Source organism: Amaranthus tricolor, chromosome 4 (genome assembly GCF_026212465.1).
Source record: "Amaranthus tricolor cultivar Red isolate AtriRed21 chromosome 4, ASM2621246v1, whole genome shotgun sequence".
Taxonomy (NCBI): Eukaryota; Viridiplantae; Streptophyta; class Magnoliopsida; order Caryophyllales; family Amaranthaceae; genus Amaranthus; species Amaranthus tricolor.
The window spans coordinates 3751738-3858643 of NC_080050.1; the positions used below are offsets into that span (position 1 = coordinate 3751738).

At 33.0% G+C, this 106906-nt stretch overlaps 10 protein-coding genes across 13 annotated transcripts; 5 read left to right on the forward strand and 5 right to left on the reverse strand.

Moving 5' to 3' along the window:
• Positions 1-17135: 17135 nt before the first annotated feature.
• Positions 17136-22612, reverse strand: LOC130811159 (protein NRT1/ PTR FAMILY 5.10-like). Of its 2 annotated transcripts, none has more exons than XM_057677342.1 (4): positions 22242-22612; positions 21628-21845; positions 18681-19210; positions 17136-18171 (listed from the first exon to the last, which is right to left on the reverse strand). In XM_057677342.1, the coding sequence occupies exons 1-4, from the start codon at positions 22396-22398 to the stop codon at positions 17388-17390; spliced, it is 1689 nt and encodes a 562-aa protein (XP_057533325.1). In that variant the 5' UTR covers positions 22399-22612; the 3' UTR covers positions 17136-17387. The 2 variants fall into 2 exon arrangements, with proteins under 2 accessions (XP_057533325.1, XP_057533324.1); XM_057677341.1 differs by having other exon boundaries at positions 17136-18204.
• A 6518-nt stretch (positions 22613-29130) lies between these two features.
• Positions 29131-32965, reverse strand: LOC130811160 (protein NRT1/ PTR FAMILY 5.10-like). Of its 2 annotated transcripts, none has more exons than XM_057677344.1 (3): positions 32697-32811; positions 32392-32601; positions 29131-31003 (listed from the first exon to the last, which is right to left on the reverse strand). In XM_057677344.1, exons 2-3 carry the CDS (start codon positions 32599-32601, stop codon positions 29741-29743), a joined length of 1473 nt encoding a protein of 490 aa, XP_057533327.1. In that variant the 5' UTR covers positions 32697-32811; the 3' UTR covers positions 29131-29740. The 2 variants fall into 2 exon arrangements, with proteins under 2 accessions (XP_057533327.1, XP_057533326.1); XM_057677343.1 differs by having other exon boundaries at positions 29133-31003; positions 32392-32609; positions 32697-32965.
• A 7527-nt stretch (positions 32966-40492) lies between these two features.
• On the reverse strand, positions 40493-44730 carry LOC130811158 (protein NRT1/ PTR FAMILY 5.10-like). The gene is made up of 3 exons (XM_057677340.1): positions 44478-44730; positions 44192-44409; positions 40493-42239 (listed from the first exon to the last, which is right to left on the reverse strand). The coding sequence occupies exons 1-3, from the start codon at positions 44650-44652 to the stop codon at positions 40890-40892; spliced, it is 1743 nt and encodes a 580-aa protein (XP_057533323.1). The 5' UTR covers positions 44653-44730; the 3' UTR covers positions 40493-40889.
• Positions 44731-46709: 1979 nt separating this feature from the next.
• LOC130810396 (uncharacterized) lies at positions 46710-47534 on the reverse strand. Its single transcript, XM_057676439.1, has one exon. The coding sequence runs from the start codon at positions 47309-47311 to the stop codon at positions 46829-46831; it is 483 nt and encodes a 160-aa protein (XP_057532422.1). The 5' UTR covers positions 47312-47534; the 3' UTR covers positions 46710-46828.
• Positions 47535-49737: 2203 nt separating this feature from the next.
• Positions 49738-57793, forward strand: LOC130810501 (transmembrane 9 superfamily member 1). Its single transcript, XM_057676589.1, has 12 exons — positions 49738-50143; positions 53390-53582; positions 53687-53791; positions 53941-53958; positions 54047-54144; positions 54232-54384; positions 54782-54916; positions 54997-55163; positions 55379-55473; positions 55565-55938; positions 56026-56299; positions 57211-57793. Exons 1-12 carry the CDS (start codon positions 50048-50050, stop codon positions 57276-57278), a joined length of 1776 nt encoding a protein of 591 aa, XP_057532572.1. The 5' UTR covers positions 49738-50047; the 3' UTR covers positions 57279-57793.
• Positions 57794-58705: 912 nt separating this feature from the next.
• LOC130810291 (transmembrane 9 superfamily member 1-like) lies at positions 58706-68969 on the forward strand. The gene is made up of 13 exons (XM_057676295.1): positions 58706-58819; positions 58951-59045; positions 62534-62726; positions 62856-62960; positions 63184-63201; positions 63308-63405; positions 63508-63660; positions 63804-63938; positions 64029-64195; positions 64434-64528; positions 64672-65045; positions 68010-68283; positions 68589-68969. The coding sequence occupies exons 2-13, from the start codon at positions 58953-58955 to the stop codon at positions 68654-68656; spliced, it is 1773 nt and encodes a 590-aa protein (XP_057532278.1). The 5' UTR covers positions 58706-58819; positions 58951-58952; the 3' UTR covers positions 68657-68969.
• A 2844-nt stretch (positions 68970-71813) lies between these two features.
• Positions 71814-82268, forward strand: LOC130810341 (transcription factor bHLH80-like). Its single transcript, XM_057676359.1, has 5 exons — positions 71814-72408; positions 72676-72816; positions 72933-72998; positions 81169-81237; positions 81732-82268. The coding sequence occupies exons 1-5, from the start codon at positions 71905-71907 to the stop codon at positions 81777-81779; spliced, it is 828 nt and encodes a 275-aa protein (XP_057532342.1). The 5' UTR covers positions 71814-71904; the 3' UTR covers positions 81780-82268.
• A 7780-nt stretch (positions 82269-90048) lies between these two features.
• On the forward strand, positions 90049-93591 carry LOC130810533 (lysM domain receptor-like kinase 3). Its single transcript, XM_057676635.1, has 2 exons — positions 90049-92172; positions 93074-93591. Exon 1 carries the CDS (start codon positions 90234-90236, stop codon positions 91494-91496), a length of 1263 nt encoding a protein of 420 aa, XP_057532618.1. The 5' UTR covers positions 90049-90233; the 3' UTR covers positions 91497-92172; positions 93074-93591.
• A 144-nt stretch (positions 93592-93735) lies between these two features.
• Positions 93736-95478, reverse strand: LOC130810532 (uncharacterized). The gene is made up of 2 exons (XM_057676634.1): positions 94382-95478; positions 93736-94102 (listed from the first exon to the last, which is right to left on the reverse strand). Exons 1-2 carry the CDS (start codon positions 95396-95398, stop codon positions 93761-93763), a joined length of 1359 nt encoding a protein of 452 aa, XP_057532617.1. The 5' UTR covers positions 95399-95478; the 3' UTR covers positions 93736-93760.
• Positions 95479-102036: 6558 nt separating this feature from the next.
• LOC130810652 (uncharacterized) lies at positions 102037-105465 on the forward strand. 2 transcript variants are annotated; one of them, XM_057676795.1, is made up of 2 exons: positions 102037-102192; positions 103529-105465. In XM_057676795.1, exon 2 carries the CDS (start codon positions 103606-103608, stop codon positions 105064-105066), a length of 1461 nt encoding a protein of 486 aa, XP_057532778.1. In that variant the 5' UTR covers positions 102037-102192; positions 103529-103605; the 3' UTR covers positions 105067-105465. The 2 variants fall into 2 exon arrangements, with proteins under 2 accessions (XP_057532778.1, XP_057532777.1); XM_057676794.1 differs by lacking the exon at positions 102037-102192 and adding an exon at positions 102208-102467.
• The last annotated feature ends 1441 nt before the right edge of the window (positions 105466-106906 follow it).

The following is a 106906-nucleotide window of genomic DNA, read 5'->3' on the forward strand; positions in this document are numbered from 1 at the left end:
AATCAAGTGTGATTTTGTTTGATTCGTCTTAATGCGTATTTTCAAAATCTTAACTTTTTAGAATTTTTTATCATATGAAATTAAAGATTTTGATTAAAATCATGCATTAAATAGCGTAAAAAATAAAAGTGTAGCAACTATGGAAATATGATTTTTTTCTTTCAAAAATAAAATTTTTAAAGTTGCATTGGTTAATTATATGATTGTTAATTTGGGAATTTTTTATGAAACCTTACTTTTATAATTTATGTGAGATAATTTTTTATAATTACTTTACTTATTTAACTAATTGATAGAAGAATAATTCTATATCAAAAAATTCATTTCCAAAAAATTTATATATGAGAAAATATTTTTTTAAATTATAATCATCATTAACTTAATATTCCGCTCAAAAATAAAGTATGGGTGAGAAAGATTACGAATAAATCATATTTGTACATCCTTCAAAGAAAGGGTTAGAGAAATATTGTAAAATTATATAGGAGATAAATAAAGAAAATGACAAAAATCAAATCTATTGTCTTACCTAAATTTTATACATTTAGACCTATTTAAACTTTCAGATTATTGCCTTTTCTATATTATCAATCAATTCATTTGATAGAAAATTTAGTAATTGCGGAAAAAGCTTATATATTTGGAGTAAAGAAAAATGTACCTAGCTCTTTGTATTATTTACCTAATGTTGATTCATTTTAATTTAATTGCAAGTTTTAATTGGCCTATTTTTAGAAGTACAATTTTGTTATCAGGGGTATATCAATCAAATCAAGTTCTAGTAGAATAAAATAAATATTTTGGAAAATTTAATCCAATAATATATATATATATATATATATATATATATATATATATATATATATATATATATATATATATATATATATATATATATATATATTTCACCCTCTAATCAGTACTTTAATTAAAATATTTGTGCAATGTTTTTGAAAAATTGATAGTATTAATCCAAATTTTTGTTTATGTTTTTGAAATAAACTCTACAATTAGTTAACTTTAAATATCATTTTATTAAGGAAAAAATATCGAAAATAATCCAAATTTTTACTCATATGATATGAATAATCTCATCTAATGATTATTTTGTAATACTCTCATCGTTAATATGTATTTGCTCACAGATATCTGGTGTGGGAGGAGAGGAGTGAGATGGTGGTGGTTCAGAGGGTGGGGCTGCAGTACAGTAGTTCATATTAATAGGTAAATAATGAAAGGTCAAATTTTTCAACAACTTTTTCAATTATCAATTTAACTATAGTTCTCTAAAAAGTCTTGACTTTGTATTTTAAAAAAATGTTTGAATTATTAATATCAAATTTCACTTCTTTTAATAAAAAATAAATTTATGTATAAGCATGTTAATAATTTATTTTTTTAATAATTACCCTTTTCAAAACACGTATATGGATAGATATTTTTAACATATCTTTAATTATACAAATATAAAATTTATATACAAAAATATGTTTGAAACCATATACTAAGACTAATCTGATATGAATACATGAAGCAAACTGGTGACTTGTGAATGTAAAAGACTAAGAGTCAAAGTATTGTAATTATAAAGAAATAGCTAATATAAGTAATAACATAAATATTTATTGCGTGTATAAAAACTGCAATCGATGTATATATTTTTAATATGAAAGTACATACAAAATAAATTTATAACAAATATTCAATTTATTATTATTATAAAATTATAATATTTGAAATACCGATCATATATTGTTTATAACAACATAATGGTAAATATAAAAAATTGATAGAAATATATGTACTTCATTAAGACTTAAAAATACATTTTTATAAATTACACTCTTGTGGTTCTAAACTGCTAATGTGAGTTAAGGTTAATATAAAATTTGTATGTTTAATTAATTAATTATTATATATATACTACATACTTCAGTTGATATATGAAAAAAGTGCGACTTGAGTTATGCTACTCTTAAGTCATGTATATGACCAATTGAAGTGTAGAAGAATTTTAGACTTAAAGGTTAGAAGTAACAACTTTAATTGCTAGACCTTAAGCATGTATTTTGATGATGGTAAAGGATCTCCAAGTCATAGAAATAGTACACACACATTGTGTGGATGGAAAAAGTAAATGGTATGCTTTGTTGAGGGATTGACCTTAATCACCAAGGCAATAGTACATAAAACACCTGTTAGATGGTTTGGGTATAATGAGGGGACCATAGGGGACAAAAGGGACACACGGCAAGCAAGAAACGAAGAACAGCACAAGCCCTTTCAGGGCACTCGACCGAGCAAGGGTTGAGCAAAGCTTTCGTCACCTTTATCATGATCTGCTGCTGTTTTCTGTATTGTATATTTTACCTATATATATCTGTATTGTTGTATGTTGTAGTGTGTAAAGCCAAGCAGTCAGACTATAAGCTTGAGCCTCCCATACTATCCTTACCACACATATCTTTATACTCTAATCATGTATAGCTCACCCTCAACTCCATTAATGTAATTATTTCAATATTGTAATGAGCTTTTAAGCTCCTATATCCTTTAAATATATGATAATATACTAGCCTAGGATGGTGGGTGTAGCCTCATTAATGGTGAACCACGTTAATTCATATATAGTGTTAATGTTTGCATTACTTTTATTGCTTAAAAACACCTTAATACTTGCATGTGGTATGTTTCATAGCGCCTTTAAGCTATGATCATTAACCTTTTTTGCCATGTTTAGGCCCACACTTCCACATTGGTTAATCGTTAGTCTACTCTAATAATACATATTTATTCAGTAGAGAAAAAAATTATGAAAATGTCACTAAAATTATGACAATTAACTATTGTAATTCATTGAGACTTTATTATACATATTAAATTTTTTGATTCGATTACACCCAATGTTTAATTATACCTTGATGTGATTCTTAGTCTCATTCTTACTCAAAGGGGCCATTTTTACTTCCTTAACTCACATTACTATGTATACTAAAAGAATTATTTATGTCCCTTGAGGAACTAGGTTAAATATGCATTTCAAAAACTAAAAGTTTAAGCCTCCAAAGTCATGATTGTAATAATTTACAAAATTGAATCTTTTTTGAGTTGAGAGACTCGTTGGCCCACAATCTATTTTATGGATATGGGTTGTCATTTTTATTTCGTTCCAAGACCCTGATCATAATTCCTATAAGCGGGATATACCAAATTTGATGATGAAGGAAAAGACTCAAGTAGAACTGACTTTGAAATTTGAGAGACATGGAGCGTAATATTAATTATAAGTTCCTTACTATTAAATACACATAAAAAAAAATCGATATTTATACTTATGAGCACTTAGGTTTGGATAGATTGCCTTTTGTTTTTCTAATATTTTTGGATGGACTTGGGACACCAGCCCAACTTACCCGTTACAGGATTTGACTCTAAACTGAGATGAGATTAAAATGTTATTCGCTTTTCAACTGGGACATAACTCGATTCTCAATTTAAAAAGATAAAATTAAATTAAGAAAAGGCTAAGTCGTTTTCCAATCGTTGCTTTAGCCGAATGGTTTAATTAGAAAACTTATAAATAATCACGCAAGTAATGAAGAATCTGTTTACTTTTGGTGTTCACGTTGATTTTTCTTAGCTTCATGCCCTCATCATGACTAACAAATGTGCTGTATCATGCGCTATTCCAATTGCTGCTTGAATTCCGTAAACCTAACTTTACTAACAAATAATAATTAACATTATGTTTCATCATGAATTCAATTATTTTAATTAATAACTATGTCTCTAATCAAAGATTACCTTTCTCTTTGAATATACTACAATATGAAAATCAAAATAATAGCTTTTTACATATACTTCATCTGATTTTAATAGTTGTTATATTTTTATTTTTTAATTTGATTCTAACTATTTACTTAAATTTTTGATTAAATGGATTTTTTGATGCTAATAAATAGAAAATACATAAGAAAAAAATATATTTAACTGAAATCTTATTTGTTTCATAATGTAAATAATTAGTTTTTACTGGTGTCTCATAATATTTACTCCTATTAAAGATATATGTGATTATAGTTGAGCATTATCAAAATATACAAAACTCCAAATGATTCAAGTATTGATATATGAAAAAGTATTATATCATACTAATTTGAATTTGTAAAAGGTAATGTTTTATTAGTTCACTATATGTTTATTAAAATAATTTTATTTTTATTGATTAATATAGTTTTTTTTATCTTCTTTGAACTCTATATCTACTTACAAGCCATATCTTTAACTGAAAATTTGGATTGTCTAGTTTATTTTTAGCCCCAAAGCAAAAGATAAAAAAAGTCTCTAAAAATTCAAGGTATAATAAATAAATAAGAGTACTCCTTTTATTTTGTATTGTTGATATTTTGACTATTTTTGACTATTTGATAAAAAAATCTTCTAATAACTTATACATCTATTATATACCAAAAATGCAAATTAAACCTAAATTTAATTCAAATTAATATTAATCTTGTACATAAAAATACTCCCTCCGTTCTTTTCTGATCTTCCACTTTGGATTTTTCACACATATTAAGGAAGATAGAATCTTTGGGTTGTAGTGGGTATTATTTTAATTAAATAGTAGTGTGAAGTAATGATTGTATTGGAAGTATGAGGTTGTAGTGGGTATTATTTTAATTAAATAGTAGTGCGAAGTAATGATTGTATTGGAAGTATGAGGTTGTAGTGGGTATTATTTTAATTAAATAGTAGTGCGAAGTAATGATTGTATTGGAAGTATGAGGTTGTAGTGGGTATTATTTTAATTAAATAGTAGTGTGAAATAATGATTGTATTGAAAGTATGAGAGAGAAAATAATTATAAATAAATAAAAAGGGGTACATTAAAAGAAAAGAGGGGGTTTTAAGGGGTAAAAGTGGGATAAAAACTTTCTAAAAAAGAAAGTATTCTAAAGTGGAAAAACTTTTGAAACTACCCGTTATAGTAATGTGGAAAATAAAAAAAGAACGGAGGGAGTATATTTTTTGGACCTTCAAAGTTTGGGACCGTGATAGCTTGCCAGGCCCATATGAGGCCAAGGGCGGATGGGGCAAAGGCCAAGGGCCCATATTTCAGAAATTTGATAGGTTTAAATTTAAATATAAAAAATTAAAAGATAAAGAATTAAGAGTACTGGTAATGAGATATTATTGGCAAAGGAATGTTTGACAAATACATTAAATGAGAAAGATTTATACTCATCTTTCTAAAAATAAATGGAAATATTTTCATCTCTTATAATATTTGAAATTGAAAATTTTAATTTGTTTTATAATATTTGTAAGGATAATAAGGGCTCTTATTTTTAATCTCGCCCCTAAGCCATCGGAAATTAAAAACGAGCCTATAGCTCTGATGCTGAAAATACGTTTACTTCTCTCATGGCTTGAAATTTCACATTTATCAAATTTGAAATCCTCAATAAACAAACAAGTTAAACCAGACAAAAGATGTTCTTCATGCTAAAAAAAGGTTTGAATGGTTACATTTATAACATTTTATTTTAAAAACATGGTGAATGTTTTAAAACGGGAAGCAAAAATAGGGAGTAGTATGTAATTTAATCCAAATTTAGACATATAGCCGTAGGTGAATTTGTAAGCACATGTAGATTTTATTCCCATTACTCAATTAAAAAAAAAAAAAAAGAAAATTAGATTTTATTCCCTAATCAAAAATCATAAAGACAGAGTAACATGTCTGTCACACAGAAACAGATAAGGACCACTTCATGCTGACCACGACCTCCAAGATTGTCCCATCGTCTCAAATTAAAATTATTTTCAATTTAATCCGAATTAATGTGTTTTCATTTTATTTTCACGCATTACTCTAATTTTTTCATTTTATTTTGCATATTAATTTAATTTTTTCACTTTTCTTGGTCTTTATTTTTTTTACCCCAAGTTACTCTATTGAATTCAGATGAAAAAAGTATTGGGAAAAAATTTGCTTACCAACTAGATTAACTATTCATTTAAAATATCTGTTTCATTATAATTGCTACATTTTATTTTTTACGCAATTCAATGTGTAATTTTGATCGCTTAAATTGTAAATTATTCTTAACTAAAAATTATAAAAATTTGATATAATAACATTATGCAATTAAACGATTCAAACAATACCTCATTTGACTATTTTTTCTTGCATATTAACGTACCACAATATATAAAATAAGCTTAAAAGATGAATAGTACATTATGTCTAATATAGAGTATTTCTGAATGAAGAAAGTATATATCTATTATTCACAAGCTAAAAATATATTTAATTATTTATTAAACTAATTATTAATTGTCACCTTACATGATGGATAGATCATAGATGTAGTTAAGTTCAAAAGTACTTCAACAGGCTGTGAACACGTGTCAAACAGTGGTACCTCCGTCTTGAAATTTTAACACCAGCCAGTCGCTTTGATTATACAAATACATTATTAAGCAATTAAAAATAATTATTAGTACTAAGATTTTCATTAAAATTTTCAACGATTAAATTAAAAGGAGCATGACGTCAGAATGTTGATAAGCTTTTACCAGTTCATGCGACTAAAGTCATAAAAAAGAAATTACAAAGCTGCCAACTGGTTTTTTCTTCAATGTCTTTTTTTCCCTTTAGTTTAAAATTCTATCGTTCTACTTTTTTAAATGGTTTTTGTATTTTAAAATTCAAAAATTAATTTGACCGCAATTCCTTTTTTAATAAAATATTTCCTCTATCTCATTAATTTTGTAACATATACATTTTTATTGTAAACTTTATTAAAGAGACAGGTAGCAAATCCAATTAAGCAAAGAAAGTAAAATATTTTGGATTACTTCTCTATAATATTGGAACTTTTTAGTATTTTATTTTAAATTTTAAAAAAAATTAGGAAATAAAAATTGTTGATTCAATTGGCAGTTCATTAGTTAGTATTTTATCAAAATTAAATAACTAAAAAAAGACATATATATATATATATATATATATATATATATATATATATATATATATATATATATATATATATATATATATATATATATATATATATATATAAACAGCCAATAGAGTTTTTTAATCATAAATATCTGGTAGATTAGCCGACAACGTTTTTATGAGATAGGTTAAATGTAGGACTTTAGATGCATATAATAGAATTGCAAGTAAAATATTTTTCATTATATCTAAAATAGAATCTCATGCATATAATAACACAAAAAAGTATATGAAAGTATATGAAAATACCCTCACGGCGTAAGTTCCACCAAACAATTGGGTATGTATGGTATGATCTACTATATGTTGGCTTACAAGTATAGAATAGATCACCTCGCATACTACTATACTAGTGTGGGATAAGAAAAATCTTTTTCTCATTAAATTATAGGTGTCATGTGAAGTATAAATAAAGAATAATAAAATAATAAAGAGCGTTATTTTGATGAATATATACATAACTATTTATATAAATTCATAAAAAATTCTTCATCATTCCATAAATAGTTACATGATCACTTTTGGTGTTCATTAACATGTCACGTTTATGACGACCTTCATTATATTTATAGTAACTTAATATATGTTTTAATTCACTAATAGCTAAATATATAAGCAGTGTTGTAGGAACAAAAGGAGTATGATGCTAGCTCTTGGCCCTTGTAAAATACACTTTGTTTTCAAAATCATAATTATAATTTCAAAAATATTGTTGCTTGTTTTTTTAGTCTGTCTTTATATTTTGAAAATTAATTTTTTTTTTTAGTCCAGCTTATAGACTTTATTAACATTTTATATTTTAAAAATTAGGTCACACTCCTTCTTTAATTTTATTTACATATAAATTTTAAATATTTTATCATTCTACTACCTAAAACGAGTATAGATTGAAGTTAAGAAAAAGTCAAAATAAATAACTAAATTACTACATACACAAATTATTAACCATCTCTAATTGTACCGACCCATTATATATTTTTAAAAATGTTATAATAGACATTAATAAGGATGTAAGTAGACATTTAAGATATTGAAAGTAGGCCTTAAGAATACGGTAAGTAAACATTAAGGATAATGTAAGTAGGCATTAAGAAGACGTAAATGGACATTAATCTTTTAATGGGTCGGGTTAGGCATTAAGGATACGGTAAGTAAACATTAAGGATAATGTAAGTAGGCATTAAAAAGACATAAATTGGCATTAATTTTTTAATGGGTTGGGCTAGGCATTAAGGATACGGTAAGTAAGCATTAAGGATAATGTAAGTAGGCATTAAGAATACGTAAATGGACATTAATCTTTTAATGGGTTGGGCTAGACATTCAGAATACGATAAGTAAACATTAAAAATAATATAAATAGGCATTAAAAATACATAAATAGACATTAATCTTTTAATAGGCTAGGCTTAATTCATATAACAATGTTTCAAAGTGAAGAAATACATACGTTTCTTATTGGTCTTAAAAGTTATAATTAATTCTAGTGTGTATGGATAAGCCTAAGATACAAATCTTATCTTCTTTATCCTTTAGCCTAAATAAAGCTAATAGTAAAAAGCATAAGATGAATTAGTATATTAATATTATTAAACTTATTTTGTTAAAGTGACTTATTTAGCATTTAGTATTGCTATTGCTTTTCTTTTGTGCATAATTATCCTTTTTACTTGAATTGACTTTATTTCAGCTTTACTGAAATAATTAATATTAAACTTATAAATATACAATTTCATAATATTAATTAATAATCAACACACAAATCTCTTTAATGTCCAAGTAAAATTCGAATACAACTTGCTACGTTGTTGAGGCTAATGGGGTAATTATTCTCTCACGAGAATCAGATTTATTTATGTCAGTTTAAAAGCAAGTGTTATTATTTTCTAGAAAAAATTCTGAATTGGATATTTATTTAATATTTTTCGTTCTCTCAGCCTAATTCATAATAAAAAAATTAATTCTTCCTCTCCCAAGTGTTTAAATTTTAGATTTTTTTTATCTTAATGCACCTAGCGAAGAATAATTTGGAAAAAAAGTTAAATTCATTGCCTCAATATATATATATATATATATATATATATATATATATATATATATATATATATATATATATATATATATATAAAATTTCCCCATTAAAAAAAAAAAGAAATTGTAATTTTCCGTGATTAGAGGATACTCATACTAAATCACCTTCGTTTCTCCTTTTGACATTCAATGGACTCTTGCCAAACACTACACTTTCTTTCTTCTTTTTTTGAAAAACAAATTATATAATATGTTATCAATAATACTCCTATTCAATTAGTATCTTGTGCCAAAAAAAAAAGGATATGGTAGGGTAAGGGAAGGTAGATAGCTCTCAATTTCTAGTGGTCTAGTACTTAAAAGTATTTTTCATGACATTATGATCCATGTATAAGGAGTTAAAAAAAAATATGGATATATGTTATATCCATTGAAGGATAAATTGATGATAAATTTTCAATACAATGTAATTTTAGCTTATTTATGTAATTATTACATATATACTAACTAGATAATATTTATGCGATCCATATTATTTCTTCTGAAATATCTATATAATTTATAATGTAAATTGTTAGACTCCAAGTAGATACTTCTAGTATCTTGTACTTTTTTTTTAACAAATTATAGTTTGTACAAATGTATGAATGTTATGTTTGGGAACGATGATTTTATTTGACAATTTGGAATTAGCTTAAATTTATTGTTTGGCAATTCAAAAATTTTCACATTTGGATTTGAGTCAAATTCCACCATTGGGTTTAAAATAGTTAAAGTTGTGAATTTGAAAATGACTATCCAAATCTTGTCATTATCAAATTCTTCATATATGATTTTGATAATTGAAATTCATATTTGAAATGAAATACTTATTTTCAAACACTACACAAATATATTGTTATTTTTAGTTTTTTATTACTCACATTATAAAAAGTCAATAACGATAACATCATATCAATTTGGAAGAAATTTTTTTTGTCACAATGAGACACCTACGCTATTTTAAAACTAAATCATGTAAACAATGTTTTATCTTAGTGTTAATTAATTGTGCAAGACTTTTAAGGCAATTTACTCTCTCTTTCCTATAAAATTTGTCTCATTTTTCTTTAAGTTTGTCATATTAAATTTCTCTTATTTTTATTTTTGGTCTTAATCTATTATAGTCCACACTCTTTCTTTCATTCACATTTATTCATTTAGTTTAATTTTTGGTCTAATGGAACAAATTAAATACCACTTTTCTTAATTTGTTAACTAATTATTTATGGAGTAGATTTGGTGAGACTCAGACAAGGGAGTATATCATAATTTATCTTAAATAGCATCGTACTTGTTTAGAGACCGCCATAATAATTGTGACAAAATGTTTTAAGTCTTTCTCTTACCAAATTTCTCCAACATTTATGTGGGAAATAAAAAAAATTATGTAAATTAGTATTTTATTGAAAAATAAGGAAAATATATCTACGAGATAAAATTGTATAATAAATGTGTAAATGAAAATAAAAAATATTAAATATAATTTAAAATTAAAATAAGATAAATTTAATAGAATAAACTTACAAAATAAAATAAATTTTATGGGACATTGGAGTACTCCATTAATTCCCGTGTAACAACGGAACACTAAGACAGCGAAAGGAAAGATCTATGTAAACAAACTACTACACAAATATTCCCTACCTTTGTTTATTTGCTAGGAGGAAAAAGGATTGGCGACTTTATTGCATGCTCTTTAGTCTTTTATTATTTTTTACTCTTATGTTTTAGGTGTTTATTTAGATTGTCAGATTGAATTCAGTGTACATATTTTAAGTCTGTTTAAAATCAGGAAGTCTTAATGTAATTATAAATTTATTTTGAAGTTGGGCTAAATCGTATTCAATACAAAAGTCAGATAAATATCGAATCGTCAAATCTATTTTAAACACTTTTACAATAGAGTAGTATTTATGGAATGAGCTTTGAATTTCATCATCATTCTATGAAGTTAAGTTTTTACTTATGTGCCTGTATTGATGTTACTTGTGTTGTGTCCGCATACTTCTTTAAATGTAAGATTGTCATATTCATGCAAATTAACTTCATGTCTAATGTTCCAAATTAGGTAGAACGTAGAAAAGAATTGTAATGATTCATTGTTTGAGTCGTTAAGAAGTTGATCGGATTAGGGACGAGGATGCAAATTTAATTTCAATTTAAATAATAAATACGAAGAATTTTTATATTTACTTGTGCTATTAAGGAAATTTTAAGAGAAGTATAAGTTGGCATGGTCAAAATAGCATGATGTGATGAAATGAAAAAGTAAATGTTGTACGTAGTGAAGAAAAATAAATAATGATATTTAGTTTTAGAAATATATAAAAGCGAAGAAAACACCGTAATATATGAGGTAGCTAATAACCAAGAAAAAAGTAATAGGTGAGGTATTTAAAAGTCTACGAAGAGTTATACAACAAGTTGGAATCAAAAGAAAGCAAAAATAATCTCTATAGGATGGTCAAAAGAAGATAAATGCTTTGAAAGGATCTGTGTAGGGTTTTATAATACAAACCATGAAAAAAGAGTACTAAAAAGTTGAATGGTCATACCATCAAGCAGAAAGTTACTAATCTATGAAGCTAAAATTAACCAAAAATTATTTTTTATACTTTCAGGAAAAAAAAAAGAGAGAAAAGAGATAAATAGCAGTAGGTAGATAATAAGAGACTTAGAAAATCCAAAGATAAAAATTGACTTTAAACTAAATTGAATACGACATAATAAATAAATATCGCTTCGACATAAAAAATTATAATATAATTTTCTTAAAGTTGTTTGACTCAATTTTCTTAAGAAAGGAGATACACCAAAATTGTTCTTGCCCAAATGGTATAAATTTGTTTTTTATGAGGAAGGTCAAAGAATCTAGAGACAAGATGATGAGTAAGAAGACTTGATTTTGTTGGGCATACTAACATGTTACTTGTTTGTATTCCTCCAATCTTATGCTACTTTTTTATTGGGCATACTAACAAGAAAAAAATAGGTATATAATAAATAAAGAATATTTAAAAAATTTATATTAATTGTAGTAAACTAGTAATTACTCTTGGTATATGTGATACTCTTAATTTAAATAGGGTCAATAACTATTTAAAACGATTTTATTTAATCTATATTACTATATATATATAATATCGCCAAGCAAATGACACCAATTCTAACCATTATTGTTTTGAAATTATATTTTTCAAGTAATGCTAACTTAGTAAATAATTAAAAACTCTTATCTTTATTTAAGGGAACAATTTCTTTCCACACAAATATGAAAATTAGATAATTTTTTGATTAATTGTTTATCCATAACTTGATATTATGAGTTATATTTTCATTTACTAGCTTAGAGATGTGAGGAGGCGTGGTCTTGCCTAGAGTCAGCCCTATTTTAATTTGTTTTTCTAAAGTTCTATTCTAATTAGGTAATTTTCTAGGAATCATGTATAAACTTCTTTTACCTATTGATTATATTCAGTATTCGATTCTCTTTACAAATAGTAATAATTATTCACTTTATTTGTGGACGTAACTAACACATTATTAGCGAATCATTTGTGCGTGCCATTTTTATTGTTTTTTCAATTTATTTTTGTTGGATTTCTCATAACAAATAACGTAAAAGCCTTGTAATTTCCATTTTTCTCATGAATGGTTTATCCAATGAAATGTGTACTCTTCTCATTATGAGGCGCATTTTATTATCCATGAAAGTCATAAATAATTCAATTAATCACCTTTTTCTTTCATTTATTCTTCAAGTTGACAAATCACAAATCTACCAGCTATGGCTACTTTATTTTTTGGGTTGTCAATTGATTTTAAAATGAGATGTATTTGAATAAGCTGGATTTGTACTTCAAAATCTCATGATTTTTTTTTTTAGAATCTTTGGACTAAATTCAAAAAAACATATATTAAATAAGATAAATTAACAAAACTCTAATATGAATTAATCGACTCGAAACATTTCACCCAAAACACGATAATATGAATTTTCACGTCTAACCACTACTCATTAGTCATTAGCTTTTGTAAGGTTGCGAATTGAAAAGCATTTCTGCAAATCAATTTTATATGATCAATTAAATTTGTTTTATATTCAACAATATCCATAATGTCAGATTTTAATTCTAAAAGATTAGAGTCGGCTACATAAATCAATATATCAGTTTCAATGGTTATACATATAAATTCTTCTTTTCCATTCATTTCGACATTTAACCACCCCAATTTGTAAGTCTAGATACTTTATATCATTTCCATGCACTCATGACCTATTATCTTCGAAATTTTTCACCCTATTTTTTAAGTCTAATGAGCTCTAACTTCTATCTTTCTCACTGGTTATCTATACTCCGTCTTTATACATACACAAATCATCTTAATTAAATGAATCACTTTTATCTTTTCCTCAGTATTTACAACTATTCAATCCTTTCTTATATCTTCATTTTAAAACCAATCACTCAAAATACGTCTACTCATCTTTCTGAAGCATTAAAATATTAAAAATTAATTTATAAGTTGTGGACCTAGTTATATATGGTATGTATATACTACATAAGTTGGAGTTGCTCATTGCAATTTACAGATCAAACAATGCTGGCATTGAAGCCAGCTTATGCACTCCAATTTCCGACTACATTAACCAATTAAATCTTCATTTCTAAGAAATCTCTACCAATAATTCTTATTTTACTTAAAATTATTAAAATAGTGAATTTTTTTGTTTTATTTGTTTATTTTTTTTATGTTTTGTGGTTCTCAAGTTTTTAAGGAATTGGCTAAATGTCGAATTATTGGATCTATTTTAATTTGGTTAATATAAAATTTAATGCAAGAATTACATTGAATAATCCAACATATATTTTCATGATTTTCCTACAATAATTCCACCTATTGATTAATCATGAATAATCTCAACTTTAAGGGGTATTTGCTTATAGTATGTAACATGATGACTTGTTATAGTAGGTAATTTACCAAAAAAATAATCTAAAAATTAATGTAAAATTTTAAAAAAATTTGAAAATTTACATTAAAAAATTTGCATAATAAAAAAAATTAGAAATAAAATTCTAACATTTTTTTTACATTTTTTTGACATTTTATTTTAATTTACTTTTTTTAAAAATAAATATAACTTGCTATAGCAAGTCATTCAATTCTTAGAATTACTCTAGGAAAATACTCTTAAAATTAAAATTATTCATGATTAATCAATAGATAAGATTATTATTGGAAAATCAAGAAAAAAATTTAAATTATTTTAAATAATTTTTCCAAATTTAATTTACTTAAAATAAACAGCGAAGGCATGAACAGCGAAACACCACTAATAAGAGGAGAAATACAAATTTTTATTTATTTATTTATGATTTCGGGTGATTAATGGACCAAAGATTATACTCTGTGTCCCCTGTATACAGCTAATTGACTTGTAATTTTGGTGTATATATAGTTGAAACTTTTCATAAATTAAATCGTATGTATAATACAAATGTACCTACAATGTATAAAAATAATCATATAATTTGATGCATTATCTTATAATAAAGATTAGGACCGGAATGTTCTTTTTTAAAGTCATCAAGATTATGTTAACTTGTAAATCCCAATGATTGTGCACTATGTTTGATTACAGGTAATACCTACCTGTCATACAAAATCAACTAATAGTTGGATGAAGAGGTGTTAAAAAATACTTAATGATTCCATATTTATTTAATTTTACATGTAATTGAGTTTGATTTGGCTTAACTGTACAAATGTTTATAATTATGTAAAAACTAAAATGGATACAAAACCTAATTTTAAATCAACCTGAAATATCTTATTTGAAATCAACCCAATGACTGAATAAACATCTCTGGGTGGATAAAAGAGCTTACCTAAATCTATCCATCGGGTAACCTACCCACTACTAATAAATACTAAGATAATGTAGTGGAATCCAACTCACTAATAACAAATATTATTTTATTTATTTATAATAATGAATGATTTATCCGCCAGGTCAACAATTTTTTTTTCATGGATAAGATGGAGTACTAAGTTACTCCATTATCAACTCTTGTTTTTCCTCTTCAACTAATGTCTACCAACCATATTCATCTAATTATACTTATAATTATTATGGTGTAATATTAGTCAATGTATGACATATGACTTTTGCTATTCAATTTCCTACACGAGGTTAAAAAATAAGAAAAATTGTATATAATAAATTGAACTTTAATTAATAATAATTTATGTTGTTGAGTTTTAATTATTATATTTGATGGAACGAATTTTAAATTTAATTACATTCAACATACTTTTAATTGTCGATGACTAAACAAATTTTAGTGTTTGTGTCAATGTCTAAATCTCGAACAATATCTTGTGAGTCTAATTTAGCCTAATCCAACACCCCAATTTGTGTCAAACATAAACAATAGTAATTAAAGGTAGAATTTTGATGGACAAGTAAAGAATTAACAATTTTCAAATTGTATTTTACTTTTTATTTAACTGTTTTACTTATTCGAAATGATGCAGAATGAATGAGACAAAGAAGTATCGAACAAGTAGCTAGGTTATACAAGTACATACATGGTTGATGCTACAGCTCAAGGTGAACGAGATCAAGCGCAAAAGTGCTGGAAAATGTGTTGTTACTTTGCTACTTTGACCACTATTGTTGACCACTTCATCCCCATGAAAAACAATGTGTAATGTACTTTCTATTTCAAAGAATTTGCTAATTGAGATTTGGTTGTAGAAGAATAAGATAAAAAAAATACATAAATTTTTATATGAGACGGTTTTACCATGAAACATGTTCCATCTTTGGGTTAAATAGTCTAATAATAGAAACTTTAGCTTATAAGCTTCTTGTTTTGAAGTCATCTCACCGTGAGACGGTTTCATACAAGACGGACTAAAAAAAATAAACAAGAATATGTGCGCGAATCGAAAAGAGAAACTAAATTCGCGGGTGAGATTGTTAAATAATATGAGATTATTGTTGAAAAAAACGTTACAAATTCATTAAGACAATCTAAAATAAAATTTATGTAGATTAATAAGGACAAAATATTTGCAATTAAAAACACTCAAAATTCAAAATAATCTCATTCAAAATCCAACACAATTAATCTTGAAGCCCACCTTCTCTTTGAAATTAACCATTTAAACCAAGAATAATATTGTTGTAGATTTTTTTTTTATGTATAAGAAAAATTTAATAAAGTAGAATTTTATTTTATTCATTTTAATATATATTTAAAAAAGTTAGTGCATTAGTTAGCATAAAAACAAAAATATAGCAACAATAATATACTAAATACTATGAATTGTATTTTCTTATCATTTTACTATCAATAATTTTTTATTATAAAAAAATTAAATTTTATCTCAATTAGATTAAATACCACGTTCACTTCTCTTATGACTTATCCAACTTTTTGCTACCTTATCAAAATCACCAAACCGTATGCTTCAAAACATAGAAACCAATGGGCTCATTTTGGCCAACAGAGAACACAAAAACTAACATCCAAAACAGGCCAGAAAAGACTATTATTCTTCAAAAACATATTAAAAATTAGATTTTTTTTGAGATGTAATAAAAATTACATAATTAAAAATACTAAATTTAATTACTCTTACATGAAAAAAAGTTCAAGTGAAAATCATTCTTATATGAGAATTGTAAGAATCAATCTGCCTAACAAAAAAGTGTTACCTTTTTTACTAAAAAAAGTGTTACTTTTAGGTAAAAAAGTATTAATTTTTTTAAAAAAATATATCTAAATGATACTTTTCGGCAAAAAAATATTACTTTTAGAAAAAAAGTTTCAACAAAATCACAAAAGGTGTTAGTTTTTGAAAAAATCTTGTTACTTTGTATTATTTATTTTTTAAAAAAATATATTTTATTTCTAAAATAATCACTTTTTTGCTAAAAAGCACCACTTTTTTTAGAAAGAAAGGTAACATCTTTTTGTCTAAAGTAGCACCTTTTCTGTAAAAAGTTACACTTTTTTATCAGGCAAATGAGTTTTCACGTTTCTCATATAAATTTGGTTCTCACTGGAACTTAACCCACTCTTATATATATATACTTTCATATTACTCTACAATTTATTACACTTGAGAGTTCATACAATATAAACAAGAAACAATATATTTTTATCGCCCATTTCTTCTATAGGCGTCACATCATCAAAACAATGGCTAAGGTTTAGAGGGCGAGACCCTTACATTACATACAATAAAAGAGCATGCTCCTATGAATTTATATAGCATTTTTCCTATTATAAATGTAAGACTTGGAGCAATACACAAAAAGAATGAGTCCTATGACACTAAGACCAGCAAGTAGGGAATAGAAGTAATCGAGATGAGCTCGATTAAGATTGTTCGAGAACCAACTGTCTTGACCGTTGCTTCCGGTTGATTTGTCAATGACGGAAACCATCAAACTGCTTAGAAGGCTCCCTAAACCGAATACGCTTAAATAAAGCGACAGACCCACACTTCTTAGTTCTGTTGGAACTTGGTCATAGAAAAATTCTTGCAAACCGACCATAGTGAACACATCTGATACACCGAATAGCACGTACTGAGGGACTAACCACCATACACTCATTGGGACTGTCGTATCAGGCAAATCAATCAGCCCGTGTTCAAATGCAGTGTTGAGGCGTTTCTTCTCTACTATAGCCGCAATTACCATAGACACGATGGAAATTAACATCCCCATTCCAATTCTTTGGAGCATGGTTATTCCAGCTGGTTTTCCGGTTAATGTTCTTGCTATGGGAACTAAAATACGGTCGTAGATGGGAATGAAGAGGACAACTGATAGGCTGATAAAGGATTGTAATGAAGCGGGTGGGACAGAGAAGTTGGGCCCTAATGATCTGTCCATGGTTAGACCTTGTTTGATGAAAAAAGTCGAGGACTGTGAAAAGACGATTGCATATACAAGGCTGGCTGCCCATACCGGAAACAGTCTAAGAACTGCCTTTGCCTCCTCAACCTCACTCTTGCAACAAGCTATATTGTTGTCATCCGAACTACGAAGACCAATCAAAGCTTTGTTCAAAAACCTGTAATTTGACGCAAATAAAAAAGTGCATTATCGAAGTTTTGCGAGCCAAAAGAAAGTGAGCAAATGTGAACAGTTGATTATAACAACAAAAAGTTTCTTCCAGGTCGGAGTACAAAGGATGAAATCGTAGTATATAGTATTGGACCCTAAGGGTCCGGGCAAGGGTCTGGGTGCAAAAAATATTTTTAGAACCTTAAATTTCACCTAAGAAAATAAGTAAAGGTCCGGGTCCATACCCTAAGACCGTGATCTGCGTCTGGACCCTACCATAAAGTTACGGTCCGGGTAGGCTCCAGACCCGACCCATACCCTTAAATGCCCATCCCTCACAAAAGTGTCATTGTTTGACAATTCATAATTTAGCAAAAATAATGGAGATTTCACAGAAAAGCCAATTCAGACACGAACCAAAATCTGCAAACAAGAAGAATGACGGTATATAATGACATGTATTAACAGCAGAGTATTTCGTACCAAAATTGTTCAGAACCATGGAAAGCAATGAATCCTTGAGCTTCCTCTTCGACTTCAATTGTTGACTGTTTTACGTGCCAATTCCTTGCTGCTGCGGCAAAAACTCTCCCGATCCTAACAAAGGCACTGTGTTCTTCACCTGTGACGATATACCTATAGGTCGGAGTCCCAATCAAAAATAACACTAAAGCAATTGTCATAATGATGCACGGGATTCCAAATCCGATGCCCCAGCCAACATTATCCTGAATGTAGTTTAAAACGGAAATCACTAGCAATGGCCCAAGACACATGCACCAGTACCACCAATTGAAGAATGAACTTTTTGCTTTGCTCTCGTCCGGATCTTGTCCATCAAACTGGTCCGCGCCAAAAGCTTGGACACAAGGTTTATGACCGGATTGCCCAATGGCCACAAGATATAATGAGAGATATATAAAAACCGTTCGGAAAGGTTGTGTACCACAATCGCTTGTGGTATTATTGCATCCGAAAGGCAGCACAGCTGCAAGTGTTAACAAGCCCAGACCCTATTATTAAGGCACATACAAAAGGAAAACATTGATCAGATTTGTTACATCCCCTAGATGTATAAAGCAAGACACAAAAGTCACACTTCTGGATATAAAGGAAAAACAATCCATAGAGCTCGACACGGATGAATGTCAATATTCTAAGCCATTAATCAATTTAGGTGGTTAAGCTCTTCAAAAATTTTATTTTCAGAGCCCTTTTTCCATTTATCACTTTTTAGTTTTTACTATCTATTTTTTCCATTTTCTAAGAACAATTTACTAACTCATTTTCGGCACTGCATACATGATAAAAGTAGGTAAATTGGGGAAAAAAGAAAAGAGACAATTATTAGGTGAGAATTGAGTGAAAAGACCAGTGTTTCAATCACTAAATTTTTTAGGTGAAAATTGTGTGTAAAAACCAGTGTTTCAATCACAATTATTAGGTGAAAAGAGACAATTTACTAGCTCAAACCTTTTAAGCTTACAGTAGTGTAGACAACAAATGGACATGATCTTTAGCATATAAAAACCAGTGTTTCAATCCCTAAATTTTTTAGAGATAGGTTGGCTCAATGAGTCGTCTTGAAAAATTTGGAGGCCCTGTGCAAAATTTGTATTATGCATCTTATTTATAATAAATATATTTATTTTATTAATAAACTTAACATATTTCTTTTTTTGATTAATTTTTTCATATACTGGAGAAAGAGGAAGCCCTGTGCGGTCTATCATCTCGCACACCCTCAAAGACCCCCCTGCCAAGTAGACTTTATTAGTTACTTGACAAAACAATACAATTATATGGCACCACACTTTGGTCTTGAAATAAAAGGGAGGCAAGTAATGCACTCCTCACTCTCCACTCTCTAGTGTATAATAAACACATGGAATATACAGAATATGACTAATGGAAATGTTTGAGCAAGGAGTCCAATGAGTTACAAACAACTTTGTTGAATCAAAAGATCAACTAAACAGCTAATGGTCTCTATTTACCTTGGATGTGCCAACATGCTCTTTACTTGTGTAGATTTACACTTTGTAAGATAAGAACTTAGGAGGGAATGGAATGGAAAAGAAAGGGAAGAGAAAGGAAGATAAGGAAATAATATGGATGTTTACGAGGGAAAGGAAGGGAGAGGAAGAGAAAAGACCATTTATCACGAATCTTTTCACATATAAAGAGATTTAGTTATAAATATAATCAAGGGATTTTAATCCCTTCAAATCCCTTCCATACAAATCTTTCCCTCCAAGATTGGTAATAAAGCAAAGGATATATCCCTCTAAATCCCTCCCTTTTCTTTCTCTCCAACTCCTTCAATCCAAACAGTGTTACTAATGAAACTTAACAACTTCAATATGAATCCTAGTCAATCAATATTTATGCATAATGTTAATTCATCGTCCAATTTTCTGTGGTATTTTTAACCTCGGCAAACTGATTACCTCCTCTTCCCCCTCCCCCCTCCCCTGAAATTTTGAATTCAAATGATCAACAGTCAACACTCTCAGATGCAGGAAACACCAGTCAGACCATCTTTTCACTCCACCACCAGCACCACCCAACCTCCCCCCGTCGACCACAGCAGTCTTCCACACTTGTTACTAGATACTCTAAGACCTCTAATTAATAGCCAACTAACCATCATTAAAAAAACACCAAATTTTCAAAAATTCCATAATCGGTATCATTAGAACACTGTAAGTCGTCCTAGACTATAGAGAGAAAAAGGATTAACTAAAAAATTAACACCACGTTGAGCAGGAGAGAGAACGGAGTTTTGTTTGTTCAGTGCGAGCTGATGGGTGTTAATGGCGCTGAACAAACTCTAGATGGAAGCTACGATATTTATCTCATTTGTTAAGGTACTAGACAAGATAAGACCAACATGTTTTCTTAGCCTAATTAAACAAAACATGGTCATCACATAACCTAAATTTGTTCTCCCCATATCTTTTTCTTCATTACTTTATGCTTCCCTAACGAGGACCAAAGCAACTACGTGACATGTTATGAAGTTATCCACAAGAAACAGGAAGTTGAACATAAACTAGGTGCACAATTAATTTAGAAAACGATTACCATACTTACGGTACACCAATACTTCATATCAATTATTGATAAAAATACAATCTACAATTACTCCATTCAAACAAATCTAGAAAACAACTTCATACCAAGAAAAGAAATGTTCTCATACATTTTCTACAATTATCAAGCCCTTTCATTTGGGTAATTGATAATGACATAAGCACCAATAATTAAAATTGATTGCACAAAAGCAACCATCATCATCTTAAATGCAACAACCAACTTCTTTATTGAAAACACTTTAAGCACCACAACATCATTATATAACAAACAAAGTTACATTCATGATCATAATAGTATGAGGAATCCTCAAAATGAAAAAGGAGAATCATACCAAGATGTATATGAAGGAAGACACAACAATGGTTCGGTAGCGACCGAGAAAGGAATCAGCAATAATAGCACCAACAATCGGGAAAAGAGACCCAAATCCACCCCAAGCATTGGCATTGGCAGCCGCAGTAGCCGTTGATTGACCCAATGGTCCAGTCAAATAGGTAATCAAATTTGATGTAATCCCATAATAAGCAATTCTCTCTGCTACTTCCACTCCTATAAATAATCAAAAACAATTCAACTACCCAAAAACATTCAGCATAAACCCATGTCAACTAGGTGGAATTTTCACAACAAAGACTTAAAATTTGGGAATCTTATGCAATCTCAATAATATGGGATTTATTAATATGAACACTATTTTAACAACCCAGAAAATTTCTGTAAAAACCCAGGTGAAGGTAGAACAACCCACAAATAATCAGTACAAACCCAATCTAAAAGGTGAAAAATTTTACATCAAAAACTTGAAATTTAAGAATTGGATGTAATCCCATTTATGGGTATCATTCGCAAACTTCAAATACAATTAGTACATTAAAAACCCAGAAAAATTCTGAAGAACTTTAACCTAACTATTGAAACTTAAGGAAATTGAAAAAAGTAACAAACCAATGATAAAAGAAGCGGATCTCCAACGACCATGTTTGGATCGAATTGCAGGGTGGCCATTGTAATCAACAGCACCATCAACAGTATCTTCTTGAGGGAGAAGAAACGGAGTTTCTGCATCTTCTGCCAAAGAAGCTACTGAGATGGTGGCCGCCATTGTTGATCTATACTCCTCAGATACCAGCTGGGTAATCTGAGGAGATTCAATAATTATTTAAGACTTCAAATGATGTCTGTGTCTCATGTTTGGTATAACTGTGCAATAAATCAAATATTGACCACACTTTTGTCCAAAAGAAACCAACAAAACTAACACTGAATGATGAGATTAAATAATTATTATTACTATTTATTTTTTTTTATATTGTAAATACTCAATTTTTTAATATTATTATTTATTTAATTAATTATTTTTTTTATTTTATAACAATTAACTAATTTAATATTTTTGTTCAATAAATAAACATTTGTTGTTTGTATATAAGCATTATGTTTTAATTTGTTAACTAAAGATGGTAATCATAGTATAGGAAAATGTTTTTATAGAGGTCCATTGTTTGTCAATGCTTACTATTGCCAATACTAAACCATTGATAGCACGCATTAACCAAGATCCAATGGCCGAGCAGCGTAGTTGACGGAAAATTTGAAAAAAAAAGATTATTTAACAACTTTATTTCAAAAATAAGCTTCGTGAAAACTTTATTCCCAAAATAAGCGTCCGCACATCCAAACCTAGGCTTGGTGTTAAAACACTGTTACTAACAACGAAAACAAAATATATATATATATATATATATATATATATATATATATATATATATATATATATATATATATATATATATATTAAAGCATCAAGTCGCTGTATCTAACAGCGACTTGATGCTATTATATTTTTCAGTTTCCTTCTTCCTCATTTCAGTTCACGCTTTCATTACATTTTCGAGATCTCTCTCTTCTTTCCACCATTAAAATCAACTTCAATCCTTCAACTTATCTCATCAAATTCCAAGTTTGTACCGGTAATTAGTTCTGTCATCTTCCTACATTGACTTAAGGTATTATTTTTTTGTGCTTTTTTCCATTTTCGAAAAATTAGGGTTTACAAACTTTTAATCAACTTTCACATAAATGTAGGTTCATAAACTTGCAATTTACTACTTCTTGTTGATCTACAGCTTATTAAGGTAAGTTTTTATTATAAATTTTTTTATTTGTTGTTGATTTTAAAATGTATGTCATGTATAGTGGTCATTTACACTTAAACTCTATGAATATGTTGAATGTAGTTGTTATTTACCTTGATCTTCATAATGAGGTTGTTTGTTCATGAATTTGTTGTTGAATTTAAAATGTATGTCATCTATAGTGGTCATATACTTATGAACCTGATGGTGATGTTGATTTTGTATGTATTGTTGTAGAAATGGATTCATTTCGTGTGACTGTTGTATGCTTTTGGAATGGTTCAATTCGATCAAGTAGTAACAATGTTAAGTATGTTGGGGGAAGACGTAAACTGTTTGCATGCAACTCAAACATGGATTTGAATGAATTTAAACATTTTATATACTTTAAGATTGGCATTGACACTACAAGAAGTACTGTTAATGTAAGTTTTAAGTACAATATGAGTAGAGATTTGTTAGCTTTTCCAGTTGAGGATGAGGAGGCTATAGATGCAATGTGGGAGTATTCGAGGTCTACCCCTACTCCTTCTTTAAGGTTATATGTAGAAGAGGTACCCTTAGGGAATGAAGATATCAATGTTGGGGAAACGAATGCATTCCTGAATGTAACTTCTTCTGCTCCATCTCATACGCCCTTCCCTACCCAAGAAACCCGAAATCCCTATATGCCATCTTCCTCTTATCCTTCTAATGAACCCAATCAACTTCAATTTCAAGTCACAAATGATGATACTTTTAACTTAGAAGATACAAATGAGCCGTGGGGTGATGTTAATAGTGAAAGTAATGAATTCGTAGAAGCTCCTTCTGAGGACGATGTGGGTGTTGACGAGGAGGCTCTAGCTAATGACATAAGCTTAGGCAACATTCCAACAATCATTGCTTCTACACCTTATGCACTAGTTCCCCCTCTAGATGAACACGTTGCGGACAACTCTTAGAGGTCTTGGGATTGTGATACAACCTACACCGATGAAGGAGAGTTTCAAAAGGGTATGCTGTTTGATAACGATGATGCCTTGTTGGACGCTGTTAGATTGTAGCATATTCGTAGGAACGTTGAGTACCGAACTGAGACTTCAAATCAAACCATGCTCACGTTGAAGTGTAAGAGAGGGTGTGCTTAGAGGCTTAGGGCTAGGAAGAGCTCCTATTCACCATCATGGGAGATTGTTACATATAAAAGGGAAGCATGGGGGTTGTGTATTAAGTACTGAAAATGTGTCAGCTGGACACATTCATTTGACATCTTCTGTAATTAACAATCTTATTAGAAATTGTGTTGCTCAAGACCCATCAATTAAGGTCTCTGTCATACGACAAATAGTGAAAGACTAATTTGGTGTCGAAATGACCTATAAGTGGGCATGGTGTGCTAAATAGCAAGCCCTTCTCTCCATCTATGGTACATGGGAAGATTCTTATCCTCTTCTTCCACGCTTCTTGAAGGCATTGCAAGTTTCTAACCCCGAGACTGTAGTTGAGTGGTTCTTTAAGAAAGATAATGATGTTGGTGTGTACGTCCGTCCTAGTATTAGAACTTTCCAACCAAGTATTGAGGGATTCAAGTATTGAAAAGCCCTTATTGCCATTGATGGAACACATTTGTATGGTAAGTATCGCCATACGTTGTTAACTGTGATTGCCCATGATGGGAACAAGGGAATCTTCCCGCTTGCCTTTGCTTTAGTCGAGAAAGAATGCATAGCCGCGTGGTCTTGGTTTATGGCGTGTGTTCGTAAGCATGTGATGCATAGTCCAGGGTTATGTGTTATTTCTGATAGATATGCGGGCATTCTAGCAATCATGGACGAGCCGGAATGGCAACCTCCGAATGCCCATCATAGGTTTTGCTTGCGGCATTTGTTAAGTAACTTCAACCATCAAATGGGTAATTTGAAGTTGAAGAAGATGTATGGAAGGACTGCAGAGCAAAGACAACCACATAAGGTCATCGAGGGATTGAAGGCCATTGATGTTGCTAATCGAGAAGCTCTTTTTTGGATTGATCAAGTTGGTGATATGTGTAAATGATCAATATGTCATGATGGAGGGTATAGGTATGGTGTTACTAATACCAACTTAGCCGAAGTATTCAATAACATGATGAAGGGTGTACGTTTCTTGCCTATAACTACTCTTGTGGAGTTCACCTTCTATCGTGTTAATGATTATTTTGTTAAAAGACACGAGAATGAAAATGCATGGCTAATTAGGGGAAATAAGTATACTTCACACGCCACAAGAATTATCACCCGTAACACTGATAAGGAAAACTACCATGAGATCGTCGCATTTGACTACAGACGAGGCCTTTTTCAAGTTAAGACTGGACGTGGTAATAGAGGATCCGCTAAGGGTGGTAAAATACAAAGTGTTGATATGAGAGAGATGAAATGCACTTGTAACAAACCCTCCATATATCACTTACCTTGTTCTCATGTTCTTGCCGTGTGTATTAAACGACACTTATCCTATGAACATTTTGTCAACACATATGAATCCGTATTCTTGCCGTTAATTGATAAGAGGTCATGGCCTCAATACACCGGTGTTGAGGTGATACACGATCCAGATCACATTCGTGGACTAGGAAGACCTAAGTCCAGGAGGATAATGAACGAAATGGACGAAGGATCGCGGAGACGCAACGCTTGTCGACGGTGTGGTAGTGACGGTCACAACACTAGAACATGCACGTCAAGGTAAACAGTATTTGTATTTGAGTATATAAACATAAAGATTATGAAACAAATAAATAACATAAGTAAACATTTTGAGTATTTCTTATGTATTTTTACAATAAATAACTCCAGCAACTCCAGGCCCTCGCGACCCTAGTGTGCTTACGATGCATGCGGATCATAAGAGCAGTGTACTATAGGATGTCCAGGTTAGTCAACTTACCTTTTTTGAATTTATATGCCTTAATACTTTAACATTAAGCTAACATAATCTCTGCGTTCAGGTGTCCGACACGGAGACCATATACACCAGGCATCCCGACTCTACTCCGTGGGCCATTGACGCACGGATCATCCCGTACCTTCAGTAAGCGAGGTTGTATGACTTCCACCTCATCGCGTATGGGAGAGTCGATCGGGCGCTAGTCACGGCTTTGTTTCTGCAGGTAATACTAACTTTACATGTTAACGCTTTGTTTTTTTTATTACATGTTTTTTTTTCGTTTACTTACTTGTAACTGTAATTCATAGCTTTGGGCGTGGGAGCACATTCTCATTGGTCAACCGATGAGGAGTGTGGGACGTGGTGCATTTGCGCCGCCAATTCTTCCACCCCCCATGTGTCGTATGGATCGCGGTGGTCCTTTGAAAGACGAACAAGGACCCACACAGGATAGGGCGTGGGGTTCTAACGCAATCAACTCAATCTACTACGAGCTGACCAGGTAAAAAATTCACTACATCTTTATCTGTAACTATCACATTGCATAATTTATTAATCGAACTTTCACGTTTAGTTTCGATGGGACCCTTACCCCGCTGAGGCATACGCTGCATTGCCTCAGCACTTAGGCATATTGTCAGGGGCGTGGAGAGCATCTGTACCTCTGATCTGCTTCGACATAGTCGAAATGCATCTCCCTGAGCGCGTACTGCGCCAATTTGGGATGGTACAGGGCATCCCACCGCCATGTGACACAGAGGCGGAGCTCCATCACAGCTCTCGCAAGGGTCGGGAGCCCAAGAACTGGCTCGAGATCAACATGCGCCATGTCGCTGGTTGGGAGCACAGGCTAGAGCTGCTGGCCCAAGGTGCGCCGATCGAGGCTGTAGGCGCACCTACTTCGGCGGATTACATGTCATGATTCCTCTCCATCACTCGTCGATGGATGACACCACGAGGTATCATCGCGGCAGCCCAGTACGCTCCCGCAGCACCGACGATGACACACTTTGTAAGTATTCTTCAACGTTGATTATTATCCATAGCACTTACACGTTATATATTTCATTAATACTTAAGTCTTAATGCAGGCACAGGGCATTGCATCTGTCATCAGCTTCAACCAAGAGAAGCCTGTACGGGAGATTGCCCAAGGTATACTCCTAGGGACGCAGTTTCAGCACTTCATTCCAGAAGTGACTGTGCCGGACACTACGAGTACAGGTCATCTCCTCATCATGCCGACGTTCATCTTGAGGAGGTTGACTTAACGTGCCTTGACTACGATGTCGGGTCCTCACAGGGTGCTACATCATCACAGTATCAATCACCTCCCCTACCCGAGCGTCATGCGACGGCCTCTTACTATTGTAGGAGGCGTCATAAACTGTCACAGTTAGACAGGGTACGGGAGGAGGATTAACATTAGAATATTGTTTGTATATATTGAACATTAGTGACATTTTGTATATGTTGAACACTTGTACATATTCAGTATTTGTAACATTTGGACTTTTGTGTATAATTTGTAATATATGTGTACATGTATATATTTTAATCATATTATCACACGTTTATTATGAGTGAAATGATGTTAAGTACTTAGACTTTTCGGCGATGAATCATTCCGTCAAGAATGCAGTATGAATTAAATCAAAAATAAAAAGACAATCATATTCAAATATGGAAAATGCTCTCGAAAATTCAACAGAATTTCATTCATGTTCAACGAATACATATCAAATTACATAGTTCATTCGTTAAGTTAAATCACCAACGCTAACTAAGATTGCTTCTTAAACTTTCTCATAATCATTTCAGTCTCTTCTATCCTATGTGCCATATCATCTGTTTATCTCTTGAGATTAAAAACCTCATCTTTAAGCTCTTGTTTTTCTTTTTCAAACCGTATTATTAGGTGTCTCTGCCATTTGGTACCCTCCGGATCAATCCATCTAAAGTATGTGCATCCTAAACCTTAAACCAAGTAGAAAGGACAAGCAACAAAATCACGCTCAGGATCGAAGTCGCTCCAATCTGTATTAATCTCAACTTCATAACCACAATCACAAAGCTCTTCAATAGAATGCTCCTTTGACATCTACGGAACACATATAATATAGTAACGTAAGTAAACATTTAAAAATAATATTAACATTTATAAATTGAGAATAAGACTAACATAATACCTTATGTTACCTTTAAAAATTAATTTAATAGAACAAGAATGATGTACATTGGATACAATGAAGTAGGGAAATGATGGAGTTATTTATAAAACATAATTACAACGGTTATTTTCAAGTTCGTAACGGCTATTTTTCAAATTAACAACGGCTAGTTTCATTCGTACAAGAAAGTGAAAAAAAAATAAAAATTTGAAAAGCCTCAAGTCACTGTTACTAACAGCTTTTTTTTTCGCTGTTAGTAACAGCGTTTTAACACCAAGCCTAGGTTTGGATGTACTGACGCTTATTTTGAAAATAAAGTTTTCACGAAGCTTATTTTTGGAATAAAATTGTTAAATGATCTTATTTTTTTCAAATTTCTGGTAGTTCACATGGTTTGCAAATAAATAAAGTTTGCATCTGAACTCTTTCTCTCACACACACATTACACATGTATAATTATCATTGAATAATTTGTCTAAATATATTTATGATAGATAATATTTTCATACTTATCTTAAATAATATCTTGCTTGATATTAATGAAAACAAATATTTATTGATTTACAAATTTTTTAAATATTTATTTTTAAAATTAATATGATTGTCACACGTAACTCATCTAATATATAGTACTAGCTTAACATTTGCACAGATAAACAAAATAATTATCCTTTGTTACCCATAATTTAAATGTAAAAAGTATCTAAAAACATAATATCTATTCAATACAATTAGTGAATAGATATTAAATTAAGGTACTTTTGAGATGAATCTAATGGTTACATTTACCATACATCATTCTTATACATTGATTATTTGACTCAGCATTTAGAAGCTTTAGCAATTAGAACATCAGTAGGGACACTGAGCATTGTACTTTGGTGCAAGATGCTTCACAAGAAAGGAAGAAAAAGACGTAATGGCTACGCCTCCATCTGTTCGAATGAGCACTAGCATGCTCGAACGAGCATGTCTAAAATCGCCGCCCTTCACACGCTTTTTGTCGACGCCTTGCCTATAAATATGGCCACATCCACATGTATTTAGGTGTTATTGTCCTTCATAACAAAATACAATACGCTAGCCTAAAAAGAGGATATAGTCAGGTTGGTGGACCTCGTCAAATTTTGGTGTTATTGTTTTTCATGATCATTAAAACAACTTCGAGCCATAATATCCAACGTTTCTTGACCTTAGCTCCTAGCTTTCGAGATGAGTACTACAAATTTCAACGAGAAGCCTTGTTGTTGTTGTATATGTATGATTTCGCAAAGTAGATAAAAAGAATGGATCCAATGACACTAAAACCAGAGAGCAGCCAATAGAAGTAATCAAGATGAGCACGATTCAAGTTATCCGAGAACCAACTCTCTCTCCCACATTTACTGCTAACTTTGTTGATCATTGAGACGAGAAAGCTACTCAAAAGCCCTCCCCACCCGAATATACTCAGATACATAGATAATCCGACACTACGCAATTCTTTTGGGACTTGATCATAGAAAAATTCTTGCAAACCAACCATGGTAAACGCCTCCGAAATTGCAAACAGCACGTATTGTGGAAGCAACCACCAAATTTTCATTGGGATCGTCACATCAGGCAGATCGATCAGCCCAAAATGTGCAGTGGTCTGAAGCCTCTTTTTCTCGGTGACAGCAGCCACTGCCATAGACAAAATGGAAATGATCAACCCGGTTCCTATTCTCTGAAGCATTGATATGCCAGCATGTTTACCCGTCAAATATCTAGCAATAGGAACAAGAACACGATCATAAATTGGGATAAAGATAACAATGCAGATTCCAATGAAACATTGTAATGCTGCAGCTGGTATAACAAAGGTAGAACCTATTGATCTTTCCAATGTAATGCCTTGTTTGGTGAAGAAGGTTGATGTCTGCGAGTAAACGATACCATAAACCAACGTTGCTGCCCATATAGGAAACAACCTGAGTACTCCCTTTGCCTCTCCTACCTCACTATTGCTGCAACCGTCAAACAAAGCCTTATCAAGAAACCTAAACTGATGTGCGTCTTCTTTTTTACCAAATACAGGGAGTTTAACATTCCAGTTTCGTGCTGCTTTGACAAATACCCTTCCGATTCTCAAGAATGGGCTTTCATTTTCACTTATTATGATGTATCTATAAGTTGAGGTTCCAAGCAAGAATATAAGTAGAGCGATTACCATGATAATGCAGGGAATTCCAAAACCAAGGCCCCAATTAAGGTTCTCTTGGACATAGCTCAAAACTCCGATGCCTAGCAAATAACCCATGCACAGACCAAAATACCACCAATTAAAGAAAGAACTTTTGGCTTTGCTTTCAGCAGGATTTTCTCCGTCAAACTGATCCGCCCCAAAAGCCTGAACACAAGGCTTGTGCCCGCCTTGCCCAATTGCAACCATATAAAGCGCAATAAAGAACATCATCGTCTGCGAATCTGAAGAAGGTAGCATTGCTGATAGAGTTAGCAAGCCTAGCCCCTGGTTATCCATCCAGATGAGATAAGCAGGAAAGAAATTAATAACCATAAAGTACCTATAACATCAAAAACATTTTACAAATTCCATAAAAAAAATACTGGATGCAGCTTTGCCGGACAATCAATTGTAGAGAGAAACAGAGCAAACAAGACAACACACAGACAAACAATGCAAGACCGACAAGAACACAAGGGTTTGATTAGTACCTTAAGATACCCCAAATCAAAAGATTTATTTTCTAAATGAGAATACAACACTCAAGTTCACTCTATGGAGTATAGTTACCTTGCACACACTAGCACACTTGCTCTCAAAGGTTAAACAACCAATAAACAAAGTTGTTTACACTCAACATACACTTCTTTTGACCTTTGAACCCTCTTTTGCCAGGCCAAGAGGTCAAAGAAATCCGACCTAGGTTCTGACAGCTAGCTCAAAACAACCAATAAAGAAAAGTCACTAGTGGTTAGTCCCACTGTCTTTTTGATGTAGTTACTGAGAAGAGACATCTCTTAGATAAATATAACTTCACTAAGATTTAAATAATTTGAGCGAGCTTGGGTAACGTTTGAAGAAGAACATAAAGGGGATGGAAAGCAAATGAAGAAGAGGCAAAAGACAAGAGTTTTCATTCCAAATCTTTCCAATGTTGAAGAGAATGGTTTTTTGCAATATCTAATGGAATTTTATCTTCAACAGTACAAATTTCCTCCCCTACATTTTACTCCCATCTCCATTTGTAATCGAAAATCGTATCTCTCAATTTACCTTCCTTTCCCTCGGTGTTACATGATTCATAATCTCCTCGCGACTGGAAAATATTGGTTTTGGGCTAAATTTGGGTAGTTTTGAACGAACGGAGAGTCAAAAAGTAAATTAGCTAGCAATGATGTTACACAACTCCCTCCAATTTCCTTCAATTTAAGCAAGGCATTAGTATTCCCAATCAATCACACTATATATTTGGATAGAAGGAAATTTACAAAAAGAAAGAGAAGATAAATAAAGGTATTGCATTTCTTTTATTTGGATACCAATAGGAGAATGAATGGAAATGGCAGGAAAGAAATTGAAAGAAGGAGATTCTTCGCAATTTTGACAAATCAAATCCTTCCGACATAACAATGATTTGGAAGGAAAACACATCAATCTCCCTTCCATTCCACTTCTCCTTCATTTCCTTACAAAAATGTTATCCGAATAGTTTCAAGTATACAACCAAATTCAAACAAAGAGTAGTAGTTTTATATCAAACAGCTTCACAAATTTCCTCAATTCTAGCGAAATAATCATTACAAACCCATCTTAAAATTTCAATTTCAATACCCATCAAAAGACACAATTCCCAAAATTATGATACAAAAAGAAATTGATACTGAATTACTAACCAAGATATAAATAATTGAAGAAACCAGAATAGTGTAAAACCTCCCCAAAAAAGAATCAGCAATAACAGCTCCCAAAACAGGATTCAATGAAGCCACACCACTCCATGCATTGACCTTAGAAGCCGCCATAGCTGTAGATTGCCCTAACTTTCCGGTCAAAAAGTTAATCAAATTTCCAGAAATCCCATAATATGCAAGCCTCTCTGCCATCTCCACCCCTTCCAAACAAATTTAGTCAATTCCTCATTAATAAACTAAAATTTCATCTGATTTGAATGGTTAAATTGATGAAAATATGAACTTACAAATGATGAAAGAAGCCGATTTCCATTGTCCGTGTTTGGATCGAATAGCAGGACGATGTTTATAGTCAACTGTATTGGGTACTATGTCTTGTTGATCTTCAGCTATGAGAAGTGGGGTGTGAAGGAGAAGCTTGGTTGAAGATGGGTCAACAACAATGGAGTTTGCAGATGCCATATCTTTAAGGCGCCACTTTATCTTCGAATGGAGTTTGAAGATGGGTCAACACAACAACAATTATGCTAGTGTTACATAAAATGTAGAGAAGTATGTTTATGGGGACTATATTTTAGGAAAAAATTACGGCAATAATATAATGCTTATGAAAATCCCTAACATATTAAAAATTAAATTGTCGTAATTATAAGCCAAAAAAATTTGATATATTAGTTAATAAATTAAGTTAGTATTATTTATGGTTAATTAATAGTTGGTATTATTATAGAAAAATTAACAAAAGGTTTTATTATTCACGATAATTTTTTCTATATTTTATTAATGACTCATGAATCATTATATAAATACTCCCTCCGAACCAATTTAGTTGTCCCATTTTCTTATTTGGCAAAGTCTTTTTAGTTGTCTCATTTCTATTTTTTTCAATCTTTTTTTACCTAAATATCCTTAGTTCACACAAGTAATTACGAATATACCCTCATATACCTTACTTACCCAAGTACCCTTCACTACTTACCCTTCACTACTTACCCTTTACTACTTACCCTTTTTAATGGACCCCACACCATCCTTAATAACCGTGTCCAATCAAATGGGATATATTCGGAGGGAGTATTTTATTTCTTACTCCTATTTTTTTATTTCATTTCTTTACAATATTGGTCAAGTTTTTAATTTTTTAGTTTTTTCATTTATTAAGATAAATCTAATAAGATTAGACATCGACATATTTTAAATTTCTATATCCACAAAAAACATATTGGAGTTTTTTCAGTATGGTATTAAATATTCCAAATAAAATCAGTGACATGAAACGAATGAAAGTATTAACAATTTTGATAAATATAGGAGTATATCAAACGTAGACAGAGGATTAATTAATCATGATCAATGGGTAGAGCCGTATATAGCTATGGAAGGGTCGACCTTAATAATAGAATTTGTTAATGATAATCATGTTTTATTTGATTAGAGTAAGTAGTGTTTTTTCCAAGTAAAATTATGAATTTAATTTTTATCTAGTTCTCCTTATTCTTCAACCTACTTGATTATTAAATTATCTTTATATTTGTCTTTTTCTAATTATTTTCTTTCTTCATAAAATTAATTTTCATTTATTATCACTTAGAAATAGTAACATGAAAAAACTTTGTCAAAAAAGAAAATTTGCAGATGAGAACTTCGTCACAACAAAAATGACAGCATATTTGACTCATATTACCACTAAAAGCCATTTTCATTAATCAAATGGAGAATAAGTTTAAGTTTTGAAATGGCACGCACATAAAATTATACGAGTTTTGCACTGTATTTATTTAAATTGGGGCAAGTATAGATATGAGATAAGTACATTTATTTGCACTTAGTAATAATAATTTTCACTCTTTTTATGATGATTTTTTGGATTATTTATGGGTTTTTATTGTAAGCATATTTTTGTCTTATGGGTTTAATTATTTGTTTCATGTGTTTTTAAGGCACAAACTGGAGTTTTATTAGGTCCTACGGAATAATAAGAGAGTGATGGCTTGGAGAAATAACTTAGGATCCCTAACAAAGAAAAAAAAGTAAGTACCAAAGACTTAAAAAGAGAAAGCCACGAGTCGCAAGATCAAGAAATATCAAAGCCACGACTTGCCGCCTAGAAATTCAAACGTCTGACTAAATAGGAGGAAGCAATGAGTCGTCGCTTTTGCTTGGCTAAAAGGCGACAACTCGTCGAAAGTTTCAGGAATGTTAGTTGAACATTAAAATAGGAACGACGACTTGTCGCTTTCACTCAACCAATTAGCAACGAGTCGTCGCTTTTTTCTAGAATGTTTCAGTTTTGCAAATTTAAGAAGTGAAATTGATTCTCCCCCTGCAATCAAAGACAAAAAATTTTAGTACCCTTATTTTCACTAATGGGTAATATAAAGTATACAACCGAAAGGGATTCAAGAGTGAATGAACTAGAGATAATTATAACTCAAAGTCACAAGAAATACAAAAGAAATTGAGTTGATCATCTTGTACTATATAAACCTGATAGAAATTATAATGCGGAAAAAATTAGATTAGGATTTGGGTTTGAATATTCAGTTGTTCTTATTCATAATTAGAGGAAAAACACCCCTATTTATATAAAGGTTCAAAGACTAAAATATAGAAATCAGAATAACAAAATAACTTAATTTCCTAAAATAAAGAGAATAAAATATTTCCTAATAAAATAAGAAGATAAAATAATATCAAAATTTATTTTATTCTTTATTTTCCTACCCCCCCTCAAGTTTGGTCTCAGAATGACCGAAACCAAACTTGCCTTGAAATATGTCACCAAACTTTTGTCTTGAAATAGTTAACTCCCCCTGAGAACCAAGCTAGTATTATCCAAGTAGTATAATCCGCCTTTTTCAGTACCATAACATATGATCTTTTGGGTCTGGGCATCCTGCACAATACAACCATGAGCGGTCATGAGAATAGTACAGTTAAGTTCCATGGTGAGTTGAATTATGGATAGCAATTTATATGACAAATTAGGGATCAAAAGGCCATGTTTTAATTTAAGAGACGATGAAATATCAACCGGGCCTTCACAATCCACACAAACACGATCACCATTGACAGGGTTAATGTGAGTATAGTTGGTGGGGTCATGAGATAAAAGATCACGAGGGTCAAAAGTCATAGACTTGGTTGCTCCGCAATCAAAAATCAAAGAGTTTGAAGGATTTTATTGGATTTATTTATTTTGGATTGTGGGTTTAAGTGGGTTACAATATTAGGATTTGTAGTAAGAGAGGAGGAAAATGAATTGGGAACAGAATTCAGGTCAGGGACGTGGACCCCTGGGCACCCGTTTTGGGACATGCGGGTCAAAAAAGTAGTTTTTAGGTTTTGTTGTGTTCCTCTCCTATAAATTGATTTATTTATGGAAAGTTTAAAGTCCCCCCTTCCCCACTTCTCTGTCCTCTCACCTGCTGCGTCCCCCCTTCCCCATGTTTTCAATCTCTCTCCTCCTTCTTCCATGAAATCTATTGTGATATTCTTAAGGGGTGGTTTAATTTCTATTTGTTTGTTTTTTATTAATGTTGTTTTTAGAATGGTCTTGGCTTGGACACTCAAATCTAATTTTACTTTTTTCTTTTACTGGACTTGTGTATGGATCTTGGTAGTTATGGTGATTGGAGTTTGGTTTTGTGGTTTTTGGATTGTTGGAATCAACTCTCTTGTGTTCATTTTTGGACTTGATTTTTGATTTTTTGGGACTTGATTTCTAATGGGGGTGGTAATGGGAGTAGGTTTGTGGTGGTGTTTGTGAGGGTGACAAATTTGAGTGAGTCACTCCCATGCATGCCCATAAAATTGTACTTGGACCCGTTTCTTTGTGTGTCTCTTCTGTTTGTGGGATGGTTGCCGAAGGTGGGACGGTAGTGACGAACTGTGCCTTGCCACCGGCCTGGGTAACCGGTGCCTTGGCGGCGGCCTTTCATTGCTTTAAATCCTCCCACTAGTTTGAGTAACCGATGAGTTTAAAGCATCCTTCTTTTTTGTGTCGAGAACCACCACAATGGTTACATGTTAGTTGAGATTTGTCTACGGTCTCTCGCCAGAATGAAGTGAAATCTGACCAGTGTTTGGTACTAGAAAAATTATGGACAGGGTCTGGGGAGGGAAAGACGGCGAAAACTCATACCCATAAAGGAGAGCGCGGCCAAAGGAGTCCCCCGGCTCAAGAAAGATAAGGAGACGTAGCTACATGAGAAAGATAAATTAAATGCATATAAATAAAATAAATAAATAGAACCAACTACAAAATAAAAGAAAACAAAAAAACTAATAATAAAAGAAACGAGAGAAGCAAGAGGGCAAGAACACCAAAAGGTAATCTAAGAGGACATCAGTAGTCTAAAACATGGAAATGGCGCCTCCAACTACCCCTATCCCTAGTCAGGCCCTCAGAGAGGTTTAATTTATGTAAGTCAACTTTTATTTGCTCATCCCAAGTTCTCCTGGGTCTTCCTCGACTCCTCTTACCCTCTACTATAATGCTTTCTACCCTCCTCACAGGGGCGGCGAAAGTCTTTCTCTGCACATGTCCAAACCACCTCAATTTATATTCGCGCATTTTTTCAAAAATAGGGGCTACCCCTAGTTTGTTCCTAAACTCTTGGTTCCTAATTTGATCCATCAATGTGTGCCCACACATCCACCTCAGCATACGCATTTTTGTAACTTCCATCTTATGTTCAAAAATCTTCTTTACGGGCCAACATTCAGTCCCATATAGCAGAGCAAGTCTGATTTTCGCCCAGTAGAATTTTCCTTTTAACCTGTCTGGGAATTTCCTATCGCATAGCATCGCGGTGGCTGCTCGCCACTTGAGCCAACCCGCTTGTATACGATGATTTACATATCCGTCAATCTGCCCATCCCTTTGAATGTTCGATGTCAAATACTTGTACTTGGTCGTACTTTTAACAACTGCTTCATCAATTGACGCCTCTGGTTCATCTACCGGTGATGTCCCACTAAAGTCACAGCGAAAATACTCAGTCTTCGTATGACTAATGCGCAACCCTTTACCTTCTAAAGCTTCCCTCCACTCATCCAATTTATTACTAACCTCCTCTCTAGTTTCTGCTACCAGCACTATGTCGTCAGCGAATAGCATGCACCACGATACCGTCTCCCAAATAGATTTAGAAATCTCTTCCATAATGACAGTAATAATGAAACTAGTTGGTGTTGTGCGATAGCGAAAGCAAGAATGAAAAACAATAATGAAACAATAAAGAAACTCAATGCAAACAACAACAAATAACACCAGAGATTTAACATGGTTCACTAACAATGTGATAGCTATATCCACGGGCACCGAGAACGTATAATTTCACTATGTACCGCAAAGAGTTACAAGATGAATCAAGTTTATCACTCATAAATTACAATGGATATCTTGTGATCTCTCTATTTGTGATAAACCCTAACCCTAATAAATGGAGAGTTCATATACTAATCTCCCAAATTAAGAGAAGTTATGGTTTAATAAAATAAAGTACCCGTCAAAAACCCATACAAAAACTAACTTCCAGCAAGAAGCAACAAGCCATCGCCCATTAGCAGCGACTCGTCGCCAGTCTCTGACTTCAAATTCTCCAAAACTAAACATAGCGACGAGTCCAGGAAAACGTCTAGCTTCCCTTTTCCAGTCAATGCACCATTGACCTAAACTTGATACTTCATCTTCTTTCTATAATGGCAAGATTCGATTTGAGTCACCCATTATCAACACTTGGATATGTTAATGAAATTCTTAATAAGTTGCAAATAACTACTCTATAACGCGCTTAGTACAATGTGCGAAATCGGAGAATAAACAAAGAGATTATAAATCTCTTTAGATATTCATGTAAAGAGAGGAAGACAAGAATTATGATTTTATTAAATAGAAGAGGAGAAAACCAAAAGAAAATAATATTTTTCATAAGGCTGGCAAAAGCTGACCCGACCTGCTAACCTGATCTGAAACCGACCCGAAATTAGCGGGTTTGGGTTTAGATTTTTGACCCAATTAGTTAAATGGGTCAACCCGACCTGATCTGTTTATTAAATGGGTTAGGTTCAGGTTAAATATTTAAACTCGAAAAAAACCTGTTTAACCTATTTATTAAATGGGTCAATCAGGTCAGGTCGACCCATATTTAACCCATTTATTAACCCATTGAAAATTTTAAATAAAGTCATAAAATCATAATTCATAAAGAATAAAGATGATGATATATTGATATATCATAAAGTTTATCACTTCCTCCTTCAGACCTAAACATTTGTTGATTTGCGACATAAACCCTAAACTGCTAAACATCTGCGGCGCCTCCTCTTTCAGACCTACCGCCTCCTCCTCACTTCCTCTTCTCCTTCCTCTTCTCTCCTTTGTGCGATTCTGCGACCTACGCCTACACCTTCAGACCTTCTCCTTCCTCTTCTCGCCGGCAGCTTCTTCTCTTCTCCTTCATCTTCTCTGCGGCACCAAGGTAAGTATTATTAACACATAAAAGTCCGATTTTTCTGTTTTTTTTTTTAGATTTGGATTGTGTTCGATTTTTTTGTATTGATTTTGATGTTCATTGCTGGAACTGCTATTTCCATTGTTGTGTTTTTAGATTTTGATGTTTGATTTTGTGTTTGATTTTGATGTTTGATTTTTTGTGTTTTTAGATTTTATTTTTCTTTTTAGATTTTGATTTTACTCCATTTTTCTTTATTTACTCCATTTTTTGGTTTTCTGACCCAATTTTTGCAAGATTCATATGTTTTGGGCTTTTGGCTTCATCCGTTCATCGGTTTGATTTCTCATTTCAGGTATTTTTTTTATTTTTATTTTACAACTTATTTTACAACATATATTGTATTACATATATTGTATACTGTATAATCTTTTGAATGAAAGCTTTTGATAATCTTTTGTATAATCTTTTGTATTTTACAACTTATTTCTCATTGCTTTGTATACTGTATTGCAACATATATTGTGTTAATATTGTGTTAATAAAGACTTTTATTATGAAATGTGAATATAATATTTGGGTCAAATGGATCAAATGGGTCAAATGACCTGAAATATATGGGTTTAATGACCCATTTAATTAGCAGGTTAAATGGGTCATTAGCAGGTTGACCCGACCTGCTACAGATCAGGTCGGGGTTTCAATTTTTGACCCATTTAATTAAATGGGTCAGGTTCAGGTCAAGGGTCTATTGACCCATTTATATATGACCCGAACCTGAAAATGACCCAACCCGACCTGTTTAACCCCCCTAATTTTTCAACAACCTCTCCCCACATGCAATGATGCAACTCATTATTCTCGAATAAACGCATGATTATAAATCTTATCCATTCCAACATATAAATGAACACTGCAATCAGTATTAATGAACGAATTTAGGACTACATAACCTCTATAACTAACATAACAATCAGATATTCTCAAATAAACGCGATTGTAATGAAATGCTCAGACGATCACTTAAAGTGATCGAACGAGAAAATGTCAAAAAAAATTATAGTAGCATTCTGCCTCGAAACCGACGAGATGTTCGAACGAGATGGTCGTGAGCAGATTTTTGCTCGAACAAGCATGCCTAGTTTGAGTAACTTTTTGTTCCGTTTGTCAGGCACTTGATTTGTATGTTTAAAACTCTTTGGAATTTAAGTTGTAACACTTATTTGTCCCACTAATTGCATAGTACATGGTTTACATCCTATCATACTCTAAATGTACAACAAATATGAGGACCACAATTTTAAAAAATATTTGATTAAACTTAGTGAAAATATTAGAACCCATAAGCAATATGAAAATGTTATAATGAAAATAGTAGAAAATATGTGAAACTATAAGCATTAATAAAATATTAAAATCAGAATGAACAAGGTTCACTATGTCCAAAATTTGTGATATAAATAGAAATATTTTTTAGAAGAACAACAAATAAAACGGCAAAATGACTAACGGAAACATCATTAAGGAACAAGGGAGTATAAAACTCGACATTAACAATACCAATTCCCATGATTGTATTTATTTAAGTGAAAATGACTACAAAAATACTCACATTGCCTTTTCAAAGGCCTTTTTCTATATTCCACAAATCTCACAACAAAAGTCCCACTTCAAGGCAAAAGCATGAATGGAGGTTTTCAGAAACATGTCCTGATAAAATAGGGGTCTCAAATATTAAAAACATGTACAATCTTATAAATATTTACCAAATTTTGTTCACAATTACAAATATTCTATACACTTTTATGTCTGATATTAGTTGTTGCATTTTTCCAACGGTCCATACTAAGACATGATACAATTTTACTAAGAAAACAGTTGAGAATACAGTTAATCTCTGAAATACACAAGGACTTTCTCTATAAGAATGCATAATGGTCTGTTAAGCAATTCTAATATTGATTACGAAGATCTTTACCTCGAGTATTTGCACTTACAGTTTCGATATGAGTACTACGCATATCAACAAGAAGCCTTGTTGTTGTTGTTGTTGTTGTATATGTATGATTTCGCAAAGTAGATAAAAAGAATGGATCCAATGACACTAAGACCAGAGAGCAGCCAATAGAAGTAATCAAGATGAGCACGATTCAAGTTATCCGAGAACCAACTCTCTCTCCCACATTTACTGCTAACTTTGTTGATCATTGAGACGAGAAAGCTACTCAAAAGCCCTCCCCACCCGAATATACTCAGATACATAGATAATCCGACACTACGCAATTCTTTTGGGACTTGATCATAGAAAAATTCTTGCAAACCAACCATGGTAAACGCCTCCGAAATTGCAAACAGCATGTATTGTGGAAGCAACCACCAAATTTTCATTGGGATCGTCACATCAGGCAGATCGATCAGTCCAAAATGTGCAGCGGTCTGAAGCCTCTTTTTCTCGGTGACAGCAGCCACTGCCATAGACAAAATGGAAATGATCAACCCGGTTCCTATTCTCTGAAGCATTGATATGCCAGCATGTTTACCCGTCAAATATCTAGCAATAGGAACAAGAACACGATCATAAATTGGGATAAAGATAACAATGCAGATTCCAATGAAACATTGTAATGCTGCAGCTGGTATAACAAAGGTAGAACCTATTGATCTTTCCAATGTAATGCCTTGTTTGGTGAAGAAGGTTGATGTCTGCGAGTAAATGATACCATAAACCAATGTTGCTGCCCATATAGGAAACAACCTGAGTACTCCCTTTGCCTCTCCTACCTCACTATTGCTGCAACCGTCAAACGAAGCCTTATCAAGAAACCTAAATTGATGAGTTCCATCACGTGTTTGTGTTCCATGTGCGTCTTCTTTGTTACCGATTACAGGGAGTTTAACATTCCAGTTTTGGGCTGCTTTGACAAACACCCTTCCGATTCTCAAGAATGGACTTTCATTTTCACTTATTATGATGTATCTATAAGTTGCGGTTCCAAGCAAGAATATAAGTAGAGCGATTACCATGATAATGCAGGGAATTCCAAATCCGAGGCCCCAATTAAGGTTCTCTTGGACATAGCTCAAAACTCCAATGCCTAACAAAGAACCCATGCACAGACCAAAATACCACCAGTTAAAGAAAGAGCTTTTGGCTTTGCTTTCAGCAGGATTTTCTCCGTCAAACTGATCGGCACCAAAAGCCTGAACACAAGGCTTGTGCCCACCTTGCCCAATTGCAACCATATAAAGCGCAATAAAGAACATCATCGTCTGCAAATGTGAAGAACATCCAAAAGTGCCGTTGTTCATTGTGCCCTCATTGATACAGCTCAGGGAAGGCAGCATTGCTGATAGAGTTAGTAGGCCTAGCCCCTGGTAAGCCATCCAAATGAGATGAACAAGAAAGAAATTTCATTAGCATAAAGTACCTAATACACCTTAAAACAGTTTACAAACTCCAAGAAAAAATACTGGATGCAGCTTTGTTGGACATTCAAATTTAGAGAGGAGAATGAAAAAAGTAGAGAAATAGAGAGCGAAGAAGACAACACACACTAACAATGCAAGAACAGTAAAAACACAAGTGTTTAATGAGTACCTTAAGATAACCCAAATCAAAAGATTTATTTTCTAAATGAGAATTCAACATAAATTCAGATTACACACTCTCTGGAGTATGTTTGCACTCTCCTATAGAGTTACCATGCACACACAAGCACATTTGATCCTCAAAGGTACAACTCAACATACACCTCTTCTGACCTTTGAATCCTTTTTAATGAGGCCAAGAAGTCAAAGAAATCCGACCTAGGTTCTGACAGCTAGCTTAATCAAGCAACCCATATGCTCGATCGAGCGGACCATCAGAACACCTGGTTCGATCCAGCTGCCCCTGTTTCTGTACATTTTCCGCGTTTCCTTGCTACAAAGTCTTGGCATATGTGAGCCCTTGCTTCCTCATCAATGAAAGCCATAGCTTGCCCCCACCAAGTGCTCAAACACCTCATCATCAATGGATAATTTGGTTCTTGACTCAGCAAGTTGCCATCATCTACATCTTGGCCTATGAACTAAACTTTAAAGAATTCAATTTGAGAACCTACTTCCAAAGAATACAAACAACATGAGCCACTAGCCCACTACACAACTTCATCAGAACACTACTCCCGTTGCCCACTTGTCATGATCATTGCAAATACTGAATCTATAGACGTCTTATATTAAATTTTTATTTCCTTTCTAACTTAAATATATTGCATTCAAATATCAGAGTTAAATAATTATAAGAAACAATCAAACAAGGGTAATGATGGAGTAAAGTTATATTCATAGTTTGATAACAGTGATTAATCTCAGTCACTATTTTAGAAAGAAAAGTCACAAATGGTATAACCGTATAAGTCCCACTGTCTTTTTGATGGTGTAGTGACTGAGAATAGAAATCTCTTAGATGAGTAAAATTTCACTTAGATTTCAATAATTTAGAGCGTGAATGGATAATGTTTGAAGAAGAACATAAACGGGATGGAAACCAAAGGAAAAGGTGGCAAAAGAGGACATTTTTCGTTCCAAATCTTTCCAATGTGGAAGTGAATGATTTTTGCAAAATCTAAATGAAATTCATCTTCAATAGTTCAATTTCTTCCCCTACATTTTACTCCCACCTCCATTAGTAATCAAAAATCGCATCTCTCCATTTCCTTCAATGTCACATGATTCATAATCTCCTTACAACTAGCAAATCATAAAAAGCAAATTATGGTTGGTTTTGGGCTAAATTTGAGTAGCTTTGAAAGAACGGAGAGTCAAAAAGTAAATTAGCCAGCAATGATCTTACACTATTCCCTCCAATTTCCTACAATTTAAGCATGCATTAGTATCCCAATCAATCACACATATGTTTGGAAAGGAAATTGACAAAAAGAATGGGAAGAGAAATCAAAGGATTGCATTTCTTTCACTTGGATACCAATAGGAGAATGAATGGAAATGGAGGGAAAGAAATTGAAAGGAGGAGATCCTTCACAATTTTGACATAATAAATCCTTCCAACATAATTACATAACAGTGATATAGAAGGAAAACACCCCTCCTTTCCTTCCAAAAATGTTATCCAAACAAAGTGTCTAAGTATGCAATCAAATTCAAACAAAGAGTAGTAGTTTTGAATCAAAGAACTTCACAAATTTCCTCAATTCTAACGAAACAATCCTAACAAACCCATCTTAAAATTTCAATTTCTGGTTATAAAATACCCATCAAACTTAAGAAGACACAAATCCCAAAATTATGAAACAACAAAAAATTGATACTAAATTACTAACCAAGATATAAATAATTGAAGAAACCAGAATAGTATAAAACCTCCCCAAAAATGAATCAGCAATAACAGCTCCCAAAACAGGACTCAATGAAGCCACACCACTCCAAGCATTGACATTAGCAGCCGCCGTAGCTGTTGATTGCCTTAGCTTTCCAGTTAAAAAGTTAATCAAATTTCCAGAAATCCCATAATATGCAAGCCTCTCTGCCATCTCCACCCCTTCCAAACAAATTTAGTCAATTTCTCATTAAAAAAGGAAATGGTTAATTGATGAAATATGAACTCACAGATGATGAAAGAAGCGGATTTCCATTGTCCGTAGTTGGATCGAATAGCCGGACGATTTTTATAGTCAAGTGTATTAGGAACTATGTCTTGTTGATCTTCAGCTATGAGAAGTGGGGTGTGAAGGAGAAGCCTAGTTGAAGATGGATCAACAACAATGGAGGTTGCGGTCGCCATATCTATCAAGGCGCCACTGTATCTTCGAATAAAATTATGCTAGTGTTCCATGAAATGTGAAGAAGTATGTTTATGGTAGTTTGCTGCTCCAATAGAAATTTAATTAAGTAGGTCACCTTAAATTCGTCTTAATATATACTTTTTTATTATATATTTTTTATAATTTTCTATTATAAGTATTTAGACATACTAAAAATTTAAAATTTATTTTGAAAATCGTACAAAAAATAAATGGGAAAAACATCTAAAAACAGAGGGAGAGGGAGTAATAAATAAATGACTCATGAATCATGATATTAATATTTTATTTTTTATTTGTTATTTTTTATTTCCTTTCTTTCACTTGTTATATTTTAACTTTTTTACATTTTCTACCTATAATATATCCTCTGTGAAAAATTAAAAAATTATATTATTAGACTTTCATACATTAAGGTAAAATTCAACAAAATTCCATTTAATATATTTTAACTTTTTATTTCTGTGAAAAAATATATTTAAATTTTTATGTATTATGTGAAATATTTTAAATAAAACTAGTATAATGAAATTGTGGAGTGTTAACAATGTCAGATAAATATTAACGTGTATCAAATGTAGACAGAAGATTCAATAATCATGATTAATAGGTAGAGTCGTTGATGTGGCTATTGATGGGTCGACCTTAATTAGGCTGACACTCAATAATTGAAACTCACTTTAAAGAGTTTAATATATACTTCCTCCGTTTTATAATACCCGTTATATTGTTTATTTTTGGTAATTTTATATTATTTGTTACATTTCCGTTTTTAGTAATAAAACAATCATTTAAAGTTCTACCTACCCCTATTTTTATCCTACTCTATACGCTATATTTTATAATAAAATACTATACTATACTCTATAAAGTAACCTAACAACCTATTTTTCCTTTTTCTTTTTCAATTAACAATAATAAAATACTATACACTATAAAGTAAACAATCAACTACAGTGTACGTCAATCTCTTTTCTTAATTCTCGTGCCCATACAAATGTAGCAAAACGAGCAGAGTTACTTGTCCGGGGCGGCTTCCCGGAAAACCCCTCTGACGCTCAAGTCAGTGGTCGAAAATATGAAGCATGAAATGAATGCAAGTAGTTGAGAGAAGTTAGAGAGAGAGAAAATATACCATCAATGGTAATCAATGAAAGTATTTATTGGACAATAAATGACCTTAGTTGACTGATCAAGAGGCATTTTGGTAATTTCACCCTTTAAAGTGGGCTTTCTAGGGCTTTGATTGACTTTCAAGATCTTTGGGCCCTTTGACTTGACCCGTCAAATTGGGGCTAGTTGAGCCAATAACAATAGTCATGTGGGAATTTATTTGATTCGTTTTAATGTAAAGTTTATTAATATTAACTTTTTACAATTTTTATACTTAGATATATTAAGAATTGAATAAGTACATTAGATAGAGTACATAACTTAAATAAGACACTAAAAGATGGTTAGGAGGGGGTAGTATTTGTTGATAAAAAAAATTGTAAATAAAAAAAAATGGCAAATAAGAGCTCCGTCGCAATAAAAATGACATAGCAAAGTTGAGTCATACTTCTATAGTTCTATAATCTATTACCACAAAAAGTCATTTTCATTAACCAAACCAGAGTAAGTTGAAGTTTAATGGTTTGTGTTCTCTTAATCTATCTGATTTATTTTGATAGAAATTTGCAATCACGCACTTTTATTATTAATTAATGAATCAAAGTGCATTTAAAATCAAATCACACATTCAATGAATCACATCAAAAAATACACATGAAACAAATGTGATTTTAAGATTACAATTTCAAACCAATTTGTTAAAAATAAGCTTTGTAATTTGGTCCACTAAATAAAATCAAGCTAAACTACAAACTGCAATTTTCAGAGTGCAAATTGAATCACTAGATTATGGTGATGTTGGACTAAATTTGATCTTCAATTTAATTTTCAGAAATTGAAAGAATAGTGTATAAATGGTGGTTTTTGAACATTTTACTTAAGAAATGGAATTAAATTAAATCACAATAGAAAAAAAGGACCAAAATTCACTGCACAATTACCTTTTTTTCTCATTTCATATACCATATTCCAAACACTAACAATCACAATCTAATAGAATCAAAATTTAAAAGTCTTAAATTAATTTACAGACAAAAAAAATCATCAAATCAGAAAAGGTTGTCTAGTTTCATCATCATGAATAATCTGATCATCAACATCAACAAAATCATCATGATCAGCACAATCATAAACAGAAACTACAGATCCAACGAGCCCTAATTGATCTTCCAAATACCTCTGCAACAATATCCATCCGATTTCTCTCTCTTCACTCTGATCATGATCATTGTAGTCATCTTGTTCTCTTCCTTCTTCGCATCGCCGTAACCCAAGGTCATCTCGCCGTCGATTTTGTTGACGTCGGGAAATACAGAACCAGAGTTGACAGAGACAAATTAACGGAAAACAAAAACAAAGAAGAGGAATTAGTACAGGTGAGGTTAGAATCAGGAAGAAAATTCGACGACGACGGTTGAGAAATAGCCATGAAAATGGCGATAATACTAATAGAGTTGTTGATGATGATTGTTGTTGTTGATGATGATGATGATTTTGGAAAATATTCGGTAGAGTTTTTAGGGTCATAATTTGATTTCGCTGTTTTCTTCATTCATCTTCGAATTGATCAGCATTCGTAGGAGTAAATTAGGGATTTGTTGTTTATTGGGGAATGGTGTGGTGTGCGGCGTAGGCACATGGAGAGGGAGATTTAGTGAGATATAGTGATGGCTTTAGGATGCATGTGCGTTGGCATACTATGACTTTCTCTTCGTTTTAGACTAGTAGAAGTGTTGCCTATGTACTAGTACTCCCAATGCCCCTATGATTTTGGTAAAGTCTAGTATAGATTTTGTAGACTCTTAACGACATTGTTTGATCAGTGGTACTAAATGGTAGTAACGAAAATAATTTATAATGTAAAATTTTATTAAAAGTTTCATGTCATTTTCATGGTAATGAAACTTTAATCATGAAAAAGTTTTTCAATTAATCTTTTGAGAGACCGTCCCCTTGAAAAACCGTCTCTTTGAAAGACATATTTCAAATTCAGCTCATTAATGATTAATGTTTAGTTATCATATTCGTAATGCCTACTTACACTATCCTTAATGCTTACTTAACGTATCCTTCGTGCCTACTTTCAATATCTTAAATGTCTACTTACATCATTCATATTGCGTACTTGCAATATTTTAAAAAATATATAATAGGTCGGTCCAATTAGAGATGATCTCTCCCATAAAAATTTGTGTACCATATAATACCACATCTCCCAATGGTGTTGCATTGGAATGAACTTTATGAAGAAAATGAGATGATTAAAGTTAGACAAGCATGACCATCAAGGTAACCAAAAGATTTTTCAACCAAAATTACATTATTTTTCATTCTCATCACCAACAATTAATACCATTTACCAAAAAGGCCGTTAATCCCTCTTGTTCCTTTCAATTATCCTACTTTCTTATGTGATAAAATCACTTCGTCTCATTTTTATTTAAAGTAAAAGTTTTTTTTTACCAATTTGTCCTTATGATATCTATTTTATTACAAAAATACTCCAGTTAACTTTACAATTATTATAGTCTCTTTCTTTATGAATTCTATTTTATTACAAAAATACTCTTATTAACTTTACAATTCGTATTGAATACTTCTACTTTAACTACATCATGAGTATCTACAATCGTTGTTGTCTCCTCCATTTCTTAATATGCATGTCCAACTCAAATGAAACATTTAAATGGATTAGGAAAGATTACTGTTAGTTTACATCAACTTAATGATTGTAAATATTTTTCAATAATTGTACTTGTCAAATAAAAATACTTACTATTTTAATAAAATTTTAGCACTAACCATTGACACAACATAACTATTAACAAATTGGTAAGAACTAACAATCTCTAAATTGTGTGGGTAAAAAAAAATGAGAGAAAATAAAAGAAAATGTGTGAATTAATATAAAAAAATGATAAGAACACTATATAAAATAAAAATATTAAAAAGTAAAAAAATGACTAAAATATGACAATTTTTTATTTAAAAAAAATTTAAGACTTTCTTACAGACTATTATTATTAAGGGGACTATGTTTGAGTGATGGATTGAATTGCACAAAATATATATTTAAATTATTTTATGGGTTATTTTGTATGTAATATTATTGAATTTTTTTTTGCTAAATAATGCTAATTGTCACAAAATAAATTAATTCTCACATTACTGAAACAAAACATATTTTATAATTTACTATCCACAACAATAGGCCATTTTTTATTTTGTAAAGTAAATTGTTATCTAACATATCAATTTAAATAGCAGTTTATAATAAACTGGAGACTAAGGAAAAAAAAAATTAATATAAACAGTTATTTTACGTGATGGTTCATTAAAAGACAAACAGCTAAATTATATAACAGTTTATTTTAAATCTGATATCAGTTATGGCTGTTTTATTTCTCCGTTTTCATAATTTTTTAAGTTCTTACCCTTTTCTCTCTTCACAAGCAAACTCTTTGATCATTATTTGTACTAATTCAAGCCTTAAATTTGTCCTCTATCATGCTCAAATCTTTCTAGAGCATTCAATTTAAAGTATTTTTTGTTATTTTATTAAGGTTTGATTAAGGCTTTTTACGAATGGGTTATTGATCATAATTTGTTTACCAATATCACGCTTCTATCTACGATTTAGATCACCCATATTTATTTTTAACGCAAAATTGTAGAATTGTAAATTAAAATTAGAACTTTAATCACAATGTTCACGTGCTTTATTTACAAGAATGTATATCAAAGTAATAAGAGCCATAAAAAATGCTAAAAAAGACAAGCAAATTCAATACCAAATGAGACCTTATTTGATTCATCTCGATATAAGAATTATTTATATTTTTCATAATTTTTAATTAATACACAATTAGAGATATTAAAAATTAAATAAATATATTAAATAGAAATATAAAATAAAATGAAACACGTATGTTGAATAGAAAGAGTATTTTAGTATTTAAAAAAAAAAGTCATGGTGTGAGAGAGTTACCGGATACATCTACCACAACACAAATGTTATGTTCACACATATTTTTTTAGTACAATTTTCAATTTCCATTTTCCATTTTCTACCATTAGTTCTCGCATCATCTTCAATTGTTCAAGAATTCAACCAACATTGAACAACGATTTAATCCCATGAGAGAGATGATTATCAACTAGAATAATCAATTTTCTTCTTTGAATAAATAAAAACTAATAAATAATTTTCTCTCGATTATTTAACGGATCCGACCGTCAGCTCAGACCTCTTGTAAAGAAACTATGGCTACCGCAACCGTCGGATCTATTCTTTTCGTCATCTTCTTCACTGCCATTTTCATCTCTTCGCCTGTTTTCGCCAACGAATCGGATCATAAGGTAGATGGGTTTGTTGTAATCTCATTTTTGTAGATTTTTTTGGATGCATTGTTCGTTTGATTTGTTCACATTTCGGGGTTTGATCTGATATATAGATCTCAGTTTTGGGTTTTGAGGAAAATAGGTATAATGTCATGATCACGGGTTAAATTTTTTCTGTTCATTTGTAAATGAGTGATGCCCATTTGGATGAAAATGATTGATGTTCATTGTTCGAGTGTTTTGCTGGCGGAAATTATTGCCTTTTATTTCAGTTAGTCTTCCAATGTTATTATAATGGTAAACTGATTGAATTTTGTATAAATCAAGGAGTTTTTTTAACATGATCTTGTGATATTTGGCAGCCATATATTGAAATGTTTAGCAGGATATAGATAGTTTATTTTTGTTGATGCAAGATAGTTAAAGTTTTTGAATTATGATCGGGTTAGATTGTAAAACCAAATGCATCAAGGTTAAAAGGAACAAAAATAAGAAAAATTGCTAGGAAATAACAATGAAAAAGACAAGATTTGGGAGGTTGGAAAATTCCACAATGTGTTCTTGGTCTATAAAACCCACTTAAACAATTGAAGACAATATTATTGATGTTTCTTTTGTGTTCTTGATTTCAATCTTGAATCCAACACTAAACAAGAGTACCACTACCTACTGTGATTTCCAAGAGAATCAATCCTCTAAATGCCTCTCAAAATGTGGGTAGAAATAAGACATTAGGGTATCTATAGTAGGGGAGGAATTAGGGCAATAATTTCCCGTATAAAGAAAACAACAATTGTGCTTGAATGAGCACAAATATGTGCTCGATCACCCCGGGCTGCAATCAATGCACTACTCTTCGATGCTTCATCTTTCATGCTACACTTATCTACCTTCTTTCCTTGCCATTCACCTCAAGCACACCATCTAGTTTCCCCTTGAGCTTGGTTTTGAGTCACAACTTAATGTAGATGATATTTAGTTACCATTTCCCTGAAGCATTTGCTATGAGCTTGTGTTGTATTGTTATTTCCTTGGAAATGTGAATTGATGGATGTGAATCAGTGTTACCTAATTCAGTAGCCCCCTGCAAAGTACTATACGATACACTTTTTGACTAGTGAAAGGGAAAAACAATGAGGAAGCAAGTTTTTTAGGACTTTTGAGAAACCTAGTTTGAGGGGGAAGGTTGATGGAGTATAGTCCTCCTTTTATGAAATAAATCATTCACCTCGCCTTGAGGTTAGATTTTTCCTACGTTATTTCCTCCTTTGGTCATGGTTTGTAAATCTTTATAAGACAAATAAAAGTCAAACTAAGAAAGCAGACTATTAGAGTTTGATATAAGTGAAAGGGGAAGAAATGATTGTAAAGTGATGGATAAGGAGGATTGGGGAAATTACGTCTTCTCATTTAAAGGGTGGATATTTACCCTAATAGGTTGGAGGGGAAATATTTTCTTCTTTTTCCCCTAAAATAAGGGTGATAATCTCCCCTTTTCTTTCTCTTTACCATTGTATTATTTGTCCTTCATGTTCCCTTTGAAATTTACCTCCACATAGCTTCATTTTCATAGTTTGACTTTTATAATATATATTGCCAATAAAAGCATGCTCTTTCTTCTATCATATTTATCTTACTCCACTGCAAAAATCTCAAGCCTTTGTATTCTTTGAAGTTTCCGGTGAACTTGGCTGCCAATTTGGTGTTAATCAGCCTCCAACTTACCACTGCTGACTACTCATCACTGACTGGTTGCTGTTGACTTTTCACCATCTCCATCTTCTACCCCTTGGTTTTCTGATCTAATGGTGGTATCATCTCCCTCTGGCAGATTGATAGCCATTATGGATTCAAAATGCCGGAAATATGGTGGTCTTGTCTTGATTGGTGCCACCTGAGTTGTGGGTGCAATGCTGGATTCTAGTTTTGATTTTAATCTATTCCTTTTACAGTTGAAATTTCAATGGATAAAAAAAAGTAAAGAGGTTAATCCATAAATTTCTGAAACAGAAGCAGAAAACTTGACTTAATGTGGCTAGAAGTTGATACAATTTGAAGATAGAGGGTAAGAGCGGTTGATATCATGGAAAATCTGAAAGTGCAATAGAACCAGAAGATGAGAGAGAGAGAGAGAGACAGTCAGACAAGTAAGTGTGAGTAGACAATGACATTACTGCAGAAAGTGTAACAAATTTATGTCAGGATAATTTCCCCTGTGATTTATTTTCCCACAATTTTAGCCCTTGACCTAGTAGCCCACAAGCCCTTAATTAAATCCCATTTCAATGACCCCTCAGTAGTGAATGGTGGTATAATTGGAGAAGGTATTTATTGGGGGATGACTTATTGTAAATGTGGTCTCCTTATAGGATTTATTGCAAGGCATTGTTAATAATGATCTTGAGTTACCTTGCTGTCAAACACAAGCTACGAGCTCATGTTATCTTTTTGTATTTGGAATGTGTGTAATGTATAGTTTAGTGTTATATAATTCGTCAACCCCTCCACAATGCTCCATCTGAAACAAGTGCATCGGTATGTGTGAGTGGTACACTATTACCCTTAGGATAATGCTACAATTTAAGAAATGGATTAAAGATTGTATTGATTCTGTTAGAATGGTTGGGTGTTATGCATTCTTTTACTAGGAATGGATAGTTGTACTACGCCTTTGCCTTGCATATTCTCTGAGGAACAACTAACTTGATACTGCACTATTCTGCTTATAGAAACGATTCTAAGTTTTTGAGGAAATCGTGAAGATAGAGTGGTTCAATGAGCTTCATTGTTAGAGCATTGAACTTTTCTTTTGTGCTAATTCTCTCGTGAGCATTGCCTTTTCTGATTTTTGAAGTGGGTATATGTCTTATTGTGGCACTATACTTAATTTTGTTAGTAGTTCGTGCATGTGTCTATGCTCCAGGTTATGTTGGTATTCATCATTAGAAACAACTTGTATCAGTCACTGTCGTCAACTGTATGGTCTACAATTTGGAGCTTACATACTTGTCTTTCATACTGATGGTGTCTTTCTCTTTTTGTATCTGATGTGTCCTCTGTCTCCATCGTTATTAAAAAAAGATTATAATGGCTCAAATATTATAATCTTAGATTTAAAATTGCCTTTTTCTATATAGTAGTTACTAGCTAGGTCAGTTATATACATTGCTTCATTGTTTCTACATTTCATGAGTTCATGGAGTTTTCTGTTATAATTTGACGCCATCATTAAATTGCAAACTCATCGCTGTTCTGTACTTCTAGTATGAAGCAGGTGAACGAGTAACTCTTTGGGTGAACAAGGTCGGTCCATATAACAATCCACAAGAAACTTACAACTACTACAGCCTTCCATTTTGTCGGCCATCTGGATATTCCGGCCACAGGTGGGGTGGCTTGGGTGAGGTTCTTGGTGGAAATGAACTTATTGATAGCCAAATTGATATCAGGTTTGGAAGTAAGTATTCATTTTAAACGTGGAGATTATGTTATACTGTTCGGTTTGTCCATCTGTTTATGGCTGTCATACTTAAACTGATGTTATACTTTTTTGTTTGGCAGAAAATATTGACAAGACAACCATCTGTAAACTTGAACTTGATCCTACCAAAGTCAAGGAGTTCAAAGATGCAATCGAAAATTCTTACTGGTTTGAATTCTTTATCGGTATGTAACCAGTTCAAAGATGCATAATTATTACAGCCTTTTTATTTATATGTTTCCTCTGTCGCCATCATTGCACTGATTGTGGCCTTTCTAAACATGACTAATACATTTTCCTTCATCTTTCTATCCTGGATGCTCAACAATTCCAGATGATTTACCATTATGGGGTATGCACCTGTTCTTCCCTAGCTGCTCATGATTTTCTATATTTATTTCCCGTTTCAATTGTCTTTAACTCAATGCCTTTGTACTCAGGTTTTGTGGGAGAGATGCATGTCGATAAAAATCTGGATAGTGCTAAACATGTTCTATACACAAACAAGAATTTTATCATCAAATATAACGGCAATCAGGCAACTTCACATACCCTAAATATCAATCTTTTGCTTCCCTTTAGACCCCATATTACCAGTCATAAATAGATGATATATATTTTGCAGATCATTCATGTTAATCTCACTCAGGATGGCACCAAGCTAGTGGAAGAGAAGAAGGTGTATGACTTGACATACACCGTCACTTGGATTCCAACTAATGTCACTTTTGCCAAGCGTTTTGATGTATACTTGGACTATCCCTTCTTTGAGCACCAGGTTCGCACATCTCAACTAATTGAAGTTCAAATATGTGTTTTACTCTTAGCATGCTGAACTAAAGAGTCCCACTTTTGTCAGTAAATTGGCTTACAAAATCTTGAATTTTTGAAACTAGTCTGATTCTCTCTCTATCTCAAAATACACTTAAAGGTATGTATATATTAATGAATAGTATCCTAATATCGCTAGTAATCAATCATTGACTGCTTAAGTGGTAGATAATATGAAATAGAAATGTTTAACCGACAAATATTTTCAGAATGGAGAGAGTACTATTCACCCCTCCCCCCAAACAAAAAAGAAATAATAGAAAAGATAAGATAATAGTTTTTTCTTAGGATCTTACATCCTTTTAATATGGACCATAGACTTGACACTAAGATTTTTTTGGCAGATTCATTGGTTCTCCATCTTCAATTCATTCATGATGGTCATCTTCTTGACTGGGCTGGTATCTATGATATTGATGCGTACTCTTAGAAATGACTATGCCAAGTATGCTCGAGAAGATGATGATTTGGAAACTATGGTGAGCCTCTTTTCTGCTGTTTCTGTATGTAGTACCTCACTAAATTGCTAACTTCTTCTGATCTTGGATTTTATGATTAGGAAAGGGATGTAAGTGAAGAGTCTGGTTGGAAACTTGTTCATGGGGATATTTTCCGTCCTCCTCGTGGTTTAGCTCTGCTTTCAGCTGTTGTTGGTATTGGGGCACAGCTGGCGACTCTGGTTCTCCTTGTCATCATTTTGGCCATTGTTGGAATGCTTTATATAGGGTGTGTATGACTGGCTTGCGAATCAAAGTCATCTGGCCCTGCTGTGTTTATGACTAGGCTATTTAATACATAACTGTTTTGCTCCATTAGCCATTACGAGACTAACGAATTGAACAACTTTGATCGTTTCTTTTTAAAAGCTGTTGGAATTTTGCTCTGTCGATCTGTTTTTCAGTGCAAGGCTTTCTAAAATAGCTCTATTCTTTTTATTTCAGGAGGGGAGCCATTGTTACAACATTCATTGTTTGTTATGCCTTGACATCGTTCATATCCGGTTATGTAAGCGGTGGAATGTACTCTCGAAATGGTGGTGTGTAAACTGTTCTGGAACCTAAACAAACCATCCCCTCTACCATAATTTACTGCTTTAAAAATCATTGATGGGTATTCTGTCTTGTCAGGTAAAAGCTGGATAAAGACAATGATATTGACAGCCTCTCTTTTCCCATTCTTATGTTTTGGTATTGGGTTCATCTTGAACACTATTGCTATATTCTATGGATCTCTGGCTGCCATTCCCTTTGGGACTATTGTTGTAGTATTTGTCATTTGGGCTTTTATCTCCTTTCCTCTTGCACTCCTTGGCACTGTCATCGGAAGAAACTGGAGTGGAGCTCCAAACAACCCATGTCGGGTTAAGACTATCCCTCGGCCTATTCCTGAAAAGAAATGGTATTTAACTCCGTCGGTGATATCTCTTATGGGAGGATTGCTTCCCTTTGGAAGCATCTTCATTGAGATGTATTTTGTTTTCACGTCTTTCTGGAATTACAAGGTACTTTTTTTCCTATCCGCCTTATTGTTTATTGCTTTTGTAATTTTGTTCTGCTGCTCCTTTATAACACCGAGTTGCAACTTACAGGTTTACTATGTTTATGGTTTCATGCTCCTCGTATTCTTGATTCTCATAATTGTTACTGTCTGCGTGACAATTGTGGGGACATATTTCTTACTGAATGCCGAAAACTACCACTGGCAATGGACTTCATTCTTTTCTGCTGCTTCCACCGCTATCTATGTCTACCTTTACTCAATTTACTATTATCATGTGAAGACCAAGATGTTCGGATTTTTCCAGATCAGCTTTTATTTTGGTTACACGTTGATGTTCTGCTTGGGGTTAGGGATTCTTTGCGGTAAGTTTCTTAAACCTCCATTCATCTCACTAAAATTGGAGATTATTATACGGGCAATGTAACATCATTCGCTTTTGAATTCGCCATTCGCCCAAATTGGCCCAAAAATAGACCCAAAACAAGCCATAATTTGCTTTTTTCTATTCATGAGAAGGTCATCGGATCATGCGACATTGATGCAGGGCCATGGGCTTGTTTGTGTTCTATGTTATTGTTACCCTTGTCCTTTTTTGTGTCATTTTTTCCCTACACATGTCAGCGCCCGGAAGTTCTGAATATAGCTGATGTTAAATTGAGCTGGACTTGTTGTCAATGCCTACATATAATTGGAGAAACATAAGGTGCACACACTTCATTAGCCAAGGAGATACCATTCCATAACCATATGACTTATGAAGTGTGTGCACCTTATGTTTACAATAAGTCAAACTCAATTTAGCATGGTATCAGAGCCAATGGTTCGGTCAAAAATTAAAATGATAGGTTTGAAAAGAATGACGTTTCTACCCTACTTGATTACTCCCATATGCGAACTTGATGGGGGTTTGCATGTGAGGGGATGTTGGGATGGTTTGTCTCACATAGATGAATTAAGATGATGTGTTCACTTTATAACTCTTTCCTCCCATTGCCATATGATTTTACTATGGTATCTTTTTGGCTTATGAAGTGTATACACCTCGTGTTTCCCAGGTAATATGCTTCCATCCACAATAAGTCTAGCTAAATTTAACAGTTGGTGCTTAAGGTGAAATGAAGAGGCCGGTCACGTAGTCGGACATGAATGAATTCTGGTTTAGTTTACATCATTAGGGTCGCCTAGAGCGTCTTGTCTTAGAATTTATCTATGATGCATTAATCTTGAATCAAATCTTTGATGAACTCCACTCATATAATCCTTTGAATATCAGGGGCAGTTGGATTCCTGGGCTCAAATCTTTTTGTACGAAGGATCTACAGAAACATAAAGTGCGACTAATTTATGCAGCGTCTCCTAACCAAATACATACTTGCATTATGTTAAATCTGTTGCTGTTACAAACTTGGAAAGTTGATTCCTGTTCGGGCAATGGATACCAGAGAATTGCTTCATCAAGTTCGGAAATATGGATTTTTAGGATAGATATGGCGAAGCTAAGCTTTGTGAGAATATGTACTTTTTTGTCACACAACATGCAAAATTTTCATTGCAACTCTAGCTGTTATACTGCAATGAAAGATATGGGATTTTGGCCAATACATTTTGTTTCTTTCTCATACCGTAATACTCCCTCTGTCCCTATAAGAGAGCACTATATGACTCATTCTTATAGACTTCCTAGAGGGAGTATATGTATTCCTACAAGATTGACAAGAGTTCTCAATCTCAGTTATTTCCCAAAAAGGAAGAAACTGAAAAGAAAGTGTGGGTTTTTAAATATCTTGCATAAGTAATCATATACCCTATCTGTCTTTTTGATTTTGCTATTGAAAATGACATTTTCCCTTGCAACATTTCAAAAGAGTGGACAAAGATTGGCCCGTCATGAATGATGATTTCACACGTTAAGTTATGTAATGCCTTGTTAAAAGCTGTTGTTTTGGCTCAACTGACGAACAATTACAAACTGTTGCCATGAAACTTCATCACACCAAAACGCGATTGTATAATTTCTTCAACCATTAGCTTTAGCTTAGCAAATTTATTTTACCACCATTAGGATAACCATATAATTATTTTCCATAAATAAGTCCAACTCGAATTGTTCTTAACTCAGCAAAATCACCATCACAACCAAATTTCTAGAGGTATGGGATGATTCATAGCCATTGAAATGAAAATGAGAAGAAGAATATTAGAAGATGAAGAAGCATGTTGCACCTAAAAAAGACCAAGGAAAAAGGTCAACTTACAAATAAAGAAGAAATTCAAAAATATGTCACGCCATCATCTTTACGCATTTTTAGAGTTAGCTTAGGAAAAGAGAAGGGGATGATGGGTGGCGCAGGGGAAGGGGAGGGTGGTGGTCTTATAGTAGGTGGATATGTGGTGGTACTAATAATGAGTGGACGGTTGTGACAATTAGCGATAAAAGATTTACTTTAAAAAAAGTTTATTTAAAATTTTTTGTTCTTATTTTAATTTTCTTTTAGTTCAAACTTTTCTTTTATTTTTTTCTACTTTAAATGATAACGATCAATAATAATTAAACATGTGGTAAATTTTTAATATAACCTACTATAATATGTTAAGAAAACCGATAAACCTATGGAAAAAATAACATATAAAAATCGAATCTCTAGAATAAACGAAAAATATTTATCAAAAGTAAATCCCTAAAAATCCGACCAATTACAATTAACTTATTTCTAAAAGAATTATTTCCAATAAAAAAAATAGTCCATATTACTATGAAGATACATTTGCAAATTGCAAGTAAAAGAAGGTGAAATCTATGACATAGGTCAATTAAATCAACCCCACATGGTTTTTCTCTCTTCTTCATCTTCACCTCCAAGATTTGAGAGAGGTCTACGAAGGTGAGTACTGTTTCTTGCTCAGCTACACTACCACCACCACCCCATAAATACCCACTACTCATTTTTCCCACCATTTTCACAGTCTCTTATAGATCTCCACCATTGATTTTGGCCTGATTTTCTATTTTCAGCCATGCCCACCACCGTTGGATCCATCGTCTTTACCTTCTTCCTCATCTTTTTTCTCTTTTCTGGGCAATCTTTTGCCTCTGAGTCAGATCACAAGGTTGGTACACCACGTTTCTTTTGAGGGTTAAATAAATGTATAATCTTTGTGTTTTGTTTTAGTTTCTTGTTTAATTGAACATTTGGTGTGCTTTCTGAACTGGGTTTTAGCTTAGATCTCAGTCTTTGCAGTTTCGTTTGTTTGTTGTTGTTCAACTATTGGATTGAAAATTAGAATTGTGTTGAAATTAGTATCGAATTGCATTGTTTTGTTGGTTATTGGGTGCCCATTTAGTTAAATTGTGAAATTGTTGAAAAAAATTGGGGATTTGGATTCGGCGTTATGATCTTGGACGCCTTAAGCTAATGGATTTTAATGGAATTTAAAAATAGTTTTGAAAAGAAATAAAAGTGAGAATTGAGGTGATGTACTGCATAAGCATTTGATAGATTCAAGTCCTTGCATTTCATCCTTAGTTTATTTTTTTTTTTTTAGGAAAATTATCCTGAATAATACAAACTTTCACTGATTTCCCAACAAGTATAATACAAACTTTCACTGATTTCCCAACAATAATATGAACTTTCAATTAACCATGAATAATACTAACTTTGACATGTGTTTTCCGCTGGTATACCTGACCGGTTTATAACCGGGAGAAAAGGTCACTTCCTCATTTCCTTCATCAGATACTGGACAGCAGGTCAGCAGCCTTCATCTTCCTCATTTCCTCACTTTGCTCTTTCATTTTTATACCATTACAATGGTATAACAAAAGCCATTACAAGCAGGCAGCAACCTGATTCATGTCTATTGCTTGTTTCCAGTTTGCACCAAGTCATTGAGCTCCATAAAAAGCACAACATAAAAACATAAAACTTCCAGCCATATTATTACATTCAACAAATTTTATTTACAAGAATACTAGCCTGCATAATCACAGTTCCTGCCCAGATAATATTATGCCTAATCCAAATATCCTCTGAATAAAGGTCTAATATCAATCTGCCCCAAAGATATAATTTTCAATATGCTCCTGTAAATAGGAGCTAATCTACTCTAATTTACAACTACAACAAATTTCATAAGTGTGACATTTGAGTGAATAGATCAATAGAATGCATTTGTATTAGCCTTTTAGAATCAAAAGCCTATAGTCTTCAGCTCAAATTCAATCAATTGTGGAAAAATAATCAAATCAATTCCATAATAAATAGAGGCTAATTTTTAGCAAAGCTAAGATAAGCTTCTATCCATTGTCAGAATCATGTCCGAGTTTTCTTAAATCCAACTCTGTCCCCTCCTGCTCAAAGTCAGATTTTTTAATCAAATTTATCAATTTCCCTTCAGCTTGGATCGAGGATTGATTCTGACTGAATTACAACACTAGATTTTGCTCATGGAAGATTGAGGAAGGACAAAATATAGATATGGTTGGAAGGTAGACTTTCAAAAATCGTATCACCATGCTTTAAAGATACAATCACATACACACAAAATCTATCAAAAGAGTGAAAACAAAATACAAAGAAAGTGAGACCAACAACAACAATGACAAAACCTTAACCCTACAACTAAAACACAAGAGTGAAAAGAAAATACAACCAAAATGAGAAACATATGAAGAAAAAAACTCAAGGGAGTAATTACATAAATATACAGAAATCAGAACGAGAGAGATTCAATGGAGTTGGCTGAAGGTTTGTGAAGAGGGAGAAAGCTACGTGAGGAAGATGCTGGTACTGCGTGAGGAAGAGGGAGCTGGCTCTTTTTTTTCCTTAATTTTATAAAAAAAAATTTTTTTTAAAAAGAGCTCAGCACATCCGGTTACAGGTAATTTAGTATACCAGCGGAAAACATATGTCAAAGTTCGTATTATTCATGGTTAATTGAAAGTTCATATTATTATTGGGAAATCAGTAAAAGTTCGTATTATTCAGGGTAATTTTTCCTTAGGGAAAACTTTTTAATTGCTTAATGCTTAATACTTTCAAATTTGTATCTTTGTGTTCTACATGTTGAACTTGGTCGAAACGGAATTTAGTTAGAGATTGTTATGTGAGCTTCTTATTTCACTTTTGTATCATGAGATTTCTTTAGAGCTCTTGCCTTAAGAAAAACGGAATTATTTTAATCGGAATGAATATATAAGGAGAATTCATGTGCACGACCATTGGGCTGATTTTGATAAATGGTTCATGTAGGCGACCCAATCTTAAGATTGGGATTAAGGCTTTGGCATCGTTGTTACTTAGACTGAAAAACCCGTGTTAAAAATATGTTTAAGAATAAGAATAAGAGGAATTTAATCACGTTGATGCATCATATTTTATAGCAAACTCATTCTTGTGGCGAAGTTTTGTTGGTGTTCTGATTTTTGGGTTTTATATTCCATGTAACTGGGTTGTATGCAATGTTATGTTTGATGTACTATTAAAATGACTATTTCTCCTAATACCTTCTTTCTTGGGAGATATATCCAGTTTTAGGTGTCCAGAAAACTCCCCTGTTGCTCTCCTTGTGGATTCATTGTAGTTGATACTGGTGATTTTGGTTTTATTGCAAATGCTTGTGTGAAATAAATATATTTTATGTGAAGTTTCACACGACGTTTGCTACTAAGGGTCAATTAGAAATAACCACTTTGTTAGTTTTATCATTAATAAGGGTAAGGTTGCATACATCCGACCTTTCCAAACCCCACCCCAGGTGGGATCCATTGGTGGCATCGGGGTTAATGGAATGTGTGTGTGTATATATTTTTGGCTATAGTGAGGGTTTTTTATTTCATAGTTAGGGAGAAGAAACGGGAGGGAGATTGGGCATGGTGTAACTTGATTCTTTGATGCGTGACAATGACACTTGGTGAAGTATTAGAGTGGCTGAGAGCGGGAGAACCATCACACCTTGTTAAGGGAAAATTATGTGTATTGGGGTACAAAAGTTGGTATTCCGAGTTCCAATATTGCTTTTCTGAGTCGTCAGGATGTTTCTGCTTATATGCCATGTGACAAACAATCGCAAAGACCAACATAATTTGCATAAGTAGAATTATTTGATAATGTAAAAAGCACATAAAAGAATTTATTATTACAGTTTTTGATCACTGCATCAGTGCAGTGATGTTTTTTCTATCAAAGGTGATGCGAGGGCAGCACGCCTATTTCTGAAATTTTTTAACAATGGATAAACTTTACTATGTTGCTCTGCTGTTTAGTGTCCATTATGGCATGGAGATGTGAGACCGATTGTTTGATACTATGAACAGCTGAAAAATGCGTTTGATACTGTATTGATGTTCAATACTTCAGGCTAATGGAGATGAAATATGCTTTTGATTCTGTATTGATTCTATGGAAAACATTTTATGTTGGATAAACTTGATCTATTGATCTTCTGTGTGATATGTTTTGGTGCTTCACTGTGTATATACGGGAATGAACCATGTTCATACTTTTGTATTGTCGTATTGATGTCTTTTTCTGTTTACTTATTTGCTGTGTCTAATAAAGAGTTGATAAGCCTTTGTTACTTCTGTGTTTTTGTAGTACGAGCCAGATGAGTCTGTAGTCCTTTGGGTGAACAAGGTTGGTCCATACAACAATCCCCAAGAAACCTACAACTACTTCAGCCTTCCATTTTGCCCTCCTCAGGGCAAGGTTGCCCACCGGTGGGGAGGCCTTGGTGAGGTTCTTGGTGGGAATGAACTTGTTGACAGCGGCATTGAAATTAAATTTAAAAGTATGTATGTCTATAAAATGCTGTTGTATTAATTTTTTTTATGATTTTCTCTACAACTTTCTAATAATTAGGTGTTCTTGAGAGAGGAAGATAACAAAACATGACATCAGTAACATTTTCTCTTGGCAGAAAATCTTGATAGGGTATCTATTTGTGAACTTGAACTTGACCAGTCAAAAGCTACTCAATTCAGAGATGCAATCGAGAATTCATACTGGTTTGAGTTGTTCATTGGTACGTCATGTATTCAAGTTGGCTCAATGAAATTATTGCATTATAATCTTTTGATCTTTTCCATCTGTATAACAAAAGGAGGTTTTTGTTCAAGTTTGAGACTCTCACCTCTACTATATTATGTTTTTGTCTTGCTCCATCATTATCAATTTTGATTTTTGACTACTCTATGATGACATTTTTCTCTAAATTTTGTGGCAATTGGCTGATCGATTCACTTCAGATGGTTTACCTCTATGGGGTATGTTTTTATTAGTATTCTGTATCATAATATCAGCTTTGCTAGTAAAATACAATTTTTGTTACTTATTTGCTTCTGTTTCCAAAAAAAATGTTTTTATGTGTAGGTTTTGTGGGAGAGCTTCGTCCTGAAAAAAACAGCGAAAATGTTAAGCCCATGTTATACACACATAGAAACTTCATCATCAAATACAATGGAAATCAAGTAAACTATATTTTATAATGTCCCTTCCTTGTAGTTGGCATTTTTCTCGTTTGATTATATTTTTCTTTGGAGACGATCTTTTTGTAACTCCCCTTTGTGCAGATCATCCATGTTAATCTCACCCAAGATGGTGCTAAGACACTAGTAGACGGAAAGGTGTATGACATGACATATTCTGTGAAATGGATGCCTACAGACGTTACCTTTGGAAGGCGATTTGATGTATACTTGGATTACCCCTTTTTTGAGCATCAGGTATTTGCTTCAACATTTTCTGAACAACTTTTTTTGTGTTATATGTTAGGTTAAGTTATTAATTCTTGTACTATCAATATACATGCAAGTATGTAACCTATTTGCTTAAGATGTCCTTAACAAGGAAGCTTTGCGTGTTGCAGATCCATTGGTTCTCCATTTTCAATTCCTTCATGATGGTCATCTTCCTGACTGGTTTAGTTTCAATGATATTGATGAGGACTCTTAGAAATGATTATGCCAAGTATGCTAGGGAAGACGATGACTTGGAAAGCCTGGTAAGCCTTTTCTGACTATGTTTCTGGTGACTATATATACCCTAGTGTTTGAAGTCTTCAACTAAAGCTTATAATACATTGGATCATCAGGAAAGGGATGTAAACGAAGAGTCTGGTTGGAAACTTGTTCATGGAGATGTTTTCCGACCTCCTCGTTATTTAGCTCTGCTTTCAGCTGTTATTGGTACTGGAGCTCAACTGGCAACTCTTATTCTCCTTGTCATCATTCTGGCCATTGTCGGAATGCTGTATATAGGGTATGTTAATGAATGACTTTATATGTAAACCTTTATCATTGAAATTACCATATATTGCAGCCTTTGTCAACTTATAAGTCTGCTGAGCAGACATATTTGCCTACAATAGGCAAGTAGTTGCTATTGGCTGTATTTTTCTTCCAGTGTTTATCTTTAATTTTTGTCACGACATATAGCATTCTAAAATGTTTGTAGTGACTGATTTTAAATGATTTCTGAATTTAATTTATCCTTACAGGAGGGGAGCTATTGTCACGACTTTCATTGTATGTTATGCCTTCACATCATTCATATCAGGATATGTCAGTGGTGGCATGTATTCTCGTAATGGTGGTATGTCACAGATCTTGCCTGATATTTACTATTTGCTTTCTTTTTTTGGTGTGTACGTGTCATGGTTGGGGGAATTTTTTTTGGGTATTCTTGGGTGTTTCGTATTAATGCTATTGATTACTTTTATTTTTTTCTCTTTTCAGGTAAAAATTGGATAAAGGCTATGATTCTAACTGCTTCCCTTTTCCCATTTATGTGCTTTGGGATTGGATTCATTCTGAACACTATCGCTATATTCTACGGATCTCTAGCTGCTATTCCCTTTGGGACTATGGTAGTAGTATTTGTCATTTGGGCTTTTATCTCCTTCCCACTCGCACTTCTTGGGACAGTCGTTGGAAGAAACTGGAGTGGTGCACCTAATAATCCATGCCGAGTGAAGACTATTCCAAGACCTATTCCAGAAAAGAAGTGGTATCTAACACCATCCGTCATATCTCTGATGGGCGGATTGCTTCCTTTTGGAAGTATTTTCATTGAGATGTATTTTGTCTTCACGTCCTTTTGGAATTACAAGGTATACACTCCTAAATTCTTGTTTTTGCAGTATATGTATCACCATTATTACTCTCCATTCCTGTTATTTAAAATGCTTGATTCCCCATTCTTAGAAGGGTCTGAGGGTGTTTGATTTGGTAAATTTAGGTATGATGTTTGATTTAACAAATTATATTTTTAAAACCATTTCCTCAAAACTCCAAGGCTCAAGGCAGGCTTGGATTTGCACTTTCCACACCTTCTCACAGAATGGGGGACATTAGTCAGAACGTATTGCTCTGTTTATGCTTCTCTTTCTGTACAGTGTTGTATCTTGTACGCAAATGCTACATCCACTTTCTTTTCCTCTACTATCTTGCTTGTAAGTCGTACATTGTTGTAGTTGCTTGCGTTTGCTTAGTTACGAAAAGTCAGCAACAGCAAGGCTCATGTTTTCTCTCTGTATATTTCTCTCTCTTTCTCTCAGTCTCCCGCTCTCTATAAAGGAGCGGGAGAGGTTGAAGATGACCCAAATCTTGGTAAACATGAGGATGACCCACATCTTGGTAAACATGAAGATGACCAATTACTTCACCGCCCCATTTTGTTTGGTTAGTGAAGAGAAAAGTTTCCTGAACTCTGTTTTTGGTGTTTGAGAGATAAAAATCTAATATTCCCTCTTTTGTCCATTCTCGATGGGGCCGAAGATTTATAATATTTTGATTTTGAATTATAATGGTCTATAATAAAATGACATATTAATCGTGATTCGTGAGCACTTATTTATGTGAAGGTTCAAATGCTTCCTAGTAAGGTTTGATCGTAAACAACCTCCTTGTTATCACAATAGTGAGGTTGCGTATATCTACCCTATATGGCTATATCAGCTATTTAATAGCATTGAGGTGATAAATTGTTGTTGCCTTTTCACCCACCCTAATATTCTTTGTTCCTTTTACCTCCAATGCCTTCCACCATTGCAACACGACTATTAATTCATATTGCTCTCATTATGTTAATGAGCAAGTTAAAATCTCTAGCTATGTAGCAGAGAAGTAACGGGTTAAAATTGATGAGAAAAAAGATGATTTTAATATATAATTGTACTTATACTACAGAATGGAGGGATTTGTATGAGAAAATTGTAAACAGGGCTTTAAACTTTAATATCGTGTAATAATTGATGGAAGAAAGTACCTTGTTAGTTCTTCACTTGAACTAGTCTTACTGTTGATCCTTAGAATCCCTTTCTAATTAATCATTATAGCACTCAGTCACTATGGTTATTAAACATTCTTTTGTCGTTGTGTTAGAGGATAATCTCTTAGTCAATACCCAAACTCATCTACAACCATTTAGATTAATTGGAAAAACTATACTGAGCTAAGGAATTTTAGTAAGCTGGCAATTGCAATAACCACTTTGGACATGGAAACATTCTTGAACCAAATGTTTACCGGATCTCCCTTCAGAGAGTTCAATCTTTTATCAACCTCTTCTCCTAGTTCGCGTGCTAGACTACTCCGCTCACTAGTCCAAGTTGCTATCGCGCATAAGTTGTGAATGGAAAATTTTAAATCCTTTGTCAATGGTTCTCTCTCCTTTTGGTGATGACAGTATCGGCAAGCTTATTAGTTCTTGGTTAGTTTGTTGTTCATGACATTAATCAAGTGGACCTGATGGTTGCTCCAAGATGTGTGGTGGTTTTTTTCAAGGGTCTCTTTCATCAGGGTAATGTGATTTTCGGGAGGTGAGGTGAGAAGTGGTAATGGAGAAACATCGCTTTAGATTTTGTGTTGTTTTCGGGAGGTGTGATGGGGTATTGGGTGCTGATTTTGGGCCGTAAGGTGCTTCAAAAATATGGTTGCGAGTATAACTTCAGCAAGTAAAACCATCTAATGGAACAGGGATCTAATTACTTTTCCCTTGAAGCTCTTGTACACTAGTACAGAATGGTTCTTCGGTTCCCCAATACTTCTAAACCCGTCTCTTCCTCACAACTGTTTTCTCTTAAGTTTTGTTTCCTTCGTTTTTTGCCGTAGTGTTGCACTCTTCACAAAAGAGGTCACTCACCCATAGTGGTCACTTTGCTGGGCATGCTGCTCCCATCTCGAGTAAGGAAATGTGATCCTCCAATTCTGCCCGCCAAGTTTGTTTATCCCTCAATACTGGTTGTCATTTTCAAACCAGTTTCACATTTTCAAACCATCACCTGTCATTTACACCTCACTATAAAATCTTCCCCATCAAAACTACACCACAGTTACCATAAGAAAAATGCCAAACTCTACAATGAAAGCAACTGCTGCAACATGTGCTGTGTACAATAGTTTTAGATGGAGAAAGATTATCCAAAAGAGAAACAGTGGACCCCTTACCAGCACAAAGACACAAATCTGCTATATAGAAGAACAGAGAGATGATTTTTGCAGCCACTAATGACAATGGAATGACAATGTTGTCTTGGACCTCTTGGCTGACATCATGGTAACTTATTAGGTTTGAAAATCTAAATCTGGTATAGTGTTGGCAACTGGAGTGGATGGAGAAAGGTGAAAGGAGAGTGTAAGAGGGCATATGATGGTGATGAGGAGATATATGTGGTGTGACATGAGATGCTTGCTGGAAGGAGCCTCGTAAACTTAGAGAGTGGGTTTTAGTTGTGGTTAGAGGTGTGCAATGGGGCAGAACTCCAACAAATTCCAGTGACCTCCCTTTTTAAAGGGTCAAGCCCGTTAATTTTGTCAAAGCTGAGGTCTGCCTGAGGATGTTGGTAGAAAGATGGAAAGAATTATGAATTATAGCAAAACGCGTTTTATCCCTTTCTAACCATTGAAAAATTTTGACCTAACTTCCCTTGGCCCCCTTTTGTTGACTAAAGTGATTTGCTCCTTATGTTGCTAATTATATTTTTGTTAACTTTTATACTAGTGGGTTGGTTTTCCAAAATTTCTGTTAAGTTATTCTTTCATTTTTATGGATTACTTGTGCTGTTTCCCTTCAGGTGTACTATGTTTACGGCTTCATGCTACTCGTCTTTCTAATTCTGATCATTGTCACCGTGTGTGTGACAATTGTGGGAACATATTTCTTGCTGAACGCTGAGAACTACCACTGGCAATGGACCTCATTCTTTTCCGCTGCATCCACTGCCATTTACGTCTATTTTTACTCTATCTATTACTATCATGTCAAGACCAAGATGTCAGGCTTCTTCCAGACCAGCTTTTACTTCGGCTACACTATGATGTTCTGTCTTGGCCTGGGAATCCTTTGTGGTAAGTTCAGTCTAATATACATCGAAGTACATTCTTTCTTCTAGCTAATTCTACACATTTGCATTAGTCAATCGGGAAACATTTCGAAGTAAATGCTTACGATGTTATTTTACGATGAGATTAGTTAGCGTTTCATGTCATCATATGTATCTCGCCTATAGGAAACTATGATCAGGGTCTAGGGAGGGAAGGAAGGCGGTAACCAATACCCATAAAGGAGGATGCGGCCAAAGAGTCTGCCCATAGTTAGCCTTTCATAAATTTTCACAAAAAAAACTCGTGACTAACTTGGTACGTATGTATAGGAGCGGTTGGCTACCTGGGTTCCAGTCTTTTCGTATGGAGGATATACAGGAACATCAAATGCGATTAGCGAGTTGATCATCCAGTGTAAGGTTATCTTTTTTGCTGATCGAATCAATCGCCTGGTGATTGGATCCTATTTCCAATGATCAGTTATTGGTAAGATTCTGTATGCAAGAAAATGTTAGATGATGAGATGATTGAATTGAAATAGTTGATAGAGACAGTAGAATGGTTATGGGAATGTGCACCATTTTGTTTGGTTCCCTGGATATCCAAGTTTTCACTGTAATTTTAGTCCCCTTACATTGTAATGAGATGCTATGGCTGGCTCTAAAATTTTTACTGTTATTTGTTCCCCTGCAATCTTGGGAGTAACCAAACTTGTTTCAAATTTTACCCTTTTTTTTTAAGTGACGTTTTTCGATGATTTGGAAGGAATGTTCATTTCTCATTAATAAAAATTTTCTAAAATTTACGGGTTTAGATGGTAGATAATCAGAAGGAATGGTGAAAGATCATTTGTGTGGATGATTATTGGGACTAATTTATGGTTTATGCATTCAACTCTAATTTCAATATTTCATTTGCTTTCAAAATGATAATATGCCCATACGGCCATACATCATCATCATATCGCTACAATTCTTTGGAAACTATAGATGATGTGAATAAAAACACATCACTCAAACTCTTGCATGTTTCGAACAAGTCTAAATTACATATAATATAGATCGTTCCTTGTAGAAATAGGAAACTATCAAATACCTTTGGAAATTGGGGCGGTTGTCGTGGTAATATGATGGTTGGCCTGGCCCAAAAACTATGAAATTCCCGCTAACAAGAACTTTGGAGTGGCCCCTGCGGCAGTGTCTCTGACGTCTAATACCTTTATATCAGTTATATGATGTAGTAGTAGTGTTTAGAAAGTGAGAGTCTAATATTGTCTTAGGGAGACAAATATTCGTCCTGTTTACTAATTTTCAAAAGGATAAATTACAATGAGGCTCTAAATTTAAATTAGTAGATTTAGTGAAAATTTGAAATGTATAAGACAATTTATCAAAAAAATGAACAAAATGGTAAAAGTTTCAACTTTATTCCAAAAGTAAGCGTGAAATTCCCAAACCTGAGATTTGGAACTGTTAACAGTTGGTAACTGCGAAACAGGTTAAAAAAGACAAAATAGTTGTTCGAGTTATTAACTGCGAACAGTTATTTGACCTGTTTTTGTGGGCATTAATTGCGAACAGCCCTAAACCTTAGGTTTTGAAATTTCACATTTACTTTTAGAATAAAGTTGAAATTTATACTATTTTATTCATTTTTTTTGATAAATTATCTTATACATTTCAAATTTTCAGATTTATTCTATATAAAATATAGGCTCTTAGTTTATGTACAATCACATATGCTCAAAGTATCATCATCACATAAGAAACATTAGCATACATATGCTCAAGTATTATATCAAATTCTTAATAAATCCTATCACATAAGACACATAAGCGTACATATTCATTCTAATAAATAATCAAATTCATTTCAATTACTTTTCAGTTTCTTTCCAATAAGGCAATACTACATTGTTAATTTTTATATGAGAGTATCTTGACATATAGTTATAGTCATAGTCACAGTTATAATCAGCAATTCATTATTCTGTATAGGTCAGAATTTAGGAGGAAAAAAGTAACGGACAAACTATATTCGTACCCCCTCTAAGAAGAGGGGTAAAGAGCCCGAACTTAAACAATCCCCCAAAAAGAATGAGTCCTGCAAAAAGAAATGTGAGTGACATACATCTCACCTGAAAAGACACCTATAACTAATAAACCACATTAAAATTATAATTGAGTCACATAATAATAAAAATAAATAAATATTTTGACACTACAAATCTTTACAAATTTGCTTAATTCATTTATTTTTATTTAATGTCCAAAGTAAACATCGATACATGTTCACAACTTCACATATATTAGATTTGTACATACAAATATACAATAAGATACGGAGTACAAATCTAGTATTCTACAAGTACACAAGTTGGGTTTTACGTGATTTACGCGCATGAGTCGAATACCATTAAATACCTTTTTATTCTTTCCTTCTTTTTTATTGTCATCCAAAAGAAAATCAACTCCTTATCCTTTTTTCACTCACAAAACGGTGGCCTTTTTTAGAATCACCCTTTTGCTTTTTTTTTTTACAACTTATTTTTTTTGCACAATTTTATTTTATTGACTTTTTGTTAGAGAAAAAATATGTTAATAAGCTAAAAGTTAATGTTAGAGTTGATTAAATTAGCTATATTTTTTTGGCTTTTTAAACAAATAACAAATTAAAAGCCAAAAGTCAACCAAAAAACAAATTAAAAAGTTATTCATCAAACACCTCATTACCTATTTGCTCTTTTATATAATGATCTTCTTAACAATTAAAAACTACTTTATTAGTTTTATTGTTTGGTATTTAATAAAATAAGAAAAAGAAAATTTTAATTGTATGGATAAGATGATAATAAAATTTTTCAAGAATAAAATTTAGATATGTGATGGGAAGTCATTTCAAAATTAATAAATAAAACGGATATTATATCATAAATTTGAATAAAAAAATATAAGGAGTAAAACTTATGTTACGGAGGGAGTATATTTTTTTATACATAAAGAATAAAATGCAAGAATAAAATGCAAATGTAGCGACTACTAAATACAATGTTCCTCTGTTTTATTTAATTTTTCTTTTTTTCATTTTAATTCATCCAAATGAATTTGCTCAATTTTTATTCTTAGTATTAGGGGTGTTTGACAAATTAGTTTATCAAGTAATTTTAGCTTATTTTGATGTAAATAGAGGGTTAAATGGTCAAACCAGCTAATGCTAGTATTTGATGAACTAGCTGGTTGAAACAACTTATAGATATGAATAAGCTGTTTTTGAACAAGTTGTTCATAACAGTGGGTTTGAAATCAGTTGGTAAAACCAGTTAATAAAATCAACTGATCGAATTAGCCAATATAATTAATTATCAGCTACTAGCTATCAGACGTTTGCGAAACATCCTCCGTATTTCATCACAATTATTCTTTATATTATTTTTAACTCTAAATATCCCCGTACTTCAATGCAGTATACTTAATTTTTAATTTTCATACCAAAATCAAATAAATTTAAATGAATTAAAACTTTGTGTATTAAATTTTAAAATAAAAAAAAATAATCAAGTGGACTTCTCAGTGTACACAAAAGCTACTCTCTGACTTTAAGGAAGAGAGAGAAACACCGGGAAATCTAGAGAGAGAAGGGTAAGAAATGCAAAACACAGCTGGCGGTGGAGTTGGTGGTAACGAACTGAGTCGAGCGAGTGGACTCGCACGATTCCGATCAGCTCCGGCAACCTGGTTAGACGCGCTTCTTGAAGATGATGACTCGCTCAAACTCTCTGGCCCACAACACCACCATCACCACCACCAAGGTGGGCTTACCCAGCTACTCACTTCGGGTACCACAACCTCAACTGGTCCGACCGACCCAACCCCACCAACACGACCCACTCCTTCTTACATCTCTGCTGATCCGGGTTACTTTGAAAGTAGTGGGTCCCAGCAACCGAGTAGTAACAGTACCAATACGGTGGCGTTTCAGAGAATGAATAGTTCACCGGCAGAGTTTTTAAGTGGGAATATTGATGGGTATTTCGCAAGTTTTGGGATTCCTTCAAATTATGATTATGTAGGAGGATCTTCATCTTCAATTGATGTTCTTTCACCTTCTGGAAAAAGGTTGAGAGAAAATGATGCTGACCAAACTCAAAGGGTAAATATTTTTTTTGCTTTTAGACCTTTTAATGAAGTTTTCAAGTGGATTTAATTAATGTTTTATTTTTGTTTATCAAGTGGGTATTTTTTAACTTTTTATTTGGTTTGTAAGATTTTGAAAAAAGCTAGTTGTTTTGTTTAGGAATTTGTAGAATAGAGTGGGCAATTTGGTTTAATTTTTATGTGAAATTTGTTATTGGTTTGTTGGTTTTGAATTTGTTGAAATTTGACTTTTGGGTCATCTTTTAATTTGGGGAAATTTTAGAGAGGGGAACAAAGTGGGCAATTGAGTACTGCAAGTAGCTTGGTGGAGCTGGAAATGGAGAAGCTGTTAGAAGATTCAGTGCCGTGTAGGGTTCGAGCTAAGCGAGGTTGTGCTACTCATCCTCGGAGTATTGCTGAGAGGGTAAAATTTTATATTTTGATGTTTTATAATTGAGTGGTGTGTTAAAATTTTGATGCTTGATTGTTTTGTAGAAGTTTTAATCATGAAATATGATGATGGTTTTGTTATTGGATTAGGTTCGGAGGACGAGGATTAGTGATCGGATAAGAAAACTTCAAGAACTCGTGCCTAACATGGACAAGGTAGACTATTTGCTTATTATTATGGTGGTAAATTGCTAATATTAGTTATAGACTTGTAGTTTGTTTGAATGTTTTGTGTTTGTAGATTATGTTACTCGGACTTTTCATTTTACTTTACGTACCCGTGTCCGATCCTTGATGCTCGGACATTTTAGGTGTGAAATTGAATATTTAGACGTATCCGACACTTGGATACTTACCAGTATCCTACATCAGTACCCAAGTCCAAGTAGCATATTTTGTAGATTTAGAATATGGAAATCTAGTGATTGTTTTCTGTATGATGGACTTGCTTCCATCCATTTGCTTCTGCTTTGAACTAGAATCTTTAGGACTGCTGATTTGGGATGCTACTTTATTTTGGTTATCTTATGGAGGGATGTTGTAGAAGGTTTTTTAAAAGTACCAATTTGGGGGATTGCTTTACTGATGAAATTATAATATGTTTGTAAGTTGAATCAATTCACTAGGGTTTTCAATTGTATTGTTAGTGGATGATGTTCTTGGATGAAGAAATCCGTGTTTAGATACTGCCACCTGCCTTGTTGAGACTGCCACTTCCAATTGGTAGACTTGTTAATCTGACTTCTTTATTGGTCTATTCTTTCCACTTGTGGACCAATATAAGTGATTAGGAAACTACTAACTGCAAAATATTTTGGGAAATTTTTCACCTTTTTAACCTTTTACGTTATCCTATTTAATATATGACCTTTGTAGTGATTCATTTTTCTGTAAGAATATTCAAACATTCATTTTGGTGGTGACATGGTAACTAATGAAAAGACGCACACATGTGAAGAGCCTGATGAAATGTAACTTTTTAAGTGTTAATAAGACATGCCCTCTTTAACACATTACTATATAAGCGAGTCATTTAGAAAGTACCCTTCTGAATTTTTTATGAGTCAATGGCTGGCTTGTCTTCAATATGGAAAATAGCCCTTCAAATTTTCTACCATTTTTGGATCTATGTTACTCAGACTTGGCATTAGAGTCATGTTTGAAACTACTTTTTAATGGAAGTTTTTCATGCTGTTTGTCCAAAATGAAGTGTTAAGTTCCCACATGGTTCTTAAGTGTCATCAGCCTACAAGTCCTTGGAGAGGTGGGAATATAGGAGTTTAGTGATTAGAAAGTTGGATTGAAGGGAATTTGTTAACATAGTATATTTCTTTGGTTTGAGTAGAATTGGAATTGCGTTGAAAATCAAAAGCAGCTTTACTGACTTTTCTTCCAATTCCCATCTCTCTTTTTTTCTGGTGTTGCTTTGGGATGTAGCTCTTTATCTTCTCCCCTTTACCATCACCAATATCTGGGATATTGGGAACTTGTCTCTGTTGTGCTTCATGTGTTGGTTGGTTGACCCACCTTGCTCTGAGGGAATAAAACGTGACTGTATTCATTTGGAATGACCACATAATGAATAGCTAATATTACATATATCATATAGCTAATTTGTGCTTTAGAAATATATTTTGTTTTGTTTCATCTGGTGAAGAAAAAAAGCTCTATTGATATTCTGTGCTGAAGTCTTTGAAAGTTTGAGTAAGATTGTCGTCGAATTCGTGTATTAATATCTTTGGGTTTAACTTATTCAGGAGAGTAACAACTTGTGTCCTCAGGTTATTACTCAGAAGTTTCAGTTCTAATTAATATTTCTTGGATGATAGAAAACATCTTTGATGGAAGGTTTTCATGAAAGACTGTTCTGATTGGTGTGCAAATAGCTGACTGTGATGATCAACTAGTTTCTGGGCGGGATTGGGAAAGAGATTTCCACCTACTTTTCCCTTTAAATGTCTGTTTGCCAATGGAACCTTAAGTACGTGCTTCTTTTGGTGAACTTGTGACAAGAGTACATTAATTTGAGGAGTCGATGCTGTTAGTATCTACAAATAGTAACTGATCCAGAAAGTAATAATTGTTCTTTGATGGAAGAACGTGGTTGATCCCATAGTGCAATAGTGATGATTGCAAAACCATCAAGCTCGCAATAGTGATAGGTGACCTTCACTACAGCCGCAATCGCTACCACATTCGAATTTTTGCACTATGGTTGGTCATGGTATATGGGTGTGACTTTTTGTCTTCTTTTAATCATCTAGAATAAAAGGGTACATGCCTCTGTCATGCTTCATTGTTTGGTTGGTTGACCCACCGTTCTTTGAAGTATTGAAACTTGGCTATGGACTACTATCATTTGGAAAGACCATATCATGATAGTGCCCAAACTGAAAATAAAAGTCCTAAATTTCCTCTCACTAAACCTTAATTTTGTTGCTCTCTCTCTCACTAGATTAATTTCCCTTCATGTGGAATTACAACGTTTTCTTTAATCTCCTTTTCTAATTATGGTGACAGAGTATTTATAAGAAAAATGAACAACCAAATGACTTTAAAAGCTGTCTTGCCAAATCAGAATATAAGAACACAAGTTTCAGATTGAGGCGTGAAAATAGACAAAAGTATTCAAGTGAAGACAGGGAGTCACTTGACCCCGTCGAGCCATGCCGCTTGGTTGAGCAATTAACAGCAACCACCTATTTATTTCCTTTCAACATATTCTGATTTGCACACACCACATGTTCCTTCACTTGCCATCAACTATATCCATACTCCACATAATACCATATAACTAAGAGATTATGAGAGTCATTCAACAAATGTCCACCTTGACGAACTCAGTTCCACCTTAACACAACTTCAATCAAAACAATCATCTTCCTAAAAAAACAACTCCATCCAAAAAGATGCTCCCAAAATCCCATCCAACAAGGATGTAACCACCTCAAAGAGGTGACCTCCCTTAAAGGGAGTCAAACCACGACTGATGAATTAAGCAAATGAGTTTGAGCCAAGCTCAAACCCAACCTCAACCAATGACAGCCACAACTCCATTATAAGGCCATTGGAAACATAAAAGCAAGCACCCTACCCAAGACCACCAAGCCACAAGCTACAACATCTTGTAAGTGCAACAACCTCTTATCAATGCACATCCTATGACTACACATAAGATCACATCCAACAAATGCTCGCTTACCAACCAAGTTAACATGTCATTGACTTATCACATTGCTTCCCATCATAGCCATGAAAGTAGCTTTCATAATGCACATGCTCGTCGCCTCAAGCAAGTCACGTTTTACACTACTAGCTACACCACCAAGACACATACCATGCCCTGCACCGGATTGTCGATCACCATGGCCTGCACTTACATCGAAATCCACCACATCATCAAACAAGGAGCAATAATCAACAATTACCTCCAACGAAGCTGACATGATCATGATGCCTTTCTTAAATAAAGAAGGCTCCAAGAAAATCATCTTATCATGAGATGTCAAAGACAAAAAATGAGATAATAATACACCATGTGAACCCCTTGCCTTGTAGTTACCCATGAATGCAATACTGAGTACCATTGTCCATCTCACATCTGTCACACAATTCTCTTCATCAACCTCATACACCTTAACCAAAGTTTGAGTCGCATGAAGAGGAGCCAACTCTGCCCTCATCACAATACCACCATGAGAATGTAAATCAACCCTATCCTTCCATGAATCTGATGACTATTTCTTCAAGGTACACAATGGAATGTTTCCACCTAAATAGGTGCACATGCACCGTCAACACCATCCTAGTCAACCTCAACAAGAGTAACACTGCTACCAACCTCCCCCTTCTTCTTGGTGTTAGAAGAATCACAAGCTCGAAGATAAGCGAGCTCAACAAACTACCAAGGTAACAACTCGAAAAACCATGGATATTGATGTGCTAGGATCCAACAAATAAACATAAAGGCCAACTTCACCACTTTGGTACCATACACCTCGCCTAATCTCACTTGCAATAATGTCTATTGAGCCATACCATGTAGAATCATAACCATCCTCAACACCAATCCATATCTTGTAATCCTACCAACACCAATTTGATTTCCGGTTCCCTCTTTGCCATAAGCTTCAAACCCTTGAACACCTCGAAGATCTCATTTCTATGCTCCAAGAAGTAAATCCACACTTTTCTCAAAGCATAAGGATAAACTCCATATCACCAAGTGACTACAATCAAGAGTACCATATTATCTATTCATAACCATCTTAGAGCTAACCCGTCTTTGCTTGTTAAGAACACCATGCTCAGAAGACCCAATAGAACCCGTACATCTCTCACGATGCAGAACCATCTTGGATATGACCACCAAGCTTCAAATGCCACAAGCTAATATGATGCTCTTCAAACAACAACAAAGAACCCTTTGAACATGCCAACCCATCAACCGTCCATCCAACCAATTCCTAGAGTGAACCCTTCTTTCCCCTCATCACTAATTGAAACCCATTAGTAACCTTCAATACATCCTTGCACCTACTACTAATAACAACACCTAATGATATCAAAATCATTTTCATATTCGAAATATGATGAACATTCCTTACCAACCCAATACCCACAGCATTGCAAGCAACATTGTTGCCCATTAGTATCACTCCATCTTGAACACATTCATATGTAGAGAACCAATGCTTAATAGGTGTAATATGCAATGAACTACCCGAATCAAGAATCCATTGTTCCTTGGACCTACCACTGGACTCGACCACAAGAAGAATTTGAACAACATCTCTATCACTATGAACAATCGCCGACGACTTTACATAAGAACTAACATCCTTATTACCTTTGTGACCTTGCTTTTGGTAATGATGACAAACAAACCAAGGCTTAAAACTATCCTTCTTTAAAGGTCTACTCCTTACAGGCTCGGCTGAAAACGTCTCGGCTAGTTGAGGTAAAGTCAACTACAAGAGGCGTGCGCCTTGGGCGCCTCGATTAGCTTCATGCCTTGTGGGCCCGGTGCGCCTCCTTGTTGGGTTGGGTAAATAACTTACGCTTGTTTGTTAGTGAAGGAAATAAAACTCGAAACTCAAATATACTTGAAGAAGTTTGAAAAGCCCTGCTTTTTTAAGAAAAACCAAAAAGCATGCAAAGAAGAATATAAATGTGGGAATTCTTCATATTCTCATTATAATAGTTTTGTGCTAAAGTGGTGTTTAGTGCAAGGATAATGAAAGTTTCAAACTTGTTGATACTAAAATATAAATATCATGTTGTTTGAAGTATTATAAATGTTTTAAATTGATTTTTAAGCTTTGACGAAAAAGTGTGCCTCACCTACAAAAAGCACACGCCTTCGCCCTGCGCTTTGCGCTTAGGTTTTAAGGATCTTTTGTTCCTCGGTGCGACTCGCGCTTTTTAAAACTAAGAGTACAAAGTACGTCATTCCTAGTTAATTGATTCTCATTCAATTCTTTTTGTAGTAATAATGCCCCGTTGAAAATCTTCATGATTTATCACCTCTTCCCATACCTCCCCAAAATACTTGAACTCTTTAGGTAGAGGACACGACAAGTTTATAACAAGGCTCTCATCAACAAGATTAAAATCAAGATTATACAGTTCCATCACAAATCACTTAAATTCATCAAAGTTAAATTAAGAGATTTACCTGCCTCGTGATGAAGATTATGACCCACCATTGTTTCTCATTTGCAACCTCTCTAAGTACTTTATTAGATAGACACATTTGTATCATAGAAAGAGCTTTCAAATTCTCCCATGGATATTCTTGGAGGTTTCTTGGACTTTCTTAACAATGCCTTTTCTAATCCATTTTTAAACCAAGATTGCTCTTATTTTGAGTTTCCATAACCCAAAATTCAGATTCCCATCCAACTTCTCTATCTCTAACTTTATAAAACCATGGCTACTAAGAACCTATTCAAGAATCTTCAAAATCCCCAAATCAATGGAACTCTGACTGTACATAAATAATAAGTATAGATGATAATAATCATCTTGTTATAGTCCATTATAATTTGAAATGAATGAAGAGCAAGAGGCAACTGTAATGAATGGAATTCAATGGAAATTAGCTGCCAAGAGAGAGAAAAATTGCTGACTCAACAACAGAGTAATAGTTTGTAAGCAATTCAGTATATGCTTATAGCTGTTATGGTAATGGGTAGTTAGCAAACCTGTTAAAGTAGATTTTCTAGAAGAAAATCTAAGATCAGGTTGTTAGGCTATTATGGCTATAAATACCTCTATTTTTAAAAATGCTTTGGACTTATGAAATAAATATGATCTAAACTCTTCCCTCTCTTATTTCTAATACTCTCTCTCTCTCTCTCTACTCTATTCCTCTTCCTCCTACTCTAATTTCTCTCAATCTTCTTCTGTATTCTTCCCTCCCATCTGCTTCTTTTCCTCTATTGTTCTTTAATATCTTTTCTTCTTATTTTGGGCAGTTACTGGTTATTTACAACAACGAACAAAGAGAATCAGAGTAGTATGATATGATTTCAACCCAATTTAATATATGAATTCTTAATGAGATATTCGTACTTTCATTTTTCCGCAATGAGAATATGAGCTATAACTAAAATTTTAGTTTCCTAAAATTTCCACTCATCTTTGAGTCCCATTCCTTTTATTCTTTCTCGTCATGAAGATACAACTTGGATCCAATGGAAGTCAATCTCATAGTCTAAGGCAACTTTTTTGCTGTCTTAGACTTAGGCCTTTACCATTTGACATTTTGTAATATTTCCACCGCAATATTACACACAACATATTGATTGCAAGTTCCCCGTCTTAGTTCATCCAATAATGGCATAAATACACCATCTAATTAGTGAAGTAATTATAAGTATATTTTGATGGTGTAATGATGTTATTATATTGCCTCTGTGGTGTTACCCTTTCCCGTACTGCACTTTGCGGACACTTTGTGCACCGGGGTGTCCTTAATAATGTTATTATATTATACAAAGCAATTTACTTTAACATGACTTCAGATCTAATATAGCCTACTATTCTGGCAAGAAAGGTTATCAAACATGAGAAGTTGGATCATAGTGCAAAAATACGGGTCCGGCCATGGTCGCGAAACGAATTTCGTGGTCAATTCGAATGATTTTATTGTCAATATGCCCAATATTTTGGTCGCGGTGAACCCAAAAACCTCTACGATTGTTTTTGCACTATGAGTTGGATCCAATGTAGTCATGATGTGAACTATATACTTTTTTGCTGTGTTATTTCTTTTCTTGGGTGGCTATGTGGGGAAAATCTCTTCAAAGTATTTTTATATAAAGCAATAGCACGCTGGCAAACTGATATGGGGCTTCGCATGGACAAAAATTAAATGTTCATATTTTGAGGATCTTTTTTGTTTGAAGACGAGTGCTTCAGCATGACCAGCTGTCCTGATTGTTTTGGGTAAGCTTATGCTTCATCCTATAGATTATGTGTCTGGTTTTCTTTGGGGGTTTGGGCAACTTTTTTTTAAAAGCCATGTATTTTTTAACCCTGGTTCTTTTACGAAGTTGAAATTAACTTCCTGCCATTTTAACAAGGGTATTTAAATAATCAAAAACCAATACACAAAGCCGAGGTGTTTGTCTTGCAAACTAGAGTACTGGTTGTTTGTCTAGATGTGAGAACTCATTGACAGTTAAAATTTTGTAAAATAAAGGTCTAATAGGTGGGATAACAGTTTCGAACAGATATAGCAGCTAAGGCAATATAAATTTTGCTTACTGCTTAGAGTCACAAGAGTAGACCAATTAGATTGAGCTATTCAGAACAAACACCTAGCGATGTAGAGTAATTCCGTGGAGAACCATGTGGATTTACAAGTACTATCAATGATATCTTCAAATATCACCAACGCTATGTTCGGAAAGAAGGAAATAGAGTGAAAGGAAGGGGAGGAAATGCATTTAGATCCCAAAAGGGGAGGGGAGGGAATTGGAGGGGAGAAGTCCCTTATATATGGTACTGAACGCATCTTTCTAACATCGGAAAGATTTGAAAGGAAAACTCAATATCTTCCCTCCCCTCCTCTTTCGTTCCTTCCTAAAATGCTATCCAAACACACCGTAAAGCTTGGACATTTTGTTTAGAGAATTTTAACAAATCTTCAAAAATCAAAGCCACTTGCTAGTTGCTAGGATGCAATTATTTTGGTCACTGTTGCATGTGTTTCTTATTTATTATGTTATATTATGAAACAATTTGGTCATTCTTGATCCTTTGAATCTCATACTGGAACTCTTATTCCCTACTAATCTGATAGCTATCTTCTTCACAGCAAACAAATACCGCAGACATGTTAGAAGAGGCTGTGGAATATGTGAAGAATCTGCAAAAGCAGATACAGGTATGTTGACTATTTTACTCTTAACATTATTGAATATTCCCGATCCACTCCTTAACAATTGTCACGGACGAGCATCCTATGGTTCCTTTGATCCTATTTGAGGAAACAATCCTCCCCAACCTTGAAACTGTGAAAATAATGAACTAATGAACTGTAAGTGTTTAAGTATATAACATATCCTGGGGCCTCAATCATCAGCTTAAGCTTTTGGTTGAGTTGGTTCTTTAACATGGTATCAGAAGCCAGCGTGATGAGAGGTTACGAGTTCGAATCTCTACCACCTTTTACTTTAAGTGGAATATTCAGCGCCAGGTATGAAGTCTGTGTTTCATTTAGCCCAAAGGGCTGTTATGATCGGGGGTGTGTTATAGTATATAATATATTCAGGGGCCTCAACCATCAGCTTAAGTTTTTGGTTTAGTTGGTTTTTTTAACGGTAAATGTCAAATCTCTGATGACATGGTTTATTGACGAGCAACTTCCATCATTGGCAGGAACTTACGGAGCAGCAGAAGAATTGCAAATGCATGGCGAAGAGCTGACTCTACAAGAAAATAATGGCCCAGCATTGTTTTTGTTAGTGTAATATCTCTCACCATAGCTTTATTTATTTATTAGTGCCTCAAATTAGCATGAAACTGGGTCCTAATGCACATAATTTTCCACTTGCTGGAAAACCGAGCAGTGTATTGAGTGTCAAGTTTTCATAGCGAAGCCCCCACAATGTTTGGTGGCAGCCCGTGTCGTAACACTTTACTTGGTGAGATTGTACTTGTATTATGATGTATACTAAGATTTAGTTTAGTAATATAGGGACTTTCTTAGGTTCATTGTAAGGTTTTTGTTGTTGTAATGTTGCTCTGCACATATGTAGAAGCCACCCAAAATGGGATTAGATAGAAATATTGTACCACTGTAATGACTTGGTTATTATGTACCTGAAGATAATCTAATAATCTTTTGGTCTCATCAAGGCCAATGTAAGTTACCATACTATATAATAATTTATTATTGAGAAATTTGCATTTGTCTTCAAGTTATCACTTGATCTTAAGCTTTATGGTGGATATGGGCTTTCTAGACGTCGATGGGCGAGTAATCGGTTATTAGAGCCGAAGAAGCAACAGTCAAGCGCAACTATATGTTGTGTCATTAGTTGCAAGTCGGTTGGAGATGGTGTATATAATGTATCATGGGCTATAATCGTTAAATTAAGTTTTCTTTGGCATAGTCTTTGATCATGGGCTATAACCGTTAACTTAAGAACTAACGTGACGAAAGGTTATGAGATTGTTCAGCCGCCTTTTAAGTCAAAATAAAAAGTTGCTCCAACTAGCTTTTTTGGTTGGCTTTTGGCTTGTTGGCCCACTTTTTGTCATATAAACAGCCAAAAGCTAGTATGCAAATTTGTCAAACATCTTCAAAAACAATTTATTTTTTCAGCTAGTTTAAAAGCCAACTAAAACAGTCAATATTTTCATCTAGCTAAACAAGTCAACTAAAAAGACCAACCGTTAACTGTCAACCGCCAACAACTAATTACCAAATATTTTCAATAACCGTGAATTTAAGTTTTTAATTGAGCTGGTCTCTTATGCGTTGTCATGACCTATTGACAAGCAGCTTGAAGTTGAAACCAGCTGGTTTTTCTTCTGGACAAAGAAAGGTATAATAAAAGTAGTTTTTTGAGATTATATTATTCAGGAGTTTGAATCCTAATTGGTTACGTAGCAATGCCAGGGCCATTCTACCTTCATTTGTTAGGTTCTGATGTCATTTATAGGTATGAGTTATTGCCTTTCTTCTCTTTTTAGATCATATTTATAGTCTTTATAAGCGAAATACACTGAATATAATGATAATTTTTTTTATATATCTTTTTAATCCATTATACCTAACTTTTTCATTTAACAAAATATATTATGAGACAGAGGAGTACCATACTCGTACTAAATTGATGTTAGGTGACGTTCTTGTAAAGCTACTACAGAAGCATGCACTTTTGTCTCATCTAATTTGTCAATTTTTGAGTTTAGATATTTCCAATGAAATTTTTGAATGTAAACCTATTTTTTGATTATTTTTATTATACCTTGTTATTTTAACCCATTTATTAAAATATCAGCTCAACTAAAAACTTAAATTATCCTACTCAATTTGTTGTCTATCTATCTTCTTATGGCTTCCATCTAAAAGACCAACTATTACTCCCTATGAAAACTAGGGATGACAATTCAGTCCGAATTCGATCCTAGTCCGACTCGATTCGAGGAAAATAATCTGATTCGAGTCCGAGGAAAAGGTTATCCGACTTCACGATCCGAATCCGAGTTAGAGACGGACCGGAGTTGGACCTTATTAAAAATCCGACCCGACTCCGACCCTGAAGGAAATGCGACTTTGAATTTGACTTTTAACCCAATATTTTGTTTCCTTTAAAACTCTGGACGTGACTAATTCAAGCTCTCTCTCATACTAATTGTAATTTTCGATTTTGAAAAACTACTTGGTATTTTTATTTAGATCAATCAATCAAAATACGACAAATCAGATCAAGAGAAATAAAATACGCCAAATCAAAATGCGAGAAAATTTTTGTTAAATTGTAGTATTAGGAATATTTCTCATGTTAAACTTGAATTCAAAGTACATGTTTTTTTGTTAAATTGTATTTGAAAAATATATTTTGTTAACTTCGTATGCTTTAAATCATTAGTACAATATCACAACGATAAAGTTTGATAATAATCCCACTCCGTATCCGACTCCGTTGGAGGTCCGAGAGTCCGAGTCGGGGCAAACTTGGAGTATGCATAATCTGACTCCGAGTGGAGGTGGACTGAAAAAAAAGTTCGACTAAAATCCGAAGCAAAGTCGGAATATGTATAATCCGAACCGAATCCAAACCCATTGTCATCCCTAATGAAACCATATAAAAACAATAAAACAAAGGAGTAATAAGTTTATAAATAGGTCATATATTTTAGTCATTTTCAGACCAAAACATAAAATTCATAAAAGTCTCGAGTCTTGAGCTTTTGGGTACATTTGACCACTGTTATATTCATTCAATAAAATTAGATTTTCTACTAGTTTTATTGCAACCGTTGCACGGATGGAGTCACGGAGTATTATAAAAGTACATTTCAACCATTTTGCCAATTTATTACTTTCCGTTTTAAAATACTTGCATCAAATATATTTTTGCATAATTTAAATATTTATCGAATTATTTATATTTAAAGTTATATACAACTAAAAATTATAAAAATTTGATATTATGAAAATATGCGACGAGATGATTAAAACAAGATTTCACATGACTATATTTTTTCCTCGTATAATAGCCGAAATATGTAAATTACCATAGAATGATGAATTGCAAAAATTGGTTTAACTAATATAGAGCGGAGAAAGTATTTAATTAATTGTTTCTCGATAAAACAACTTTAGATAAGGAGTCTCATCATCATTATATTCAGTGTATCCTGCTTATAGTACATTATGATTAGAGGTTAGAGAGGAAAGGAATGTAGCAACCCATACCCGTAAAGAAAGTTGCGACCAAAGTGTCTCTCGAATCGAGAAAGATCCTTAGAAAACCCTTTGAAAGAGGTTCCTGCAACAAAAAGGGCCGAATGAAGCTGAATCCTCATGCCCTCATCTAACAACTCAAGTTTGGCCCTTAAACAAAAACTAGAATAAATAAAACATATAAATAAAATAAAAATAACTAGAAAAAAAATGAATAGAAGAATAAACAGTAAAACGCAAAGAACAAGAACAACCACAAATTGTTGAGAGATGAGCTATTTAATCCATATATGACATACTTCTCTCAGTCATACAATAATTTTTGTTTATTATAGGCATTGCGAGTAAAAACCTAAGTTATATAAAGGGTTAAAGTTGTTGGTTTTTATGAGAAAAAATATAAAGACTAAAAGTAGTGATTTCATATCTATTGCAAAATAATGTTATTACAAATGTGTTACAGGTATAAATACTACACTATTCGTAGTCCTATGAAGTTGGCTATGAAACTCTTCTAATCACCATAAGAACACCACGAAGATTAATTTGCGACAACGAATTCAAATCGTTTGGAAACCCGATATTTATAGGAGGCGTGAGTAGGGATGGCAATAGGTATTGGACCCGAACCCGTAGATCTGAAGGACCCGTTTTTAATTTTATATATATTAAATATGCTTATTGTACAACTATACTACACTACTACTGTAGTTTGTATTATAATTATAATTTGAATGTGACATACAAGTATATCACATTATCACCGACTCACTTAGTCCCTGTACTAGTCACTACTCCTAATCCTTAATTCCCAGTTCCCCACTCCTCCTCACAAACAACACACACAACCATTTTAAGTTGTATAATGTTTTTTGGGCGATCAATTGTGAAATTATATATATTATTAACATTAGTCAATGAATATAGCTTTGTGGCAATCTCAACACGATCCAAAATACAAAAAAAAAAAAAAAAGAAAAGTAAAAGTAAGTCAGACCCTTTTTGGACCCGGATCTGGTACTGGATCCACTGTATTTATTCACGGATCCGAATATGGGTCTTGCAAAACTGGACCCGCGGATCCAGGTCTGGATCCTGCTCTTGAAAACGGATCTAGATCTGGATTCAGGTCCACCTGGACCCAGTCCAGATCTGACCCATTGCCATCCCTAGGCGTGAGTACACTTTCTTTTTGTGATAATTCTACCAAAAAAGATATTGCAAGAGTAAGACAAGTTATTATAGATGGATTATGATCTTTGATTGCAATGAAAGTTAATTACTCCTTCAAAGACAATCTCATGTAAATAAGAAACAAGAACAAGATGACTGTTCTAAGAGAATTAAAAAATTTGTCTCTAAGAATTTGGTGGAATGCCCTTTGCATACCCCTTCTATTTATAGAGAAAAGTATCAATCAATACCTACTGTGAAACAAGTTTGTTTCATCCAAACGAAGCCTATAAAACAAGAGAATGTTTCATCCAAAGCTCATTAATTAAACAAGATGAAGTTTCATTAGATTCAACCTCTATATAGAAGTTACCAATCATTAGAGATGATTAAACTCAAACAACACTAACAAAATAAACTAACAAAATCGCAAAAACCAAGACAGTGGGCAGGCAACGAGTCGCTGTCAAAAAAGCCAACCCGACTTTCACCCAAACGCTGAATTGGCTTTGGGTTTTGTCTCAAAATCAATAGTAGTAATCAAGCAACGACTCGTCGCTTATGGGGTCGACGAGTCGTCTTTTTCTGCTGACTCCATTTTGCAATTTTCCTTTAAGGCATATTTTTGGACTTGCTAGTTATTGCATGTTGTCCCACTACTATACTTAGTGTGTGTGTGTATATATATATATATATATATATATATATATATGTCCAATAATATTTAAAAATTCATAGAAATAGAATAAATTTATTGAAACATTGTAAAATGAAAAATATGACAAATTATATAAGACAAAATAATAGATTTTTTCTAAGAGTTCGCTCACTAAATATCTAATCTTGTTATACTTCCTCTATCCCAAATAATTAGCCTTGTTTCCCCTTTGATCTGTCCCATTTAATCAACTGTTTATGGCCATGATCCATATTCATACTTTATTCTCATTCGCATATTTAATACTATGAGCTATATTTTTGAGACGGAGAGAGTTATTACTATTAACTACTGTTAGTGAGAATTAAATTTTTTCTCTGTTAGAGAGCAAATACCAACTCTTTTGAAAAATATTGAGTTTAGTTACCACCTACTTATAGAACTCGATAATCAAAAATTGTCTACCTGAATTAGGGTGAGAATAGTCGCTTTCAACATAGTATTTTAGGTAGTTTTAGTAATATAAATTAACTCGAAATACTACTAATAATCTTCAATAGCAGTGTTTGACGAGTAATTTTTTGTAATTTTTTTAGCAATTTTAGGTAATATAACATACAAGCTAATAAAACTACTATAATTACCATTTAACATATATTTTATTATTATACAACAATAACAATTTCGGCAGTAACAATTACTACTATGTATCTTTTGCATCTTACAACTATTGTCACAACCATAGCTATTTTTGTTGTTACCTAATATAATAATTGATTAAATCTGAAAACTATAGAGCATAAAACAATTCACATAAATAATACTTCCTCTATTTTCATTCATTTTTCCAATTTACTGTTTATGCATATCTCACTGCAAACATAAAAGTCAAATAATTTAAATTGTGAGTTTTTTAAAAATTCTAAAAAAGTTGATTTTTAGCATATATATATTGACACGAATCTATCAAGATCTCATATTCCCTCATGAATATGTTTTATCATGAAATCATAGTCAAAATTAGATACTAAAATTTGTAAATTTTATTTGAGAAGAACATATGAAAACAAAGAGTATTGGACCAGCAATAAGGACCTTTTTCATTTCTTATTTTCATCACGTAAATAAGTAAAAGTCTTATATAAATTTGGCCCACATTATTAGTGTGCACGAACCTAATAATAACAAGAATTTTTTTCAATAATAATACTTATTAAGTAAACATAATTATTATTTTAATACCTTTTAGAGTTGGTGGACACAATAATTAGTGCACTAAAATGGGGTGGAACAAATCTATGAAAAACTTACTCCATAAATAATACTTAGAAGTGATAAATGTTGAAAATGAAGGTTTAGTCATCAACACAAAGAAGAATACTCAAGAGTTGATTTTTAATTTTTTTTTTTAATAAGAAGTAATTTCTTATTCGCTCAATAAAAAATCAAAAGACAAAAAATGCTTGTAAATAAGAAGAATCAAATCAATGGTGAGCTCATTCCTTAAGCATTGAAATTTTATTGGATTCATACAACCTAAACTATACTCTATACTATTGCTTTTAAATTGTCACTTTCAAGGTGAGGTGAACACTCAAGAGTCAAGACTCGGTACAATAGTACTTGTTTAGGATCCATCATTTTTGAGTTTTTGTTGACTATAAACAATTCCCTTCAATATTTTTTAATTGTCTCATTTAGGTTGGATACAAATATTAAGAAAGTGGAGGGACCATCATAGATAGTATACTCATGTGATGTAGTGGGTATTTAGGGGGTTTAAAGAGTGTAGTTTAGTAAAAAAAAATAAGAAAAAACAATTTGGTCTAAAAATTATGTTCTAAAATAGAAATGAGACAATTAAAGTGAATTACCCAAATAAGAAAATGGGACAATCGAAAAGAATTGGAGAAATTATATTTTTGTGTTCTAACTATTTAGCTCTATTTGTTTTTAACATGCAGACTAAATGCTAAAATAAAATATAGAAATAAAAACTTGTAAGATTATACTCCATATCAAAAAATAGAAAAAAATAAAACAAATTGAGTATTACAACGGAATAAAGGTTAAATAACTTTATATATGAGAAATAATAGATGGTTAGAATTATTGTAGGAGTATTAGTAAAAAGTTAAATTATTATAGATATTTTATTCAATTAATATGATGAATTCTTTGATTTGTTTTCATAGCTTGATAGAAGACATATGTATGTCAGTTTGGGTTGAATGTAGGATGATGATGCATCATGCATGAATGTGAGCCTACGAACAATTGCTGTTCGAGGTTGTCTTCAACTGGTGCTGAAAGCTTGAATCTCAATTGAATACGTTTAAATTTTTTTTAAGCAGGCAATACGTCGCATTTAATTAGGCTTGACAACTACTTCAAAGGGTATTATTTTTTCAACAAATGTTCCCCCTCTAACATAATTTGTTGGATTCGATTAGGTAGGCATGGGCTTAACCTAATAGAAGTATAACCACAAACTAATATTTTGTTGATTTTTTTTTGTTGTTTTAAACTTATGATATTGTTTTTTTTTTTATAACAGCGAATAAAGTAATTTTTTTTTTCTCTTATTCGCTATTATTAACAGCAAATAAATCGCCCTGGCTTTAAGCTCGGACCGAAGACGCTTATTAACTTATTGGATTTTCAATTTTTCATTTTACATTTGGGTTTTTTTGGATTTTAATTTACTTGGGTTAAGTTAATTAAATTGGGTTAAATATATTTTTGATACCCAAAAATAATTTATTTATTTATTTATTTATTTATTATAATACACCAATAAATTTTGTGCCGATACAAGTGCACTTTGTTCCAAATAAGTTGTACATGACCTCATGCAAAAAATTCATAGAAAATAAATCAGACTTGCGATAATCTTGATCAACATATTATTAACTCCTAAAAATGACATGCTCTAACATTAATCTTAGTCATTAATCATAAATCATAAATCATAAATCACAAATCACAAGTTAACAATCAACAATTATCCATCCTTATCAAACCACCTCTAAAAGTCAAAAGATTGAGTGATGCTAATTTCCTAACAACATGCTTGAATTGAATGTAAATTTTAAAGAGGAAAATAAAGGCAAACTAATGAAATGAAAACAAAATACATTTAAAGTAGTTGAGATAGTTGTGAAGAATGTAAAATGAGTATGAAATAAAAATAATGACGAAAAAAAAAGATGATTTCCTCTAATATAGAGGTAATACATTCCTCCACCCTCCCCTAGGATAAATATTTGGCCCCACAAAATTAAGAGCTTCCTTCATTTTTCATCACTTTGTAATCATTCTTTCACCATTAAAATAATCAAATTTCACTAATTTCTCATTTATAAATTTTATTTTCTTATTTTGAATTTTTTTCACCCCTTTAAATATTTGCATTCAATTATGCCCAAAGTCTGACCTCCTCGTACATCAAGTCTTCCGCAATCAAACATTCAAACATGCTTCCATGTTTGACCAACTTGCCTTCCTACTAAAAAGCTTCCTTCCCTCACATGGCTTCTCTTCCTCTCTTCTTCTTACCACATTTTAGTAGCTCTATACTTTCATGTCACTTTCCTAATTCTCCATCCTCTAAAAACCCCAATTTTTATCTATGTGTTTCTCTATTTTCAGATCAAAATCCAAGAAATCAGAAATCAATTCACAAGAAAAAATTACCCATCAAAATACCTTATCAAAACACCCTTCTATGGTCTCTAACTCAAGTAGAAGTATAACTAAAAGCAATGAATTTAACACCTTTAATAACTCAAAATCATCCTCAATCTCAAGCAGAGCTTCATTATCTAGTCTCAAAGATTCTCTCCCTGATAACCCACATATTTATGATCTTTCTGAAATTCGTGCTGCAACCAAGAATTTTCTGCAAAAACCCATCTCGTCTTCATCTTCTTCTGCTTCTTGGAAGTGTTTGATAGATAAGAAAGAATCAATTGTTACCCAGAGGAAGCTTAGGAGACCCATTGATGTTTCGGAGCTCCGAAGAAAGTTATCTCTTTTATGTAAGTCTCATCATGCTAGTTTGGTGAAGCTTTATGGTGCTTCTATTAGTGGGAATTGTATTTATCTTGTTTATGAGTATATTCATGGTGCTAATTTGAGTGATTGTTTGAGAAACCCTAGAAACCCTAATTTTACTGTTTTGTGCAATTGGGTATCTAGGGTTCGAATTGTTGCTGGGATTGCTGATGGGTTAGATTATATGCATAATTGTGCTGGTTTTAGAGGTGGGTTTATTCATAATCATGTTAAAAGTAGCTCAATTGTAATTTGTGAAGAACCTGCCTTAGTTGCTAAAATCTGTCATTTTGGAACTGCACAATTGTGTGGGGAGGTTCCTGAGGCAATCAATGAGGAGGATGAGGAGGAGGATGGGTCTGGTTATCAGGTTTTGAAAAGGGTAGGGAGTGCAGTAGGGAAATTCGAGGGGACGAGAGGGTATATGTCGCCTGAGTTTCAAATCACAGGGATACCGACCCTGAAATCGGATATTTTTGCTTTTGGTGTAGTGGTTCTGGAGTTGTTGTCTGGAGAAGAGCCTATGAAGGTGAAGATTGATTCAGGAAATGGGATTTTTCGAAAGATATCTTTGATTGAGACTGCATGGGAAGCGGTGGGGAGTGGAACCGGGAAATTCAGGCAGTGGATGGATAGGAGGTTGAGGGATTCTTACCCTGTTGAGGTTGCGGAAGGGTTGGCTCGAGTGGCATTGGAGTGTGTTCAGGAAGATCCCGGGAAAAGGCCCGATATGGGTCGAGTTGCTGGCTGGATATCTAAGTCGTATTTGGAATCTAAAACTTGGGCTCAGAGTATTGGTCTTCCTGAAGATATCACTATTTCATTGGCCCCAAGATGATAATATTGTGCTTTTGGTCATTTGGTGTGACATTGATGTATAGTGTTTTGTAAGTCGAGAATTCTTTGATTTTCATGGATACAAAATCCAGTTTACTCTAAGCAATTATAATGGTGTTTTTGTGTATATTAAAAAACAAAGATTCAATGATACTATGAACCATATCTGTAAGTGTATGGTCCTCGTAAAATTTTAAAACGTCTCAAGAATGGTTGTCCACAATGCGCACGAGTGATGTCAAAGTGCGCTGAAAGGGCTTGTGTTGATCTGTGGGCCAGTCTACAACCTTCATAGGTAGTCACCTGTGGTCTGATGGGGCTGGAGTGTTCCATTATGTGTGTTTGCCCGTTTCCATAAAAGAGAAAAGCCAGTACCCACAAGGTCATAATATCAGGATTATTGAGAGCATTTACCAACATCACTAGTCAAAGTCCCTGTTATTCAAACTAGTAGGCTACTTTTGCAGTCAGGAGATTTCAGCTGAGGAAAAGTATGGAAATTCAGATTTGGTATCCTAGTTGGTGATGAATAATGATCACAAATTGTGTGCTGCATGATGCAAGAGCAGGCCTTGAATCTGTTTGCATAGACTGGGATTGTGCTTGACCCCTATTCACCTTACCATTCTCCGAAGATTACCCGATTTAGTCGTGGAGACCTTGTGTAAAAGGCCGAGGTGCGATTTGAGAACTTTCATTTCTTTGCTGCTATATAATCTCTGCTTTAGTTTGAACTAGATTTTGTTGCATTAATTTTCAATGCTGCATAAGAAAACATTATAAAACATGATCCTTTGACATAGTGCCTTCCTTAGCAATTCAGATTTTGGTTCGTTGATGATTGCTCCACAAACACGATCTCTTAATTTCATCCACACATTTTTCAAGCCGCCTGCTTTATTTTATTTTTCTTTTCCTCTCGTTAACGACAAAAAAAGCTTCAAAAACCAAGATTTCTCCGTTGTAGCAAATTTACTAGAACGGAGTAGATTTTAGGAGAGATAATTGCCATTATAGGAATTCAGCTGATCAATATTGCGTACATCTAAATCCGTATCCTTTGCCTTTTCTAAGAACATTGGGGTGGATATGATGTCCGTGATGTTGTAGTGGTTGTATACATGTAGTAATTGGAATTTATCCCCCTGAAGATGTGTCGTGGTAGAAATATGACTTTGGAACTTTTATTACGTTTTTCTCTGTCACTAGGACTCATGTATCCATATCCGAAAAAAATACGCGTTTGATGTCCAACACATAAATACTTGAGGTAAAATGAAGAGTCTAAGCAAAAGAGTAATACTTTGTACGTAGTCAAATATAGAATACTCGTGTATTCATGCCTTGTTGTTTCCCCATCATTCAACGACTCCCGAGTTCCTCCTGTGTCTATGTACCTTTATCACTCATTCATATTGCAGTGTTCTAATCATTTCTATATTATGGGTTTCCTTAAATTGGTTTGGCATGCTAATTTAACACAAGTTCTTTGTTTGCAATAAACTGCTGCTGTAGATCGGAGTAATACTGTGTACGTATAGAAGCCAAATATTGTACTGACCTCCTAAACTATTACAGGTACTCATGACGGAATTATAAGTTTAGGACTGACTTGATCATCGCATCTCGTTAAATCTCTGTGCGACCTCTTAACCTTTTCAGTGTGACCTCTTAAGGCGTACCCCCAGTACTGGTTAAAAACTCCATTATTACCCTACAATTTGGCTAGCCTTGTTGGTTTTGTGTTGCATTTTTGGAAGATTTGGCGATGCTGTAAATGTTTACAAGGGCGTTGCCATGATTTAGCTACCTGGCGTATGGCTAGAACCTAATGTGCTTGAACGGGTCTATCATTCAGCGTTCTGCGAGTATGCAAGCACGATTTGACAAACAAGCAATGTCAGAAATGAGTTTATGCTGACCATTCCAGCTTTAGATATAATGTACATGTATAACATGTCGTAAGACTGTCTATATTTGATATCTTTCTCGGTAACTGTCTCATACAACAATGTATTGTTTAAGATTCAGTAATTTGATATTTTGTTGCACTGTAAAACTGAATAAAAACAAGTAAAGTTGTCAACATTACTACATTACACAACTACAAAGCTAAACCTAGCTGTTACTCTGTACAAACTACAACACTAAACTTGTTAAGACTTGTTCTAAATCCAACAAAAACAACGTTTACATTTAAAAAGACATCTACATAATGGCAGACAAGTTACATAAGCAAGTTCCATACACTATCTATCTGCATCATCAACAGTTTGCTCTAAGGCATTGACTAAGATACACTAGATGCCATGTTAGACCCATCAAACTCATTATATTCAGAAGTGATGAGTACGAGTTCAGCTTCTTCAATCTTTTATCCAGACCATCTAACTTGGTTTTCACAACATCCTCCTCTACTCTTCCTGCAGATGTGGTCGTCGTGGTTGCTGCTGTTGTCACTGTGCCTGTGGTACCTGTTGTCGTGGTGGTAGTTGGGAACGCACCAGTCGAATCACTAACCACCGTGTCCATCACTCTTGTCGGAGCATTTGACCGGTCTCGTCCTCTTCCTTCCTCTTTCTCTAGTTTTAGCCTATTAAACATCACCTACACAAACCAATTAATCATCAAAATACAACAAAAGTAAGAATCATGAGTTAGTTTACTACTAGCCTCGTACAATACAAGACCTGCGAGGAGAGTTTGACTGAATACAGATATTTCTTCCTAAAATCAAATCAATTGGTATCAGAGGAGTGATCAAGCTTATACCTAATTATTTGTGGGATCAGTTATTTTCGAACAAACACAACATAAACTAGGTCTATACTCTATACAATTCAAGTGAATGCATTTGATGATGAACAAATCCAAAATAAAACTTACTTTGGTAGCTCTTGGTTCCAAGAAGAGCAAATTACCCAAAACAAAAAGCAAAGAACTCAGCAAATTATAACTCTGGAGCATATAAGCCTTATTTTTAAGGACTTTACCCCTTTGTCCCAACAAATGCCCAATCAAAGCTAACCCAATACTCCCCACCATAGCCTTAAAATAAACAGGGTATATCTTACTTTGCACCATCCCAAACTGTTGTCTTGGCAAAACCCTTGCCAATACATGACTCATTACAAATGTCACCCATATTGACATCCCATATGCACTTGCAAACCCTAATAATTGAGTCACACTCAACATTGATCCCAAAGTTTCCTTCAATACAACATACCCATTTGAAAATACATACCAAATTACATCCATAATCACTTCTTTTCCTCTCCTTGCAATATCAGATATCTCTTTCTTACCTTTACTACCCATTTCCTTGATCTTTTCCCCTGTTTCTTCCACCATTTCCCCTGTTTTTTCCTTCACTTTCTCCCCTTTTTCTTTCACTTTCTCCTTGGCATTTCCTAGAACACCTTCTGTGCTTTCTTCGATTTTACGACCCGTCCTCAAACCCAAATCCTTGGCTTTATCCACTGCTTCTTCCACTACCTCCTCCGCTTCCTCCGCCTTCTCTTTCGCCTTACGCAATAACCCAGTAATCTTATGCTTACACCTTCCATAAGCATCACATATAAGCTCCCTAGGCCGAGCTCCATGAACCCCATTTCGCTCTGCGATAACATCTTGTGATACCCCAGCAATGGAAGCCGCAGCCCGAGAAATCTGTTCATCAACTGGGACTCCATTCAAATCTTTTACCCTATGTGGTGATGAGATTGAAACCTTTGTCTTCCCATCGTTAACATCATCCCCATATTCAACAACAACGGCTCTATGACCTTCTTTCACTATAACTTGATCTTCTTTTCCTCCATTGTTTTGTGGGTTTGGTGAGAATAACCCAGAAACTACTAAAGAAGTTGCAATTAAACTAATGGCTACCAAATTCATCATCTTTTTTATGGGATTTTTTTTCTTTGTTCTTGCTCTGTTTTTAGATTATAATCCTCTGTTGGTCAGAAATGTGTTGAAGCGGTTAACAAATGAATAAGGATGGGTTTTTATCGGTTTTCGGGTTTCGCTTTTCGGGTTGGATTTAGAGACTGACGCGTGGCATTCTTGGGTTGCATGAACTGCCACGTATGTATTACGTGTCAATATGTTGTGCAAATAATTTTTAATTTTTTTATGAAGGGGTTTTTTTGGTTATTGATTTTTGAGGATAAGAACTTGAACAGAGATGACTTATGAGTCTATTCCCACCACATTATTTTTTTTTACAAAATAATTTTCATTTTATATAACATGAATTTATATTTTCCTCAATAACCAATTCAGATGACGATTTGTATTTCTGTAAACTGCCATTTGAGGTTTGACACTAAATTGGTAAAAATTTAAAAAAAATCAAAATTTAAACAAAGAGCTTTCAAAAGGTCTCAAACCAAAAGTACATCATGAAGAACACTCCAACCACCTGCGCTCTAAATTCCTATTAAAATGTTTTTGTGCCTTTCGTATTTAAATAAATCAGAGTTGCAATTGGCCCGTTACCTCACATTCATAAGGTACATCATGAAGAGTACCATTACCTCACATTCATAAGGTACATCTAGATTTTTTTTTGTTAAAATAAATTCCCAAATAACATTATTAATGATTGGATTTTGGTGATGTTACTTTTTCAATTTGAAAAATAGTAAAGATAACACGCAAGGAATCCCTTTAACAAAACGAGGTATGGAGATTGGATTCTAGTACTATTTTACGTGTTCAGATTTTTAATCACTTTTTTGATAGGAAAATTATTAATGGTATCTTGCACTTTAGTAATGGTGTTTCTAAATTTTTTGATTATTAATGGTGCCCTCGTGTTATTTATTGTCTTACAACTGTAATTTTCTTAACTTTTTCCGTCCAAAATCATCCAAAAACGTTAATTTTTTCTTTTTTCCTTTATGTTTTAAATTGAAAAATAAAGAAAAAAATAAAAATAAAAATTATCATGAATAATATAACTTTTTGTTAATTTTCTTACATTAATACCAACTATTGATTAACCATGAATAATGTCAACTTATGGGAGCATTTTCCTAGAAAAAATATCAACTTTAGTTTATTAACTAATTTACCAAGTTTTTTTATAATGAATAGTTGATATTATTATAGGGAAATTAACAAAATGTTGTTTTATTTAAGGTTTCCAAAAGAAAAAAGTTAACGGTTTTTGACGAAAAAAATTAAAAAGGTTACGGTTGTAAGACGCTTAATAGCACAAGGACGTCATTGATAATTGAAAAAACTTAAGAATACCATTAATAAAGTGCAAAAACTTAAGAGTACCATTGATAATTTCGCTTATTTTAAAATTAAAAGTTGCAAGTACCTTTTAGCATTGAATTTCTTGTGAACGATTGTATATGTGTAACCTCTACTAGCTTACTTCAATCTAATAAGTTTTTTAAACCTTAAAATGTTCGTTGACTAATTTATGCATCGTAATCCCTTTGTGTTTGTAGTATATGACTCAAATTTAATTTATTATAATTTAAATGAATTATAAAAGAATCAAGAAAATGAAACTTAGATCCAAGAAAATGAACCATATATTGAGTTGTTATATCATGAAAACTCCAATTACAATATAAGTAACGCTCACAAACTAATTATTATTGAAATCTTGGAATATGATAAATGTTACATTCTAAAGATGTTTGACAAATTGTTAAATTTCTCTTATACTCAACTGTGTATTTTCAATTAGTTTATTTTATATATTTTTTCACATTAAATTATTGATAATAATTATGTGCATTGCTATAATAATTATTATATGGTTTTTTTATTTGGAAATAATTATTGATAGTAAATATAATAGTTCTTAAAAGGGAAAATATGACAAAAAAAAAAAAGTTGATTGAAAAAATCTAAAAATGAATTGAAGGTGAAATTAAATTTGTGAATGAGATTATGAAATCAGTAAACTAATTAAAACAAATACTAGATCTTCATCATGACCTGTTGGGGCTAGCCCCCTTAACTCATTTTTTTATGTTTAAAATGTTTAATTAGCCCTTTTAATATATTTTGATAATTTGATCGCATATATTAAGTTGATTACTCGATAAAAGTTGATCAAGATCTATCATCCAGTAAAAAAAGTCAGACTAAAAAATATAGCAAAATTAATTAGACAATAGAGTATTAACTAGTCCAAATCCAATTCTTTATAAAAATAAAAAATAAAAAAAATAAAAAAACTTAGTATCCCTATGTGAATTTGTTAGCAAAAGATAAAGGTGATATGTTAAATAAAAATTGTCATTGTTCATGATTAAACATAATTTGGATCTTTTGGTTCACATCAATGTTATCAAATGTCAATGATCCCATATATTTTTTTATAATCTCATCTTTAAATTGTATCTCACTAGTATTATTCACATATTTTTCAATAAACTTATTTGTGTCACTTTGCTAATTGATATCTTAAATTACATAACTAAATATTATAAAAATTAATGTTGTGAGAATATGTAATTAAATAATTCAAATGAGATTTCATTTGAGTATATTTTTCTTAAATGTTAGTGAAATCTATAAAATAAACTTGAAAAGTGAAAATACTTATAAGTAATAAACAGTAATGTAAAAAAAATATTTCATGACAGAAGTGTTTAGAAAACTCAAATAAATAGAAGAACCAAAATACTTGGAAATACTTTCTTTGTTTCATTGTGTTTGTTACTGATAATGACATTTTTCTGTAAACATGTTATAATTTGTGTCAAGTGGAGTATTTAAGTTGGGATTAAGAAAATTTGAAATAGATAAGCTTCTTAATAAAATAAAATTAAGTAATAAACTTTGACAAAACTTATTTCTAAAAATAAGCGTCTTTTATCCCATAGTTGAGGTTTGTCTTTGTTTGCAGTTAATAATAGCGAACAAAGCTTTGTGGTAAAAAAAAAAGTGAAGCATTTTGTCCACTATTACCAAAATAGACCAAAGGAAACCCTGGTCAAACTTTTGTTCGCAGTTATTAACCGTGAACAAAAGTTTGACCTTGGGGGAAATGCATTAAAATGATTCTGAAACAATTTATAAAATGCATTAGTTCGCAGTTAGTAACTGCGAACAAACTAAGTGTCTTTTTTTAATTAATTATTTATTCGCGATTACTAATTACGAGCATACTCCTAACTTAAAACTCTGAGCTATAAGCGTTTATTCGTAAAATAGAACTTCGCCGAAGCTTATATATTGAAATTTTTTTGCATAAAAAAATTATCTTGGGAGTAATATAAAAGTAGTTGTAACATTTTAATTGAAAAGGCAAGAATAAGACGGTTTTGGTAAAATGAGAAACATAATTAAGTGGACCATTAACGTTGACAATATATATAGAGTGGACCATGATCTCCCATGTTAAATACTCCATACAGGGCCTAGCGTTTAGTAACATATCCACATCTGCCCTACTTGGATCCACTACACAGTGGGCACACACTGTAAACACTCACTTATGTCATAAGATTCTGCTGCTGGGTCCCCCTTTGCTTGTGAACTTTATACTTATTAATTTTCACCAGTAACATTTTCAGTTTAATTTTTATATTTCGCTAAAGTCGTTTTTAATTGGATTAAAATAGTATAATATAATTTAGTTTTAGTGAACTATATTTAATGGTATTTAATTTAAGTGTCGTTAGTTTAAATTTATCAGGGTATATATAATGGATTTAATGACATTTATTAGGTCATTTAACAGCATAATAAAAAAGTATATTAAAGTTTTTCGCGGCATAAGATCTAGAATTCTAGATACAATTCTGATAAATGGCACTATAGATTATGGTAATAATTACATATGTAACTAAAGGTCAAATAAAGTGTCATTAAATCACTTTATTGCGGAACTCAACATAAAAACTAAAAATTATTACACTAAAAATATAAATCAGTGATATTTTTTAATGCCACTAAAATTTATGTCGCTAAAAACTTATTTTGTTGTAGTGAAATATAATTAATTTAGATTAAAGAAAAGATCAAATCATAAATCGAATTTTTATTTCTACAAGTAAAAACTCTTTTTGAAACTAAAATTAACACTTTAATTGTAGTTGTTGCTAATGGTGTGAAACAAAATAAGTATATCTTTCAATAGCAAATTTTATCTGTAACCTGTAAAAAATAAATCCAATAATCTGATATTTATTCGATATTTCTAATTCAAAATCTATCTAATAACTTAAATAAATACCTTTATTAGCAATTAGAGGTAGGATTATTTTAATTTTAAGGAGTAATATCTCAGTTTTTGGCAGTTGGAATTTATTGACAACATAGAAACATCCCAATCAATTTAAATAAAAAGTTACTTACTCTCCTATTCAAATTGGAATGAATTTCGGGTGTTACGGAAACTCAAAAACCAAAAAGACGGAAAGTGGGACATTTACACATTAGACTGAAAGCAATACAAAAAGCTAATGTCGCACTCTCCCTCCATTTTCCATGTACTTCCAAAAACATAGATGGATGACTAAGGCTTGTGGGACCTCACTTTCCAATTAGGTATGCCAAATTTGGTAGATAGCAGACGGGTATAATTTTATGGGTTTTTTCATCTTATTCGCCTCAATTATGATGAATATAAATATGTATTTGATGGATAGTAATGTTGGAAATATAGACTTTTTCAAGGTCTTTACAAAGTCTTGTTTTGACTACAATCATCAACGCACTTACATACGCACACGAGTTATAATAATATGTATGACGTTTGTATATGAGAAATGTGTTTAGAGTTGTGTTTAACATGTGCTTGATATGGAACTGTATGGTGTGAGTTGTGACACGAACTTTTCGATGCTTTAAGAAAGTTATTTTTCGAGTCTCGACTATTTCAAGTGTAAATAGACGGGATTTTCCACGGTTTAACACACCCACAAAATAGCAATGTACATTCACTACTAAAGATGTGTAGCAAATATCATTCTTATACAAGTGAATAGAAGATGATGAGAAGATAAAACTCAGAAGTGTATATATCCAAATGATTGAGAAACACCTATTTATAGGCCAATCCCATCAACTAAAGCTCAAATGATTATCAACGAATTAAGGATTAATGGCACACAATTACAGCTTCGATCCCAATAAGTATGTTTCCACCCTCATAAACCATCTTGGTGGTTGGAATTTTAGGTTAAGTGGTCGAAATTTTGTGTTTTTGGTATGAACCCGTAAACTTTAATACTTTGGTGGCTGTAATTTGCATAAAATAAACATTAAGGTTATAATTCGCAAAAGCGCTAATTGCAAATTATTCTTTATTTTCTATAAATCTTTCAAAAATGCTTTTAAAGTTTTTCTCTCTTTGTGGAATATTATAAAGTGGAAAAGCAAAAGAATTAGAAGAAATATATTTTATAATGCTTAGAGATTTTAAAACTTAAAACTTATTTTGAAAAATAAAAAAAACAAAAGAGAACGAAGAGAGTAATATTTGCATTATCAATAAACATAGTAAGACTATTTTTGTTCTTAAGAGATCGCATCATCAACAATTAGTATAAGTAAGAAAGCACAAAGTTTTATATGAGACCGTTTTATTATAAGATAAATTTATTAAATTAGCCTATTCTTTTATTGATTGCTTTAAGATTATAGGTGATCATCTTAAGACTATAAGTAAGCGTTTTAAAGCTATAAAATTAATTATTTCAAGATTATAAGTGATCACACATCACTGCATATGGTAAAAGTTAAAGGGAAAACTAAAGTAGAGTGCTCAGGGGAGATTCTAAACATATTCGACTGCACAGGACCTTTAAAAATTAAAAACTTTAATATTAAATTACGTAGTATATATATTTAATGTTTAAAAATACAAAATTACTAAAAAAAATCATAATTTTTAAAATAACTTAAGGCCGTTAAATAATTTTTAAATTTTTAGTCCGCCACTTAGCTTGAGAACACGAGGGAGTAACATGTGAGAAGAAGCCTACATAAGTAACCAAAAAAAGAAGTGTAGGACCCACATGAAAAATACATGAAGAAATGGACCCACAACACCACCATTCTACGGGAAAGATTGAAAAGATGTCACTGTCGGTAAACGTACGGACATGAGCCTGGGAAATGACCCTCTCCCTAAACCTCTTTGTGGGACCCACTTCCATACCTAAGTGGGACCTACCTTTTTCCATCTTCCTCCGTCAGAGATGGAGGGCGCTTCTGTCACCTATGCGGCCCCACTTCTTCCTATATGGCCCCACATTCCCATCCCTTCATCTCCTACACTTCTCCATTTTGTTTCTTTCTTTTTTTTTCTCCTTTTTTTTCTCCAACTTGAAAGTATTTATTTCCTCTCCATATTACTCACGTCAAATAAAGTTTTGCGTAACATAATTTGTTTGTCGGATCATTTATATTTAGAATTATATGTATTTAAAAATTATAAAAATTTAATATTATAAAATTATGCGACGAGACGGATAAAATAAGATTTTACATCACTATATTTTTTTGCGTATAATAGCCAAAACATATAAATTACCATAAAATAATAAAGTGTAAAAATTAATTTGGTGCAAGTAATATAAAAGGTAAAAATATTTAATTTATATGTAAAAAAAAAACCATCAAGTACCCCATTTTGCAGAGTAGCCCCTTTCCAGGAGAGAGGGGTCATGATTGTCTCCAGAAGTGGAAAAATAGAAAAAGGATGAATAAAGGTGTGAATATAAAACTTTGGTATTTTTTGGGTTTTTTGTTTGTTTGTTTGTTTGTTTTATGGTATTTTCCTATTGTTTTTTTTTTTAGAAAGAGAAGTGAGAAAATTTTGGGGTTCACTTCATTCATTCATCTATGTTTGTTTATTGTATACCAAGAAAAAAGATAGGAAAGTTAGTGATATAAAGATTTCACCCTTTTTTTTGTTTTCTAAACTCATCATTCTTGCCTCTATTTCATCCATTACAAGTTACCATTTTCTTCTTCTCTATACCAGGTATTCATCCTAATCCTTCATGGATTTTTTTGGGTTTTGTTTTTTGTTTCTGGGTTTTTGTGATCTTATGAAAACAGAAAGAAAAAAGATGAAAAAAAAATTGGAATTTTGGGTTATTTGTGTTATAATTTTCTGAATATTTTTGTTGTGTTTCTTTTGATTGAAGTTTGGTTTGGAGTTTTGCTGCTTGGTATTTTTTGGGGTGTTCTGAGGAACTGTTTTTTTGGCTCTTTTATTGTTAATTTTCATTACAAATGAAATGGGTTATTTGAAATGTTTGTCAATTCCCAAATTTTTGTTTTGGAAGTTTTTGTAAAATAATTCACCCCATAAAACCTTTTTTCTAATTTTTTAAGGATCTATGTCCTAGAACATGAAAATTAGTGGGTTTAAATGTTATTGTAATTATGTTTGATAGAGGAGATTTGCTAATTGCTAGTGTTGATCTTATAGGTTCCATCATTCTTAAAACTATTTGAGATTCATTCTTATTTTGCTTTTTAATTCTTAATTAATCTATTAAGTATGTCTGATAATCTGCAGATTTGATTTCCTTTTTTAATTTTACTGGTTTTGTAGTATCATCATTATGATAAAAGCTGTTAATTTTATTACTTTTGTATTACTATCTGTCATTTGTGCTTATATGCATGCCATAGAAACTGCATCTGGTTATCTTGATTTTAGTAGGAAAGTTGATCTTGTCTTATGTTTGCTCCTGTTATTTGGTTGTTTGATTTATATTATTCTTACCGACTGCATTCCTTTAGTCCTCCCTGTGAAGAAAGTATGAGTATGGTTTGTCCGTCATCTTTTCTCATCCAGACCTGCTTCTGAGCAGGACACTGGGTATGATAACGATGATGATGTTTTATATTGTTCTTGTCTTATCTTGAGTAAGGCTCCCTAATGATGATGTTTTATATTGTTCTTGTCTTATCTTGAGTAAGGCTCCCTTTGATCTCCATCTCCTCGTGATGAGGGTATTAGTCTGTCTTTTTTCTTACCCTCCCCTATCTTGGGCGGGATGATGATGATGATGATGATTGTTATTGTTGTAGGTTTGAAAGCTCTTAGATTAAGGTATTCTAGGTTGCAAAATCAAACTGAAAGGTAGTCGAAAAATCTGATTAGTGGTATGAAGAGTAAAGGGGATGGTAATGTTTCTAACATTAGTCAAGGACTCGCTTCCTCGACTGGTGAAAACAAAACAAACCAAAATCTTAGAGATGGCGAGGTTTCTATTGTTTCATCTGAAAGGGTTCACTCAACTCTGCAGACTTTGATCAGGAGCGACTTAAGCTCAGATACTGGACAACGCTTTAACGGAAAGAGGAAGGTCGTAGATTCTGTGATTGTGGAACATAATAAGGTGATTAAAACCGATTCTTCATCTTCGAAAGAAAGTGGCGAAGTCATTCAACTAAGTTCTGTTGATTCTACCGATCCAATACACTGTCAGTCTGTGAACAATGAGAAAAAACCATATGTGAGTCAGTCTAATGAATCAAAAGTAGGTCAAGACCGAGAATCGCCTATGATTACAAAATCATCAGATTCTATTGCTGCAAGTTTGCCAAGTTCTCGGCATTGTAATGTTGATCTGAACGAAGGTACGGAGGCAAAGGGAGCTATATCGGTAGTAGCTAAGGTTGGCGTTCCTATGGGCTTACCTAAGAAGCCATTGCAATTCGGTGGAGAGCTCGGATGGAAGAGATCTAGCACTGCTAGTGCCTTTCACCCGACTTCTCTAAAAACTCCTGAAAGAGAAAAAGAAACTTGCAATCATCGAGGTATTGATCTCAACGTTGTTGCTACAATGGATTCAGAACACCCTGTAGATGAGACTCCTATGGGTGTTGTCACTTCAAACCCACCCGCTAGATTTTTGCTTGACCTGAATAGCCGAAGTGAAAATGATGAAACTTACCATAAACCCGTTGCATCAAGTTTTGATCTAAACGACAATCTTGTCACCGAGGATGCTTGTAGAAACACTTATCAATGCAGTGAAATTCTGCAGCTGCCGAGAAAAAGTGTAGCAGCTGACACCAGGACTGTTTCGGGAGGAAACACCATAACTCCGTCCATTTTTGATCCGAGAAGGCCACCCTCATATCTGGTTGATCTTAATTCTATACGAAATCTTGGACACGTTCAACAACAGCCATATCTTGTGGCTACTACCCCCACAGCCGAACAAGTGCAGATGATGGTTCCGTCTGCACTTTATATCGGAAAAATCAATAATATAGGCCCGACATTTTACCCTCCTGGTGTTTTGCCACACTTTAATACTCAGCATGGTGCAGCCGTGATTCCCCAAATCCCAGTTTCTGTTCTTCAAACCTACTCGGGACCTGTTCATTTCATCGAAGGTCCTCAAGGGCTGAATCTGAACACTTACCCAAATATGAGACCGGCCTTTTTTCCAAATCGTAGCATACCCTTCGTGGAGAATGGAAGCCGGGGAATTGGCAATGCAGATCTTTTGATTCCTCTCGGAAATGGGTTGTTTGAGACAAGAGAAAGACCGGCTGAACAAGTCATTTTGTCTGCTTCTCAGATTAACTACAGACAGATGAGCTCTTGGAATTAGGTATAAGCTTGGGATTATTGTTCATTTAATCTAACAGTACCAGTCATGCAATGTACATAATTGGAGTTTCGTCTAGTTATAACTGGGATTAATACGCGATTGTGTTTTCGTCATTTTTATCTCGTACACTTAACCATAGAATTTGCCTGTGTTTGAAGCTGTTATCTGACATTGAGATCGAGGTTAGTTTTGTACAGAGTATCGAGTATAGAATTATTAGTTTGCTGAAAGTTTGCAGTTATTATAGAGCTTGATTTAGAAAAGGTTACGACTTTTCGAGCTTATATGGCGCTCGGTTTAGAATTCTTGCGCGTTTCCGGCTTCAAAATCTAAGCTGCATTGCCTCAGAAACTTGTACTATGCAATTTATTGGACATCAATAACATGCCATTCTGAATCTTCCCGTCTTTGTGTTTGACATAAAGTTCATGTTTGTTTTTTAGAGTCGTCAGCATCGTACCCGGTGTATTCCGCCCATAGGATCAGTGTTTATGTAGAGTGCCATGATCGTATCTTTTATAAATATGTATAATCTTAGGCTGACTGTTGAATTTTTACGTCTATTCTAAAATACGTGCAACTGATTGTGAAATGGGTGGAAAAATATATAGAATGGAGGAAGTTATATTATGAATCATGGTTCAAAATTTGCAGTAAATGATATGTTCACTTTTCAATGTCTTTATGATTCATTTGGTGTACTGGGAAAATTGGTAGGAAATTTTAAGCCTAATCATGGATTTTTTTTTACTTTTGATACTCATTGCTTAATCATAATTCCTCTGGTTCAAGTTAGTTGTTATGTATAGAAAATGAGTCAAGTGCTTTTTCTTATAATTAAAGAATAAAAAGTGAAATAATTCCATGGACAATAGGATACTATGTGTCCATTTGACATCCCTATCCGGCTATCCCTAACGATTATTAGGAATATTCTTAATCGGATATCCAACATCTTAGATTGGATACTTGATTAGTTGGGTAGTTGTTTGAACGATCCATGTCTTGACCTAAGTTATTCGGGTACTTGGTAATCGTTATCTGAATAATTTAGGTCGGGACACCAGATACCTTATAAATAAAAACCATATACACTTATTTATATACCTTCAAGAATACACTTTCCGTCTCTGTAGAACAGCATCATTTGATTCAAATATGTAAGAGCTTTTTAAGTCAAATAGTGTTATTCTAGAGGAACAAAAGGGGTATTAATTAGTTTCCTTTAAATTATACCACATTTCTTCTTGATTACTATTAGCATCAAGTTTTAACGTTGATTAACTAACGACCATACTTTAAAATAGAATATAGAAAATATTCATATTTTATTTTAGTTGGGCATACAACAATTTGTGTAGTATAATTGAGTGAATATCCGACACAAGAAAGTCGATAGTTATGGACCAATTGCACCCAATCTTTTCCTAACTTGTATAATTGTCAATGGCCCATGTCCCCATCTCGACTATGCTTCTCTTATTTAATTTTCACAAACTATTACATAAGACAATTTACTTAAAATACGCATTTTATATATGAGTTAAATAATTTATCTAATATATATATATATATATATATATATATATATATATATATATATATATATATATATATTTTCTATGGTAGCTATTTACTTTTCATGGTTAGGAATATGGAAGAGTTATTCTAGGTTCAAATAGTTTTTTCTTGTCCTAATATGTTTTTTATAACCTACATTAACATGACAATGTTTTTCTTACAAAGGAAATGAGAATAGGATCTTATTTTAGGGTGAAATAGTATTTTCAAGTAAGATCATAGATTTAATTCTCACCTAATCCTTTTTTTCTTTCGATAA

Excerpts from the sequence above, each read along its gene's own strand:
- LOC130811159 (XM_057677341.1), bottom strand. The coding sequence starts at position 22,398 with ATGGCGGCCACCATCTCAGTAGCTTCTTTGGCAGAAGATGCAGAAACT. Across the intron at positions 19,211-21,627 it reads CTTCCTTCATATACATCTTG|GGTCTGGGCTTGTTAACACT; the intron begins GTATGATTCTCC and ends CCTTAATAATAG. Across the intron at positions 18,205-18,680 it reads CATGGTTCTGAACAATTTTG|GTTTTTGAACAAAGCTTTGA; the intron begins GTACGAAATACT and ends GTCAAATTACAG.
- LOC130811160 (XM_057677343.1), bottom strand. The coding sequence starts at position 32,871 with ATGGCATCTGCAAACTCCATTGTTGTTGACCCATCTTCAACCAAGCTT. Across the intron at positions 32,610-32,696 it reads ATCGGCTTCTTTCATCATTT|GGGTGGAGATGGCAGAGAGG; the intron begins GTAAGTTCATAT and ends TTTGTTTGGAAG. Across the intron at positions 31,004-32,391 it reads CTTCAATTATTTATATCTTG|GGGCTAGGCTTGCTAACTCT; the intron begins GTTAGTAATTCA and ends ATGGATAACCAG.
- LOC130811158 (XM_057677340.1), bottom strand. The coding sequence starts at position 44,652 with ATGGCGACCGCAACCTCCATTGTTGTTGATCCATCTTCAACTAGGCTT. Across the intron at positions 44,410-44,477 it reads ATCCGCTTCTTTCATCATCT|GGGTGGAGATGGCAGAGAGG; the intron begins GTGAGTTCATAT and ends TTTGTTTGGAAG. Across the intron at positions 42,240-44,191 it reads CTTCAATTATTTATATCTTG|GGGCTAGGCCTACTAACTCT; the intron begins GTTAGTAATTTA and ends ATGGCTTACCAG.
- LOC130810396 (XM_057676439.1), bottom strand. The coding sequence starts at position 47,311 with ATGACCCTAAAAACTCTACCGAATATTTTCCAAAATCATCATCATCAT.
- LOC130810501 (XM_057676589.1), top strand. The coding sequence starts at position 50,048 with ATGGCTACCGCAACCGTCGGATCTATTCTTTTCGTCATCTTCTTCACT. Across the intron at positions 50,144-53,389 it reads CCAACGAATCGGATCATAAG|TATGAAGCAGGTGAACGAGT; the intron begins GTAGATGGGTTT and ends CTGTACTTCTAG. Across the intron at positions 53,583-53,686 it reads AATTGATATCAGGTTTGGAA|AAAATATTGACAAGACAACC; the intron begins GTAAGTATTCAT and ends TTTGTTTGGCAG.
- LOC130810291 (XM_057676295.1), top strand. The coding sequence starts at position 58,953 with ATGCCCACCACCGTTGGATCCATCGTCTTTACCTTCTTCCTCATCTTT. Across the intron at positions 62,727-62,855 it reads CATTGAAATTAAATTTAAAA|AAAATCTTGATAGGGTATCT; the intron begins GTATGTATGTCT and ends TTCTCTTGGCAG. Across the intron at positions 68,284-68,588 it reads TGGCCTGGGAATCCTTTGTG|GAGCGGTTGGCTACCTGGGT; the intron begins GTAAGTTCAGTC and ends ACGTATGTATAG.
- LOC130810341 (XM_057676359.1), top strand. The coding sequence starts at position 71,905 with ATGCAAAACACAGCTGGCGGTGGAGTTGGTGGTAACGAACTGAGTCGA. Across the intron at positions 72,999-81,168 it reads TCGTGCCTAACATGGACAAG|CAAACAAATACCGCAGACAT; the intron begins GTAGACTATTTG and ends TCTTCTTCACAG. Across the intron at positions 81,238-81,731 it reads ATCTGCAAAAGCAGATACAG|GAACTTACGGAGCAGCAGAA; the intron begins GTATGTTGACTA and ends CATCATTGGCAG.
- LOC130810533 (XM_057676635.1), top strand. The coding sequence starts at position 90,234 with ATGTGTTTCTCTATTTTCAGATCAAAATCCAAGAAATCAGAAATCAAT.
- LOC130810532 (XM_057676634.1), bottom strand. The coding sequence starts at position 95,398 with ATGATGAATTTGGTAGCCATTAGTTTAATTGCAACTTCTTTAGTAGTT. Across the intron at positions 94,103-94,381 it reads TGGAACCAAGAGCTACCAAA|GTGATGTTTAATAGGCTAAA; the intron begins GTAAGTTTTATT and ends TGGTTTGTGTAG.
- LOC130810652 (XM_057676795.1), top strand. The coding sequence starts at position 103,606 with ATGAAGAGTAAAGGGGATGGTAATGTTTCTAACATTAGTCAAGGACTC.